The sequence below is a fragment of the Oncorhynchus kisutch genome, linkage group LG2 (assembly GCF_002021735.2).
Source record: "Oncorhynchus kisutch isolate 150728-3 linkage group LG2, Okis_V2, whole genome shotgun sequence".
Classification (NCBI taxonomy): Eukaryota; Metazoa; Chordata; class Actinopteri; order Salmoniformes; family Salmonidae; genus Oncorhynchus; species Oncorhynchus kisutch.
This window is the reverse complement of record NC_034175.2, coordinates 66803416-66911752: the sequence shown is the minus strand read 5'-3', so window position 1 is coordinate 66911752 and position 108337 is coordinate 66803416. Positions and strand designations below refer to the sequence as shown.

The 108337-nt window shown below is 45.2% G+C and overlaps 3 protein-coding genes and 1 pseudogene across 5 annotated transcripts in view; all 4 read right to left on the bottom strand.

The window, feature by feature from the left end:
- Nucleotides 1-4514, bottom strand: part of LOC109905078 (mucin-2) — a 21259-nt gene extending 16745 nt beyond the window's left edge. The window contains exon 1 of the mRNA XM_031800172.1: nucleotides 4386-4514. The gene's annotated coding sequence lies outside the window, so the exon portion shown is untranslated. The remainder of the gene's footprint in view (nucleotides 1-4385) is intronic.
- Nucleotides 4515-13361: 8847 nt separating this feature from the next.
- Nucleotides 13362-16998, bottom strand: LOC109870355 (thioredoxin domain-containing protein 9). Its single transcript, XM_020460847.2, has 5 exons — nucleotides 16867-16998; nucleotides 15799-16024; nucleotides 14984-15102; nucleotides 14505-14759; nucleotides 13362-14102 (listed from the first exon to the last, which is right to left on the bottom strand). The coding sequence occupies exons 2-5, from the start codon at nucleotides 15982-15984 to the stop codon at nucleotides 13982-13984; spliced, it is 681 nt and encodes a 226-aa protein (XP_020316436.1). The 5' UTR covers nucleotides 15985-16024; nucleotides 16867-16998; the 3' UTR covers nucleotides 13362-13981.
- A 5427-nt stretch (nucleotides 16999-22425) lies between these two features.
- Nucleotides 22426-48604, bottom strand: LOC109905071 (DNA repair protein REV1-like; annotated as a pseudogene).
- A 5772-nt stretch (nucleotides 48605-54376) lies between these two features.
- Nucleotides 54377-93059, bottom strand: LOC109870350 (AF4/FMR2 family member 3). 3 transcript variants are annotated; one of them, XM_031800140.1, is made up of 19 exons: nucleotides 92716-93059; nucleotides 90665-90715; nucleotides 88421-88465; nucleotides 77213-77287; nucleotides 77081-77108; nucleotides 76668-76725; nucleotides 75789-75840; nucleotides 73045-73082; nucleotides 71120-71324; nucleotides 66261-68336; nucleotides 64333-65054; nucleotides 63899-64159; nucleotides 63631-63694; nucleotides 63254-63390; nucleotides 62959-63030; nucleotides 57216-57309; nucleotides 56602-56651; nucleotides 56280-56473; nucleotides 54377-55816 (listed from the first exon to the last, which is right to left on the bottom strand). In XM_031800140.1, the coding sequence occupies exons 1-19, from the start codon at nucleotides 92782-92784 to the stop codon at nucleotides 55695-55697; spliced, it is 4413 nt and encodes a 1470-aa protein (XP_031656000.1). In that variant the 5' UTR covers nucleotides 92785-93059; the 3' UTR covers nucleotides 54377-55694. The 3 variants fall into 3 exon arrangements, with proteins under 3 accessions (XP_031656000.1, XP_031656002.1, XP_031656006.1); XM_031800142.1 differs by lacking the exon at nucleotides 90665-90715 and having other exon boundaries at nucleotides 54505-55816; nucleotides 92716-93058; XM_031800146.1 differs by lacking the exons at nucleotides 88421-88465; nucleotides 90665-90715 and having other exon boundaries at nucleotides 54505-55816; nucleotides 92716-93058.
- Between the last annotated feature and the right edge of the window lie 15278 nt (nucleotides 93060-108337).

Here is a 108337-nt window from a genome sequence, read left to right as displayed (position 1 = left end):
AGCTGCAGTTGGAAAGAGGACAGGCACTACTGCAGATGGAATCATTTACACATTATCACCACTATGCCACATTGCACAGACACAGGCGTGTGTCTCGAAGAGGTGTGTGTGTGTTTGTTTGTGGGTGTGCGTTCATTTGTGCGTGCATGTGTGCGTGCACACGTTACCTTAATGTATTTAATATATCTTGGTGTTCCATTTGTCTATCTGCTGTAAGTTGTAAACAGTGATTCATCCAGGAACCTATGGAGGAGTGTGTTCTCAACCCACCTTCACGACTAGGTCAAGGTAAAAGTCTTAGTGCCAATAAACCTTTGTGCTCAGGTGGAGTGTAAGATAGTTGGAAAGAGGACAGGCACTACTGCTGATGGAATCATTTACACATTACCACCACTAGACCACAATGCACTCAGACAAAGGGGTGTGTGTCGAAGAGGTGTTTGTGTGCGTATGGATATGGACAGTTGTTGAAGGCGTTGTTAACTGTTAACAATGAGAAGCTTTCAGCTGAGTTTGAAGTTCACTGCTCTAGCATCATCAACACCTGAAGCACCTCATGTCCCACCTCATTTGCCAGGGGTTATTGATATGACTTCTACAGGTGCGGCAAATGTAAATGAACTCCAATGGAGCTTGTGGGATATTTAACCATCTGGAACTGGTGTCATAGCTGAGACAATAAATGGATGTGATGGGGATTTGCGTGTCCATGCGTCAGTCACTCAGAACTTTTTCATGTGTGATCTTTTGGAAGTGATAAAACTGTTTGGTCAAGTTCTCTCTAGTGTGTCAGTTACTGTTACAGTAAGCACAGGCCATATTAGTGTGTGGCCAAGCCACTGTGTTGGGACAAGAGGCAAGGCGAGGAGAGGTATTCTATATTATTACCTAGCTATTCTCTGTTTCTGGATGGTTTCTGGATGGTTTGGTGAACAGCTTGGTGCAGGAATATACTGTAACTTAAACTACATCTGCGTCAGAGGAGGCTAGTGGGATGACCTATCGGAGGATGGGCTAATTGTAATGGGTGGAATGGAATAAATGGAAGGGTATCAAACACATTACACATATGGAAACCACGTTTGACTCCGTTCCATTTATTCCAATCCAGCCATTACCATGAGCCCATCCTCCTATAGCTCCTCCCCCCAGCCTCTGATCTGCGTTGTCCAGAGTCATATGGTGAGTAAATCCCTCTCTGTTTCTCTCTGCTCCCACCAGGATGAACTCTCAGCTGTGATATTTGGACCACTTCCAACATCCCAGACCCAGATCTATCATTGTCCATCACTCCACAGTCTACTGTATCATCGTCCATCACTCCACAGTCTACTGTATCATCGCCCATCACTCCACAGTCTACTGTATCATCGCCCATCACTCCACAGTCTACTGTATCATCGTCCATCACTCCACAGTCTACTGTATCATCGTCCATCACTCCACAGTCTACTGTATCATCGCCCATCACTCCACAGTCTACTGTATCATCGCCCATCACTCCACAGTCTACTGTATCATCGTCCATCACTCCACAGTCTACTGTATCATCGTCCATCACTCCACAGTCTACTGTATCATCGCCCATCACTCCACAGTCTACTGTATCATCGCCCATCACTCCACAGTCTACTGTATCCTCGTCCATCACTCCACAGTCTACTGTATCATCGCCCATCACTCCACAGTCTACTGTATCATCGCCCATCACTCCACAGTCTACTGTATCCTCATCCATCACTCCACAGTCTACTGTATCATCGTCCTTCACTCCACAGTCTACTGTATCATCGTCCATCACTCCACAGTCTACTGTATCATCGTCCATCACTCCACAGTCTACTGTATCATCGTCCATTACTCCACAGTCTACTGTATCATCGTCCATCACTCCACACAGTCTACTGTATCATCGTCCATCACTCCCCAGTCTACTGTATCATCGTCCATCACTCCACAGTCTACTGTATCATCGCCCATCACTCCACAGTCTACTGTATCATCGCCCATCACTCCACAGTCTACTGTATCCTCGTGCATCACTCCACAGTCTACTGTATCCTCGTCCATCACTCCACAGTCTACTGTATCCTCGTCCATCACTCCACAGTATACTGTATCATCGTCCATCACTCCACAGTCTACTGTATCATCGTCCATCACTCCACAGTCTACTGTATCATCGTCCATCACTCCACACAGTCTACTGTATCATCGTCCATCACTCCACAGTCTACTGTATCATCGTCCATCACTCCACAGTCTACTGTATCATCGTCCATTACTCCACAGTCTACTGTATCATCGTCCATCACTCCACAGTCTACTGTATCATCACCCATCACTCCACAGTCTACTGTATCATCGCACATCACTCCACAGTCTACTGTATCATCGTCCATCACTCCACAGTCTACTGTATCATCGTCCATCACTCCACAGTCTACTGTATCCTCATCCATCACTCCACAGTCTACTGTATCATCGTCCATCACTCCACAGTCTACTGTATCATCGTCCATCACTCCACACAGTCTACTGTATCATTGTCCATCACTCCACTGTATCATCGTCCATCACTCCACAGTCTACTGTATCCTTGTCCATCACTCCACTTTCTACTGTATCATCGTCCATCACTCCACAGTATACTGTATCCTCGTCCATCACTCCAGTCTACTGTATCATCGTCCATCACTCAACAGTCTACTGTATCATCGTCCATCACTCCACTTTCTACTGTATCATCGTCCATCACTCCACAGTCTACTGTATCATCGTCCATCACTCCACAGTCTACTGTATCATCGTCCATCACTCCACAGTCTACTGTATCATCGTCCATCACTCCACAGTCTACTGTATCCTCGTCCATCACTCCACAGTCTACTGTATCCTCGTCCATCACTCCACAGTCTACTGTATCATCGTCCATCACTCCACTTTCTACTGTATCATCGTCCATCACTCCACTTTCTACTGTATCATCCCAATGAACTGATAATACTGGATCTGACCTCCAGCAACATACTTTTCTAATCTCCTGCATTTGATTTACTAAGCATTTAGGTGTATTGGCTGTCAGAAAGAAAATGAACTACACCATGGTGGGTGGAGTGGGCCACAGCTTGGTAGTAGATCATGTGAATTAAGCAAATTTTCCATTGTGATCATAAATCCCCTCATATAGAATGACCTATTTTGCATCTCATCTAGGGCATATGTTACTGAGAGAGGTAGGCTACTGAGAGACGGCAGTCTACTGAGAGAGGTAGGTTACTGAGAGACGGTAGGCTACTGAGAGAGGTAGGCTACTGAGAGAGGTAGGCTACTGAGAGACTGTAGGCTACTGAGAGAGGTAGGCTACTGAGAGAGGTAGTCTACTGAGAGACTGTAGGCTACGGAGACACGGTAGGCTACTGAGAGACTGTCAGCTACTGACACACTGTAGACTACTGAGACTGTAAACTACTTAGAGACGGTAGCCTACTGAGAGACTCTAGGCTACTGAGAGACTGTAAGCTACTGGGAGATGGTAGGCTACTGAGAGACTGTAAGCTACTGGGAGATGGTAGGCTACTGAGAGACTGTAAGCTATTGAGAGACTGTTGGCTACTGGGAGATGGTAGGCTACTGAGAGACTGTAAACTATTTAGAGACGGTAGGCTACTGAGAGACGGTAGGCTACTGGGAGACTGTAGACTACTGAGAGATGGTAGGCTACTGAGAGATGGTAGGCTACTGAGAGACTGTAGGCTACTTCATATACAGAAAGAACATGATCCCCCATCTATTGACCTGTCTAGGAGCAGAGAAAATGTATGTAAACCGTCATTGCCCCTGCTCTTTCTTCCTGATCAAAGTCAAAGATGACTCATCTGTCATTCAAAGATTTGCGGTATTTTCAGTGGGATTATATTCTCTTCATTGCAGAACCCAGATGAGGACCGCATATATCGAGATTAAGGCCGATTATAGATAGATTTTAATCCGATCCCTGCGGGAACTCATGCGGATATTTATTTAATTCAAACAAATGTTTTCTAATGAAGAAAACACATATTCATTAAATAAAGTAATGATCTATGTTGGCCATGTACTACAAGTCTAACATAGTCTTTATGCTCATTTTACTTTGAAAGGTTTACGAGTTTTCATGAATGCAAATTGCGATCAATGTCTAGACTGTTCAGCTCCCCTTGATGAAAGTCGCCCATATGGTAGTGGTAAACTCATGAAAACCGAGAAGGTCATTTATCTGCGGATGACTATTCTGTTGTCTATATGAATAGGATGAATACATACAGTTTGTGACAAAGTACGTATTTCTTTACAGAGTTAATGAATTGATATGTTATGGCAAGGAAACATGTTATAATACTTACTGTACCGACGTTGCTAGTGTTGAAGGAGAATTATCCAAATGTCATATTATTCTGGAGCGTGGATGGGAGCTCACAACTGTGTCACTGTCAGTTCGTAACGTAGTCTACCTACACTTCAAGGCTGTGGAATACTGGTACTGCTTGCGAGCTGCCACTGCTGTCCTCTGTCCGACGTTTACTATCATCCGGTCCTTAACGCAAGGATTTTAACCCTTCATCTACTGAAAAGATAACGTCTAATCAGAGCGTCGAGGACTAAAAAATCAAACAAAGTGTGTTTTGTTCGTTTATTAGGATCCCAAATGGCAGAAGCTAGTCTCACTTGGGTCCGACATCACGAAAAAGGCATTACAGACAACAATTCACACGGATCAAACCACCAGTGCAAATAATGAAATAATGAAAGTGTTAAGGGTATTACTTTACGATACGTTAAAGCCTAGGGATTGCATTTTGGCTACCCATTAATCTAAAATACCATATAATTATAATATTTTACGATTATTATAAAGTGAACGAACTTCAATGTCCACTAGCTGGCGCCATGTACTTTCACAAATTGACAAGAACAATCAGTTTCAAGAAAATCGGATAATTCTAAATTATATGTACACTTTTAATGGATATGAATATATATATATATTTCATTTTAAACAGGTTAAGAACAGACACAAGTTAAAAGTACAGCTCATATATGTTACCCAAAAATGACCAAACTAACTTTCGGATCCACCATTAACCATTCCGGTCAAAGTGAAACAACAATGTCCTTGATACACGTAATTAGCAAGGACCCCCAAACAACAGCCAGGCTTGGTCAGACCAATCTTCATGACTGATCACGTAAACCTAAAAATGCACTTGGTGTTTATTTTATGAGTGAGTAAGTGAGTGAGAGTGAGAGAGTGTGTGAAAGATATCCACTGTGGTCTCCTGGCACTGCCTCAGGTCATAGTCACAGTAGCCGATGGAGAAACGACACTATGGGAGCGAAAAATAGGAAAAATGCTGTTTAAATACTGACTTTGAACAAATACTACTGGATTATTATTCTGTGTGTTCTATATCTTTTCTTTGATGAATGATTTGATCAGTCAGTATCAGTGACTACATAAATTGAACGATCCATGGTTGAAGTCTGGCCTTCGGTTTCTTGAAGTAATCCAGTCCTCTTCCTATCTTGATGATCCATCCGTTGTCAAACCTTAGATCATGATTATAACCAACATTAAAGCAAATATTATATAATGTGCATGTGCCAAATGGCCCATTAAAAATCTAATTCGACCTAAGTCACTGATGCTAGGCTATATTGCCAAGCCATGGTGTGTGTCTGCCATGGTGTGTGTCCTGGGTGTGGAAATTGATTGATTGAAATGTGTGGTATACCTGATCTCCAAGTAGTGAAAAGTGGAGTACTGGAGGTCCAACACACACCATGGCAAACACACACCCTGGCAGACACACACCCTGGCAGACACACACCATGGCAGACACACACCATGGCAGACACACACCCTGGCAGACACACACCCTGGCAGACACACACCATGGCAAACACACACCATGGCAAACACACACCCTGGCAGACACACCATGGCAGACACACACCTTGGCAGACACACACCATGGCAGACACACACCTTGGCAGACACACACCATGGCAGCCACACACCATGGCTGACACACACACCATGGCAGCCACACACACCCTGGCAGCCACACACCATGGCAGACACACACCATGGCAGACACACACCATGGCAGACACACACCATGGCAGACACACACCTTGGCAGACACACACCCTGGCAGACACACACCATGGCAGACACACACACCCTGGCAGCCACACACACCCTGGCAGCCACACACCATGGCAGCCACACACCATGGCAGCCACACACCATCAAATCAAATCAAATCAAATTTATTTATATAGCCCTTCGTACATCAGCTGATATCTCAAAGTGCTGTACAGAAACCCAGCCTAAAACCCCAAACAGCAAGCAATGCAGGTGGAGAAGCACCGTGGCTAGGAAAAACTCCCTAGAAAGGCCAATACCTAGGAAGAAACCTAGAGAGGAACCAGGCTATGTGGGGTGGCCAGTCCTCTTCTGGCTGTGCCGGGTGGAGATTATAACAGAACATGGTCAAGATGTTCAATGTTCATAAATGACCAGCATGGTCGAATAATAATAAGGCAGAACAGTTGAAACTAGAGCAGCAGCACAGTCAGGTGGAAGTTGAAACTGGAGCAGCAGCATGGCCAGGTAGACTGGGGACAGCAAGGAGTCATCATGTCAGGTAGTCCTGGGGCATGGTCCTAGGGCTCAGGTCAGTTGAAACTGGAACAGCAGCATGGCCAGGTGGACTGGGGACAGCAAGGAGTCATCATGTCAGGTAGTCCTGGGGCATGGTCCTAGGGCTCAGGTCCTCCGAGAGAGAGAAAGAAAGAGAGAAGGAGAGAATTAGAGAACGCACACTTAGATTCACACAGGACACCGAATAGGACAGGAGAAGTACTCCAGATATAACAAACTGACCCCAGCCCCCCGACACATAAACTACTGCAGCATAAATACTGGAGGCTGAGACAGGAGGGGTCAGGAGACACTGTGGCCCCATCCGAGGACACCCCCGGACAGGGCCAAACAGGAAGGATATAACCCCACCCACTTTGCCAAAGCACAGCCCCCACACCACTAGAGGGATATCTTCAACCACCAACTTACCATCCTGAGACAAGGCTGAGTATAGCCCACAAAGATCTCCGCCACGGCACAACCCAAGGGGGGGGGGGGGGGCGCCAACCCAGACAGGATGACCACAACAGTGAATCAACCCACTCAGGTGACGCACCCCCTCCAGGGACGGCATGAGAGAGCCCCAGCAAGCCAGTGACTCAGCCCCTGTAATAGGGTTAGAGGCAGAGAATCCCAGTGGAAAGAGGGGAACCGGCCAGGCAGAGACAGCAAGGGCGGTTCGTTGCTCCAGAGCCTTTCCGTTCACCTTCCCACTCCTGGGCCAGACTACACTCAATCATATGACCCACTGAAGAGATGAGTCTTCAGTAAAGACTTAAAGGTTGAGACCGAGTTTGCGTCTCTGACATGGGTAGGCAGACCGTTCCATAAAAATGGAGCTCTATAGGAGAAAGCCTTGCCTCCAGCTGTTTGCTTAGAAATTCTAGGGACAATTAGGAGGCCTGCGTCTTGTGACCGTAGCGTACGTATAGGTATGTACGGCAGGACCAAATCAGAGAGATAGGTAGGAGCAAGCCCATGTAATGCTTTGTAGGTTAGCAGTAAAACCTTGAAATCAGCCCTTGCTTTGACAGGAAGCCAGTGTAGAGAGGCTAGCACTGGAGTAATATGATCAAATTTTTTGGTTCTAGTCAGGATTCTAGCAGCCGTATTTAGCACTAACTGAAGTTTATTTAGTGCTTTATCCGGGTAGCCGGAAAATAGAGCATTGCAGTAGTCTAACCTAGAAGTGACAAAAGCATGGATTAATTTTTCTGCATCATTTTTGGACAGAAAGTTTCTGATTTTTGCAATGTTACGTAGATGGAAAAAAGCTGTCCTCGAAATAGTCTTGATATGTTCTTCAAAAGAGAGATCAGGGTCCAGAGTAACGCCGAGGTCCTTCACAGTTTTATTTGAGACGACTGTACAACCATTAAGATTAATTGTCAGATTCAACAGAAGATCTCTTTGTTTCTTGGGACCTAGAACAAGCATCTCTGTTTTGTCCGAGTTTAATAGTAGAAAGTTTGCAGCCATCCACTTCCTTATGTCTGAAACACATGCTTCTAGCGAGGGCAATTTTGGGGCTTCACCATGTTTCATTGAAATGTACAGCTGTGTGTCATCCGCATAGCAGTGAAAGTTTACATTATGTTTTCGAATAACATCCCCAAGAGGTAAAATATATAGTGAAAACAATAGTGGTCCTAAAACGGAACCTTGAGGAACACCGAAATTTACAGTTGATTTGTCAGAGGACAAACCATTCACAGAGACAAACTGATATCTTTCCGACAGATAAGATCTAAACCAGGCCAGAACATGTCCGTGTAGACCAATTTGGGTTTCCAATCTCTCCAAAAGAATGTGGTGATCGATGGTATCAAAAGCAGCACTAAGGTCTAGGAGCACGAGGACAGATGCAGAGCCTCGGTCCGATGCCATTAAAATGTCATTTACCACCTTCACAAGTGCCGTCTCAGTGCTATGATGGGGTCTAAAACCAGACTGAAGCATTTCGTATACATTGTTTGTCTTCAGGAAGGCAGTGAGTTGCTGCGCAACAGCCTTCTCTAAAATTTTTGAGAGGAATGGAAGATTCGATATAGGCCGATAGTTTTTTATATTTTCTGGGTCAAGGTTTGGCTTTTTCAAGAGAGGCTTTATTACTGCCACTTTTAGTGAGTTTGGTACACATCCAGTGGATAGAGAGCTGTTTATTATGTTCAACATAGGAGGGCCAAGCACAGGAAGCAGCTCTTTCAGTAGTTTAGTTGGAATAGGGTCCAGTATGCAGCTTGAAGGTTTAGAGGCCATGATTATTTTCATCATTGTGTCAAGAGATATAGTACTAAAACACTTGAGCGTCTCTCTTGATCCTAGGTCCTGGCAGAGTTGTGCAGACTCAGGACAACTGAGGTTTGGAGGAATACGCAGGTTTAAAGAGGAGTCCGTAATTTGCTTTCTAATAATCATAATCTTTTCCTCAAAGAAGTTCATGAATTTATCACTGCTAAAGTGAAAGTCATCCTCTCTTGGGGAATGCTGCTTTTTAGTTAGCTTTGCGACAGTATTAAAAAGGAATTTCGGATTGTTCTTATTTTCCTCAATTAAGTTAGAAAAATAGGATGATCGAGCAGCAGTAAGGGCTCTACGGTACTGCACGGTACCGTCCTTCCAAGCTAGTCGGAAGACTTCCAGTTTGGTGTGGCGCCATTTCCGTTCCAATTTTCTGGAAGCTTGCTTCAGAGCTCGGGTATTTTCTGTGTACCAGGGAGCTAGTTTCTTATGAGACATTTTTTTTGTTTTTAGGGGTGCAACTGCATCTAGGGTATTGCGCAGGGTTAGATTGAGATCCTCAGTTAGGTGGTTAACTGATTTTTGTCCTCTGGCGTCCTTGGGTAGGCAGAGGGAGTCTGGAAGGGCATCAAGGAATCTTTGTGTTGTCTGTGAATTTATAGCACGACTTTTGATGTTCCTTGGTTGGGGTCTAAGCAGATTATTTGTTGCAATTGCAAACGTAATAAAATGGTGGTCCGATAGTCCAGGATTATGAGGAAAAACATTAAGATCCACCACATTTATTCCATGGGACAAAACTAGGTCCAGCGTATGGCAGACACACCATGGCAGACACACCATGGCAGACACACACCCTGGCAAACACACACCATGACAGACACACACCATGGCAGACACACACCATGGCTGACACACACCATGGCTGACACACACCATGGCAGACACACACCATGGCAGACACACACCATGGCAGACACACACCATGGCAGACCCACACCATGACAGACACACACCATGGCAGACACACACCATGGCTGACACACACCATGGCTGACACACACCATGGCAGACACACACCATGGCAGACACACACCATGGCAGACACACACCATGGCAGACACACACCATGGCAGACACACACCCTGGCTGACACACACCCTGGCTGACACACACCATGGCTGACACACACCATGGCTGACACACACCATGGCAAACACACACCATGGCAGACACACACCCTGGCAGACACACACCCTGGCAGACACACACCATGGCAGACACACACCATGGCAGACACACACCCTGGCAGACACACACCCTGGCAGACACACACCATGGCAGACACACACCCTGGCAGACACACACCCTGGCAGACACACACCACGGCTGACACACACCACGGCTGACACACACCACGGCTGACACACACCACGGCAGACACACACCACGGCAGACACACACCCTGGCAGACCCACACCATGACAGACACACACCATGGCAGACACACACCATGGCAGACACACACAGGTTCTCAGTCCTTGCCGATTAAACAAATTATAGAAATGTATTTTCTCACTCTTTAGCATCTATGCATAGTCACTTTACATAATGACCTCGACTAACCTGTACCCCCGCACATTGACTCGGTACCGGTACCCCCTGTATGTAGCCTCGTTGTTGTTATGGAATTATCTTGTGTTACTTTCATTTTATATATTTTTTACTTTAGTTTATTTAGTAAACATTTTCTTAACACTGTTTCTTGAACTGCATTGTTGGTTAAGGGCTTGTAAGTAAGCATACACGTTAAGGTCCATGCCCCCTACACCTGTTGTATTTGGTGCATGTGACAAATACAATTTGATTTGATATATTGCTACAGTGTGGGCAGTATCAGAGGGAAAGAGAGAGGCTGGGATCTAGTATGAGGGAGAAGTGATACAGGAAATTAGTTTAAAGAGTGGATTGAGTAGAACGTCATTAGACATAGTTTCAAATATTTTGTTATCTTTTTTTAAGAGCAACGGGCTGGCAGGTAGGATTTTGTGTCTCCCTGCCTCCGTCTCTGGATGCCAACCGCCGATAATCCCCACCGAAGAAGATGACCGATGACTTCTGACATCCGTTTAAATTCATAAATGCGAAAACGTGAAAATCCTCTGTTAACCCTGAACGCGTATTTTAGCTGCATTTCGATTTTGTTTAGAATGTAGCTAGTTTGTTTGACAGTTTTGTAACAACACTTTATATCTTGGTAGGATTCAGTATTTGCCTTGGCCCATCCGCATATTATGTTTTTTGCACTATAATCAAAAATTGTTTAGAAACTTTGTGCTATAACATTGCATCCCGCACGCCTCTATCAACCAACAAGTAAATATGGCAATGCTATGTCGTGGGCTTCACATATTTACCCCAATTCAGGTAACGATGAAGTCTAATTTATTAAAGGAAGATAATCTTTCTGGCAGGCAGTTGTTATTAAGCAATCATTCAGATGATTGGTGTTTGAATCAACACGTTGTCTCGTGTTCCATGGGGGGGGGGGGGGGGGGGGGTTATTTACATTCTTTTTTTGGAAGCATTGTAGGAAACGTATTTTTAAATGTTTTTTAATGATATTTTGTTCATGTATTTGGAAAATATTTGTAGGGAATATATTATTTGGACAATTTTAAATATTGAGTTGACTCCTTCATAGTCAGTACAACATTGCCTTTTCTCATCCTTTATTTTTTTTAGTATTGAAGTAAAACTATTTTAAAGTACTACTGAAGTAGTTTTTTGGGGGTACAATGCATTTGGAAATATTCAGTCCCCTTGACTATTTCCAAATTTTGTTACGTTACAGCTTTATTCTAAAATTGATTCAATAGTTTTTCCCCCCTCATCAATCTACACAATATCCCATAAGGACAAAGCAAAAACAGGTTTTTAGAACTTTTGGCAAATTTATAAATAAATAAAAATATTACATTTGCATAAGTAATCAGTACTTTGTTGAAGAACCTTTGGCAGTGATTACAGCCTCAAGTCTTCTTGGGTATGACGCTACAAGCTTGGCACTCAAAACGGGCTGTTTACTGAGGAGTGGCTTCCGTCTGGCCACTCTACCATAAAGGCCTGATTGGTGGAGCGCTGCAGAGACAGTTGTCCTTCTGGAAGGTTTTCCCTTCTCCACAGAGGAGAGCTCTCCCTGACCAAGGCCCTTCTCCCTTGATTGCTCAGTTTGGCCAGGCTGCCAGCTTTAGGAAGAGCCTTGGTGGTTCCAAACTTCTTCCATTTAAGAATGATGGAGGCCACTGTGTTCTTGGGCACCTTCAATGCTGAATAATTGTTTTTGGTACCCTTCTCCAGATCTGTGCCTCGACACAATACTGTCCACCAGAGCTGTTGCCAGATAATTGTATGTTAATTTCTCTACCATAAGCCTCCTTCAATTGCCTTTTAGAGAATTTGGCAGTATATCCAACTGGCCTCAACTGCAGACCACGTGTAATCATGCCAGCCCAGGACCTCCACATCCAGCTTATTCACCTGCAGGATGTTCTGAGATGAGCCACCGGACAGCTGATGAAACTGTGGGTTTCATCAGGGAAGCTCATCTGCTTGCTTGTTGTCCTCACCAGGGTCTTGACCGGCCTGCAGTTCAGAGTTGTAACCAACTTCGGTGGGCAAATTCTCACCTTCGATGGCCATTGGCACACTGGAGAAGTGTACTCTTCATGGATGAATCCTGGTTTCAACTGTACCGGGCAGATGGCAGACCGTGTGTATGGCGTTTTGTGGGCGACTGGTTTGCTGATGTCAACATTGTGAACAGAGTTATAGTACAGACATGCATTTTATCGATGGCAATTTGAGTACAGATACTGTGCCGAGATCCCGAGGCCCATTGTCGTGCCATTCATTCCCCACAATCACCCCATGTTGGTTTTCTGATCCACGCCCTTTAAAAAAAGGATCCTTCACCAACAGCTTATGTATTTCACAAGACTGGAAATACCGATATTAGGGCCGACCGAATTTATTTAAATAGATTTCACAAAAGGAAATCAGTTTAAGAAATGGTTGCATTTATATTTTTGTTAAGTGTAGAACCACTTTCATCGCTCCTCCCTCTGTCCAGGATCCAGCCACTCACGCTGCCCCATGGTCTCCCTACTGAGGAAGACACCTACCTGAACAGCAGAGAGCTGATCATACGACGTCTCAAACATGTAGAGGACAGTAAAGGCTGTGAATAAGTAGCTTGTTTGGCCTTTCAAAGATGGCCTTTCAAAAATCCATGATTCAACTGACTCAGTGAAATCCCTGTACAATGTGTTGAATCTATACCTGGACAGAAACCTGTCTATCACACCCCTCTTATATTTCAAACAAAAACATGAATCAAAAGTCAGAGGGAAATGACACAAAGCACCAGTGATGATCAGCTTATTTTTTATTAATTAAGATCAAGCTAATTTTTTTTATAGAAAACCTCAAACCTGTTCTACCATCACACACTGACAAGACTGGAAGGAGGATGGAGGTTGTGGAATGAAGCTGGCACTTGATTGTTGCTACTGAACCGCTGAATGGGTTCAACAAAGGCAAATGACATGGATCGATGTTAATGTTGCAAGTGTTACTGTTCGTAAGGATGGTTGTTTGTTAAAAATGCAAGTCTATAAATTAGAATCAAATCTGTTATGATACAGGGTAACTGCATCAGGGCTGAAGGTCAGGTTTTAGACTTCAAATTGGAATCAAATTAACCATTTCAAGGGGAGCCAGTCAGAGCAGAAAGAGTTCAGTGGCTCAGACAGGAATCCTCCTTTTACTTGCCAGTTGAATATAAATGACATTAAATCATATTTTAAGTCCAAACAAAATAAGTCAGAATTCCAATCCAAAAATAAATGGAAAAATAAAGCATGGAAGACTATAATAAATAAGAAAATTATAGAAGGGGGAGAAGGAAATTGATAAAACTGGAGGAGATGGTTCTGCCAGTTAGTGGGTATTAGCCCTGAGAGACAGAGGTTGAAGGCTGACAGTCTTCTAGTCATCTTCAGAACCAGAGTCTGAATCGTGTCCTCTCCCTCTGATGGTCTTCTTCTCCACCTTGGCAAACTTTGAACCAGATTTCTGTGTCAAGGTGGGGGGCTCCATTAGGTTACCACTGGAGGAGAAGACAAGGGTAGAGGGGTGTTATGATGTAGGATTTAAAGGGATACTTTGAGATTTTGGAAATGAGGCTCTATCTACTTCCAGATTCAGATTACCTTTTTTGTCTATATGCACCATTTACGTCTGTCCAGTATGAAGGAAGTTGAAGAGGTAGTTTTGTGAGCCATGTTACTAGCATTAGCGCAATGACTGGAAGTCTATGGGTATTTGCTAGCATGCTATCTAGAATCCATTTAATAAGACTAATCAGCATGTGGTTTTGCATGAACAGGTAAGGATTTCTATTCCTTCGCACATGAACCAATGGCCTCATGCTTGACAGGAAATACCTAGACGGATCATCTTTCTAGCTAGAGGTGTGATTATCTGTAGGAAATCACACCCGTCTGTGTACCTGTAGTTGATGACGTCAGAGCAGCCCAATCTCCACTCCAGCACCTCTGTGGAGAACTCGTCCGTGTTCCCCAGGTCGGTGAATCCTACCACGTAATCCTTGGTCTTCCCGTCCTTAACCAGCGCCAGCGTGGGAATCACCTTGATCCGCAGCCTCTCTGTCAGGAACGGCGCCTTGTCCACATTCAGCTTGATGAACTTAGTCTCCAGGTGCTTCTTGGCCAGGATACCCAGGTGCTTGTCCAGGATCTTGCATCTTTATAAGGCAGGGGGAAGGAGACAGCAGGGTTAAGATCCTGGTAGAAGCTGCAATTAAGGTTTACTGGGCAATAAATCCCCTTCTAATCCTTTCTTAGGGATTTTGGGAGGGTAAGCTCACTCCGGAGCAGGGCTCAATTCATTAGCAGCAGTAAAATGTTTTGCAGCCTGGAATGGCAAGAGAAAAACAGGAAGAGGGGAAAACATTGCTGTGTTACCAACCTGAAGGTGGAGTCTCTGTAGAAATGGCAGACCACACGATTGCTCTCCTTTACCTCTGGGAAGAAATCTTTCTCACTGGGGATTTCCTTATACTCCCCATGCCCTTTAGACAGCCACTCCTTATGGGACAGAGCACACAGACACTATGATGAGTTGTTACTGGTATGACATACACACAAAAGTATGTGGACACCTTCAAAATATATGGATTCTGCTATTTCAGCCACACCTGTTGCCGATATGTGTATGAAATAGTCTACACAGCCATGCAATCTCCATAGACAAACATTGGCCTTACTGAAGAGGTCAGTGACTAAACATGGATAGGACATAGGATGCCACCTTTCCAACAAGTCAGTATGTCAAATTTCTGCCCTGCTCGAGCTGCCCGGGATAATGGTCTGTGGCTGTTTTTCATGGTTCAGACCCCTAGATTCTGTGCTTCCAACTTTGTGGCAACAGTTTGGGGAAGGCCTTTTCCTGTTTCAGCAGAACTCCCCCGTGCACAAAGCCAGGTCCATACAGAAATGGTTTGTCAAGATCGGTGACTGGCCTGCAGAGCACTGACCCCCATCAAATAATTGGAACGCCGACTGCGAGCCAGAACTAACCACCCCAAAATCAGTTTCCCACCTCACTAATGCTTGTGGCTGAATGTATGCAAGTCCCTGCAGCAAAGTTCCAACATCTAGTAGAACGCCTTCACAAAAGAGTGGATTTGGAATGAGATGTTCGATGAGCAGGTGTCCAGTGTAGGTTGATGTACTAAAGCAAATGCTTGTTAGGCATCCACCATATTGCCTTTCCCCACCTACCTGCTTCTGTTTCTGCGATTTCTTGAGGGCCTCCATCCTCCTCTCCTTCAGCTTTTCCATCTCGTCGTCATCCATGCGCTCCAGCTTCCCCAGCTCTTTGTCCAACTGCTCCTCCACCATCCTGGCTGACTGCAGCACTTGCTGCTCCAGCGCTTTGGCCATGATCTCCATCGACTGACTCGCCATGATGAAAAGCTTTGAAACTTCTGACACAATCACTCTATTCCTGAGGGATGGGGTGAGTGAGAGTCAGAGACAATTTTATAGATTGAATTTCTCTTTCTGAAATGCAATGGTTGGACCAAGGATTAAGCCAACTAGCTAATAACCCTGGCCGGTGACCATGGAAACTACACACTGATGCTTTAAATCGAACACAACCAAAGTTAGATAGCTAGTAGCTATCTTTCGTTAGCTAATGTAACAACTACCTGGCATGGTGAACTCAACTCGATGGGTTACTAAACTACAGCTACTAGCTAACGTTACCTAGCTAACTAGCTTAAGTTATTCCCCTTTAGAAAGTTATCAAAATATTTAGTCTTACAAAATACAACTTAAAACAGTAACGTTGGTTAACTATTTTGAAAGTTTTGCTATTTGATTCCCCACCTATCGCTAACAAATTACCATTGTCTGTTAGCTAACGTTAATTAGCAAGAATGCTAACGTTAGCCAAAGATAAAGTCCCAATTGAACAATAGATGTCAGATGTTTGTTAGCCTACTATGAATCGTATCAGCTTTCAGACAAAGTAGAAAGATGTCAAAAATGAACAAAGGAACAAATCACCGGCGTCGTTTTAGCCTAGCTCGCTAGCTACATCAAGGTAGGGCTGTTAGCTAGGCTAGCTAGCTAGGCTAACAGCTGCGTGGTCAGAGAACGCTGGGTAGCTAGCTAGCTGGCTAACGTTAGCGACCTGTCAAAAACGACCAAGTTGCCCAGACACTGAAGCTACAAGATTACAACAAAAAAGCAACCACTTATGTTAATAGGGCCGACTGAATTTATCATTTCCACATGACTTTATCAATACTACAAAGCTGACAATATGGCTAGCCTACTCACCAAAAGCGGTACCCTCTGGCTCAGTGTCGTATCTTTGCAGACTGCAGAGCGCGCAGTGTGGTACAGAAGGAGATTTTAGGTCACATTATGCAGAAGGTTGCCCCCTGCTGGATGAGAATGAACAAGTGTCCAGATGACACGAGTACTTTTTGTGAACCAGTCGAAATCACGCATCAACGTCATTATCATGGACGTTTACAAATAAATGCCAATAGGACAAAAATACGAAACAAACGAAAATTCAACTAGTGTACTGTCATTCCAGTTTCAATGTTGCCCTTGACTGAGTTAGTTGAAGTTGGCTAGCTAGCGACAAGAACGTTATCCAGCCTGCACACACAACCGTGACATGTATTTTTTATTTTTTTTTACAGGCAAGTCGATCTGAGCAGGTCTCGAACCCTCGGCCTTCAAGCCCGAAATCCAGCGCGCTATCGACTGTGGACCAAAAGCATACTCAAGCGGCAGAGTCGATATCCGCGCATATAAACCCAGTGTTGTTACAATATACTGTTGAAGTCGGAAGTTTACATACACTTTAGCCAAATACATTTGAACTCAGTGTCACAATTCCTGAAATGTAATCCTAGTAAAAATTCCTTTTTAGGTCAATTAGGATCACCACTTTATTTTAAGAACGTGAAATGTTAGAATAATAGTAGATCATTATTTCATCTTTTATTTCTTTCATCACATGACATGTGGGTCAGAAGTTAACATACACTCAATTAGTATTTGGTAGCATTGCCTTAAACAATTTAAACTTGAGTCAAAATTTTCAGTGTCCTTCCACAAGCTTCCCACAATAAGTTGGGTGAATTTTGGCCCAATTCCTGTGTAACTGAGTCAGGTTTGCAGGCCTCCTTGCGCACACAAACTTTTTTTCAGTTCTGCTCACACATTTTCTATAGGATTGAGGTCAGGGCTTTGTGATGGCCACTCCAATACCTTGACTTTGTTGTCCTTAAGCAATTTTACCACAACTTTGGAAATATGCTTGGGGTAATTATCCATTTGCAACCATGCTTTAACTTCCTGACTGATGTCTTGAGATGTTGCTTCAATATATCCACAATTTTCCTCATGATGCCATCTATTTTGTGTAGTGCACCAGTCCCTCCTGCAGCAAAGCACCCCCACAACATGATGTTGCCACCCCCATGGTTCAAGATTGTGATGGTGTTCTTCGGCTTGCAAGCCTCCCCCTTTTTCCACCAAACATAACAATGGTCATTATGGCCAAACAGTTCTATTTTTGTTTCATCAGATCAGAGAACATTTCTCCAAAAAGTACCATCTTTGTCCCCATGTGCAGTTGCAAACGGTAGTCTGGCTTTTTAATGGCGGTTTTGGAGCAGTGACTCTTTCCTTGCTGAGCGGCCTTTCAGGTTATGTCGATATAGGACTCGTTTTACTGTGGATATAGATACTTTTGTACCGGTTTCCTCCAGCATCTTCACAAGGTCCTTTGCTGTTGTTCTGGGATTGATCTGCATTTTTCGCACCAAAGTACGTTCATCTCTAGGAGACAGAACGCGTCTCCTTCCTGAGCAGTATGACGGCTGCGTGGTACCATGGTATTTATACTTGCTTACTAATGTTTGTACAAATTCACTTGGTACCTTCAGGCGTTTGGAAATTGCTCCCAAGGATGAACCAGACTTGTAGAGATCTACAAATTTTTTTCTGGGGTTTTGGCTGATTTCTTTTGATTTTCCCATGACGTCAAGCAAAGAGGCACTGAGTTTGAAGGTAGGCCTTGAAATACATCCACAGGTACACCTCCAATTGACTCAAATGATTTCCAATTAGCCTATCAGAAGCTTCTAAAGCCATGACATCATTTTCTGGAATTTTCCAAGCTGTTTAAAGGCACAGTCAACTTAGTCTATGTAAACTTCTGACCCACTGGAATTATGATACATTGAATTATAAGTGAAATAATCTGTTTTTAAACAGTTGTTGGAAAAAGTACTTGAGTCATGCACAAAATAGATTTGACTTGCCAAAACTATAGTTTGTTAACAAGAAATTTGTGGAGTGGTTGAAAAACGAGTTTTAATGACTCCAAACTAAATGGAAGTAAACTTCCAACTTCAACTGTATATATATATATATAGTAACGTTACCAGTCAAAAGTGTGGACACACCTACTCATTCAAAGGTTTCTTTATTTTTTACTATTTTCTACATTGTAAAATAATAGTGAAGACATCAAAACTATGAAATAAGACAAATGGAATCATGTAGTAACCAAAAAAGTGAAACAAATCAAAATATGTTTTATATTTGAGATTCTTCAAAGTAGACAGACACCCTTTGCCTCGCCAGTCAGCATTTTCTCAACCAGGTTCATGAGGTAGTCACCTGGAATTAATTTCAATGAACAGGTACAGTGGGGCAAAAAAGTATTTAGTCAGCCACCAATTGTGCAAGTTCTCCTACTTAAAGAGATGAGAGGCCTGTAATTTTCATCATAGGTACACTTCAACTATGACAGACACAATGAGAAAGAAAATCCAGAATATCACATTGTAGGATTTTTTATGAATTTATTTGCAAATTATGGTGGAAAATAAGTATTTGGTCACCGACAAACAAGCAAGATTTCTGGCTCTCACAGACCTGTAACTTCTTCTTTAAGAGGCTCCTCTGTCCTCCACTCGTTACCTGTATTAATGGCACCTGTTTGAACTTGTTATCAGTATAAAAGACACCTGTTCACAACCTCAAACAGTCACACTCCAAACTCCACTATGGCCAAGACCAAAGAGCTGTCAAAGGACACCAGAAACAAAATTGTAGACCTGCACCAGGCTGGGAAGATTGAATCTGCTATAGGTAAGCAGCTTGGTTTGAAGAAATCAACTGTGGGAGCAATTATTAGGAAATGGAAGCCATACAAGACCACTGATAATCTCCCTCGATCTGGGGTTCCACGCAAGATCTCACCCCGTGGGGTCAAAATGATCACAAGAACGGTGAGCAAAAATCCCAGAACCACACGGGGGGACCTAGTGAATGACCTGCAGAGAGCTGGGACCAAAGTAACAAAGCCTACCATCAGTAACACACTACACTGCCAGGGACTCAAATCCTGCAGTGCCAGACGTGTCCCCCTGCTTAAGCCAGTACATGTCCAGGCCCGTCTGAAGTTTGCTAGAGAGCATTTGGATGATCCAGAAGAAGATTGGGAGAATGTCAGATGAAACCAAAATATAACTTTTTGGTAAAAACTCAACTCGTCGTGTTTAGAGGACAAAGAATGCTGAGTTGCATCCAAAGAATACCATACCTACTGTGAAGCATGGGGGTGGAAACATGCTTTGGGGCTGTTTTTCTGCAAAGGGACCAGGACAACTGATGCGTGTAAAGGAAAGAATGAATGGGGCCCTGTATCTTTCAGTACAGGTGCATCAAAGCTGTGGCCGAGAGACTGAAAAACAGCTTCAATCTCAAAGCCATCAGACTGTTAAACAGCCATCACTACCCGGCTACTCATCCCTGCACCTTAGAGGCTGCTGCCCCCTATACATAGACATGGAATCACTGGCCACTTTAATAATGGAACACTAGTCACTTTAATAAATGTTTACATCCTGCTTTACTCATTTCATATGTACTGTATGTACTGTATATACTGTATTCTAGTCAATGCCGTTCTGACATTGTTCATCCTAATATTTATATATTTCTTAATATAGTCTTTTACTTTTAGATTTGTGTGTATTGTTAGATACTACTGCACTGTTGGAGCTAGGAACACAATCATTTCTCTAGATACTACTGCACTGTTGGAGCTAGGAACACAAGTATTTCTCTAGATACTACTGCACTGTTGGAGCTAGGAACACAATCATTTCTCTAGATACTACTGCACTGTTGGAGCTAGGAACACAATCATTTCTCTAGATACTACTGCACTGTTGGAGCGAGGAACACAATCATTTCTCTAGATACTACTGCACTGTTGGAGCGAGGAACACAATCATTTCTCTAGATACTACTGCACTGTTGGAGCGAGGAACACAATCATTTCTCTAGATACTACTGCACTGTTGGAGCTCGGAACACAATCATTTCTCTAGATACTACTGCACTGTTGGAGCGAGGAACACAATCATTTCTCTAGATACTACTGCACTGTTGGAGCTAGGAACACAAGTATTTCTCTAGATACTACTGCACTGTTGGAGCTAGGAACACAATCATTTCTCTAGATACTACTGCACTGTTGGAGCTAGGAACACAATCATTTCTCTAGATACTACTGCACTGTTGGAGCTCGGAACACAATCATTTCTCTAGATACTACTGCACTGTTGGAGCTCGGAACACAATCATTTCTCTAGATACTACTGCACTGTTGGAGCTCGGAACACAAGTATTTCTCTAGATACTACTGCACTGTTGGAGCTCGGAACACAATCATTTCTCTAGATACTACTGCACTGTTGGAGCGAGGAACACAATCATTTCTCTAGATACTACTGCACTGTTGGAGCTAGGAACACAATCATTTCTCTAGATACTACTGCACTGTTGGAGCTAGGAACACAATCATTTCTCTAGATACTACTGCACTGTTGGAGCTCGGAACACAATCATTTCTCTAGATACTACTGCACTGTTGGAGCTCGGAACACAATCATTTCTCTAGATACTACTGCACTGTTGGAGCTCGGAACACAATCATTTCTCTAGATACTACTGCACTGTTGGAGCGAGGAACACAAGTATTTCTCTAGATACTACTGCACTGTTGGAGCTAGGAACACAATCATTTCTCTAGATACTACTGCACTGTTGGAGCGAGGAACACAATCATTTCTCTAGATACTACTGCACTGTTGGAGCTAGGAACACAATCATTTCTCTAGATACTACTGCACTGTTGGAGCTAGGAACACAATCATTTCTCTAGATACTACTGCACTGTTGGAGCTCGGAACACAATCATTTCTCTAGATACTACTGCACTGTTGGAGCTCGGAACACAATCATTTCTCTAGATACTACTGCACTGTTGGAGCTCGGAACACAATCATTTCTCTAGATACTACTGCACTGTTGGAGCTAGGAACACAATCATTTCTCTAGATACTACTGCACTGTTGGAGCTAGGAACACAATCATTTCTCTAGATACTACTGCACTGTTGGAGCTAGGAACACAATCATTTCTCTAGATACTACTGCACTGTTGGAGCTCGGAACACAAGTATTTCTCTAGATACTACTGCACTGTTGGAGCTAGGAACACAATCATTTCTCTAGATACTACTGCACTGTTGGAGCGAGGAACACAATCATTTCTCTAGATACTACTGCACTGTTGGAGCGAGGAACACAATAATTTCTCTAGATACTACTGCACTGTTGGAGCGAGGAACACAATCATTTCTCTAGATACTACTGCACTGTTGGAGCGAGGAACACAAGTATTTCTCTAGATACTACTGCACTGTTGGAGCGAGGAACACAAGTATTTCTCTACACCCACAATAACATCTGCTAAATACGTGTGTATGTGACCAATACAATTTGATTTGATCAAGGCTTTTATTAATTCCAAGTTTATTATCAAGTTCTTAGAAAACATACAAATGATGTCACAGCTTCAGGTCTTCAGGCACGGGTCAGTCATGATAGACAGGTAGACTGACCAATTAGATATTTTCTTCTGGCCCTTAGCTTTCGAAGAGTTATGACAGATGACAGGGGAAGTATTTTACAGTCACTCAGAGACCACAGCATACACGTGTATATAATGAACTCAGAATCAAAAGGTGTTTACAACTACATTCATTTCCCCAGTATACTAACTGTTATATGATCATGGATAGGGTACAGTACGAACCATTTCAAACCCACTCTGTGTATGTCACAATGAGAGACCTGTCAGTTCTTTTTTGGGGGTTGCAACAAATGCAGATTTATGTGATGTCAGAAATAGGTGTGACGATGTGAGGTCACAAGAGAGAATTACCATTTTATGTGATGTCACAGAAAGCATTGACAGGAGAGTCTGGGTGCATCACAATAGTCTGAAATAGCTTCCTCAACTCCTTTCAGAAATCTGCACTTGCTACGTAGTAGCAATCCAAAGCCATATGGTATTGCTCTCTCCAGTATTCTCTCATCAGTGTAGTTGAAGGACAGGAAGACACTTCAAACCCTTGATATTCCATGTCTTAACTAAATACAAGTTACATAAAAAATGAATGTAAGGGATTTGGCCAGCTTCTGGTTTCCATGCTGTCACGCCCGCCACCCACCCACCCACCCAACCACCCACCCACACACACGACAACTAACCGTTAATAACACACTACTTGTAAACCATACAAGAAAAAAGGAAAAACATGTATATTTAAAAAACAAGTATTTTCTTTGTAAAATGAACAAGAGGCGGCGTTGAAAACACTATTTACAATGGCACTTTTTTTGCAGAGGAAAGGTACAAAACCAATGTCTTACTTTTTAAAAACAAACCAATGTCTCAGACAGGGTGTTTTTGAGTCTGTGTCAGTTTGCAGATAATTCTGAGGCAGAGGAGGTGGCAAAGCAGAGAGTAACAGAACAACTGGTGCAAAGCAGAGAGTAACAGAACAACTGGTGCAAAGCAGAGAGTAACAGAACAACTGGTGCAAAGCAGAGTAACAGAACAACTGGTGCAAAGCAGAGAGTAACAGAACAACTGGTGCAAAGCAGAGAGTAACAGAACAACTGGTGCAAAGCAGAGAGTAACAGAACAACTGGTGCAAAGCAGAGAGTAACAGAACAACTGGTGCAAAGCAGAGAGTAACAGAACAACTGGTGCAAAGCAGAGAGTAACAGAACAACTGGTGCAAAGCAGAGAGTAACAGAACAACTGGTGCAAAGCAGAGTAACAGAACAACTGGTGCAAAGCAGAGAGTAACAGAACAACTGGTGCAAAGCAGAGAGTAACAGAACAGCTGGTGCAAAGCAGAGAGTAACAGAACAACTGGTGCAAAGCAGAGAGTAACAGAACAACTGGTGCAAAGCAGAGAGTAACAGAACAACTGGTGCAAAGCAGAGTAACAGAACAACTGGTGCAAAGCAGAGAGTAACAGAACAACTGGTGCAAAGCAGAGTAACAGAACAACTGGTGCAAAGCAGAGAGTAACAGAACAACTGGTGCAAAGCAGAGAGTAACAGAACAACTGGTGCAAAGCAGAGTAACAGAACAACTGGTGCAAAGCAGAGAGTAACAGAACAACTGGTGCAAAGCAGAGAGTAACAGAACAACTGGTGCAAAGCAGAGAGTAACAGAACAACTGGTGTAAAGCAGAGAGTAACAGAACAGCTGGTGCAAAGCAGAGTAACAGAACAACTGGTGCAAAGCAGAGAGTAACAGAACAACTGGTGTAAAGCAGAGAGTAACAAAACAGCTGGTGCAAAGCAGAGTAACAGAACAGCTGGTGCAAAGCAGAGAGTAACAGAACAACTGGCCATCTCTATGTCTCAGTCTGTCCTATACTGGGACTATTGGCATATTCACAGACCTAGTGGCCAACTCTGCCATTACTCATGACTTTCAGTGGGTCCTGACCAATAGGGGCTACAGGAGGAGAGTTCCTGCCCCTCCCCCTCTGACCCACGAAAGTTGGACATTGTGCGATGGGCCAAGTTTGATTTGTGTAGCGCAGCCGATATCTGTGCTCTGTTCTGCTGACGTGTGTTATGACGACGTCACAACAGAAGGCAGGTTGGGCTCTGCAGATGTCAAAGTGAGAGATAGAGGGTTGTTGTGCTGATGTCACAATGACACAGAACTCTTTCACTGTGATGAGATAAGGAGAGAACACGTGTCCAGGTTATTGTCGTGTTCAAAACAACTGGGAAATAGGAACTCTGACTTCTGACTTCAGCGCCTTCAAGACAACTGGGAAATGGGAAAAATAGTTTGGAATGGTCATCCAACTCTAAAACTCTGGCATCTTTCTAGAACTCCGACTTTCCGTGCTGAAGATCACAGACATCATGATTTGACCCAGCTCCTCCCACAGGATCATGATGTAATAGTGGGATGATGTAACAGTGGCACAATAAACAGGAGCAGGAGGAGCAAAACTGGATCTCAAACGGCATTCTATCCTCCACATATTAGTATAACACCTTTGACCTGTGCACTATATGGGGAATAGGGTGTGATTTGAGACTTGGCCAGAGCCTGCCGTGCCCTCTCCTACGTGATCTTCAGAGTGTTGCCCTCTCCTATGTGATCTTCAGAGTGTTGCCCTCTCCTACGTGATCTTCAGAGTGTTGCCCTCTCCTACGTGATTTTCAGAGTGTTGCCCTCTCCTATGTGATCTTCAGAGTGTTGCCCTCTCCTACGTGATCTTCAGAGTGTTGCCCTCTCCTACGTGATCTTCAGAGTGTCCCTCTCCTACGTGATCATCAGTGTCCCTCTCCTACGTGATCTTCAGAGTGTTGCCCTCTCCTACGTGATCTTCAGAGTGCTGCCCTCTCCTACGTGATCTTCAGAGTGCTGCCCTCTCCTACGTGATCTTCAGAGTGCTGCCCTCTCCTACGTGATCTTCAGAGTGCCGCCCTCTCCTACGTGATCTTCAGAGTGCCGCCCTCTCCTACGTGATCTTCAGAGTGCCGCCCTCTCCTACGTGATCTTCAGAGTGCTGCCCTCTCCTACGTGATCTTCAGAGTGCTGCCGTAGGTCTGCTGTACCACCACCTGCACGTTGTCCAGGATGAAGTCAAAGGCCATGCTCCATACAGACTCCACAGACTGCTGCATCAACCTGCCATGACATAACACATAAATAAACTAAACACACATGCCTTAGGCCTAACACACTTAAATATCTAATAAACTAAACACACATGCCTTAGGCCTAACACACTTAAATATCTAATAAACTAAACACACATGCCTTAGGCCTAACACACTTAAATATCTAATAAACTAAACACACATGAGAAAAAGAGAAAAACACTAATTGAAATGGAATCTCAACAACAGGGGTAGAATGATCCTCTATTCCCAAACAGGTCCTATTTGACAATGGCCGAGTGGTCCCTCACTGAGACAGAGGTGAAGAGGGGAGAGTTAGACCACGAATGGACCGTACCTCTTCATGTAATTGATGATCAGGTCAAGTTTCTCTAGGTCTTTGTCATTGATCAGATCAGTGCAGTACTTGACTACCTGCAGAATGTCCTCCTCCATGGGGTCTGAGGGGGGAAAAGTACTTAGAAAAATGCAAAACCACATCTTTAACACAGTCAAAACCACATCTTTAACACAGTCAAAACCACATCTTTAACACAGTCAAAACCACATCTTTAACACAGTCAAAACCACATCTTTAACACAGTCAAAACCACATCTTTAACACAGTCAAAACCACATCTTTAACACAGTCAAAACCACATCTTTAACACAGTCAAAACCACATCTATATCTCTCTAGTCACCCCCAAGACCAATTCTTTCTTTGGCCGCCTCTCCTTCCAGTTCTCTGCTGCCAATGACTGGAACGAACTACAAAAATCTCTGAAACTGGAAACACTTATCTCCCTCACTAGCTTTAAGCACCAACTGTCAGAGCAGCTCACAGATTACTGCACCTGTACATAGCCCACCTAAAATTTAGCCCAAACAACTACCTCTTTCCCAACTGTATTTAATTTTTATTTATTTATTTATTTTGCTCCTTTGCACCCCATAATTTTTTTATTTCTACTTTGCACATTCTTCCATTGCAAAACTACCATTCCAGTATTTTACTTGCTATATTGTATTTACTTTGCCATCATGGCCTTTTTTTGCCTTTACCTCCCTTCTCACCTCATTTGCTCACATTGTATATAGACTTGTTTATACTGCATTATTGACTGTATGTTTGTTTTTACTCCATGTGTAACTCTGTGTCGTTTTATCTGTCGAACTGCTTTGCTTTATCTTGGCCAGGTCGCAATTGTAAATGAGAACTTGTTCTCAACTTGCCTACCTGGTTAAATAAAGGTAAAATAAAAAATAAATAAAATAAAAAATCTTTAACACAGTCAAAACCACATCTTTAACACAGTCAAAACCACTTTTTTAACACAGTCAAAAACACAACTACAGTTGTGGCAAAAAGTTGAGAATGACACAAATATTAATTTCCACAAAGTTTGCTGCTTCAGTGTCTTTTTGTCAGATGTTACTATGGAATACTGACGTAAAATTACAAGCATTTCATAAGTGTCAAAGGCTTTTATTGACAATTACATGACATTGATGCAAAGAGTCAATATTTGCAGTGTTGACCCTTCTTTTTCAAGACCTCTGCAATCCACCCTGGCATGCTGTCAATTAACTTCTGGGCCACATCCTGACTGATGGCAGCCCATTCTTGCATAATAAATGCATGGACTTTGTCAGAATTTGTGGGTTTTTGTTTGTCCACCCGCCTCTTGAGGATTGACCACAAGTTCTCAATGGGATTAAGGTCTGGGGAGTTTCCTGACCATGGACCCAAAATATTGATGTTTTGATCCCCGAGCCACTTAGTTATTCAGAACCCACCCTGGCTGGAGCCTTTTGCCTTATGGCAAGGTGCTCCATCATGATGGAAAAGACATAGTTCGTCACCAAACTGATCCTTTTTTCCGGATGCCCCAAACAATCGGAAAGGGGATTCATCAGAGAAAATGACTTTACCCCAGTCATCAGCAGTCCAATCCCTGTACCTTTTGCAGAATATCAGTCTGTCCCTGATGTTTTTCCTGGAGAGAAGTGGCTTCTTGGCTGCCCGTCTTGACATTCAACACCAGGCCATCCTCCAAAAGTCTTTGCCTCACTGTGCGTGCAGATGCACTCACACCTGCCTGCTGCCATTCCTGAGCAAGCTCTGTACTGATGGTGCCCCAATCCCGCAGCTGAATCAATTTTAGGAGACGGTCCTGGCGCTTGCTGGACTTTCTTGGGCACCTAGAAGCCTTCTTCACAACAGTTGAACCGCGCTCCTTGAAGTTCTTGATGATCCGATAAATGGTTGATTTAGGTGCAATCTTACTGGCAGCAATATCCTTGCCTGTGAAGCATATTGCCATCATACAAACTGAGGCAGCAGACTTTGTGAAAATTAATATTTGTGTCATTCTCAAAACTTTTGGCCACGACTGAACTATGGCAGCAAATGTCCCCCTTTTTCCATAGATGGTAGTAAACAACCCACTCCCCATTCTGTACCTGAGATGGTAGTGATCCATTCTCTGAGTAGTGTTCGGATGTCCCTGAAATCACAGGCTCCAGCCAGGGTGGGTTCAGGGCAAGGGGTGAACTTGGACAGAGTCTCTGGGTCGTCCTGCTGTAGGGGGGAGGTGGAAGGTCCATTCTCCAGCTGGATGGGGGTCAGTTCAGGTCAGTTTAATCACTATGCATCATTAATAAAACAGACAATTTAACTTGCATAAGTGTTTAGGGGCTCACCTTGAGGCCATTGGGTAGGTCACTGGGTCTGAGCACGTGTGGTAGGTCTTTGGCCGGGGTGTTTCCTGGTGGGCGGGGCCTCTTTAGAGGGGAGGGGCCTTTCTTGTCAGGGCTGTTGTTGGCATTCTTCTTGAAGCAGCGCTTCATCCGACCCACCCCCACATGCTTCAGATGCAACAGGGGGTTCCTCTGGTCTGTTACAGAGAAAGAGGAGGGGGGGGACAAGCGAGGCGAGGGAAGGAGTGAAAGGTAGAGAAGGAAAGAGAGAGATAAGGGGGCAATGCAATGAAAGTTTCATTTGATCATTAGTCGGTTCTATGGTTCTTTCCAGTGTATTGCTAAATGGCATATATATTCTATATTATATTAGTCTCCACTGAGCGTACAAAACATTAAGAACACCTGCTCTTTACATGTCAGACTGACTGGGGAATCCAGGTGAATCCAGGTGAAAGCTATGATCCCTCATTGATGTCACCTGTTAAATCCACTTCAATCACTGTAGCTGAAGGGAAGGAGACAGGTTAAAGAAGGTTTTTTAAGCCTTGAGACAATAAGACATGGATTGTGTATGTGTGCCAGTCAGAGGGTGAATGGGCAAGACAAAATATTTAAGTGTCTTTGAATGGGGTATGGTGCCAGGCGCACTGGTATGGTGCCAGGCGCATTGGAGTCAACATGGGCCAGCATCCCTGTGGAACGCTTTGGACACCTTGTAGAGTCCATGCGCAACGAACTGATGGGACCATTCTTATTAGGAAGGTATTCTTAATGTTTGGTAAACTCAGTGTATATTATTGGATAGATATACTGTATTCTTACCCATGATCCCATGGGTGTTCTCTCTGCGGCCGTACACTGAACGCAGCTCCTCCTGGAGTTCTCTGGGGAGTGCTGCAAACACCTCCAGGTCAACCTACACACACACACACACACACACACACACACACACACACTCACACACACACACACACACACACACACACACACACACACACACACACACACACACACACACACACACACACACACACACACACACACGGAGAGAGAGAGACAGACAGACAGAGAAACAATATGTGCGTGTTTATAGGGGATGTTGCCGTTAATGAGAATGTTTGTGGGTGTGTGTGTGTGTGTGTACCTGGGAGAAGTCAGGCAGTTCCAGTATGATGCCTGTGGAGCCGGTCTGTCCAGACTGTTTGGGGATCTGAAGCACCAGTGCTCCTACAGGAGGGGTAGCGGGGAGAGGAGGAGAAGAGGGTAGAGGGGAAGATGAACAGGAAGAGAGAGTAGAAGAGGGGCCAGGGTGAAGGGGGCGTTGGTGTGACCCGTTGTGGGTTCTCTCTGTGTCTCTGTGGGTCCAGGAGTGCTCCACCCGTTCTCTCAACTCTGCAGGCAAGGCCTCCAACACCGACCGGTCCACCTGACATGGACACAGACACACATGGACACACATACAACATGTATCCTGGGAAACCTGTGTGTGAGGGTGATTTTACTGCCCAAAAGACTCCTTTCTAGCTTCTACCTCCAAGCCTCCAAGCCATAAGACTGCTGAACTATTCATCGGGGAGTGGAGAAGGGGGACAGGACTCTGGCAGAGGAACTATTTTCCTGACTGGTGCATGTGTCAGTAATGGCGGTATTAGGTGGCGAATCTGAAGGGAGAGAGACAGCAGAGGTCGTTCTATGGCTCGATGACTGGCTCCTTGAGGTAACCACTAACAAGAACTCACACACACACACACACTTACCTGTATAGTTATGTTGGGCGGGGGTGTGCTGGGCCAGCAGCTTGTCTCTGACGTAGCATGTTTTAGGGCCCGTGGGGTCCTTGGGGAAGGAGTATGCCCCCTCGAGGAGCTGCACCTGGAGGCCCACCCCCCTCAGGTCCTGCACCTTCAGCCTCATTGCGTGGAACAGCTTGATGACCTCACTGGCTATCAAATGACCACAGTCTGTAAGCTGGGCCAGGGTCACTGACCTGAGAGAGGAGAGAGGGGGAGAGAGGAGAGGAGGGTAGAGGAGAGAGGGAGAGGAGAGGAGAAACGAGGAGGAGAGAGGGAGAGAGAAGAGGAAGACACTCAATTATGTCCCCTCAGTGTGTTCCAGGAAGTGTCTGAAATCTGTTTTGCCTGCTATTTACTAAAACTACATACTGTGTACTAATTGTACTACAAACTATTTAGAACATACTATTTTTATTTAACAAACAAATGCAGTAAGCAACAAATAGCATCCTAGGCTGATCCATCCTGAGATAGAGCAACAAATAGCATCCTAGGCTGATCCATCCTGAGATAGAGCAACAAATAGCATCCTAGGCGGATCCATCCTGAGATAGAGCAACAAATAGCATCCTAGGCTGATCCATCCTGAGATAGAGCAACAAATAACATCCTAGGCTGATCCATCCTGAGATAGAGCAACAAATAGCATCCTAGGCTGATCCATCCTGAGATAGAGCAACAAATAGCATCCTAGGCTGATCCATCCTGAGATAGAGCAACAAATAGCATCCTAGGCTGATCCATCCTGAGATAGAGCAACAAATAGCATCCTAGGCTGATCCATCCTGAGATAGAGCAACAAATAGCATCCTAGGCTGATCCATCCTGAGATAGAGCAACAAATAGCATCCTAGGCTGATCCATCCTGAGATAGAGCAACAAATAGCATCCTAGGCTGATCCATCCTGAGATAGAGCAACAAATAGCATCCTAGGCTGATCCATCCTGAGCTAGAGCAACAAATAGCATCCTAGGCTGATCCATCCTGAGATAGAGCAACAAATAGCATCCTAGGCTGATCCATCCTGAGATAGAGCAACAAATAACATCCTAGGCTGATCCATCCTGAGATAGAGCAACAAATAGCATCCTAGGCTGATCCATCCTGAGATAGAGCAACAAATAACATCCTAGGCTGATCCATCCTGAGATAGAGCAACAAATAGCATCCTAGGCTGATCCATCCTGAGATAGAGCAACAAATAGCATCCTAGGCTGATCCATCCTGAGATAGAGCAACAAATAGCATCCTAGGCTGATCCATCCTGAGATAGAGCAACAAATAGCATCCTAGGCTGATCCATCCTGAGCTAGAGCAACAAATAGCATCCTAGGCTGATCCATCCTGAGATAGAGCAACAAATAGCATCCTAGGCTGATCCATCCTGAGATAGAGCAACAAATAGCATCCTAGGCTGATCCATCCTGAGATAGAGCAACAAATAGCATCCTAGGCTGATCCATCCTGAGATAGAGCAACAAATAGCATCCTAGGCTGATCCATCCTGAGATAGAGCAACAAATAGCATCCTAGGCTGATCCATCATGAGATAGAGCAACAAATAGCATCCTAGGCTGATCCATCCTGAGATAGAGCAACAAATAGCATCCTAGGCTGATCCATCCTGAGATAGAGCAACAAATAACATCCTAGGCTGATCCATCCTGAGATAGAGCAACAAATAACATCCTAGGCTGATCCATCCTGAGATAGAGCAACAAATAGCATCCTAGGCTGATCCATCCTGAGATAGAGCAACAAATAGCATCCTAGGCTGATCCATCCTGAGCTAGAGCAACAAATAGCATCCTAGGCTGATCCATCCTGAGATAGAGCAACAAATAGCATCCTAGGCTGATCCATCCTGAGCTAGAGCAACAAATAACATCCTAGGCTGATCCATCCTGAGATAGAGCAACAAATAACATCCTAGGCTGATCCATCCTGAGAATGCCTCGTAATGTTCAACTGCGTTGATTTGACGCCATTCGTTTATTTATGCGCGTCCTCTATTCTGATGATCAGCTGTTGTCAAACACACGCGAGGGTGAAAAGACGATGCTCTTCCTCAAAGGTGTGCAGCTAAAATGAGTATAACATCCTGGCATTTAAAGCACACCTCATTTTACATACCATAAAATGTTATATTTTCGCATACCAAAGAGCCTACTATTCATGGGTATTCAGACATGGCCACCGTGTCCATTGGTCTCGCTCACCTAGCCAAACTGTCACAGGTGCCATGACCATGTAGTTGGATTGCTCCACCCCTGCCTTACAGACCATGACCTTTAGGGTCAGCCTGCGACCCCTAAGCCCCGCCCCCTGCAGACGCTTCTGCACCTCAATGGACAGGTGGGTCAGGAACGACTCCGCCTCGTCCACCTGGTGAGATAGAGAGAATTTAGAGAAAGAGAGAATGGAGAAAGTGATAGAAAAGTCTGTCACTTTGAACAAGCAAAGAATAATGTCTGTTCTTCAGGAAATATCCCATTCAGAACAATCTGAATATTCTGCCTCCTTGAATAAGCCCCAGTTCTGATCAGTATAAACCAGTTATGACCTGCGTGGACCATATCGAACAAGCTCTTACCAGTGTAAACCGGATGAAACAGGTACGGACCTGTGTGAAGCGGATGTTGAAGTTCATCTCAGCAGAGACAGACTTCCTCTCTTTCTCGCTACGGACGGGCCGGTCGTCCAGACCTCGGCAGAACCTGAAGAGGGTCTGACCGGTGCGAGGGCCAAACTCCTGCTGCAGGTCCCCACATGACCTCACACCCAGAGATGCCAGTTTCCCACCCATAGAACGGCCCACACCTGAGGGAGAAGAGGGGAGAGAAATACAGGGATGGGTGGAGAAGGAGAGATGGAGGGTGGAGAGAAGGACAGTTTATATTTTGGAGATGCACAAGAAAGATGATCATCAGTTGCAGAGTAACTGTGTGTGTGGTTGGTGTGTGGCCAGCAGGTGGTGCTGTAGTGCCTCACCTGGTAGGCTGGTCACCGTCTGGTCCCTGATGAAGTCATCCACTTCCTCTGACCTCAGGAGGTACTGTCCGTTCGGCTTAGCCTTTCGGGTAGCCATTCTCGCCAACAAGATGTTGGACCCTGGACAGGTCAAAGGTCACAGAGGTTAGACAGGGTGTAATACAGTGGGAGGGAAACTATGCTGCCCCTCCGTTTCCAAATGCTTCCTCCCTTGTTGTGCCAACAGACTCACTGGCATAATGCACTGCATCTTTCTTTGGTTTCCTATACGGAGTCAACCCAGACAGTCTTTCCTGACATACTGTGCGTTACATGTCCATTGCGCTGCACACAAGTTAAACGTAGTCTTGAATGATGCATGCCAAGATATACCAGAGATAAGGGACTGTTGATATTGCAACCCCACAACTCAAACGCCGGTTCACCAGTATGAACGAAATCGCAAACCGCTTTTTTTTGTTCAAGCCCTGAAGAACTGTTGTCCGCTAAAGATGTTTGCATTTGCCAATTTATTGGTTGTCCAGTATCCAGACGACCTGTCCCCAGATTCCAATACAACCTCTTTCCGTAACGTGTTGAGGCCGGCAATTAATAATGAGAGGCTGAATTAAATATGTTACAGAACTGCTATATTTTGAAGCACCCCTCCCTCCTGTCCAGTTTCCCTGATACGCCTATGGCAATCAAGCTGGTTTTACCATCCCTGAAACTTTCGCTTCTGAGGAGAAATTATTTTCTCAACAAAGAAATCGTAACTAACTAAAGAAGCATTAGGCTCTCGGTCTGATGCCTTTTGAACAGCCAAGGCAGCTCCACTGTCGTTTATTCACCCAGATCTCTTTACACTTTCAATCAGTTAAACATTTTCTTTTTCAAGGCCTGAGGCACATTTCAGTCACATTCCCAAAGACCAAGAAACAAACACTTTGCTTTCTAGTCCATATGGAAATGAAAAAGGTTCATTAATAACTTTTTGTAGGGTTACTGCCAAAATGATTTATTAAAATAAATAAAATAGACATTGATGACAGGCATATGGGCCCCAAAAGAATTGCAGGGGTGTCCAGTATGCCAGCATACACAATGTGACTCAGGGGTGGCAGAGGAAGGCACTACTCATCCATGCCCACTGAGGCAGAGCACCCAGTCCTCTCCCTGACATCTGCTCTGATGGCACTGGCAAGTTCATCTGGTGTAACACTCAACTCAGCCAGCAGGGCAGAGCTATCCACCAACGCCTCGTCACAACTCAGGGCCTCGATATCATGAGAATAACTAGAGAGAGAGACAGAGAGAGAAACAGAGAGAGAGAGGCAGAGGAGAGGAAGAGAGAAGAGAAAGAGAAAAGGTAAATCAATTTGTTCTTTAATAGATGAGATTGTGCTACAATCCTACCAAGTAACTAATAGTCATAGATGACAGGTATAGAGAGAGAGTGTGAGTATCTATTCATCCATCCCCCCATCCGTATCTGGCGAGGGTCTCATACATGGCCAGGGCTACCTTCTTGTAGGCCTGGAAGTCATAAGGGACAGACTGCAGGGAGGGACACAGTTGTTTGGCCTGGCCAAAAAACATACCATTCCTCACCCCTGCCTGCCTGACAGACAGAAAGAGAGACCACATATTACTATAGGGTAGAGTATGTGTGTGTGTGCGTGTGTGTGTGTACGTATATGTGTTGTACCTGGCCTCATAGCTACAGGAGGCGATCTCAGCCATAGAGAGGGCAGCAGTATCCTGGTCAACACTGTTGCCATGGGAGATGTGACTCTCCGTCTCTGATGATGTAATTTCCTCCAGGTCCCCATCCTTCCTCTCTGACACAGCTGGATAGGAGTATTGTTTATGGTAGCACTGCAGCTCCAGCTGGCAGTCAACACCAGGCCTCTGGGCCACTCTGCCTGAACCATGGTTACTGGTCACCGCTACAGACTTCCCTGGGGGAGGAGAGGGGGGGGGTGCGGTTAGTGGGCGCTTGGGACTAGAATAGAAAATATGATAGATACTTGAGTGTGTGCGTGTATACCTTTGAGGTCTGGTCTGTGTCTGATCCCCACGGAGACAAAGAAACAGTCCATGTCCACATGCAGGATACAGGACTGAGGGCCAGGAGCAGCGGACAAACCTGGTCAACAGACAGGCAGACCAGGAGACAGACCAGGATACAGACAGACCAGGAGACAGACAGACAGACAGACAGACCAGGAGACAGACCAGGAGACAGACAGACCAGGAGACAGACCAGGAGACAGACCAGGAGACAGACAGACCAGGAGACAGACCAGGATACAGACAGACCAGGAGACAGACAGACAGACAGACCAGGAGACAGACAGACCAGGAGACAGACAGACAGACAGACAGACAGACAGACAGACAGACAGACAGACAGACAGACAGACAGACAGACAGACAGACAGACAGACAGACAGACAGACAGACAGACAGACAGACAGACAGACCAGGAGACAGACAGACCAGGAGACAGACAGACAGACAGACCAGGATACAGACAGACAGACAGACCAGGAGACAGACAGACAGACAGACCAGGAGACAGACAGACCAGGAGACAGACAGACCAGGAGACAGACACACAGACAGACCAACCAGGAGACAGACAGACAGACCGACCAGGAGACAGACAGACAGACCGACAGACAGACCAGGAGACAGAAAGTGTTAATACCCCTTGACTTACTCCACATTTTGTTGTGTTACAACTTGAATTCAAAATTGATTAAATAGTTTCCCCCCACCCCCCCTCACCCTACACACAATAACCCATAATGACCAAGTGAAAACATGTTTTTAGAATTTTTTGAAAATGAAATACAAAAATATCTCATTTACATAAGTATTCACACTAGAGGTCGACCGATTCATCGGAATGGCCGATTAATTAGGGCCGATTTCAAGTTCTCTTAACAATCGGAAATCGGTATTTTTGGACCCCGATTTGCCCCCCCCCCACCCCCCCTTTATTTAACTAGGCAAGTCAGTTAAGAACACATTCTTCTTTTCAATGACGGCCTAAGAACAGTGGGTTAACTGTCTTGTTCAGGGGCAGAACGACAGATTTTGATCCTGTCAGCTCCGGGATTCAATCTTGCAACCTTACAGTTAACTAGGCCAACGCTCTAACCACCTGCCTCTCATTGCACTCCACGCGGAGCCTGCCTGTTACGCGAATGCAGTAAGAATCAAGGTAAGTTGCTAGCTAGCATTAAACTTATCTTATAAAAAACAAATCAATCATAATCACTAATTAACTACACATGGTTGATAATATTACTAGTTTATCTAGCGTGTCCTACGTTGCATATAATCGATGCGGTGCGTATCGTTGCTCCAATGTGTACCTAACCATAAACATCAATGCCTTTCTTAAAATCAATACACAGAAGTATATATAGTATAAACCTGCATATTTAGCTAAAAGAAATCCAGGTTAGCAGGCAATATTAACCAGGTGAAATTGTGTCACTTCTCTTGTGTTCATTGCACGCAGAGTCAGTGTATATGCAACAGTTTGGGACGCCTAATTTGCCAGAATTTTACGTAATTATGACATAACATTGAAGGTTCTGCAATGTAACAAGAATATTGAGACTTATGGATGCCACCCGTTAGATAAAATACGAAACCGTTCTGTATTTCACTGAAAGAATAAACATCCTGTTTTCAAGATGATAGTTTCCGGATTCGACCGTATTAATGACCGAAGGCTCGTATTTCTGTGTGTTATCATGTTATAACTAAGTCTATGATTTGACAGAGCAGTCTGACTGAACGATGGTAGGCAGCAGCAGGCTCGTAAGCATTCATTCAAACAGCACTTTCGTGCGTTTGCCAGCAGCTGTTTATGACTTCAAGCCTATCAACTCAGGCTGATTAGGCTGGTGTAACCGATGTGAAATGGCTAGCTAGTTAGCGGGGTGCGCGCTAATAGCGTTCAAACGTCACTCACTCAGACTTGGAGTGGTTGTTCCCCATGCAGACATGGGTAACGCTTCGAGGGTGGCTGTTGTCGTTGTGTTCCTGGTTCGAGCCCAGGGAAGAGCGAGGAGAGGGACGGAAGCTATACAGTTACACTGGCAATACTATAGTGCCTATAAGAACATCCAATAGTCAAAGGTTAATGAAATACAAATGGTATAGAGAGAAATAGTCCTATAATAACTACAACCTACAACTTCTTACCTGGGAATATTGAAGACTCATGTTAAAAGGAACCACCAGCTTTCATATGTTCTCATGTTCTGAGCAAGGAACTTAAACGTTAGCTTTCTTACATGGCACATATTGCACTTTTACTTTCTTCTCCAACACTTTGTTTTTGCATTATTTAAACCAAATTGAACATGTTTCATTACTTCCTTGAGGCGAAATTGATTTGATTGATGTATTATATTAAGTTAAAATAAGTGTTCATTCAGTATTGTTGTAATTGTCATTATTACAAATACATTTTATTTTATTTTTATTTTTTAATTGTCCGATTAATCAGTATCGGCATTTTTTGGTCCTCCAATAATCGGTATCGGTATCGAAAAAAATCATAATCGGTCGACCTCTAATACAGACATACCCAAGATGACTCAAAGCTGATACAGACATACCCAAGATGACTCAAAGCTGACACAGACATACCCAAGATGACTCAAAGCTGACACAGACATACCCAAGATGACTCAAAGCTGATACAGACATACCTAAGATGACTGAAAGCCGATACAGATTTACCCAAGATGACTCAAAGCTGATAGACATACCCAAGATGATTCAAAGCTGTAATCGCTGCCAAAGGTGCTTCTACAAAGTATTGACTCATGGGGTGTGAATACTTATGTAAATTTAATATTTCAGTATTTTATTTTCAATACATTTGCAAAATTCTCTAAAAACATGTTTTCACTGTCATTATGGGGTATTGTCTGTGAGAATGTTATTGTATTTCATCCATTTTGAATTCAGGCTGTAACAACTAAATCTGGAATAAGTCAAGGGGTATGAATACTTTCTGAAGGCCCTGTACACAGCTATTCATGGTCTGCAAAATGCATCACACTCAAACAAACCCTGATGACATTATTAACAACTGCTGCTGCTCCAGTTTCAACTGTTCTGCCTTATTATTATTCGACCATGCTGGTCATTTATGAACATTTGAACATCTTGGCCATGTTCTGTTATAATCTCCACCCGGCACAGCCAGAAGAGGACTGGCCACCCCACATAGCCTGGTTCCTCTCTAGGTTTCTTCCTAGGTATTGGCCTTTCTAGGGAGTTTTTCCTAGCCACCGTGCTTCTACACCTGCATTGCTTGCTGTTTGGGGTTTTAGGCTGAGTTTCTGTACAGCACTTTGAAATATCAGCTGATGTAAGAAGGGCTTTATAAATACATTTCCTTGATTGATTGATCCACCACCATACTTCACAGTGTGGATGAGGTACTTTTCTGCATGGCTATCTTTCAGTCTACACCAAACCCACCTCTGGTGTTTGTTTCCAAAAAGCTCTATTTTGGTCTCATTTGACCATAGAACCCGGTCCCATTAAAGCTCTATTTTGGTCTCATTTGACCATAGAACCCGGTCCCATTGAAACTCTATTTTGGTCTCATCTGAACATAGAACCCGGTCTCATTGAAGCTCTATTTTGGTCTCATTTGACCATAGAACCCGGTCCCATTGAAACTCTATTTTGGTCTCATTTGACCATAGAGCCCGGTCCCATTGAAAGTTCCAGTAAAGTTCGGCGAACTGTAGGCTCTTGAGTTTGTTGTTTGATGACAGCAAAGGCTTTTTTTATGGCAACCATCCCAAATAACTCGTGGTTATATAGGTGGCGTCTGATTGTAGTTTGAGATTTTCTGACCCCAAGACACAACTAACGTCTGCAATTCTCCAGCTGTGATCCTTGGAGATTTTTTGGCCACTCTAACCATCCTCCTCACTGTGCATGGGGTCAATATAGACACACGTCCTCTTCCATGCTGATTGTTAACATCTCCAGGTGCTTGGGCCTTTTCAACCGTTGATCTATTTTCTTATAGCCATTTCCTGATTTGTGCAGCTCAATAACCTTTTGTCGCACATCATTACTGTATTCTCAGATCTTTTCCACAGTGATGGATGACTATGGGAACTTGGCCTGTGTGTCACCTCATATTTATACCCCAGTGAAACAGGAAGTCATGGCTTACTACTTAAGTGTTCCTAATTACTCCGGTGAACTTAAAAACTTAAAATATGAATGGGAATAGAATTCAGTTATATTTTACTCATAAGAACTTCTAGGGGTGCCAATAATTGTGGCACACATGTTTCAATAGAAAAATATTTAATTCACATTTATTTTTTTCAATAATTTTACTTAAATTAAAGGTTTGATTTTTGTGAATATTTTGAATTAAAGACCAAGAAGATAAACAGCAAATAAAAAAAATTCAGCAGCCCGTAATGCTCATATTTACCAAGGGTGCCAATATTAGTGGAGAGCATTGTACAAATATGAAAATACTCCTAAAACACACTCACCTTCTGAAGTCCAGCTCCCGGTAGCTGTGCTGGAGGTGACTGGAGATGCAGAGGATGGAAGGAGGTTGTGCCTGTCCAGGTTTAGAGTGTTCGTGGCTGGGGTTTGCAGGGACGGGACCAGGGGTCTGTGGGTGGGTGTAGGCTGAAGGAGGAGGCTGGATGCAGCCTAACTTGGGTTGCCCGTGGCTGGGTGGGTGGTGGGTGATGTGCCCTGGGTCAGAGTAAAGGTGGTTTGAGGAAAAGGGGCTGAGGAGGCTGGGTCGTAGAGTGAGGTGCCTGGGCTGGGGGCTGAGGTGGCTGGGCTGGGGGCCGAGGTGGCTGGGGAGAGAGTGGCTGGGCTGGGGGCCGAGGAGAGAGTGGCTGGGCTGTGGGTTGAGGTGGCTGGGGAGAGAGTGACTGGGCTGGGGACTGCGGTGGCTAGCTAGCGGGTTATAGTGTTTGGGTTGGGGGTGTAGATTGTCTGTGTGTAGATGACTGTGGCTGGATGTAGGAGTGTGGTGCCTGGATAGGGGCTGCCCAAGGCTAGGGGTTGGGTTGTGGTTATTGAGGCTGTGGCTGGGTAGGTGCCGCCCATGGAGGGGTCCTGCAGGCTCTTGGCCCTGGTGAACAGACACACTGGGGAAGCTCAGGCCTTTCTGCTTGGCATAGAGCTGGTACTGCAGGTAGGACAGGAGATGGCCAGCTTTGATACTGTTGGAGGGAAAGAGGTATGTTTAAACACTAAGTATAATGTAGATTACACCACACACACACACACACACACACACACACACACACACACACACACACACACACACACACACACACACACACACACACACACACACACACACACACACACACACACACACACACACACACACACACACACACCTGTCAGTGATCCACTCTGGCCGGACCACCTTCTGGTCCCTCAGCTCCTGTATCTTACTGTTGGGCAGGTTGTTAGCGATGATGTGGGTGGTGTGAGAGTGGGAGTAGTACACGTGGAACTGACCCCCATGCAGCATCATCAGCCTGCGCAGCTCGTCCACACTGGGCTCTGGGCATAGAATTAGAATGAATAGAACTAAATCTGAAATGCGGAATCTACTCATTGTAATCCTATGGGTCTGTGGCTCTGTGCACACACACACACAAGCAGGGTCGAGAGTAAGAACAGGGACAGACATATCTACGTCTGGACATATTATCACTGAATATTGGTCTTCTGGCCAATATTCATGATGTATATCCATATTGGTTTTACAGATATACTTCTTTAAGAGCAGAGGTCACAACAGAGAAGAGACGAGGAGAGATTAAGGAGTAATGTGATATAACCAAGCCTAACGCGTGCAACAGAGAGAGAGAGAATACTCCCTGTGATATTTGTAAAGTTAATTTACATATCCACTGTATCTTTCCTGTGGGTCAAAGAGAGATTCGACAGAAGAGGAGGAAAGAAATGGGATAAAAAAAGAGAAAGGATGATGAAGGCAGGAGGGGGAGGAGGGAGGAAGGCAGGAGGGAGAGGGGGAGGGAGGAAGGCAGGAGGGAGAGGGGGAGGGAGGAAGGCAGGAGGGAGAGGAGGGAGAAGGGGAGGGAGGAAGGCAGGAGGGAGAGGGGGAGGGAGGAAGGCAGGAGGGAGTGGGGGAGGGAGGAAGGCAGGAGGGAGAGGGGGAGGGAGGAAGGCAGGAGGGAGAAAGGAGGAGGAAGGCAGGAGGGAGAGGGGGAGGGAGGCAGGAGGGAGAGGGGGAGGGAGGAAGGCAGGAGGGAGAAAGGATGAGGAAGAAAGGAGGAAGAAGGCAGGAGGGAGGAAGGAGGCAGGAGGGAGAAGGGGAGGAAGGAAGGCAGGAGGGAGAAAGGAGGGAGAAGGGAGGAAGGCAGGAGGGAGAAGGGAGAAGGGAGAGGGGGAGGGAGGAAGGAGAAAGGAGGAGGAAGGCAGGAGGGGGAAAGGAGGAGGAAGGGAGAAGGGAGAGGGGGAGGGAGGAAGGAGGGAGGAGGGAGAAGGGAGAGGGGGAGGGAGGAAGGAGGGAGAAGGGAGAGGGGGAGGGAGAAAGGAGGAGGAAGGCAGGAGGGGGAGGGAGGAAGGAGGGAGGGAGGAGGGAGAAGGGAGAGGGGGAGGGAGGAAGGAGGAGGAAGGCAAGGAGCAGTGGTGGAAAAAGTACCCAGTTGTCATACTGTAGTAAAAGTAAAGATACCTTAATATAAAATGACTCAAGTCAAAGTCACCCAGTAAACTACTACTTGAGAAAAAGTATTTGATTTTTAATATACTTTTACTGTAAGTATCTCAAAATTCTAAAGGCACTCGCACATCCAAGCTCTTTTTTGCAGGTGCATGGAAACAATAAGGAACCTGCACACTGCTCTTGATAGTATCACTGATATTTAATAAGCTTACGTATCGGCCTCACGGCCTTCGTCAGAGTTTTTGTGAGTTTTTTAAATTAGAACCCTTATATAGACCTAGCCCCGCCCACATCCGCTCCACCGTCGAATGGGGTTGGAGGAGAAGGAAAAACATATTAGTGCTACCAAATATAACAATATGCATTTCATAAATATTCAAATTAAGTGTGTACATAAAACGTATTAAACAGGTCTATAAAACCACAATGAGGACATCGACCTAACAAGCAAGAGTCATCTGGAATAGGGGCATAATTCATGTTCACATTTACAACATAACATACATAGGAATTTCATCATTAACAACTTTAGGAAATAATGTCTGGAGGGTAAAAATCCAAAAACATTATCTTTTACTCAGAGTATTATTAATATCACTTCCCCCATCTGATATCTTAACTTTCTCTATGCCACAAAATCAAAAAGGAAATCACACACAGAATGAGCAATATGGCTGGTGGCATTGTCATGCTGGAGGGTCATGTCAGGATGAGCCTGCAGGAAGGGTACCACATGAGGGAAGATGATGTCTTCCCTGTAACGCACAGGTTTGAGATTGCCTGCAATGACAACAAGCTCAGTCCGATGATGCTGTGATACACCACCCCAGACCATGACGGACCCTCCACCTCCAAATTGATCCCGCTCCAGAGTACAGGCCTCGGTGTAACGCTCATTCCTTCGAGGATAAACGTGAATCCGACTATCATCCCTGGTGAGACAAAACCACGACTCGTCAGTGAAGAGCACTTTTTGCCAGTCCTGTCTGGTCCAGCGACGGTGGGTTTGTGCCCATAGACGACGTTGTTGCCGGTGATGTAAGGCAGGTCCTCACCAGACAACGGGCCTACACGCCCCCAGTCCAGCCTTTCTTAGCCTATTGTGGATTGTCTGGAGGGATTGTGCATTCCGATCCTGTGCAGGTGTTGTTACATGTGGTCTGCCACTGCAAGAACGATCAGCTGTCCGTCCTGTCTCCCTGTAGCGCTGTCTTAGGCATCTCAAAGTACGGACATTGCAATGTATTGCCCTGGCCTCATCTGCAGTCCTCATGCCTCTTTGCAGTATGCCTAAGGCACGTTCGCGCATATCAGCAGGGACCCTGGGCATCTTTCTTTAGTGTTTTTCAGAGTCAGTAGAAAGGCCTCTTTAGTGTCCTAAGTTTTCACAACTGTAACCTTAATTGCCTTAACGACCGTTCCACAGGTACATGTTCATGAATTGTTCATGAAAGCATAGGAAACCGTGTTTAAACCCTTTACAATGAAGATCTGTGAAGTTATTTGGATTTTTACTAATTATTTTGAAAGACAGGGTCCTAAAAAAGGGCAGTTTCTTTTTTTGCTGAGTTTATATGTAGTTGTGAACATTACAGTGTTCTTTAGCACTAGCGGGTCTTTTGTGTAGTAGTTAATCTCAGGCTTTCCCTAATGCCAAATTAAGATCTTAATCCACACCTTGTGGAGAACAGCCTCTTCTTATAAACCGAATGCACATCTCTGGTGCTTTCTCTAGATAGTCCTCTGTGGAGTGGCATATATGGCACAGTCTGAAAAACTAGCTTCTTGGAAGTCCTCTTTTTAATGGCTCAGCATGGAAGCTGTCCATTTATTTTCTATACAGCGTTGTAAACAGGGTTCCATTTGATTTCTCAATCCACATATCGAGTTAATGAACACATTTAGTGTCACATTCAATAGTGAATTTGAGATTTGGGTCAATGCCACTGAGTAATGCCATGAAGTCGGACAGCTCTTCTCCATATACAAAAAATGTCCTAAACATATCGATACCACTTCAGGACTTTATTCAAAAATTGATTTTCATTTTCATTAATAACAAAACGTTCTTCAAAAAGACCCACAACGAGTAGCATAGCTCGGAGCGAATGTGGAGCCTATCGGTGTTCCATTCGTTTATCATTAAACCTGAAATACAGTTGAAGTTGGAAGTTTACAAACACCTTAGCCAAATACATTTAAACTCAGTTTATCACAATTCCTGACATTTAGTCCTAGTAAAAATACCGTCTTAGATCAGTTAGGATCACCACTTTATTTTAAGAATGTGAAATGTCAGAATAATAGTAGAGAGAAGGATTTATTTCAGCTTTTATTTCCTTCAACACATTCCCAGTGGGTCAGAAGTTTACGTACACTCAATTAGTATTTGGTAGCATTCCCATTAAATTGTTTAACTTGGGTCAAACGTTTCAGGTAGCCTTCCACAAACTTCCCACAGTAAATTGGGTGAATTTTGGCCCATTCCTCCTGACAGAGCTGGTGTAACTAAGTCAGGTTTGTAGGCCTCCTTGCTCGCACATGCTTTTTCAGTTCTGCTCACAAATGTTCTATGGGATTGAGGTCAGGGCTTTGTGATGGCCACTCCAAAACCTTGACTTTGTTGTCCTTAAGCCATTTTGCCACAACTTTGGAAGTATGCTTGGGGTCATTGTCCATTTGGAAGAGCCATTTGCGACCCAGCTTTAACTTCCTGATTGATGTCTTGAGATGTTGCTTCAACATATCCACATAATGTTCCTTCCTCATGTCATCATCTATTGTGTGAAGTGCACCAGTCCCTCCTGCAGCAAAGCACCCCCACAACAAGATGCTGCCACCCCTGTGCTTCACGGTTGGGATGGTGTTCTTCGGCTTGCAAGCATCCCCCTTTTTCCTCCAGAAATAACGATGATCATCATGGCCAAACAGTTCTATATTTGTTTCATCAGACCAGAGAACATTTCTCAAAAAAAGTACGATCTTTGTCCCCATGTGCAGTTGCAAACCGTAGTCTGGCTTTTTTATGGAGGTTTGGAGCAGTGACTTCTTCCTTGCTGAGCAGCCTTTCAGGTTATGTCGATATAGGACTTGTTTTACTGTGGATATAGATACTTTTGTACCAGTTGCCTCCAGCATCTTCACAAGTATGTTTGCTGTTGTTCTGGGATGGATTTGCACTTTTCGCACCAAAATACATTAATCTCTAGGAAACAGAACGCGTCTCCTTCCTGAGCGGTATGACGGCTGTGTGGTCCCATGGTGTTTATACTTGCGTACTATTGTTTGTACAGATGAACGTGGTACCTTCAGGCGTTTAGAAAATGCTTCCGAGGATGAACCAGACTTGTGGAGGTCTACAAGAGGTCTTGGCTGATTTCTTTTGATTTTCCCATGATGTCAAGCAAAGAGGCACTGAGTTTGAAGGTAGGCCTTGAAATACATCCACAGGTACACCTCCAATTGACTCAAATTTTGTCAATTACCCTATCAGAAGTTTCTAAAGTCATGACATAATTTTCTGGAATTCTCCAAGCTGTTGAAAGGCACAGTCAGCTTAGTGTATGTAAACTTACACTGGAATTATAAGTGAAATAATCTGTCTGTAAACAATTGTTGGAAAAATTACTTGTGTCATGCACAACGTAGATGTCCTACCCAACCTGCCAAAACTATAGTTCGTTAACAAGAAATTTGTGGAGTGGTTGAAAAATGAGTTTTAATGACTCCAACCTAAGTCTATGTAAACTTCCTGCTTCAACTGTAGTTATACGGCAAAACATATTGAGCTATAGAAGTTTGGTGGTGGGTATTCCTTAGTATCTCGGTTTCTCAAATAGTGTGAGCTCTTTTCTTTTCCTTCGCCTCCAACCCCATTCGATGGTGGAACGGATGTGGGTGGGGCTAGGTCTATATGCTAATTTAAAAAACTCACAAAAACTCTGACGAAGGCTGTGAGGTCGATACGTAAGCTTATTAAAGAGCAGTGATACTGTCAAGAGCAGCGATACTATCAAGAGCTGCGATACTATCAAGAGCTGCGATACTATCAAGAGCAGCGATACTATCAAGAGCTGCGATACTATCAAGAGCTGCGATACTATCAAGAGCTGCGATACTATCAAGAGCAGCGATACTATCAAGAGCAGCGATACTATCAAGAGCTGCGATACTATCAAGAGCAGCGATACTATCAAGAGCAGCGATACTATCAAGAGCAGCGATACTATCAAGAGCAGCGATACTATCAAGAGCAGCGATACTATCAAGAGCAGTGTGCAAATCAAAGTTTATTTGTCACGTGCGCCGAATACAGTGGAATGCTTACTTACAGGCTCTAACCAACAGTGCAATTAAAACTTAACTTATATATATATAAAAAAGGTGTTAGGTAAGTAAAGAAATAAAAACAACAGTAAAAAGACGGTGAAAAATTACAGTAGCGAGGCTATATACAGTAGTGAGGCTATAACAGTAGTGAGGCTATAACAGTAGTGAGGCTATAACAGTAGTGAGGCTATAACAGTAGCGAGGCTATAATAGTAGCGAGGCTATAACAGTAGTGAGGCTATAACAGTAGTGAGGCTATAACAGTAGTGAGGCTATAACAGTAGTGAGGCTATAATAGTAGCGAGGCTATAACAGTAGTGAGGCTATAACAGTAGGGAGGCTATAACAGTAGCGAGACTATAACAGTAGCGAGGCTATAACAGTAGTGAGGCTATAACAGTAGCGAGGCTATAACAGTAGCGAGGCTATAACAGTAGCGAGGCTATAACAGTAGTGAGGCTATAACAGTAGCGAGGCTATAACAGTAGCGAGGCTATAACAGTAGCGAGGCTATAATAGTAGCGAGGCTATAACAGTAGCGAGGCTATAACAGTAGCGAGGCTATAACAGTAGTGAGGCTATAACAGTAGTGAGGCTATAACAGTAGTGAGGCTATAACAGTAGTGAGGCTATAACAGTAGCGAGGCTACATACAGACACCGGTTAGTCTGGCTGATTGAGGTAGTATGTACATGTAGATATGGTTAAAGTGACTATGCATATATGATAAACAGAGAGTAGCAGTAGTGTAAAAGAGGGGTTGGGGGTGGCACACAATGCAAATAGTCCAGGTAGCCATTTGATTACCTGTTCAGGAGTCTTATGGCTTGGGGGTAAAAACTTTTGAGAAGCCTTTTTGTCCAAAACCTGGCACTCCGGTACAGCTTGCCATGTGCCATGTGGTAGTAGAGAGAACAGTCTGTGGCTGGGGTCTTTGACTATTTTTAGGGCCTTCCTCTGATACCGCCTGGTGTAGAGGTCCTAGATGGCAGACAGCTTAGCCCCAGTGATGTACTGTGGCATACGCACTACCCTCTGTAGTGCCTTAAGGTCAGAGGCCAAGCAGTTTCCGTACCAGGCAGTGATGCAACCAGTCAGCATGTCCGACATGCTCTCGATGTTGCAGCTGTAGAACCTTTTGAGGATCTGAGGACCCATGCCAAACCTTTTTAGTTTCCTGAGGGGGAATAGGCTTTGTCGTGCCCTCTTCACAACTGTCTTAGTGTGTTTGGACCATGTTAGTTTGGGGATGACCAGGGATGTTCTCCTGATGGGTGTGTGAATTAGACCACATGTTCCTGTCCTGCTAAGCATTCAAAAAGTAACAAGTACTTTTGGGTGTCGGGGAACATGTGTGAAAAAGTACATTATTTTCTTTAGGAATGTAGTGAAGTAAAATTAGTCAAAAATATAAAATAGTCAAATACAGATACCAAGGTATTACTTTAAAGTGTTTTTACTATAGCACTTTACACCACTGGGAAGGAGAGGGGAAAGGGGAGGAGAGGGGAAAGGGGGAGGAGAGGGGAAAGGGGGAGGAGAGTGGAAAGGGGGAGGGGAGGAGAGGGGAAAGGGGGAGGAGAGGGGAAAGGGGGAGGAGAGGGGAAAGGGGGAGGGGAGGAGAGGGGAAAGGGGGAGGAGAGGGGAAAGGGGGAGGAGAGGGGAAAGGGGGAGGAGAGGGGAAAGGGGGAGGGGAGGAGAGGGGAAAGGGGGAGGAGAGGGGAAAGGGGGAGGAGAGGGGAAAGGGGAGGAGAGGGGAAAGGGGGAGGAGAGGGGAGGAGAGGGGAAAGGGGGAGGAGAGGGGAAAGGGGGAGGAGAGGGGAAAGGGGGAGGAGAGGGGAAAGGGGAGGAGAGGGGAAAGGGGAGGAGAGGGGAAAGGGGAGGAGAGGGGAAAGGGGAGGAGAGGGGAAAGGGGAGGAGAGGGGAAAGGGGGAGGAGAGGGGAAAGGGGAGGAGAGGGGAAAGGGGAGGAGAGGGGAAAGGGGAGGAGAGGGGAAAGGGGGAGGAGAGGGGAAAGGGGGAGGAGAGGGGAAAGGGGAGGAGAGGGGAAAGGGGAGGAGAGGGGAAAGGGGAGGAGAGGGGAAAGGGGGAGGAAGGCTATGTGGGAAAACAGAATAATGAGGCAGAAAGTTAAACATACAACCAATTGAAGAACTGAACCCCACATGAACCATGTCTATTATCTAGTAACACACAGACAGACACACACACACAGAGAGAGAGAGAGAGAGAGAAAGTGTAGTCAAGTAGCTATATGAGGGCTCACGCTAGGATCAGTTGGGTAAGGGTGTGGTATAGGTTAACGCCCATTTGTCTCACCTGTGTACCCTTTGACATAGATGGCCACCCCAGTGAAGATGCTGGAGCAGGCTCCATCTTTCGGCTTCTCTCTCGGGGCGTCCAGCTTAAACTGCTCATCCAGCTTGGACACCTTGGAAGCCATGTATCCACCCTGCGCACACACACCCAAACACAACAACCTTAGAATTTGTTCTAGCAAGAATACTCAGCCCCACATTTCAGACTGATATGAACATGCACAACTACGGGTCCTCTTATCATGTCCGACACACAGAACACGTCCTCTTATCATGTCCGACACACAGAGCAACTCCTCTCATCATGTCCGAGGTGAGTGATCGCTGTCCTGATATCCAGAAGCTCTTTGTCTAATCCGAGGTGAGTGATCGCTGTCCTGATATCCAGAAGCTCTTTGTCTAATCCGAGGTGAGTGATCGCTGTCCTGATATCCAGAAGCTCTTTGTCTAATTCGAGGTGAGTGATCGATGTCCTGATATCCAGAAGCTCTTTGTCTAATCCGAGGTGAGTGATCGCTGTCCTGATATCCAGAAGCTCTTTGTCTAATCCGAGGTGAGTGATCGCTGTCCTGATATCCAGAAGCTCTTTGTCTAATCCGAGGTGAGTGATCGCTGTCCTGATGTCCAGAAGCTCTTTTTGCGATAAGATATGGTTGCAGAAACATTATGTACAAAGTAAGTTACAAATAAGGCAAAAAAAACACAATAGCACAATTGGTTGGGCGCCCGTAAACTGCTGCCATTTTACCTGGACTATCTGCATTGTGTCCCGCCACCCACCAACCCCTCTTTTACGCTACTGCTACTCTGTTCATCAAATATGCATATTCACTTTAACCATATCTACATGTACATACTACCTCAATCAGCCTGACTAACTGTATGTATGTAGCCTCGCTACTGTATATAGCCTCTCTACTGTATATAGCCTGTCTACTGTTATAGCCTCACTACTATTATAGCCTCACTACTGTTATAGCCTCTCTACTGTTATAGCCTCGCTACTGTTATAACCTCACTACTGTTATAACCTCACTACTGTATATAACCTCACTACTGTTATAACCTCACTACTGTATATAACCTCACTACTGTTATAACCTCACTACTGTTATAACCTCACTACTGTTATAACCTCACTACTTTTTATAACCTCACTACTGTATATAACCTCACTACTGTTATAACCTCACTACTGTTATAACCTCACTACTGTATATAACCTCACTACTGTTATAACCTCACTACTGTTATAACCTCACAAAACCTCACTACTGTATATAGCCTCACTACTGTTATAACCTCACTACTGTTATAACCTCACTACTGTTATAGCCTCACTACTGTTATAACCTCACTACTGTTATAACCTCACTACTGTTATAACCTCACTACTGTTATAACCTCACTACTGTTATAACCTCACTACTGTTATAGCCTCACTACTGTTATAACCTCACTACTGTTATAACCTCACTACTGTTATAACCTCACTACTGTTATAACCTCACTACTGTTATAACCTCACTACTGTTATAACCTCACTACTGTTATAGCCGCGCTGTCTTTTTACTGTTGTTTTTATTTCTCTACTTACCTGTTGTTCACCTAATACCACCTGTAAGTAAGCATTTCACTGTAAGGTCTACCTCCACCTGTTGTATTCGGTGCACGTGACAAATAAACATTGATTTGACTATCCCGCAGGTAAAAAAGCCAGATGTGGAGGTCCTGGGCTGGCACGGTTACACGTGGTCTGCAGTTGTGAGGCCAATTGGACGTACTGCCAAATTCTCTGAAACGACGTGGAGGCGTCTTATTGTAGATTTAACCTTCATTTAACTAGGCAAGTCAGTTAAGAACAAATTCTTATTTACAATGACGGCCTACACCGGCCAAACCCGGACCAATTGTGCGCCGCCCTATGGGACTCCCAATCACGGCCAGTTGTGATACAGCGTGGATTCGAACCAGGTCGTCTGTAATGACGCCTCAAGCACTGAGATGGAGTGCCTTAGACCGCTGCGCCACTCGGGAGCCATAAAATGAACTAAAATTCTATTATCTGGCAACAGCTCTGGTGGACATTCTTACACCTGTCAGGTGGATGGATTTTCTTGGTAAAGGAGAAATGCTCACCTACAGGGATGTAAACACATTTGTGCAAAATAAATGAAGAGAAATAAGCTTTTTGTGCTTATGGAACATTTCTGGGAGCTTTTAAATCAGCTCATGAAAACAACACTTTAAATGTTGCATTTATATTTGTGTTCAGTATAATATGACCACTCTATGGAAAGATGAGACTCCTCTGAGGGTAACCCAGTGCAGATTTAAAACATTAAAACAAGTCGTTTTGTACCCCGCCCCCCAATTTTTTTTTTTCTCCAGAGCTTTCTTATCTCCTAGATACAGGACAGACCCTTCAAAACCTTCATGATTTATACTTTTACTGTCTCTTCTGCCTTTTTTATCCATGTGTTATTCAATGTGTTTCTATGGGCTATAGTAGTACAGGCCAAATTCAAAGTTATCAAATCATTTTTTTTACTTAAAAAAATTATACCTACATGGGTCCTAAAATTCTAAATGAAATAGTAAAAAAGTATCCATGTATGACCATCTTAAAACAATTCAATATGTTAGTTTAGTAGAACCCCCCCCCCCTAACTCCAGCCTCTCCCTGTTTTTGTCAGCTCTGTTAGATATGACGTAGTGTAGCTAGCTCACAATTGCTCTCCTCACTGACTCTAACCTACTGTACTGAAAATCATTCAAGCAAGTAGGTTACTGGGGTCACGCTTGCAGGCCTTGCTGGAGTTGGTTACAGATATAGCCAGTCCCTTTTCTAACTAACCCTTCTCCTTGCTTCCTCCCTCCTCGATCTGAACACGAACAGTTATTAGTGGTCGACCTGCATGGCGAGAACTGGCTGTGGCTGGACCACACTGTACATGTGTGAAACAGGACAACTATACGTATCCCCTATTTGACCTTTTGATAAACAACCAAATGTAGCTGGCTAACAGAATGAATCATGTGTCGCAGCACCACACAATTGTGTGTGATGTGGGAAAACGTTGCTTACATCGAAATCCTGTTACATAATTGCTCAACACTGAATCGACAACAAGAGGTGTGCACGAGTGTACTACAAAGTGTCCACACACACTCTGCACAGTTCCCATTGTAAAAGCGGTAGTCACTTTGCTACTCACCTTTCCTCTCTGACTGACTTGTCCTGAAACCAAGCAGCTAAATGTCGCTCTCGCAGGCTTCTAACCCGTCTAGGAGGCAGTGGAGTTATTCCTTATTTGGAGTTTGGTGTAACTGTCGTGGTCTTCCAAGTTTGACATCCTCTCGTGGTTCTTGCATGATTTTCGATCACCCTTCTATGTGTACTCTCCATTTTCAGCAGCCTGGCTGTTTTTTTCCCTCTCTCGCTCTCCCTCTCAACTCCGCGGTTCCTCCGGTCACTGTTTACCGTCTTGAACCCTCCTCCCTGTCAGGTCAGTGAAAGCTCGCATTGCCGCTGGCTGGGGTTATTGTGCCACCCAGTGGCGAGTCAACAACACTACATTTGACGCAGCGCTGTGAAGGGACAAGTTCCATTTCATTGCTCATTTCCCTTAGCCCTTATCTCCTCGGTCTCCACAGCAGAGAAAAGTGGCGATTACTCAATTTAAACACCGGAGAAGGGGTCTAAAAATCTAAAGGAGATTTGGACAAAGAGATTAGGGACGAACGGATGTGGTGGGCTACTATCGATCACCCACATATCCTCTCACGCACGCACGTCCTCATTGAATGGACTGTGTTTTTATTGTTACTTCATCCAGCCTGTTGGTCCCCTAATACATGCACGCACACATACACAGAGAGGGGGAGAGAATTGAATTGAATTGAGAGAGCACAACGGAGAAAATGGTCTGGACCAGAGTGTAGACTGGTAAAACAGACAGTGTGTATAATCTATAGTGTGTCTATATTAAGACTCTGGTGAACAAAATAATGCGGGTAGACTAGGCCGAGTGTGACAGTGTTCTCTTTTGTCTCGTGCTTTGATGCAGACTGGCCGCTGTGCCACCAGCCAGTGTCCTCAGAATACCTGGCACGCGCACAGACCTACGCACAAATGACTGGCAGAGAATACCGACACGCCGGGGAGCTCGGATACTTCAGTCCAGTACAGGCTACTGCTACTGGGTAAACCGTTATCTCAAAAGTCTCTGTAGGCTAGCTTCTGCCATTAGTGGGCCTATGACAGGTTCTAACACTTTTTGTCTATATGATATTATGCTGATTTAACATCTACATTACCAGTTCAATTCCAATTTCGGCTGGTGAACAAAATATTGCGGGTAGATATAATGGGTGACGATTTCATCCCACGCACGTCATCGCGTGCAATGCACGTTTGTTCGTTCATTCATAAACTAATTAACCCCGAAAATCCGTTAAAGATACATGAAGTCAATAGAGCATATTTGATATTTCAAGTTTGTTCGATTGTCATATTTCGTCTAGCCTACTTCTAATTATGGATTCTCTGATGTATTTATTTTTTAAATACATTATATTTCCACTTTTGGTCTCGTTTCATTGTGCCTGTCACGTGCACAGATGTAGGCTACAGCCTGTTGCTATGGTTCCAGACAGCGGATGCTGAGGCTTGCCATAACAGTCTTCCTATTGGTGGAAAGGGCAGCAGTAATAAGTGATGGACAAAGAATAATTAGCTATCAGACAACCTATTCAGAGAAAGCAAGAAAGGTGTGGGGGTCAGAAAGAAATAGGCTAGTGAGTCAGTCAGTCAAAGACAGGGAGAGGTGTAGGAGAGGGGGGCAGAATGAGAGATCTCTCCATGTTGGCTAGGGACTTAAGAGCAACAGTCTGAGCAGAAATGCAGCTAGGCCTATATAACTGGAATACACACACACACACACACACAACACACACACACACACACACACACACACACACACACACACACACACACACACACACACACACACACACACACACACACACACACACACACACACACACACACATCTACATATGGAAAGTTGAGTGAGACAAATATAATTTTGGAAATATCTGAGAGATCACTAAGTAGAAATGTATCTGGTTCATCATCAGATAGATACAACATCAAGAATACCTTCCTAATATCCAGTTTGCCCACAGAACAGACTCAATTCGTCAGGGAAGGAACTCTACTAGGTGTCCAAAGTGTTCCACAGGGATGCTGGCCCATGTTGACCCCAATGCTTCTCACAGTTGTGCCAAGTTGGCTGGATGTCCTTTGGGTTGTGGACCATTCTTGATACACATGGGAAACTGTTGAGCATGAAAAACAGCATGGTTGCAGTTCTTGACACAAACCGATGCGCCTGGCACCTACTATCGTATCCTGTTTAAAAGCACTTACATGTTTTCTCTTGCCCATTCACCCTCTGACTGGCACACATACACAACCCATGTCTCAATTGTCTCAAGGATTAAAAATCATTCTTTAACCTGTCTCCTCCCCTACATCTACACTGATGGAAGTGTATTTAAGAAGAATCATCAATAAGGGATCTTAGCTTTCAGCTGGTCTATGCCTATACCGCTCGTCCATATATGGATATATTCTCATTCCATACCTTTACTTAGATTTGTGTGTATTAGGTCGTTGTGGAATTGTTAGATTACTTGTTAGATATTACTGCACTGTCGGAACTAGAAGCACAAGCATTTTACTACACTTGCACTAACATCTGCTAACCATGTGTATGTGACCAATAAAATGTGATTTGATTTGGTCAGTCTGTCATGGAAAGAGCAGGTGTTCCTAATGTTTTGTACACTCACTGTACAGATTCTGCTTCAATAAACAAGGTGATAGACTCCTACATACAAATTGCAATATCAAAAAGACATTTATGAAACACATTTTGGTATGTAACTTTTGATAACCACATTAGACGATGTTATAAATAATAATTTTGCAAAGACAGGAACATGAATGCTGGCCAGAAAAACAACATTTAAATGCTCTAGTTTTGGTATTTTTGTCAAAATGAATGGTCTGACACACACAGTGCACATAAAAAGTGAAAGGTATCTCAAAATGTCCTTAAAAAGGCCATCCCATAGTGGAGTCATAAAACTGAAAAGCAAAGCTACCGGTAACTTGATCTACCCTTTGGGATGAGTGGTCTGACAATCCAAAAGAGAACTCAAAATCCCAACTTCACCTTTCCCATGATGAATCCATTTGTCCTGTAAAGGCTCATTGGAAATGTAGTCCAGAAATGCAGTCCAGGTCTCTTCCCACTGGGCACAAACTGGTTGAATGAATGTTGTATCCACGTCATTTTAACAAAAACAATCAATGTGATGACGTTGACTCAACATGGGAAACTGATTGGATTTGTAAAAAGTCATCAACGCAAGGGAATTTTGTCTTTTTTCCAACCGACTTTGAACCTAAATCCAATAACATGATGACATTTTTTGTTTATTCACGTTGAATTCACGTTAGTAGACAACTCAACCAAAGGTAAATCAAAACTAGACATTGAACTGGTGTCTGTGCCCAGTGGACAGGAATTGGCTTTTTGAGGAAATGGTCACTGGTTACCACAGTGGCTTTTTTGCAACGGAGGCTAGTTAGAGTTTTACTGTGGTTGAATGCATTGTATTCAGAAATGTAGTCCAGGTCTCTGGATCTTTTACAGTCTATGTTTTGTACAGTAGAAGAATCATAAAGTCCTCGCTGGTGCACTGAGCCATGTTTCTCTTAAAATGTCCTTGTTAGACACTTTCTGTGTTTGTTTCATCATCACATGTGGCACATTTGGCAAAGCAGCAAGTTTAAAGGCTTTAAATCCATGTGGCACTTTGTAGATCTGCACTGACAATCCGAACAGGAAGAGGAAAGAGATACCAAGACAGTTCGCTCTGCTTGATTGTAGGAATAACAACACCTTCCCCCAATCAAGATAAAACACAAGGTAAAGCGTCACCACTGTGTATAAATCCAATCCATCATTTACGGTACGGTAATCCTGACAACGTGGAATGCAGGGGGAATCCTCCACTTATAATCCCACTGGTTGTGTCCCTCTCTCCCTCCTGCCACTAGCCCACGCTGATCCTGATGACGTGGAATGCAGGGGGAATCCTCCACTTATAATCACACTGGTTGTGTCCCTCTCTCCCTCCTGCCACTAGCCCACTCTGGCACTGATGCGTATCCACTGCAGACCCTGTCTGGTGTACTGGACTGCATGAGCAATACTACTGTGGAGAGTCAATGGCCCTGACAGTGTATTCAGGTAGTTAAAGAACTCTGGAGAGAGGAGAGACAGAAAGAGGGAGAGAGTGAGAAGGAGAGAGAGAGAGAGAGAGAGAGAGAGAGGAAGAGAGAGAGAGAGAGAGAGAGAGGAGAGAGAGAGAGAGAGAGAGAGAGAGAGAGAGAGAGAGAGAGAGAGAGAGAGGAAGGGAGAGAGAGAGAGGGGGAGAGGAGAGAGTTAGATCAAATCAAGTAAAGCAATGAAACCTAGTATCAACAACCTGAGCTCTCAACTTGCCAAAGCATGTGAAAATAACAATAAACAAAAATGAAACAAACAATCAGAAATCCATAGTAAATATTACACTCACAATAGTTTCAAAATAATAGACAATAATATAACATGTTAAATGTCTATGTACACTGTTGAAACAATGTTCACATTCTCTCTCTCCAAAAAGCCACAACTCTCATTTCAGTCCATCGACACATTGCCTCATAATGGGTTAGTCTCTCTCACCATTGTTGTCTCTGACCAGGCTTTCTGCTAGCTCCCAGTACTCATAGCTGTATAGGACATTGTTGGTGATGTTCAGGTGGTTTGCTGCCATCTGGTGGATACGCAGGGGAATGTTGATGAGGGAAGAGGGGGAGCTGCCCAGGGGGAGGGCTGAGGGGCTGGGGGAGAGAGAGGAGGGAGGCCCCCCTGTGCCCCTGTGGATGAGAACACCACAATGATGCTTCACTGGGGTGAATCAAATCAACCTAATACTATATACACATTCACAAATACATTGCAGAGATTTAGAGGGAGGAAATAAGAGAGGGAGAGGCTTCCTTACTTTCCTGAGCCGCTCCAGATGGGGGGTGTAGTAGGCACTTTGGGAGAACTCTGGAACGAAATAAAACCCATGTTTACAATCTATCCAATTTCATTCAAATACATCTGCGTTTAATTGTATCACACCAAATGTTGGTGCTGGTGAGGTTTGTACCTTAAAGTAGTCCACTAGAGCTTTGGAGTACTTCAGGGTGAGGGAGAGGATAAGGGTGAGGATGAGGTTTGTACCTTAAAGTAGTCCACTAGAGCTTTGGAGTACTTCAGGGTTAGGGTGAGGGAGAGGATAAGGGTGCTGGTGAGGTTTGTACCTTAAAGTACTCCACTAGAGCTTTGGAGTACTTCAGGGTGAGGGAGAGGATAAGGGTGAGGATGAGGTTTGTACCTTAAAGTAGTCCACTAGAGCTTTGGAGTACTTCAGGGTTAGGGTGAGGGAGAGGATAAGGGTGGGGATGAGGCTTGTACCTTAAAGTACTCCAGTAGAGCTTGGAGTACTTCAGGGTGAGGGAGAGGATAAGGGTGAGGATGAGGCTTGTACCTTAAAGTAGTCCACTAGAGCTTTGGAGTACTTCATGGTGAGGGTGAGGGAGAGGATAAGGGTGAGGATGAGGTTTGTACCTTAAAGTACTCCACTAGAGCTTTGGAGTACTTCATGGCTAGGTCCTTCTTCAGACGAAACATCTGCCAGTACAGGAGAGCAAGGCACCGGAAACTAGGGAACACACACACACACACACACAGCCACACACAAACACACATTTGAAATACCTTATTTGAGTCCACAAATCCCATTACAGTTGAGAAGGATTAAAATATTCAAAGGACACAGATATCCAGACACTTATGGATACAGAAAGCACCTTCTTCTCCATACAGCAAGGCTGCCTATGACAGCTGACACGGAGCAGTACCTCACTACTCAGCTAACAATTGTAGGGAGGGAAAACGTTTTGTAATGTTTCCTGTGTAGCTCTCCGTATATATCCAAGGGCCAGCCGTGCTGCCCTGTTCTGAGCCAATTGCAATTTTCCTAAGTTATTTTTTGTGGCACTTGACCACACGACTGAACAGTAGTCAAGGTGTGACAAAACTAGGGCCTGTAGGACCTGCCTTGTTGATTGTTGTTAAGAAGACAGAGCATCGCTTTATTATAGACAGACTTCTCCCCATCTTAGCTACTACTGCATCAATATGTTTTGCCCAAGACAGTTTACAGTCTAGTGTTACTCCAAGCAGTTTAGTCATCTCAACTTGCTCAATTTCCACATAATGTATTACCAGATTTAGTTGAGGTTTAGGTTTTAGTGGGTGTTTTGTTCCAAATACAATACTTTTAGTTTTAGATATATTTAGGCTAACTTATTTCTAGCCACCCATTCTGAAACTAACTGCAGATCTTGGTTTAGTGTTGCAGTCATTTAAGTCACGGTAGTAGCTGACATGTACAGTGTTGAGTCATCCGCATGCATAGAAACTCTAGCTTTACTCCAAGTCAATGGCATGTCGTTAGAAAACATTGAGAAAAGCATGTTTTGGTGGCAAAGTTAGGGGATCATTCACTTAGTGTCAAACAGAACTGATCTAGAACGTGGTTACAATGTTCTCAGAATATACAACCTTAATGTTCTAGAAGCGTTTTATGTGACTTTACATGTGTCCAGTTCTCTGAGGGTTAGGACAATATTCCATCAATGTTCCACCAAACATACACAGAACATGTTGTCAGAATGTAAGATATTAATGTTCTAGACACGTTTCATGAGATGTTGCAAGAGCATTTGTGTGTATCAGTTGTCATGGCTCCCGACTGGCGCAGTGGTCTAAGACACTGCATCTCAGTGCAAGAGGTGTCACTGCAGTATCTGGATCCAATCCAGGCTGCATCACATCAGGCTGTGATTGGGCGGCGCACAATTGGCCCAGCAACGTCCGAGTTTGGCCGGGGTAGGCCGTCATTGTAAATAAATAACAAATCTTAACTGACTTAAATAAAGTTCAAATAAAGAAAAGGACGTCACCTGATGGTCCCAAAGAAACATTCTCCCCCCCAAAACAATTTTCATGACAGCTTGTTGCCAAGCATATCAAGACCTTGACTGAAGAACCACTGATCCAATCACAGCTCTTTTAGTCTGTTGGCAAGTTTAGGGAATCTTGTACACAGTGCTTCACCTTACATGTTCGATGACATTGTGCATGTATACAGTAATTATTATCCAACATGTCCTCAGGTTGGATTTGAACTCACAACCTCTTGGTTCACAGCATTCAGATTTTCCTGCTACACTGTTGGAGTTAATATTTGATTTGACTATTCTATCATGGAGTTGATTTACTTATTTCAAGGGCTTTCTGTAAAGTCTAATATTGGTGGGGCATATTAACCTGGTTTAATGACACTCCTCAATCACTAGGATCAATCAAATATTTTCTTGAGTGTACTTTTACCAGAGCTGATATTTACTTCAAAGTGCATTCACCCTATTGCTTCCACATATCCAGTTGTTTTAGATCTGAACAAGTGCCTAGGGAGGAGGGGTTAGGGTTTATTCTAGACAGGGGCTAAACTATACTGCCCCAATAAGCACATGTCTTAGAGCAGTGATCATCAACTAGATTCAGCCACGGGAGGATTTGTTTCTTGAGCAGATGGTAGAGGGCCCAGAACATAATTACAAATATGTTGTAGACGGCAAGAAGCCCAAACAGAGATAATATTTGAGTTAAACATAATAATTAAAAACCTTTCTTACATTTGTTTCTCTACTATGGATGGGAATATTTTAACAGATTTCTTAATGTCAAATCACTTGGAGCTGATATCCTGGTGTTTATATAGTCTTATGTCCAACAATGAAAATTCCCCAAAATAAAACGTGATTGTTTTTTTTCTCAGAAAATCTGGGGGGCCAAATTAAACCACCTGTGTGCCAAATTGGGGAACCCTGCTCTAGCGCTATACCTTATTGGGACAGTGGTTAGGGTGCTTGTCATTGGTGCTGGTGGCCTGGGTTTGAGTCCTGATAGGAAAGTAACCCGACTCTCACACTCTTAGCAATATACAGTATGTTAATGTAATTATTTGGCCACGGTTACAACACATCTATTTTATCTAATAGAAATGAGTTTCTATTTTCGAATCGGTAGAATTCTACATAGCTGAGCATCTCAAAGAGAACTCTATTGTCTGTATGGAATTCACACCCACACATACAGAACCATGTAGAACAAACATGTCCAGATTAGAATCACATCAACTCTCGTCTAGCTGTAACATTGCTAATATGTGGTCGAAACATAGGCCAGGGGTAGTGTTGCTTCTGATAGAAACATAGCCCAGGGGTAGTGTTGCTTCTGATAGAAACATAGGCCAGGGGTAGTGTTGCTTCTGATAGAAACATAGGCCAGGGGCAGTGTTGCTTCTGATAGAAACATAGGCCAGGGGCAGTGTTGCTTCTGATAGAAACATAGGCCAGGGGTAGTGTTGCTTCTGATAGAAACATAGGCCAGGGGTAGTGTTGCTTCTGATAGAAACATAGGCCAGGGGTAGTGTTGCTTCTGATAGAAACATAGGCCAGGGGTAGTGTTGCTTCTGATAGAAACATAGGCCAGGGGTAGTGTTGCTTCTGATAGAAACATAGGCCAGGGGTAGTGTTGCTTCTGATAGAAACATAGGCCAGGGGTAGTGTTGCTTCTGATAGAAACATAGGCCAGGGGTAGTGTTGCTTCTGATAGAAACATAGGCCAGGGGTAGTGTTGCTTCTGATAGAAACATAGGCCAGGGGTAGTGTTGCTTCTGATAGAAACATAGGCCAGGGGTAGTGTTGCTTCTGATAGAAACATAGGCCAGGGGTAGTGTTGCTTCTGATAGAAACATAGGCCAGGGGTAGTGTTGCTTCTGATAGAAACATAGGCCAGGGGTAGTGTTGCTTCTGATAGAAACATAGGCCAGGGGTAGTGTTGCTTCTGATAGAAACATAGGCCGGGGTAGTGTTGCTTCTGATAGAAACATAGGCCAGGGGTAGTGTTGCTTCTGATAGAAACATAGGCCAGGGGTAGTGTTGCTTCTGATAGAAACATAGGCCAGGGGTAGTGTTGCTTCTGATAGAAACATAGGCCAGGGGTAGTGTTGCTTCTGATAGAAACATAGGCCAGGGGTCATGTTGCTTCTGATAGAAACATAGGCCAGGGGTCATGTTGCTTCTGATAGAAACATAGGCCAGGGGTAGTGTTGCTTCTGATAGAAACATAGGCCAGGGGTAGTGTTGCTTCTGATAGAAACATAGGCCAGGGGTAGTGTTGCTTCTGATAGAAACATAGGCCAGGGGTAGTGTTGCTTCTGATAGAAACATAGGCCAGGGGTAGTGTTGCTTCTGATAGAAACATAGGCCGGGGGTAGTGTTGCTTCTGATAGAAACATAGGCCAGGGGTAGTGTTGCTTCTGATAGAAACACAGGGGTAGTGTTGCTTCTGATAGAAACATAGGCCAGGGGTAGTGTTGCTTCTGATAGAAACACAGGGGTAGTGTTGCTTCTGATAGAAACATAGGCCAGGGGTAGTGTTGCTTCTGATAGAAACATAGGCCAGGGGTAGTGTTGCTTCTGATAGAAACATAGGCCAGGGGTAGTGTTGCTTCTGATAGAAACATAGGCCAGGGGTAGTGTTGCTTCTGATAGAAACATAGGCCAGGGGTAGTGTTGCTTCTGATAGAAACATAGGCCAGGGGTAGTGTTGCTTCTGATAGAAACATAGGCCAGGGGTAGTGTTGCTTCTGATAGAAACATAGGCCAGGGGTAGTGTTGCTTCTGATAGAAACATAGGCCAGGGGTAGTGTTGCTTCTGATAGAAACATAGGCCAGGGGTAGTGTTGCTTCTGATAGAAACATAGGCCAGGGGTAGTGTTGCTTCTGATAGAAACATAGGCCAGGGGTAGTGTTGCTTCTGATAGAAACATAGGCCAGGGGTAGTGTTGCTTCTGATAGAAACATAGGCCAGGGGTAGTGTTGCTTCTGATAGAAACATAGGCCAGGGGTAGTGTTGCTTCTGATAGAAACATAGGCCAGGGGTAGTGTTGCTTCTGATAGAAACATAGGCCAGGGGTAGTGTTGCTTCTGATAGAAGCATAGGCCAGGGGTAGTGTTGCTTCTGATAGAAACATAGGCCAGGGGTAGTGTTGCTTCTGATAGAAACATAGGCCAGGGGTAGTGTTGCTTCTGATAGAAACATAGGCCAGAGGTCATGTTGCTTCTGATAGAAACATAGGCCAGGGGTAGTGTTGCTTCTGTTAGAAACATAGGCCAGGACATGGTTGTCATATTCTCAGAAATGTGTATATTTACAGCAGTATTTCTGTACTCTCACATTTGCCTTTTAAGCAAAGGTGATGATGCCCGCTATACCAAAACAATATGTAACACAGAGTGCCATCTCTCAAATTGCAACAGAATCACTTGGGCCAAATCACAATATGTTAAACGGGCAATCTGGGGCCTCCAGTGTGGCGCAGTGGTCTAAGGCACTGCATCGCAGTGCTAGCTCTGCCAGTAGAAATCCTGGTTTGAGTCCAGGCTCTGTCGCAGACAGACGCGACTGGGAGACCCATGGGGTGGCGCACAATTGGCCCAGCGTTGTCCGGGTTGTTGGTGGATCGATTTATTTAGAAAGAAAGCAATGCACATTTGAACACTTGCTTGTAGATGTTATGATCGTGCCAACGTGCACTATGTCCGCTCACACACATGCCAGTCCCCTTCAAAATGTCAACAGTGGTACAGGGTTTTGATCGGAATCTATTTCCACGCTGATGCTTGGACCAGGATCTACTGCACTGACACTTGGACAGGGACGAAACACACAGACATAATACTTATATCACAAGAGAAAAAAGTAGGCTAACTCAACCACAAGGGAATCCGCTCTGGAAAATGAATAACCAACTAAACCATTTTTGCATAAAAAAAAATCTAGAGCAGGGGGTTTAGGTTAGGTCCTTTTCTTAAATACAGTCTCGACCTAATGTTGAATATGCAAACAGATTTGACAAAAACAAATCAGGAATATGAGTGAAAGCCATGGGGAAAGCTATGGGAGATTGTGGGGTGTGGTTGAGGACTAGAAAGATGCTGGTTGCATAGAGTATAGGCCTAATTTCATGTCATTTTTTTATTTCTAAAACCATATATAGTTAACATTAAATTGAATACTTAAGATGCCATAGATTTTCGGGATCTTATTAAATAATGGTTTATGTTCTATATTTCAGCCAATATTCTTCCATTATGCAGCTGTTACTGTATATTGATCAGAACTGTATTTTTGACCTTTTATACGTTTAGATGACTGTTGCTAGTGACACACTTACCACAGTACGGCCAGCTGTTTGTCTTCCTGTCTGGCCCCAGGACCAGAGTGGTTCTTCAGCCTCATGGCATACCTGACAACACCAGAGGATCACTGTTAAAGTGTGTGTGTGTGTGTGTGTGTGTGTGTGTGTGTGTGTGTGTGTGTGTGTGTGTGTGTGTGTGTGTGTGTGTGCACATGTGTGTGTGTGTGTGTGTGTGTGTGTGTGTGTGTGTGTGTGTGTGTGTGTGTGTGTGTGTGTGTGTGTGTGTGTGTGTGTGTGTGTGTGTGTGTGTGTGTGTGTGTGTGTATCTCACCTGATGAGCTCTACCGTCTCTGTGTACATGGTATAGGGAGACTTGTCCTCCAGTGGTCCCTCCTCCATAGCTTTGCCACACTCCATGAAGGAGAGAGCAGCATCCACATAGTTCACTGCCTTCCCCAGCTTATCCACCTGAGACAGAGACAGAGAGAGACATTTTGCAAGTGATATGTGAGATATGAGAGCTCTCTCTAGCCACTTAATCAAGTCATTTCATGACAGGGTCCTTATTTTAAACCAGCTGTAAAGTTGTACTAATTGTCCAAGACATCTTTAAAACATTTGTAACTGTCCTATTTCAGTGTTAGAACAGTCCCTCTGGTCCTGACCCAGTCCTAACCCAGTCCTAACCCAGTCCTAACCCAGTCTTACCATGGCATCTGCACGGTGCTTCATTCTCTTGGCCTCATGCATGTAGTACTCAGCATGGTGTGGGCTAGATAGGGATGGAGAGAGAGAGAGAGAGAGAGAGAGAGAGAGAGAGAGAGAGAGAGAGAGAGAGAGAGAGAGTAGTATAGTAAATGTCAGACACATGTTACTGTGTGACAGCTACAGACTGCTTCTGGTGGTATATGTTGGGCTGTAGAATGTGGTTCATGAGGACCAAAAGGGGTCTAATTTTAGTCAGTCAGTCACTCACGGTTCATGGTTGAGTACAGTTCCTCTCTGGCTCCCTGCCCGTTGTAAAGGAGGTCCCCAGGATTCACACATGTGCGGGGGCTTCCCTGACACACCTACACACTCCACCTCCATCTTAGCATGGGTCCTGGGCACCTCACTGTTTGTGTAGTGCTGCACTGGGGGCTGTCTTTTGATGGGAGGCTTGGTGGGGTCCGGGGTGTCAGAGAGAGGGGACAGGGGGGACAGTGGCCTCTTACTGTCTAGGTAGTCCTCCAAGAACCTGCTCACACATACACCCCCCCACCCAAAGACACAGTCAGTACTTTTTACAGTCTGTATGCCTGTTTTATGTATGAGTGGGTATAAGTGTTTATGAGAGTGTGTATAAGTGTTTATGAGAGTGTGTATAAGTGTGTATGAGAATGTGTATGAGAGTGTGCGTTCCAGCCTCACCTGTTGTGTCTGGCATCTGTGTGGGGGTCTAGACATCTGTTAGCTGTAGACTCTGTGTGGGCTGAGGGGCCGTTGGTTTGGGAGTTACTCCTCTTACTCTCTCTGTTAGCTGTAGACTCTGTGTGGGCTGAGGGGCCGTTGGTTTGGGAGTTACTCCTCTTACTCTCTCTGTTAGCTGTAGACTCTGTGTGGGCTGAGGGGCCGTTGGTTTGGGAGTTACTCCTCTTACTCTCTCTGTTAGCTGTAGACTCTGTGTGGGCTGAGGGGCCGTTGGTTTGGGAGTTACTCCGCTTACTCTCTCTGTTAGCTGTAGACTCTGTGTGGGCTGAGGGGCCGTTGGTTTGGGAGTTACTCCTCTTACTCTCTCTGTTAGCTGTAGACTCTGTGTGGGCTGAGGGGCCGTTGGTTTGGGAGTTACTCCTCTTACTCTCTCTGTTAGCTGTAGACTCTGTGTGGGCTGAGGGGCCGTTGGTTTGGGAGTTACTCCTCTTACTCTCTCTGTTAGCTGTAGACTCTGTGTGGGCTGAGGGGCCGTTGGTTTGGGAGTTACTCCTCTTACTCTCTCTGTTAGCTGTAGACTCTGTGTGGGCTGAGGGGCCGTTGGTTTGGGAGTTACTCCTCTTACTCTCTCTGTTAGCTGTAGACTCTGTGTGGGCTGAGGGGCCGTTGGTTTGGGAGTTACTCCTCTTACTCTCTCTGTGGTGCTGGATTCCATTCTCTGACTAGGAAGAAACACACACATTATAGTTGAACAACGAACACCAGGCCACTATAGTTCTAAAGCAACAGTGATGGACACCAGGCCACTATAGTTCTAAAGCAACAGTGATGGACACCAGGCCACTATAGTTCTAAAGCAACAGTGATGGACACCAGGCTACTATAGTTCTAAAGCAACAGTGATGGACACCAGGCCACTATAGTTCTAAAGCAACAGTGATGGACACCAGGCTACTATAGTTCTAAAGCAACAGTGATGGACACCAGGCTACTATAGTTCTTAAGCAACAGTGATGGACACCAGGCTACTATAGTTCTAAAGCAACAGTGATGGACACCAGGCTACTATAGTTCTAAAGCAACAGTGAGGGACACCAGGCTACTATAGTTCTAAAGCAACAGTGATGGACACCAGGCTACTATAGTTCTAAAGCAACAGTGATGGACACCAGGCTACTATAGTTCTAAAGCAACAGTGATGGACACCAGGCTAATATAGTTCTAAAGCAACAGTGATGGACACCAGGCTACTATTGTTCTAAAGCAACAGTGATGGACACCAGGCTACTATAGTTCTAAAGCAACAGTGATGGACACCAGGCTACTATAGTTCTAAACAACAGTGATGGACACCAGGCTACTATAGTTCTAAAGCAACAGTGATGGACACCAGGCTACTATAGTTCTAAAGCAACAGTGATGGACACCAGGCTACTATTGTTCTAAAGCAACAGTGATGGACACCAGGCTACTATAGTTCTAAAGCAACAGTGATGGACACCAGGCTACTATAGTTCTAAACAACAGTGATGGACACCAGGCTACTATAGTTCTAAAGCAACAGTGATGGACACCAGGCTACTATAGTTCTAAAGCAACAGTGATGGACACCAGGCTACTATAGTTCTAAACAACAGTGATGGACACCAGGCTACTATAGTTCTAAAGCAACAGTGATGGACACCAGGCTATTGCAATTCTTCTGAAGCAACACCACGGATTTCAGGGTATTGCAGTTCTGAAGCAACATCACCAGAGATGTAGTGGAGAGTAAACAGCATTTACCACTACATCACAGACACCAGCCTATTGTATTTCGGAATCAACAGTGACCTCAGGACTCAGTAAAGGGTGACATTAATATTCCATGATAAACTAGTTACAGTACAACTACCTTGTTTACACAGAAAAAGAGAAATGTGTGTTACCTTCCGTTTCCTCCTGCTGTCTCCTCCCTCTGTCTCTGGGGTGTACAGGTGTCTCATGGCCTCTTTTTGCTTGGAAGAGGAAGAGGAGGGGTGTTTGTGAGAGGCTGGGGTGTCTGTCGTAGTATCAGGGACTCTGCTGAGTAGGGAGAGGTTTAACTGCACCACCAGATTCCTCAGGCCTCGGTGTGAGGATGGGGCTTGCTCACTACGCCCAAATGGGACCAAGGTGTAGAGTTTCTGCTTTGCCTGGCTCTGCGGCCCGTGGTCTTGGTTGGATGTGGCAGTGGGGTAGAGCACTCCTGGCCTGATGTCTGAAGGCCTCCCAGGGCCCTGGTGCCCTCTCCTGGGGATAGGACGCTGGCTGGACGTGGAGTCTGCTGGGACTTTGGCGACGTTGGGAGGCAGACTGGGCTCCGAGTCGGACTCTGATGAGGAAGATGATGAAGAAGAGGAATCTGTGGGAGGGATGACAGGTGTGGGGGAGGAGGGCGACGGCGGAGGGGAAGTGTCCAGCTGAGACTCTCTCTCTTCCTCCTCACTCTTCCTCCTCCTCTTTTTCTTAGTCCCGTGGTGTTGTGGATCAATGGGATTGCGGAGTCGCTCGCTGTTGGTGTGAGGTCTCTGCTTGGGCTGGACCGCCTGCCATTCACCTCTCTGCTGTTGCTGCTCCTTCCTCCTCCTCCTCTTCTCCTCCTTCTCTCTCTCCTCCCTCCTCCTCTTTCTCTCCTCTACGTCCTCTTCCTCCTCTGAACTCTGGACCCAGGGGCGTCTTGGCAACTTATCCTCTGCCAGTCTTCTCTCTCCCTGTTTCTCCCCTGGCCTCTCTCCCTGTCTCTCTACATTACCCCGCCCCCTTCCCTCTGCCTGCCTGTCTGCCTTCCTGTCTGCTGCCTGGGTCTCTCTCCGGTTGTCCACCTCCCGTTCTCTCTCCCTGGATTGGGGCTTCCTCTGTGGAGGCTTTGGGTGGGGAGCAGGGTTCTCCCGGGACTTGACTTTGGGTATAGGACTGGGGCTGGATCTAGAGCTAGGCCCAGAACCAGCTTTGGAGATCGGCCGAGAATGTGGCTTGGGACTCGATTTGGAACTGCGACCAACTCTGCTGCTGGTCTCTCTGCTAGGGTCTGCGGGAGGTAAGGTCTTGGCCCTGGGTGTGGGACTGGGACTGGTACTGAGGCTGGTTGTCAAACTAGGCCCAAACTTGGGCCTGGGTTTGGAGTTGGAATTGTGGCTGAGTCTGCTACTCTCCTTGGGCCTTTGTCCAGAGGTTGTTAGTTGTTGGCTGGTTTTGAGTGCTAGGATGGGGTTGTGTTTCAACCTAGGCTGAGAATGAAGCCTGGGACTGGAGTTGGGACTAGGTCTGGGTCTGTGGCTCGGCTCAGTGCTCAGCGCAGGGGCTGCCTTGGCTGTGTTCTTGGGAGTGGGAACAGATTGGCTCTGTTTGGGTTTAGGCCTGGAGCCGTGCTGAAGTGGAGGCTGGGGAGAGGAACTGTGCCTCAGTTTGCTCTTGGACTCAAAGCTGGGAGCAGGTGCGATCCTGATTTTGGGTCTATGGCTCGGGCTGGATGTTAAGCTAGGCCGCGTGAGAGGCCTGAAGCTTTCCTGATGAAGACTCTGAACTTGAGGATAGTGACGGGAGCTAGACTGAGTAAGGCTGGGACTAGGACTCTTAGGGGGGTGTCGGGGTATGGGGCTAGGGTCACGGTTGGCTCTTTGGCTGAAGCAGGGACTCAGACAGACACTGGGGACCGGGCTAAGGATGGGGCTGTGTCTTGGGCTGTGGCAAGGACTGGGACAGGGGCTGTAGCCAGGGCTAGGCCGAGGGCTAGGCCGAGGGCTATGCCTGGGGCTGTAGTTGAAGTGTGGGCTGGGAACAGGGCTCTGGCCGGGGCTGTAGTCCTCTCTGGTCCCCCAGGATCTGGCTGGAGACGGGGGTCTGTGGGGGTCTGGGGAGGGCGAGCTGTGTTCTGTAGCTCTCTGGGTGTGGTCACGGTTGCTGGATTCCCAGGAGGAGGATTTTTTTCTGACTTTCTTCAGCCACTTATCCAGCTGCCACTGAGAGGTGGGGGGGTGATCTGTCTGAGAAAAGAGAGGAGGATGGAGAGGGATATTTAAGGAGAGAGGAATGAGTAGAGAAACAGTCCAGTAGGAACAGCAAAGGAGAGGGATCATGCTTTTTGTGAAGAACAAGTCAGGTTGACTTTGATACATTCACATTGGTTTTAAACACTAACTTCCACTGTTAGTAACTTGCAGAAAGTGATTGAACTATATTCAATGAAAACAGGGGTTAAGCCAAAAACAACAATCTTCCTGAGCAGCAAGAAACACTATTTATAAATATACAGATGAGCTTTTCCCCACAAAAATATTGATATGTTGAATGGCCAGTGCAATATATATATATATATATATTTTAAGAAAACTACATGTTTAATAAAGTTGTGTAAGGAGGGGAACAGGAGGGAAGGAGGAAGAGAAGGATCTGTTGTTTGCTCACTTCTTTCTGTGAAGAGAGAGAATTCTGAAGGGGAGGGAGGGATAGAGTACGGAATGAGAGAGAGGAGAATGAGAGAGAGGAGAATGAGAGAGAGGAGAATGAGAGAGGAGAATGAGAGAGGAGAATGAGAGAGAGGAGAATGAGAGAGAGGAGAATGAGAGAGAGGAGAATGAGAGAGAGGAGAATGAGAGAGAGGAGAATGAGAGAGAGGAGAATGAGAGAGAGGAGAATGAGAGAGAGGAGAATGAGAGAGGAGAATGAGAGAGAGGAGAATGAGAGAGAGGAGAATGAGAGAGAGGAGAATGAGAGAGGAGAATGAGAGAGAGGAGAATGAGAGAGAGGAGAATGAGAGAGAGGAGAATGAGAGAGAGGAGAATGAGAGAGAGGAGAATGAGAGAGGAGAATGAGAGAGAGGAGAATGAGAGAGAGGAGAATGAGAGAGAGGAGAATGAGAGAGAGGAGAATGAGAGAGAGGAGAATGAGAGAGGAGAATGAGAGAGAGGAGAATGAGAGAGAGGAGAATGAGAGAGGAAGCAACAGTGACAGGGGTAAATGATAGATTCCCTGAAAAAATATGACACACACTGGAATATTTCAAAACACAAAACACACTCAAAACCATACAAACAGTACCCACATTTCTTACTCACAGTCCCAGCTTCATTCTTATCACCACTGTCAAAACTGCAATTTTCTAAACTGCTCTAATCTACACTGCACACGTACATTAAGACAACGCACTGTCAAAACTACCACTCGTTCAACCAGAGTCTAAGAAGACCAGTTTTAAAAACAGTGGCTGCTTCTTCAACCTTCCTTCCTTTTCTACTTTCTCTGGAATCTACACACATCTGCCCTGACAGACGATAACCCCCCGCCCACACACACACATGCTGTTTATTCTGCCTAACAACTCACTCATTAATCAAGAAAGAATAGAAGAGCTTTAAAAAGAAGAGGATATACTCACTGGTGGAGGGTACAATTACTTTCCTACTCTCTAATTATTTTCTATTTTTTCCTCTCTCTCTCCCCCCCCCTTCTCTACCCTTCTCTCTCCACCCCTCTCTCCAGTAGCTGACCAGAGCTAATTTAAACTACTCCTCCACTGCTCTCCTCCCAGGTCACGCCCCCATCCCAGGTCACGCCCCCCTTCCCCTCACCCTCTTTTCCAGAGAAGACACTGCATCTCTTGTACCCTCTCTGTCCCCTCCCTCCCCGTCTCTAACTGGAGCTCTGGAGCGCTATCCCCCCTCACTCCTCCTCCTTGGGAGACACTATAACGCTCATTCGCTCAACGTAGATGAAAAACACATGGGGCTCCCACCCCCGCACCACCACTCTCACTCCCACCACCTCTATAGGGGCCTGATATACTGCATGAATAGAGCCAGCTATGGTCATACACAGACACACAGGAGCTTCCATTCATACAGACAGGAGAAGCAGGTTTATCCTACTCAGCTCTCTCTGCATAGCTAACCTACACCCCCAACTGCTGTCCCCCTCCATTGACAATACACCCCCCCCCCCACACACACACACACCTCTCTCTCCCTCTCCAATTGAGCGAGAGAGTGGTCTGTCTATAAGCAGTGGTGTAAAAGGTCCTTATAGGTCTCTCTCTACTGAGCATTTACATGCTTGTAACTCACTGCCAATGAAACTTCCATTTTAAAGTTGGTCTTACCTTTACTTTAGTGTAAGATAGTATAGCAGGGAGAGTCTGCTGTTGGTTATTAGTGTGGGAGAGACTGTCATGCTAACTACGTACTAACGCAATGTTAGCATGAAACCGAATCTCCGGGACTCCCAACTCCCATGGGCTTTCCTCTTTGGGACTGGGCTTGTTCACGTGACGCCCAAACTCTAATTCCTACAGCAACTCCCCTCACCCTGCACAACCCTCCCCCACCCCCTGCCTCCCCCTCCCCCTACATACCCCTCCCCTACCCCCCTCTCCCTGCATACCCCTCCCCGCCTCACCCAGAGAGAGAGACAGAGAGAGACAGAGAGAGAGAGAGAGAGAGAGAGAGAGAGAGAGAGAGAGAGAGCGAGAGCGAGAGCGAGAGTGAGAGCAAGAGCAAGAGCAAGAGCAAGAGCAAGAGCAAGAGCAAGAGCAAGAGCAAGAGCAAGAGCGAGAGCGAGAGCGAGAGAGAGAGAGAGTGAGAATTCTAAATGAGGGGAGGGAGAGAGAAAAAGGGGGAGGTAGAAAAAAGTGTGGAAGGGGCTAAAGGGAGAGAGAAAAATCTAGAAAGAAACAGAATGAGAAACGCCATGAGAGAGAGAGGTAGCTAAAGAGAGAGAGATATGGTATACAGACAGACAGCAGTGTGACAGACAGTGATCGTGGTGGTACTACCTCCTCGGTGCAGCTGAGGGACTGAGCGTCGGTGGGTGTCCCAGGATCGGAGTGTGTTTCTGGGCTGGGGCTATGAAGGCGCTGGCTACTGCTCTCCTCCTCCGACTCACTGGAGGAGTCTGAGCCTGAAGAGTCTGTGCCTGAAGAGTCTGAGCATGAATGTCTCACCCTCCCACCATGTGTGTGTGTGTGCTGCTCCGACAGACTGTCAATCAATAAACACACGCACCAGAAAGGGGTCAGCTTAGACACAGAGACACACAGACACACACAGAGACACACACAGAGACACACACAGAGACACACACAGAGACACACACACACACACACACACACACACACACACACACACACACACACACACACACACACACACACATACACAGATGCACAGGCACGCACAAACACGCACAGTTGCACGAACATACATACGGTACAAACAATTTGTGGACGCTCAAACTCTGGCCCTCTTCATTAATCACTATCAGTGTGCGTCTGTTTAAGAGTGACCAGGAGAAAGATAACATGGATTGGTCTACCATCCAACTGTCACATTCCACACCTTCATATTGCTTCCTGAATTAGAACAGGTGTAGACTTTACTGTGAAATGTTGACCTACAAGCCTTTCCCAACAACGCAGAGTAAAAACAATATCACTAAATAAAAAGGAAATAGAAATAAAAGAACAATAACGAGGCTCTATCTAAGGGGTTCCGGTAACAAGGCTCTATCCAAGGGGTTCCGGTAACGAGGCTCTATCTAAGGGGTTCCGGTAACAAGGCTCTATCTAAGGGGTTCCGGTAACAAGGCTCTATCTAAGGGGTTCCGGTAACGAGGCTCTATCCAAGGGGTTCCGGTAACGAGGCTCTATCCAAGGGGTTCCAGTAACGAGGCTCTATCTAAGGGGTTCCGGTAACGAGGCTCTATCCAAGGGGTTCCGGTAACGAGGCTCTATCCAAGGGGTTCCGGTAACGAGGCTCTATCTAAGGGGTTCCGGTAACAAGGCTCTATCTAAGGGGTTCCGGTAACGAGGCTCTATCTAAGGGGTTCCGGTAACGAGGCTCTATCTAAGGGGTTCCGGTAATGAGGCTCTATCTAAGGGGTTCGGGTAACGAGGCTCTATCCAAGGGGTTCCGGTAACGAGGCTCTATCTAAGAGGTTCCGGTAACGAGGCTCTATCTAAGGGGTTCCGGTAACAAGGCTCTATCTAAGGGGTTCCGGTAACGAGGCTCTATCCAAGGGGTTCCGGTAACGAGGCTCTATCTAAGGGGTTCCGGTAACAAGGCTCTATCTAAGGGGTTCCGGTAACGAGGCTCTATCTAAGGGGTTCCGGTAACGAGGCTCTATCTAAGGGGTTCCGGTAACGAGGCTCTATCTAAGGGGTTCCGGTAACGAGGCTCTATCCAAGGGGTTCCGGTAACGAGGCTCTATCTAAGAGGTTCCGGTAACAAGGCTCTATCTAAGGGGTTCCGGTAACGAGGCTCTATCTAAGGGGTTCCGGTAACGAGGCTCTATCCAAGGGGTACCGGTAACAAGGCTCTATCCAAGGGGTGCCGGTAACAAGGCTCTATCCAAGTGGTACCGGTAACAAGGCTCTATCCAAGGGGTGCCGGTAACAAGGCTCTATCCAAGGGGTTCCGGTAACAAGGCTCTATCCAAGTGGTACCGGTAACAAGGCTCTATCCAAGGGGTGCCGGTAACAAGGCTCTATCCAAGGGGTTCCGGTAACAAGGCTCTATCTAAGGGGTACCGGTAACAAGGCTCTATCTAAGGGGCACTGGTAATGAGTCAATGTGCAGGGGAACGAGGTAGTCTAGGTAACTACAGTAAAGGTAGTCAAGGTAACTGCGGTAGTATGTACATGTACTGTGGGTTTGGGTAAAAGTGACTAGACAATCAGGACAAACACACACAATGCAGTACCTATTGTTACCAGTCCAGGAGGCTGACTGCTCAGGGTCCTAGTAGAGAGATGACAGAAAAGGAGACAAGAGAGACTGGCATCATTCATTAGCGTGTAACCATGAGCAAGTAGTGTTAACCCTGTGCTGCCCATATTGACCTGCCATTGGATAGGTGAAAACAATATGTGACCCGTTTCAGGAAACTAGGTGCATGTCACTACTTCACAGGAGAGCCGTTTGAACAGAAACTTTTTTTTAATTCAAAATGTGCTTTTTTAGCAGAAATGCCGTCTCGATCTTGTAAACATTCATGTGCCTTAATTACAAACCTGTACGACGTTTGTAAATACAAATACAATTAAATTACAAGACTAGATAATTAAGCCACAGAGAAAGTCAGCAACCTTCCCACTAGCCATGATTGGCTGAGATAATGAGTGGGCTAGACATGCTGAGAGATGAGTTCGGATTGGTCTGCCTTAAAACACGCTTCTATCTATTTGAGCTGGTCATTATGTGAAGGTAATCCTGTCTACTGTATTGCATAGTAAAACTTAACAAAAGGCTCCACTGTGAAAGTATCCATTTCAATAGAATGTCACTGCAACAGCTGTTTCAGAGCACTCTCGTCTGAGTGTACCAGAACGCAGAATAACTGATGAATTTACGAATGCTGTCAACCGGTGGGTGTAGCTGGTGAATGGAAGTCAGGCGCAGGAGAGCAGAGATGAGTGGACTAAGCACTTTACTCAGGCAATTATTAAAACAGGATGCAACCGCGTCACAAAAAATAAATGCCCAAAGAACAAGTGAGGCAGCACAAAGTACACACAACCAAGTACAAAGTACACACAACCAAGTACAAAGTACACACAACCAAGCACAAAGTACACACAACCAAGTACAAAGTACACACAACCAAGTACAAAGTACACACAACCAAGCACAAAGTACACACAACCAAGCACAAACTACACACAACCAAGTACAAAGTACACACAACCAAGTACAAAGTACACACAACCAAGTACAAAGTACACACAACCAAGTACAAAGTACACACAACCAAGTACAAAGTACACACAACCAAGCACAAAGTACACACAACCAAGTACAAAGTACACACAACCAAGTACAAAGTACACACAACCAAGTACAAAGTACACACAACCAAGTACAAAGTACACACAACCAAGTACAAAGTACACACAACCAAGCACAAAGTACACACAACCAAGTACAAAGTACACACAACCAAGTACAAAGTACACACAACCAAGTACAAAGTACACACAACCAAGCACAAAGTACACACAACCAAGCACAAAGTACACACAACCAAGCACAAAGTACACACAACCAAGTACAAAGTACACACAACCAAGTACAAAGTACACACAACCAAGTACAAAGTACACACAACCAAGCACAAAGTACACACAACCAAGCACAAAGTACACACAACCAAGCACAAAGTACACACAACCAAGCACAAAGTACACACAACCAAGTACAAAGTACCGGCTGCCACAAAGCATGGGTACACAACAAAACCTGGCGAACACCAGCCGGAAGCGAACCCACCTGATAATAAACAATACCCCACACAGACATGGGGGGGGGGGGGACAGAGGGTTATATACACAACAAAACCCGGCGAACACCGGCCAGAAGCGTACCCACCTGATAATAAACAATACCCCACACAGACATGGGGTGGAACAGAGGGTTATATACACAACAAAACCCGGCGAACACCGGCCAGAAGCGTACCCACCTGATAATAAACAATACCCCACACAGACATGGGGGGAACAGAGGGTTATATACACAACAAGTAATGAGGGAATGTAAACCAGGTGTGTGGGAAAACAAAACAAAACAAATGGAAAATGAAAGGTGGATCGGCGATGGCTAGAAGACCGGTGACGTCGACCGCCGAACGCCGCCCGAACAAGGAGAGGGACCGACTTCAGCGGAAGTCGTGACAAACGCTCAACACCCGGTTGAAGATGGCCGGTGTCAGTAAATGTTGGCAAAAAATATATAAAAATAGCTCTGCTAGGGCGAGTACAATGGTCAGAGTTTGGGTGGGGGCTAAAGCTTAAGATGATTCTTATGGCAATGCACACGGTCAGTGTGAACCAGAGGGACTTGACACAACGGGCCAAGCAAGCTGTATAAACAAAACGGAAACGACACAGGACGTCTTATTTAATCAAAGGGTTTGAAGTGTTCATCCATGTATACAGGTAAGAGTCTAGCTACAGGTATTATATGTTTCTAAATTTGTCAGAAAGTTGTTTTCTAGGTACAGCTCGCTAGCTAACATTATGTTTATGATCTGTGTGTAGTAATGTTATCTCAAAAAGCCATTTCGCATGCTATTCTCTCTCTCTCCCAGCCCCCCCACGCCTGGCCCCTCACCAAACTGCAGGAGTCCCTCTCAATCTTCGACCCCTCTCTCAATATTCTCTCTTCCTCCCACCCCTTCCAGATAATACAACTTTAAATAAGGGACGTAGCCACGTTACTCAGTTACAAAGTTATTTGTTACTAAAAAACAAGTTTGGCTTCTTTCTTTTACTGTGTAGAAGCCAACGGTAGAGGTGTGGGGGGGGGGCTAGAGGAGTGTTGGAGGGAGCAGAGAGGAATGGTGCAAGGAGGGAGGAGATAGGGAGGAAAGAGGGAGGGCGGAGAGAGTGTCTGAAATATTGCTAAAATGTTCTGAAAGGTTTGTAGAATGTTCTTGGGCGTCCCTACCTTGTCAGCATCCTCCTCGTCACTGCTGAGCTTCAAGTCATCAGCGAGCATGCTGGGAAAAAATGTAAAACCATACGTAAAGAGAAAGACTAAAGTAAATGAAAGGATGAAGTAGACAGAGGCTGTATCCAGTCTAGTTGTGAGGGGGTAATGAGGTATGACTGACAGAGGCTGTATCCAGTCTAGTTGTGAGGGGGTAATGAGGTATGACTGACAGAGGCTGTATCCAGTCTAGTTGTGAGGGGGTAATGAGGTATGACTGACAGAGGCTGTATCCAGTCTAGTTGTGAGGGGGTAATGAGGTATGACTGACAGAGGCTGTATCCAGTCTAGTTGTGAGGGGGTAATGAGGTATGACTGACAGAGGCTGTATCCAGTCTAGTTGTGAGGGGGTAATGAGGTATGACTGACAGAGGCTGTATCCAGTCTAGTTGTGAGGGGGTAATGAGGTATAACTGACAGAGGCTGTATCCAGTCTAGTTGTGAGGGGGTAATGAGGTATGACTGACAGAGGCTGTATCCAGTCTAGTTGTGAGGGGGTAATGAGGTATGACTGACAGAGGCTGTATCCAGTCCAGTAATGATGTATGATATGTCATCTCTGACAGAGGATATAAAGAGTTAATAAGTCAGGAGACTGTTCTGCATCTGAAGAAGTTCACACAAATGTCAGGTCACCTTTGGACTGGTGTCCTGGTGTTTTTATGCCATGTTGGCTGCACAACTAAAACTGTCCGATTAGTACTACTCCCTCTGTGTGTGTGTGTCGGTTTGTAAGTGTGTGCGTGCGTGTTTGTGTGTAAGCGAGGATCACAGCCCGGCTCATGGCCCCAGTGTTCGGTGACCTTAGGTAGATCATGTTTCTCGTGTCCCACTTACGATTTGTGAGGCGCCACGTGAGGCTGGGTCATCCTCAGCTGCTGCACATTCTCCCAAGCTGCGAGAGAGAGAGGTGAGAGAGAGACACAGATGAGAGAGAGGTGAGAGAGAGAGACACAGATGAGAGAGACGTGAGAGAGAGAGACACAGATGAGAGAGAGGTGAGAGAGAGAGACACAGATGAGAGAGAGAGAGAGAGAGAGAGGCGAGAGAGAGAGAGAGAGAGAGAGAGAGAGAGAGAGAGAGAGAGAGAGAGAGAGAGAGAGAGAGAGAGAGAAAGAGAGAGAGAGACGAGGGAGACACAGGATTGAAGACACATTGTCACGCTATACATATCCGGTATAACATGACAGGGAAAGGTTACAGACATATACACACAGGACAAAAACACACACTGGAGTGTGAATACATACTTTGCTGAGTTGTGTGCTGCTTTGCTTCCTAAAGAGAGCGAGAGAGAGAGAGCAAGAGAGAAATTAAAGACACACACACACACACACACAGACAGACAGACCCAGACAGACACACAGACATAGACTCCCTACCTTAGGGTTATAGAGGAAGCGCTGGGCCTGACTCCCTCCTGAGGGTTGCTGGGATGGCCAGGAATGGGTCATGTCCTGGGGGGAGGAAGTTTAGAGGTCAGAGGTCACAGAGATGGATAGACTTTACCACGCTTACAGAGAAGCATCTGCACACACACACACTCTGCAGTATTAGAATGAGAGTCTTCTGGGGGTTGACTCATAGTACAGGCTGCAGTGCCCTATGAGGAAATCTTGACCAAGAGAAGGTATCTGCCACTAGAGGGGGTGTTGTGGTATTTCTCATGACTCATTCTAAAACATGCCACTAGAGGGAGTGTTGTGGTATTTATTATGACTCATTCAAATCCAATCAAATTGTATTGGTCACATACACATGTTTAGCAGATGTTATTGCGGGTGTAGCGAAATGCTTGATTACTCATGTTACAGATTACTTTCCACTTCCCTGCTTAATGCCTGGACCACATCACTATGGGCTTTAGCCATTGAACTTAACCTAGCTTTAGACCAACGGGTGATTGGTTATGTCCTAACTCTAACCCTTGACCTGAAAGACATGAGGGTGATGAGAGTGCTCAGGGGTGATGAGAGGGCTGAGGGGTGATGAGAGTGCTGAGGGGTGATGAAAGGGCTGAGGGGTGATGAGAGGGCTGAGGGGTGATGAGAGGGCTGAGGGGTGATGAGAGGACTGAGGGGTGATGAGAGTGCTGAGGGGTGATGAGAGGGCTGAGGGGTGATGAGAGGACTGAGGGGTGATGAGAGGGGTGAGAAGAGGCCTGAGGGGTGATGAGAGTGCTGAGGGGTGATGAGAGGACTGAGGGGTGATGAGAGGACTGAGGGGTGATGAGAGGGCTGAGGGGTGATGAGAGGGCTGAGGGGTGATGAAAGGGCTGAGGGGTGATGAGAGGGCTGAGGGGTGATGAGAGGGCTGAGGGGTGATGAGAGGGGTGAGAAGAGGGCTGAGGGGTGATGAGAGTGCTGAGGGGTGATGAGAGGACTGAGGGGTGATGAGAGGACTGAGGGGTGATGAGAGGACTGAGGGGTGATGAGAGGGGTGAGAAGAGGGCTGAGGGGTGATGAGAGTGCTGAGGGGTGATGAGAGGACTGAGGGGTGATGAGAGGACTGAGGGGTGATGAGAGGACTGAGGGGTGATGAGAGGGGTGAGAAGAGGGCTGAGGGGTGATGAGAGTGCTGAGGGGTGATGAGAGGACTGAGGGGTGATGAGAGGGGTGAGAAGAGGGCTGAGGGGTGATGAGAGGGCTGAGGGTTGATGAGAGGGGTGAGGAGAGGGCTTGTAGGGTGTCTGCAAAATATGTAGATTGTGATAAACACACACACAAACACACAAACAGACAGACAGACAGACCATGGACAATGTGTGTGTGTGAATTCAAAGGTGTAATGATACAGCCGATACACAGTGTGAAACAGGTTCTTACTCTATTGTGGCTGTGATGTGTTTTGAGAGACAACCTGTCACTTCCTGACACATTGTGTGTATTGTACATCCACTTCTGTGTGTTTTGTGCATATTTGTGTGTGTGTGTGTGAGCATGTGTATGCCTGTGCATGTGGGTATGTGCACGTGTGTGTGTGCGTGTGTTTGCGACAATGTCCCTGAAGCATTGGTCTGCCAGAGGAAGGAAAGGGTTTGTGATGATCGGGGTGATAATCGTCGGGGTGATAATCGTCGGGGTGATAATCATCGGAGTGATTATAAGACAGGATAGTACACTGTACACTGTCTGTTCTATCTGAATACAGGAGCCCAGCGCTGAAGAGGAAGCCAACTGGTCAGCTACAGAGGGAGATCTGGCACTACACTGTCTGTTCTATCTGAATACAGGAGCCCAGCGCTGAAGAGGAAGCCAGCCGGCCAGCTACAGAGAGATAGATCTGGCACTACACTGTCTGTTCTATCTGAATACAGGAGCCCAGCGCTGAAGAGGAAGCCAGCCGGCCAGCTACAGAGAGAGAGATCTGGCACTACACTGTCTGTTCTATCTGAATACAGGAGCCCAGCGCTGAAGAGGAAGCCAGCTGGCCAGCTACAGAGGGAGATCTGGCACTACACTGTCTGTTCTATCTGAATACAGGAGCCCAGCGCTGAAGAGGAAGCCAGCCGGCCATCTACAGAGGGAGATCTGGCACTACACTGTCTGTTCTATCTGAATATAGGAGCCCAGCGCTGAAGAGGAAGCCAGCCGGCCAGCTACAGAGGGAGATCTGGCACTACACTGTCTGTTCTATCTGAATACAGGAGCCCAGCGCTGAAGAGGAAGCCAGCCGGCCAGCTACAGAGGGAGATCTGGCACTACACTGTCTGTTCTATCTGAATACAGGAGCCCAGCTCTGAAGAGGAAGCCAGCCGGCCAGCTACAGAGGGAGATCTGGCACTACACTGTCTGTTCTATCTGAATACAGGAGCCCAGCGCTGAAGAGGAAGCCAGCCGGCCAGCTACAGAGGGAGATCTGGCACTACACTGTCTGTTCTATCTGAATACAGGAGCCCAGCACTGAAGAGGAAGCCAGCCGGCCAGCTACAGAGGGAGATCTGGCACTACACTGTCTTTGCTCCAGTCCTCATCACATACAACTGATTAGATTGACTGACAAGAACAAAACATGTTAGGAGAAGTTATTTAGTATGAATCAATAATTCATGGCAGAAAGAAGTTTGTTTGTCTGTGTGCCAAGTCCATGCCGACTTTTGCGTCACCATTGAACAGGAAACAGGCTCTGGAAAAGGTCAGGCCTTATCTGTTCTGATCTGGTGTGTGTGTGTATGTGCGTATGTGTGTGTGTTTCAGTTGTCGTGGGCAGCCTAGCTGTTTGCGGAAGGAGGAGGTGCTTTCTGTACATTTGAGTGTCCATGCATACCGGGATCACTGACAGGTTTAGATACTTTTTAAATGTAATTTGATTGGTGGATTCAAATAAAGTATTGAGAGAGAGAGATGGACATTTAGATAGCAGAGAGATGGACATTTAGATAGAGATGTGTCAGAACAGCAGAGAGATGAACATGTAGATAGAGATGTCAGAACAGCAGAGAGATGAACATGTAGATAGAGATGTGTCAGAACAGCAGAGAGAGCTGTGTCAGAACAGCAGAGAGAGCTGTGTCAGAACAGCAGAGAGATGAACATTTAGATAGAGATGTGTCAGAACAGCAGAGAGATGAACATGTAGATAGAGATGTGTCAGAACAGCAGAGAGATGAACATGAGATGGACATGTAGATAGAGATGTGTCAGAAGACCAGAGAGATGAACATGTAGATAGAGATGTCAGAACAGCAGAGAGATGAACATGTAGATAGAGATGTGTCAGAACAGCAGAGAGATGAACATGTAGATAGAGCTGTGTCAGAACAGCAGAGAGATGAACATGTAGATAGAGATGTGTCAGAACAGCAGAGAGATGGACATGTAGATAGAGCTGTGTCAGAACAGCAGAGAGATGAACATGTAGATAGAGATGTGTCAGAACAGCAGAGAGATGAACATGTAGATAGAGATGTCAGAACAGCAGAGAGATGAACATGTAGATAGAGATGTGTCAGAACAGCAGAGAGAGCTGTGTCAGAACAGCAGAGAGATGAACATTTAGATAGAGATGTGTCAGAACAGCAGAGAGATGAACATGAGATGGACATGTAGATAGAGATGTGTCAGAAGACCAGAGAGATGAACATGTAGATAGAGATGTCAGAACAGCAGAGAGATGAACATGTAGATAGAGATGTGTCAGAACAGCAGAGAGATGAACATGTAGATAGAGCTGTGTCAGAACAGCAGAGAGATGAACATGAGATGGACATGTAGATAGAGCTGTGTCAGAACAGCAGAGAGATGGACATGTAGATAGAGATGTGTCAGAACAGCAGAGAGATGAACATGAGATGGACATGAAGATAGAGCTGTGTCAGAACAGCAGAGAGATGGACATGAGATGGACATGTAGATAGAGATGTGTCAGAACAGCAGAGAGATGGACATGTAGATAGAGATGTGTCAGAACAGCAGAGAGATGAACATGTAGATAGAGATGTGTCAGAACAGCAGAGAGATGAACATGTAGATAGAGATGTCAGAACAGCAGAGAGATGAACATGAGATGGACATGAAGGTAGAGCTGTGTCAGAACAGCAGAGAGATGAACATGAGATGGACATGAAGATAGAGCTGTGTAAGAACAGCAGCGAGATGGACATGTAGATATAGCTGTGTCAGAACAGCAGAGAGATGGACATGTAGATAGAGCTGTGTCAGAACAGCAGAGAGATGGACATGTAGATAGAGATGTGTCAGAACAGCAGAGAGATGGACATGAATATAGAGATGTGTCAGAACAGCAGAGAGATGAACATGTAGATAGAGATGTCAGAACAGCAGAGAGATGAACATGAGATGGACATGAAGATAGAGCTGAGTCAGAACAGCAGAGATGAACATGAGATGGACATGAAGATAGAGCTGTGTCAGAACAGCAGAGATATGGACATGAGATGGACATGTAGATAGAGATGTGTCAGAACAGCAGAGAGATGGACATGTAGATAGAGATATCAGAACAGCAGAGAGATGGACATGAGATGGACATGTAGATTGAGATGTGTCAGAACAGCAGAGAGATGAACATGTAGATAGACATGTGTCAGAACAGCAGAGAGATGAACATGTAGATAGAGATGTGTCAGAACAGCAGAGAGATGAACATGTAGATAGAGATGTCAGAACAGCAGAGAGATGGACATGAGATGGACATGTAGATAGAGATGTGTCAGAACAGCAGAGAGATGAACATGTAGATAGACATGTGTCAGAACAGCAGAGAGATGAACATGTAGATAGAGCTGTGTCAGAACAGCAGAGAGATGAAGATGTAGATAGAGATGTCAGAACAGCAGAGAGATGAACATGAGATGGACATGAAGATAGAGCTGAGTCAGAACAGCAGAGAGATGAACATGAGATGGACATGAAGATAGAGATGTGTCAGAACAGCAGAGAGACGAACATGTAGATAGAGATGTGTCAGAACAGCAGAGAGATGAACATGTAGATAGAGATGTCAGAACAGCAGAGAGATGAACATGAGATGGACATGAAGATAGAGATGTCAGAACAGCAGAGAGATGAACATGAGATGGACATGAAGATAGAGATGTGTCAGAACAGCAGAGAGATGGACATGTAGATAGAGATGTGTCAGAACAGCAGAGAGATGGACATGTAGATAGAGATGTGTCAGAACAGCAGAGAGATGAACATGTAGATAGAGATGTGTCAGAACAGCAGAGAGATGAACATAGATAGAGATGTGTCAGAACAGCAGAGAGATGGACATGTAGATAGAGATGTGTCAGAACAGCAGAGAGATGAACATGTAGATAGAGACGTGTCAGAACAGCAGAGAGATGAACATAGATAGAGATGTGTCAGAACAGCAGAGTGATGAACATAGATAGAGATGTGTCAGAACAGCAGAGAGATGGACAGGTAGATGGAGATGTGTCAGAACAGCAGAGAGATGGACATGTAGATAGAGATGTGTCAGAACAGCAGAGAGATAGACATGTAGATAGAGATGTGTCAGAACAGCAGAGAGATGGACATGTAGATAGAGATGTGTCAGAACAGCAGAGAGATGAACATGTAGATAGAGCTGTATCAGTACAGCAGAGAGATGAACATTTAGATAGAGATGTGTCAGAACAGCAGAGAGATGAACATGTAGATAGAGATGTGTCAGAACAGCAGAGAGATGAACATGAGATGGACATGAAGATAGAGCTGTGTCAGAACAGCAGAGAGATGGACATGAGATGGACATGTAGATAGAGATGTGTCAGAACAGCAGAGAGATGGACATGTAGATAGAGATGTGTCAGAACAGCAGAGAGATGAACATGTAGATAGAGATGTGTCAGAACAGCAGAGAGATGAACATGTAGATAGAGATGTGTCAGAACAGCAGAGAGATGAACATGTAGATAGAGATGTGTCAGAACAGCAGAGAGAGCTGTGTCAGAACAGCAGAGAGATGAACATTTAGATAGAGATGTGTCAGAACAGCAGAGAGATGAACATGAGATGGACATGTAGATAGAGATGTGTCAGAAGACCAGAGAGATGAACATGTAGATAGAGATGTGTCAGAACAGCAGAGAGATGAACATGTAGATAGAGATGTGTCAGAACAGCAGAGAGATGAACATGTAGATAGAGATGTGTCAGAACAGCAGAGAGATGGACAGGTAGATAGAGATGTGTCAGAACAGCAGAGAGTTGGACATGTAGATAGAGATGTGTCAGAACAGCAGATAGATGGACATGTAGATAGAGATGTGTCAGAACAGCAGAGAGATGAACATGTAGATAGAGATGTGTCAGAACAGCAGAGAGATGAACATGTAGATAGAGATGTGTCAGAACAGCAGAGAGATGAACATGTAGATAGAGATGTGTCAGAACAGCAGAGAGAGCTGTGTCAGAACAGCAGAGAGATGAACATTTAGATAGAGATGTGTCAGAACAGCAAAGAGATGAACATGAGATGGACATGTAGATAGAGATGTGTCAGAAGACCAGAGAGATGAACATGTAGATAGAGATGTGTCAGAACAGCAGAGAGATGAACATGTATATAGAGATGTGTCAGAACAGCAGAGAGATGAACATGTAGATAGAGATGTGTCAGAACAGCAGAGAGAGATGGACAGGTAGATAGAGATGTGTCAGAACAGCAGAGAGTTGGACATGTAGATAGAGATGTGTCAGAACAGCAGAGAGATAGACATGTAGATAGAGATGTGTCAGAACAGCAGAGAGATGCACATGTAGATAGAGATGTGTCAGAACAGCAGAGAGATGAACATGTAGATAGAGATGTGTCAGAAAAGCAGAGAGATTTACATGAGATGGACATGTAGATAGAGATGTGTCAGAACAGCAGAGAGATGAACATGAGATGGACATGAAGATAGAGCTGTGTCAGAACAGCAGAGAGATGGACATGTAGATAGAGATGTGTCAGAACAGCAGAGAGATGAACATGAGATGGACATGAAGATAGAGCTGTGTCAGAACAGCAGAGAGATGAACATGAGATGGACATGAAGATAGAGATGTGTCAGAACAGCAGAGAGATGAACATGTAGATAGAGATGTGTCAGAACAGCAGAGAGATGAACATAGATAGAGATGTGTCAGAACAGCAGAGAGATGGACATGTAGATAGAGATGTGTTAGAACAGCAGAGAGATGAACATGTAGATAGAGACGTGTCAGAACAGCAGAGAGATGAACATAGATAGAGATGTGTCAGAACAGCAGAGTGATGAACATAGATAGAGATGTGTCAGAACAGTAGAGAGATGGACATGTAGATAGAGATGTGTCAGAACAGCAGAGAGATGAACATGTAGATAGAGACGTGTCAGAACAGCAGAGAGATGAACATAGATAGAGATGTGTCAGAACAGCAGAGTGATGAACATAGATAGAGATGTGTCAGAACAGCAGAGAGATGGACAGGTAGATGGACATGTAGATAGAGATGTGTCAGAACAGCAGAGAGATGGACATGTAGATAGAGATGTGTCAGAACAGCAGAGAGATGCACATGTAGATAGAGATGTGTCAGAACAGCAGAGAGATGGACATGAGATGGACATTTAGATAGAGATGTGTCAGAACAGCAGAGAGATGAACATGTAGATAGACATGTGTCAGAACAGCAGAGAGATGAACATGTAGATAGAGATGTGTCAGAACAGCAGAGAGATGAACATGTAGATAGAGATGTCAGAACAGCAGAGAGATGGACATGAGATGGACATGTAGATAGAGATGTGTCAGAACAGCAGAGAGATGAACATGTAGATAGACATGTGTCAGAACAGCAGAGAGATGAACATGTAGATAGAGCTGTGTCAGAACAGCAGAGAGATGAAGATGTAGATAGAGATGTCAGAACAGCAGAGAGATGAACATGAGATGGACATGAAGATAGAGCTGAGTCAGAACAGCAGAGAGATGAACATGAGATGGACATGAAGATAGAGATGTGTCAGAACAGCAGAGAGACGAACATGTAGATAGAGATGTGTCAGAACAGCAGAGAGATGAACATGTAGATAGAGATGTCAGAACAGCAGAGAGATGAACATGAGATGAACATGAAGATAGAGATGTGTCAGAACAGCAGAGAGATGGACATGTAGATAGAGATGTGTCAGAACAGCAGAGAGATGAACATGTAGATAGAGATGTGTCAGAACAGCAGAGAGATGAACATAGATAGAGATGTGTCAGAACAGCAGAGAGATGGACATGTAGATAGAGATGTGTCAGAACAGCAGAGAGATGAACATGTAGATAGAGACGTGTCAGAACAGCAGAGAGATGAACATAGATAGAGATGTGTCAGAACAGCAGAGTGATGAACATAGATAGAGATGTGTCAGAACAGCAGAGAGATGGACATGTAGATAGAGATGTGTATACACACACACACACACACACACACACACACACACACACACACACACACACACACACACACACACACACACACACACACACACATGGTAAAGCTTAACTAAATCAAAGTAAACATTTCATTCCCCTCTCTTCTCCATAAACACTTTCCCCACAACTCCAGAGGGCAAGTGTTCCTTCTCTCTACTCCTCCTTTCACTTCATTATCTCGCCTCTCCTCCCTCTCAGTCACCAAGGACACCGATTCATCCCTCGTTCCTCATCCCTCCTCTCAAAACAACAAGCCTTCCCGGGAGAGGGAGCAGGTAGATGGCAACACAGTGACTAGGGTCTGGTTTCAATAATGAACTATTTTCGCATAGAGGAACTATGTCATGCCTACGTCCAGGGACTCTCCCAACAAATCACGAGGCAGACATGCCAGAACGTCGCGATTCAAAACCTTTGTAGTGATTTTAGTTAAGGTAGTTGATGCAAACCAACCATTTACGAAATGCAGTCATCAAAAATAACCTTTGTGATCTCCATCCTGCTAGCTACTATTTAGTATTTTATTCAAGCTGATAAAGTAGTGACGTAGGCAGTGACATAGTGCCTCTATGACAACAGAGTTTATCGTTAAAACCAGACCCTAGTCACCATGTTGCTCTCTCTCTCTCCTCTCTCTCTGTTTCCTCTCTCCCACTCTGTCTGCTCCTCCTTCGCTCTTTCTCTCTCCTTCCTCTCTCTCTCTCTGATCTCCTACCACTCCCTATTTCTCTCTCCTTCCTCTCTCTCTCTGATCTCCTACCACTCCCTATTTCTCTCTCCTTCCTCTCTCTCTCTGATCTCCTACCACTCCCTATTTCTCTCTCTCCCTTCTCTTTTTCTCTCTTTCCTGTGTTTGTCTTCTGGCTAGGAACAGGTAGAATGGGAACCGCACAGTGAGACTTACTTCCAGAAAGCAGGCTACAATCAGACAGGCTACAGTCAGACATTGCTCTGTTACAGTCAGACAGGCTACAGTCAGACATTGCTCTGTTACAGTCAGACAGGCTACAGTCAGACATTGCTCTGTTACAGTCAGACAGGCTACAGTCAGACATTGCTCTGTTACAGTCGGACAAGCTACAGTCAGATATTGCTCTGTTACAGTCAGACAGGCTACAGTCAGGCATTGCTCTGTTACAGTCAGACAGGCTACAGTCAGACATTGCTCTGTTACAGTCAGACAGGCAACAGCCAGACAGGCTACAGTCAGGCATTGCTCTGTTACAGTCAGACAGGGAACAGTCAGACATTTCTCAGTTACAGTCAGACATTTCTCAGTTACAGTCAGACATTTCTCTGTTACAGTCAGACAGGCTACAGTCAGACATTGCTCTGTTACAGTCAGACAGGCAACATTCAGACATTACTCTGTTACAGTCAGACAGGCTACAGTCAGACATTGCTCTGTTACAGTCAGACAGGCAACAGTCAGACATTACTCTGTTACAGTCAGACAGGCAACAGTCAGACATTTCTCAGTTACAGTCAGACATTTCTCTGTTACAGTCAGACAGGCTACAGTCAGACATTGCTCTGTTACAGTCAGACAGGCAACAGTCAGACATTACTCTGTTACAGTCAGACAGGCTACAGTCAGACATTGCTCTGTTACAGTCAGACAGGCAACAGTCAGACAGGCAACAGTCAGACATTACTCTGTTACAGTCAGACAGGCAACAGTCAGACATTTCTCAGTTACAGTCAGACATTGCTCTGTTACAGTCAGACAGGCAACAGTCAGACAGGCAACAGTCAGGCATTGCTCTGTTACAGTCAGACAGGCTACAGTCAGACATTGCTCTGTTACAGTCAGACAGGCAACATTCAGACATTACTCTGTTACAGTCAGACAGGCTACAGTCAGACATTGCTCTGTTACAGTCAGACAGGCAACAGTCAGACATTACTCTGTTACAGTCAGACAGGCAACAGTCAGACATTTCTCAGTTACAGTCAGACATTTCTCTGTTACAGTCAGACAGGCTACAGTCAGACATTGCTCTGTTACAGTCAGACAGGCAACAGTCAGACATTACTCTGTTACAGTCAGACAGGCTACAGTCAGACATTGCTCTGTTACAGTCAGACAGGCAACAGTCAGACAGGCAACAGTCAGACATTACTCTGTTACAGTCAGACAGGCAACAGTCAGACATTTCTCAGTTACAGTCAGACATTGCTCTGTTACAGTCAGACAGGCAACAGTCAGACAGGCAACAGTCAGGCATTGCTCTGTTACAGTCAGACAGGCTACAGTCAGACATTGCTCTGTTACAGTCAGACAGGCAACAGTCAGACAGGCAACAGTCAGGCATTGCTCTGTTACAGTCAGACAGGCAACAGTCAGGCATTGCTCTGTTACAGTCAGACAGGCAACAGTCAGGCATTGCTCTGTTACAGTCAGACAGGCTCCAGTCAGACAGGCTACAGTCAGACATGTTCAGTTCAGCAAACAAAAACAACACAGATTCCCCCAAATGCCTGTTACTAAAAGCCTCAGGGCAACCCCCAATAAGAGGACAGGAGAGAGTGTAACAGATAATACCACACACATTTGTTCCAGCCCAGCACTAACCCATCTGATTCAACTAGTGCAGAGCGGCGTAGATCAGTGCAGTAGTTATGGTGGTCCTGTAGGGTGAGAGTATAAAGTAAACCATCTCTTACCCCTAGAATATCTTTGGAACAGCCGTTACGCTCACTTCCTGTGACCTGTGTGAGGACAGACATTTTTTGAGAAAAGTCCTATAGATATAGAAGCATCCACTAAGGTACAGTATAACATCTACACTGCTAAAAATATGAAGGTGTTGTGGAGGTCTATACCAATGATTAATATATACACTAGAAGACTAATAGGGGGTGCTGTGTTGAAGCCTCCATCTTGGCTCTCCCAAACCATCGTAAGAAATATTCTGGAAGCTGTGGAAATGCATTTATTAATGTCTACATTTGTTTTTGTCACAAATATTCTCCACTACTTTAACAAAAGTATGTGGACACCTGCTTGTCGAACATCTCATTCCAAAATCATGGGCATTAATATGGAGTCCCCCCCCCCCTGCTGCTATATAATAGCCTCCACTCTTCTGGGAAGGCTTTCCACCAAATGTTGGAACATTGCTGCGGGGACTTGCGTCCATTCAGCCATAAGAGCGTTAGTGAGATCGGGCACTGGTGGGGCGATTAGGTCTGGCAGTATGTCAGTGTTCGCAGTCGGTGTTCCGGTGTTCCAATTCATCCCAAAGGTGTTCGATGGGGTTGAGATCAGGGCTCTGTTCAGGTCAGTCAAGTTCTTCCATACCGATCTCGAAAAACCATTTTTGTATGGACTTCTCTTTGTACACGGGAGCATTGTCATGCTGAAACAGGAAAGGTCCTTCCCCAAACTGTTGCCACAAAGTTGAAAGCATTAAGATTTCCCTTCACGTTGCTTCCAGAGGCAGTTTAGAACTCGGTAGTGAGTGTTGCTTCCAGAGGCAGTTTGGAACTCGGTAGTGAGTGTTGCTTCCAGAGGCAGTTTGGAACTCGGTAGTGAGTGTTGCTTCCAGAGGCAGTTTAGAACTCGGTAGTGAGTGTTGCTTCCAGAGGCAGTTTGGAACTCGGTAGTGAGTGTTGCTTCCAGAGGCTGTTTGGAACTCGGTAGTGAGTGTTGCTTCCAGAGGCAGTTTAGAACTTGGTAGTGAGTGTTGCTTCCAGAGGCAATTTGTAACTCGGTAGTGAGTGTTGCTTACAGAGGCAGTTTAGAACTCGGTAGTGAGTGTTGCTTCCAGAGGCAGTTTGGAACTCGGTAGTGAGTGTTGCTTCCAGAGGCAGTTTGGAACTCGGTAGTGAGTGTTGCAACCGAGGACAGTGCACTTCAGTGGTCCCGTTCTGTGTGGTCTAACACTTCGCGGCTGAGCCATTGTTGCTTCACTTCACAATAGCATCACTTACACTTGACTGGGGCAGCTCTAGCAGGGCATATGTTTGGAGAGAGAGAGAGAGAGACACTCAGTGAGCATAGCCGTGCTATTGAGAAAGGCCGCCACAGTCAGACATGGCTCTCAAGAGAAAACAGGCTATGTGCTCACTCTCTAGTCCTTTTTACTGCCTCTCATATTCTGTGGGCACTGTTTTCTATGTACTCATTATCTATCTTCCAGATAATTAGGCCACAAATTGTATGAACTGACTAGTTGGAAAGGTGGCATCCTATGATGGTGCCACTTTGCAGATCACTGAGCTCTTTAGTAAGGACACTCTACTGCCAGTGTTTGTCTATGGAGACTGCATGGCTGTGTGCTTGGTTTTATACACCTGTCAGCAACGGGTGTGGCTGAAATAGCCGAATCCACTCATTTGAAGGGGTGTCCATATACTTGTGTGTATATATAGTGTATTACAGACACCTAATGCATACTTTTTAAGTTATATTATCTGAGCTAAACATAAAAATTAAAATATAGATTTTTGTAAGTTCTAATGTTAAGTGAATTTTGTCCTTGACACATTGAATTGACATACTGTAGAATTCCATTCATTCCTATGGAGAACTGCTCCTTCTGGGGAATGCCAATATGGCCGACCGGTGGCTTCAGAGCCTCTCACTGGTGGCCAATACACAGCATTAGCAATCTAGGGTTTATATACATCATTGGTCTATACAGTGGTGGTCTTTCAGTAACCAATGAGAATGCCTTGATATATATAGATTGTGAAACCAAACCAGAGCATGTGACCCTACATCAGTATGACTCTTGCTCATCTGTTTGTTGTGTTTGGCCCAAGTAAAGCTAATCTGCAGACACACACACCCATCTTTATCATCAACTATAACACACACACACACACACACACACACACACACACACACACACACACACACACACACACACACACACACACACACACACACACACACACACACACCTGTGAGACAGAGCAATGCATGTCTGCCACCACCATTTCCTGTTCCAGATGCTGCATATAGAGACAGAGAGAAAAAGAAAGAATGAGAGAAAGAGAGAGAGAGACTCAGTGAGCATAGCCTTGCTATTGAGAGAGGCCACCGTAGGCAGACCTGCCTCTCAAGAGAAGACAGGCTATGTGCACACTGCCCACAAAATGAGATGGAAACTGAGCTGCACTTCCTAACCTCCTGCCAAATATATGACAATATTTGAGACACATATTTCCCACAGAATACACAGATCCACAAAGAATTCAAAAACAAGCCCGATTTTGATAAACTCCCATATCTACTGGGTGAAATACCACAATGTGCCATCACAGCAGCAAGATTTGTGACCTGTTTCCACAAGAAAAGGGCAGGAACAAGCACATTGTAAATACAACCCATATTTATTGTTAATGTATTTTCCCTTTTGTACATCGTTACGACACTGTATATAGACATAATATGACATTTGAAATGTCTTTATTCCTTTGGAACTTTTGTGAGTGTAATGTTTACTGTTGTTTAATTTGTATTATTTATTTAACTTTGTATATTATCTACTTCACTTGCTTTGGCAATGTAAACATATACTTCCCATGCCAATAAAGCCCTTAAATTTAATTGAGAGAGAGAGACAGAGAGAAAGAAATAGAGAAGAGAGAAATACAAAGAGAGAGAGACAGACATTTGGTAGATCGCCCCCTTTACTGCCTCACTCTGTCCTTCTCTCTAACCCCCTTTACTGCCTCACTCTGTCCTTCTCTCTAACCCCCTTTACTGCCTCACTCTGTCCTTCTCTCTAACCCCCTTTACTGCCTCACTCTGTCCTTCTCTCTAACCCCCTTTACAGCCTCCCTCTGTCCTTCTCTCAAACCCCCTTTACTGCCTCCCTCTGTCCTTCTCTCAAACCCCCTTTACTGCCTCACTCTGTCCTTCTCTCTAACCCCCTTTACTGCCTCACTCTGTCCTTCTCTCTAACCCCCTTTACTGCCTCCCTCTGTCCTTCTCTCTAACCCCCTTTACTGCCTCACTCTGTCCTTCTCTCTAACCCCCTTTACTGCCTCCCTCTGACCTTCTCTCTAACCCCCTTTACTGCCTCCCTCTCTCTTTCTCTCTAACCCCCTTTACTAGCCTATCTAACTCTGTGGGCACTGTGTTCTATGTACTCTCTCTCTCTCTCTATGAGTAACTTCACTGTCTGACTGCGTAATCAGCGCAGCACTGGCATGAAGGTGTGATGTGTGTGTACGTGCAGCCCTGTCATCGAACACAATGCTGAAAGTGTAGCCATAGGAGACTATAAGTGTCCTTGTGCATAATGCATCTATTAACAGTAGCATCAGCAGCCTACAGTAATGGTGGTGTAACTCTCCAGACACACACCGTGGTCTCCAGTGCCCAAACCAACCACAACCCATCACAACACCTGCAAACAAACAGCATGCAAGCCAACTATTCTCCCACCACCTGTGACCTGTGGCCAATAGGCCGAGGTGACAGATTCACCAGGATCAACTTGCAGTGCAGCTTGATTTGAGAGTCTTTCTAAATATCGACCGTTTCTTTCTATATTTAGAACAGAGCATGCTTGGATCTAAACCGAAAACAAAAGGTTGCGCTTGGCCTGTCAGCGACGGAAATTGGTTTAACCGTCACTAACCACAAGAGTCCTAACCTGATTTTACATCTCATCGTGACAATGCAGTCTACTGTATAAATCACTATAACATTTCAAACCATTTTAATTGTTGCTTTGTATTTGCAATACATCCTACACTAGCTTTGTGCATTAAGCATATTTCATCGTTAATTGTGTTTTCAAAATAAAGGTTGTCTAGTTAAATAAAGGTTAAATATATTAAATATGTTTTTTAAATAATAATTTGCAAATGAGAAATGAAATGCAATAGCCGTCCATTTTTTTAATAAAAGTTCCAATAAATTATATTAGACTACAAAATAGTAAGTTTACGCTTCAAGTTAAACAAAGAAAACCAAAACAACGTAATGTATCTCTTCTCACCTGAGATGCGCAACGAATCAGTGAACACACGATGGAAAGTTTTCCCGTGCCGCGGAGGACTGTAGGCATGTTTGGTCACTGGTCCTCTCCATCCGTTCATCGCACAGAAGACGCACTGTGCAAGCACAAATCGGTACAAATGCCAAACATCCCCGTTCTACCGCCAGAGAGCGAACAGCGTCACCAGCTCAACTGGAGAGAGTCACGGATTCGGTGTCGTCTTGGGAGTGAACGAGCGTGCGTGCGCTGTGCGTGGGCGTACCAGGGGATTCGCATGACAGAGCTTCGCGCTAGAAAACATGGCATACACATCGGTAATATGTTCAGGCATGAAGTTCAAACATAGGCGAGGAGCGCTGTTATATGAGCCACTGACTAGCCTGCTGACCAGGCTGCCCCTACACACCCACATCAATGACCCACACGCACAAACGGAAACAATGTCGCGCACACTCCTCCTTATGCGTTTTTGAATGGTAGTGCACAATTCACCGTGCACTCAATGTACAATCTCTACAGAAGTGACTTTCTGTTCAATTGTTGTTTTGCGCTCTTCGCATCCTGTAATCATGCATGTAATCATTAGCGCTAATGCACTCTGCTGGAGTCGCTGTCTGCAACACTGAGAGGCGGCACGGCGGGTCTGTGTTGTGTGGAGTTTGTGTTGTTCTAATGAAATATGACTCATGTTCGTGCCCTAGATCCCGCTGGCAGAAAAATAGAGAGAGAGAGGGATGGGTGTAGAGAGATGGACAGAGGTGAAAGGAGGATCGGGTTTAAATGGAGATGGATTAACAACAGCAGAGACCAAATAGATTTAAAGCAACCCTTAACAAGGAAGGTGACACAAATCCCCAGGACCGCCCTATTGCTCCTCTGAGACAGAGAGAAAAATGGGAAATGTGGTCGTTTTTCACAAGTTTTATCTCCAAGGAGAAGTGGAGGGCAAACACAAATAATAAGGGGGCATAAGAAGAATGCGTTTATTTAAATGGTAATCACATTAATAAAGTTGACTCGGAACTGACAGGCAACAAACGTCACAAAAGGAGATGCAAATCGTTCATTACGTCATCATTATTTAGGCCTTATATTTGGCTCTGCAACCTAAACTAGTCAGTATGCGGCTATCTGGGAGATAAAGCGTTTGAGTACTTCAGCGGCTTATATAAAAGGTGAAATAATATCCATTTTCTTAATTGTGTCCAAATGTATTTATTGTATGACTGAAAAACACACGAATCTGTCCTAAATGCGTGGTGTGTGTTTGGGAAAAGCTACTGACCTGTGTTGAATGTAAAATGTGGATTCCAAAGGTCTTTAAATATAAGGTCAGGTATTGTTTACCTTAACACAACCATATGGATCTTGAAAAGGAATGTGTTTTTCAGTGGATGTAGGCGTTTATGTCATGTCCGGGGTGTTAATTCAAATCTTTCCCACTCTAATGTTCACCCTGTTAGGCTAAATTATAGAACAATTAACATATCAAAACGTTAATGTTTGATAGAGAAGTTAAAATCAAGTGTTCACAATTATGCTAGTTCAATTTAGCTTACTCAGAGTGATGGCTAATTTGGGCTACAAATTTCCACCCTGATTATGAACCTAACAGGGTGGAAATTGCACCACCCCAAAAATAAGTGCCTGAGCATGACCAATATGTTTTTCTGAAAGTCAAACGTGTCCTTTTTCTGATAGGGGGGGGTCTGGACATTTCTTCTTTTTTTTTTTTACCTTTATTTATGTTCAGGGGCAGAACGACAGATTTGTACCTTGTCAGCTCGGGGGTTTGAACTTGCAACCTTGCGGTTACTAGTCTAACACTCTAACCACTAGGCTAGAAAGGAGACATGAGGGATAAAAGAAGAGGGGTCAGGAGGGATTAAGGAAGAGAGGAGTCAGGAGGGATTAAAGAAGAGGGGTCGAGGGATTAAAGAAGAGTGGAGTCAAGAGGGATTAAAGAAGAGAGGAGTCAGGAGGGATTAAAGAGGAGGGGTCAGGAGTGATTAAAGTGGAGAGGAGTCAGGAGGGATTAAGGAAGATAGGAGACATGAGGGATAAAAGAAGAGAGGGTCAGTAGGGATTAAAGATGAGAGGAGTCAGGAGAGATTAAAGAAGAGGGATCAGTAGGGATTTAAGAAGAGAGGAGTCAGGAGGGATAAAAGAAGAGGAGTCAGAAGGTATTTCAGAAGAAAGGAGCCAGGAGGGATAAAAGAAGAAGAGTCAGGATGGATTAAAGAAGAGAGTAGTCAGCAGGGATTAAAGAAGAGGGGTCAGGAGGGATTAAAGAAGAGAGGTGTCAGGAGGGATTAAAGAAGAGAGGTGTCAGGAGGGATTAGAGAAGAGAGGTGTCAGGAGGGATTAAAGATGAGAGGAGTCAGGAGGGATAAAAGAAGAGGAGTCAGGATGGATTAAAGAAGAGAGTAGTCAGCAGGGATTAAAGAAGAGAGGTGTCAGGAGGGATTAAAGAAGAGAGGTGTCAGGAGGGATTAAAGAAGAGTAGTCAGGGAGGATTAAAGAATAGTAGTCAGGAGGGATTAAAGAAGAGAGGAGTCATAAGGGATTAAAGAAGAGGGATCAGGAGGGAGTAAAGAAGAGAGGAATCAGAAGGGATTAAAGAAGAGGGGACAGGAGGGATTAAAGAAGAGAGGAGTCAGGAGGGATTAAAGAAGAGGAGTCAAGAGGGATTAAAGTGGAGAGGAGTCAGGAGGGATTAAAGAAGAGGGGTCAGGAGGGATTAAAGAAGAGGGGACAGGAGGCATTAAATAAGAGAGGTGTTGGGAGGGATTAAAGAGAAGAGGATTCAGGAGGGATTAAAGAGGAGGGGTCAGGAGTGATTAAAGTGGAGAGGAGTCAGGAGGGATTAAGGAAAATAGGAGACATGAGGGATAAAAGAAGAGAGGAGTCAGGAGGGATTAAAGAAGAGGAGTCAAGAGGGATTAAAGTGGAGAGGAGTCAGGAGGGATTAAAGAAGAGGGGTCAGGAGGGATTAAAGAAGAGGGGACAGGAGGCATTAAATAAGAGAGGTGTTGGGAGGGATTAAAGAGAAGAGGATTCAGGAGGGATTAAAGAGGAGGGGTCAGGAGTGATTAAAGTGGAGAGGAGTCAGGAGGGATTAAGGAAAATAGGAGACATGAGGGATAAAAGAAGAGAGGAGTCAGTAGGGATTAAAGATGAGAGGAGTCAGGAGGGATTAAAGGAGAGAAGAGTCATGAGGGATTAAAGAAGAGGGATCAGTAGGGATTTAAGAAGAGAGGAGTCAGGAGGGATTAAAGACAAGAGGAGTCAGAAGGGATTTCAGAAGAAACGAGTCAGGAGGGATAAAAGAAGAGGAGTCAGAAGGGATTTCAGGAGAAAGGAGTCAGGAGGGATAAAAGAAGAAGAGTCAGGATGGATTAAAGAAGAGAGTAGTCAGCAGGGATTAAAGAAGAGGGGTCAGGAGGGATTAAAGAAGAGAGGTGTCAGGAGGGATTAAAGAAGAGAGGTGTCAGGAGGGATTAGAGAAGAGAGGTGTCAGGAGGGATTAAAGAAGAGGAGTCAAGAGGGATTAAAGTGGAGAGGAGTCAGGAGGGATTAAAGAAGAGGGGTCAGGAGGGATTAAAGAAGAGGGGACAGGAGGCATTAAATAAGAGAGGTGTTGGGAGGGATTAAAGAGAAGAGGATTCAGGAGGGATTAAAGAGGAGGGGTCAGGAGTGATTAAAGTGGAGAGGAGTCAGGAGGGATTAAGGAAAATAGGAGACATGAGGGATAAAAGAAGAGAGGAGTCAGGAGGGATTAAAGAAGAGGAGTCAAGAGGGATTAAAGTGGAGAGGAGTCAGGAGGGATTAAAGAAGAGGGGTCAGGAGGGATTAAAGAAGAGGGGACAGGAGGCATTAAATAAGAGAGGTGTTGGGAGGGATTAAAGAGAAGAGGATTCAGGAGGGATTAAAGAGGAGGGGTCAGGAGTGATTAAAGTGGAGAGGAGTCAGGAGGGATTAAGGAAAATAGGAGACATGAGGGATAAAAGAAGAGAGGAGTCAGTAGGGATTAAAGATGAGAGGAGTCAGGAGGGATTAAAGGAGAGAAGAGTCATGAGGGATTAAAGAAGAGGGATCAGTAGGGATTTAAGAAGAGAGGAGTCAGGAGGGATTAAAGACAAGAGGAGTCAGAAGGGATTTCAGAAGAAACGAGTCAGGAGGGATAAAAGAAGAGGAGTCAGAAGGGATTTCAGGAGAAAGGAGTCAGGAGGGATAAAAGAAGAAGAGTCAGGATGGATTAAAGAAGAGAGTAGTCAGCAGGGATTAAAGAAGAGGGGTCAGGAGGGATTAAAGAAGAGAGGTGTCAGGAGGGATTAAAGAAGAGAGGTGTCAGGAGGGATTAGAGAAGAGAGGTGTCAGGAGGGATTAAAGATGAGAGGAGTCAGGAGAGATTAAAGACAAGAGGAGTCAGAAGGGATTTCAGAAGAAACGAGTCAGGAGGGATAAAAGAAGAAGAGTCAGGATGGATTAAAGAAGAGAGTAGTCAGCAGGGATTAAAGAAGAGGGGTCAGGAGGGATTAAAGAAGAGAGGTGTCAGGAGGGATTAAAGAAGAGAGGTGTCAAGAGGGATTAAAGAAGAGTAGTCAGGGGGGATTAAATAAGAGTAGTCAGGAGGGATTAAAGAAGAGAGGAGTCAGGAGGGATCAAAGACAAGTGGAGTCAGGAGGGATTATAGATGAGAAGAGTCAGGAGGGATTAAGGATGACAGGAGTCAGGAGTCAGGAGGGATTAAAGAAGACAGGAGTCAGGAAGACAAGTGGAGTCAGGAGGGATTAAAGAATAGTAGTCAGGAGGGAGAAAAGAAGAGGGGTCTGGAGGGATCAAAGACAAGAGGAGTTAGGAGGGATTAATGAAGAGAGGAAGGAGGGTTAAAGAAGAGAGGAGTCAGGAGGGATTATAGAAGAGAAGAGTCAGGAGGGATTAAAGTAGAGAGGAGTCAGGAGGGATTAAAGAAAATTAGTCAAGAGAGATTAAAGAAGAAGGGTCAGGAGGGCTTAAAGAAAATGAGTCAGGAGGGATTAAAGAAGAGAGGTCAGGAGGGAATAATGAAAAGAGGGGTCAGGAGGGATTAAAGAAGAGAGGAGTCATGAGGGATTAAAGAGAAGAGGAGTCAGGAGGGATTAATGAAGAGAGGAAGGAGGGTTAAAGAAGAGAGGAGTCAGGAGGGATTATAGAAGAGAAGAGTCAGGAGGGATTAAAGTAGAGAGGAGTCAGGAGGGATTAAAGAAGAGGGGTCAGCAGGGATTAAAGAAGAGTAGTCAGGAGGGATTAAGGAAGAGTAGTCAGGAGGGATTAAAGAAGAGAGGAGTCGGAAGTGATTAAAGAAGAGGGGTCAGGAGGGATTAAAGAAGAGAGGAGACATGAGGGATTAAAGAAGAGAGGAGTCACGAGAGATTAAAGAAGAGTAGTCAGAAGGGATTAAAGAAGAGTAGTCAGGAGGGATTAAAGAAGAGTAGTCAGGAGGGATTAAAGAAGAGAGTAGTTGGGAGGGATTAAAGAAGAGGGGTCAGGAGGGATTAAAGAAGAGAGGAGTCACGAGGGATTAAAGAATAGGAGTCAGGAGGGATTAAAGAAGAGGAGTCAGGAGGTATTAAAGAAGGGAGGTGTCGAGGGATTATAAACATGCCTGATTAGAGATGCACTGCAGAATTTTTTTAATTCGGATTTTCAATTTGATTTTGTTTTTCAGTAAATCTAAGTATTATAATAAAAAAATCCCCATCAAAATCTGTCAATTTCATCTAGAGATATGTGCTTTGCATGGGCTGCATCTCAATCCACCTCATCCACCATGTCGGCCTTCCGCATCTGTGGTGGAAGGTGGCCGAGCTACAGCACTGTTTGTCAAACCATGAGTCATCCTTAAAATCAGTCTTCTCACAAAGACTTGTGTACCGTCTGAACCGTTTGGGCTGCAAAGTAATGTATAGTTCTCATGAATGTGATGGCACTCTCTGTTTTGCTTTAGGACCCCACACAAGTGTCTAAGGACTCGTCTGAAAGTGACCGGTACCCGTTTAAAACAATGAATGGGAGAATGGAGGTAGTTTTGTGCCTAACCAAAAAGAGGGGTTAAATATGTGTATAAATATATATATATATCTTTTCTGAGCTTTCTTATATCTCCTAGATAAAGGACAGACACTTTACAACCTTGTTCCTTATGATTCCTTTTGTTTTACTGGTGCCGTACATTATCATGCTGAAACATGAGGTGATGGTGGTGGATGAATGGCACGACAATGGGCCTCAGGATCTCGGCACAGTATCTCTGTGCATTTAAATTGCCATCAATAAAATGCAATTGTGTTTGTTGTCAGTAGTTTTTGCCTCGTGTCAATGTAAATAGTCCAGGTGGCCATTTACCTATTTGTTCAGCAGTCTTATGGCTTGGGGGTAGAAGCTGTTAATATGGAGCCTCTTGGACCTAGACTTGGCGCTCCGGTACCGCTTGCCGTGCGGTAGCAAATAGAACAGTGTATGACTTGGGTGACTTGAGCCTTCCTTGGACACCGCCTAGTATATACAGTGAAGGTATTCACCCCGCTTGGCATTTTCCCTATTTTGTTGCCTTACAACATGGAACTAAAATCCATTTGATTTACACAGCATGCCTACCACTTTGAAGATACAAACTATTTTTTGTTGTGAAACAAACATGAAATAAGACAAAAAAATTCTGAAAACTTGAGTGTGCATAACTATTCACCCCCCCCAAAGTCAATACTTTGTAGAGCCACCTTTTGCAACAATTACAGCTGCATGTTTCTTGGGGTATGTCTCTATAAGCTTGGCACATCTAGCCACAGGGATTTTTTCCCAATATTCAATGCAAAACTGCTCCAGATCATTCAAGTTGGATGGGTTCCACTGGTGTACAGCAATCTTTAAGTCATACCACAGAGTGGTATCCCTACTACCAATCTCAAGTGGATTGAGGTCTGGGTTTTGACTCGGCCATTCCAAGACATTTAAACGTTTCCCCTTAAACCACTCAAGTGTTGCTTTAGCAGTATGCTTAGGGTCATTGTCCTGCTGGAAGGTGAACCTCCGTCCCAGTCTCAAATCTCTGGGAGACTGAAACAGGATTCCTTCAAGAATTTCCCTGTATTTAGCGCCATCCATAATCTCTTAAATTCTGACCAGTTTCCCAGTCCCTGCTGATGAGAAACATTGGCTGGGACTGGGAAACATGGTGTTCTCGGGGTGATGAGAGGTGTTAGGTTTGCACCAAGACATAGCGTTTTCCTTGATGGCCAAAAAGCTCAATTTTAGTCTTATCTGACCAGAGTACCTTCTTCCATATGTTTGGGGAGTCTCCCTCATGCCTTTTGGTGAACACCAAATGTGTTTGCTTATTTTTTTCTTCAAGCAATGACTTTTTTCTGGACACTCTTCCGTAAAGCCCAGCTCTGTGGAGCGTACAGCTTAAAGTGGTCCAATGGACAGATACTCCAATCTCCGCTGTGGAGCTTTACAGCTCCTTCAGGGTTATCTTTGGTCTCTTTGTTGCCTCTCTGATTAATGCTCTCCTTGCCTGGTCTGTGAGTTTTGGTGGGCGGCCCTCTCTTGGCCATTTTGTTGCGATGCCATATTCTTTCAATTTTTAATAATAATGGTGCTCTGTGGAATGTTAATAGTTTAAGATTTTTTTTATAACCCAACCCTGATCTGTACTTCTCCACAACTTGGTCCCTGACCTGTTTGGAGAGCTCCTTGCTTTTCATGGTGCCGTTTGCTTGGTGGTGCCGTTTGCTTAGGGGTGTTGCAGACTCTGGGGCCTTTTAGAACAGGTGTATATATACTGAGATCATGTGACAGATCATGTGACACTTACATTGCACACAGGTGAACTTTATTTAACTAATTATGTGACTTCTGAAGGTAATTGGTTGCACCAGATCTTATTTAGGGGCTTCATAGCAAAGGGGGTGAATACATACGCACACACCACTTTTCATTTTTATTTGTTGAATTATTTGAAACAAGTATATTTTTTCATTTCACTTCACCAATTTGGACTATTTTGTGTATGTCCATTACATTAAATCCAAATAAAAATATATTCAAATTAGAGGTTGTAACGCAACAAAATAGGAAAAATGCCAAAGGGGATGAACACTTCTGCAAGGCACTATAGGTCCTGGATGGCAGAAAGCTTTGCCAAATGCACTGGGCCGAATCCCCTCTGTAGAGCCTTACGGTCGGATGCCGAGCATTTGCCATACCAGGCCATGAAAGAACTGGTCAGGAGGCTCTTGATGGTGCAGCTGTATAACTTTTTGAGGATCTGGGGACCCATGCCAAATCTTTTAAGTCTCCTGAGGGGGAAAAGGTGTTGTTTTGCACTCTTCATGACTGTCTTGGTATGTTTGGACCATAATAGTTTGTTGGTGATGTTGACACCAAGGAACTTGAAACTCTCGACCTGCTCCACTACAGTCCTGTTGATGTTAATGGGGGCCTGTTCGGCCCTCCTTTTCCTGTTGTCCACGATCAGCTCCTTTGTCTTGATCACATTGAGGGAGAGGTCGTTGTCCTGGCACCACACTGCCAGGTCTCTGACCTCCTCCCTATAGGTTGTCTTGTCATTGTCTTTGATCAGGCCTACCACTGTATCGTCAGCAAACTTAATGATGTTGTTGGAGTCGTGCTTGGTCATGCAGTCATGGGTGAACAGGGAGTACAGGAGGGAACTAAGCATACCCTCCTGAGGGGCCCCGGTGTTGCGGATCAGCATGGCAGATGTGCTGCCGCCTACACTCACCACCTGGGGGTGACCCGTCAGGAAGTACAAGATCCAGTTACAAAGGTGATTAGTCCCAGGGTCCTTCGCTTAGTGATGAGCTTTGTGGGCACTATGGTGTTGAACGCTGAGCTGTAGTTAATTAACAGCATTCTCACATAGGTGTTCCTTTTGTCCAGGTGGGAAAGGGCAGTATGGAGTGCGATTGAGATTGTGCCATCTGTAGCTCTGTTGAGGCAGTATGCGAATTGGAGTGGGTCTGATGTGAATCATGACCAGCCTTTAAAAAGCACTTCATGGCTACTGACGTGAGTGCTACTGGGTAGTAGTCATTTAGGGAGGTTACCTTCTCGTTCTTGGGCACAGGGAATATGGTGGTCTGTTTGAAACATTTAGGTGTTACAGACTCGGTCAAGGAGAGATTGAAAATGTCAGTGAAGACACTTGCCAGTTGGTCGAGCATACTCAGAGTACACTTCCTGGTAATCCATCTGGCCCCACGCCCTTGTGAATGTTGATCTGTTTAAAGGTCTTCCTCACATTGGCTACGGAAAGCGTGATCACACAGTCTTCCCGGAACAGCTGATGCTCTCATGCATGCTTCAGTGTTGCTTGCCTGAAGCGAGCATAAAAGGTATTTAGCTCTTCTCGTAGGCTTGTGTGGGACTGGGCAGCTCATGGCTGGGATTCCCTTTGAGGTCCGTAATAGTTTGCAAGCCCTGCCACATCCGGACGAGCTTCAGAGCCGGTGTAGTAGGATTCAATCTTAGTCCTGTATTGACTCTTTGCCTGTTTGATGGTTCGTTTGAGGGCATAGCGGGATTTCTTATAAGCGTCCAGATAAGTGTCCCACTCCTTGAAAGGGGTAGCTCTAGCCTTTAGCTTCGTGGGGATGTTGCCTGTAATCCATGGCTTCTGGTTGGGATATGTACGCACGGTCGGCTGTAGGGACTACGTCGTTCATGCACTTATTGATGAAGCCAGTAACTAAGGTAGTATACTCCTCTATGCCATTGGATGAATCCCGGAACATATTCAAGTCTGTGCTAGCAAAACAGTCCTGTAGCGTAGTCCTCTGACAATTTCCGTATTGAGCGAGTCACTGGTACTTCCTGCTTTAGTTTTTGCTTGTAAGCAGGAATCAGGAGGATATAATTATGGTCAGATTTGCCAAATGAAGGGCGAGCTTTGTATGTGTATCTGTGTGGAGTAAAGGTGGTGTAGAGTTTTTTTTCCTCTGGTTACACATATGACATACTGGTAGAAATTAGGTAAAATGGACTTAAATTTGCCTGCATTAAAGTCCCCTGCCACTAGGAGTGCCACTTCTGGATGAGCATTTTCATGTTTGCTTATGGCCTTATTCAGCTTGTTGAGTGCAGTCTTAGTGCCAGCATTGGTTTTTGGTGGTAAGTAGACGGCTATGATTAATATAGATGAAACCTCTCTTGGTAGATAGTGTGGTCTACAGCTTATTATGAGGTACTCTACCTCAGGCGAGTAATACATCGAGACTTCTTTAATATTAGACGTCGCGCACTAGCTGTTATTGACAAATAGACACGCACCCCCACCCCCTGTCTTACCAGACGTAGCTGTTCTGTTCTGCCGATGCACGGAGAACCCAGCCAGCTCTACATTATTTGTGGCATCGTTAAGCCATGACTCAGCAAAACATAAGTTATTACAATTGTTTATGTCCCGTTGGTAGGATATTCTCAAACGGAGATCATCCAATTTATTCTCCAGTGATTGCACTTTGGCCAATAAAACGGATGGTAGAAGCGGGTCACCCACTCACCGATAAATTCTCATAAGGCACCCGATCTCCGCCCCCTGTATTTACTACTTTCTTCACAAGAATGACTGGGATTTGATCCTGGTCTCGGAGAAACAATATATATCCTTCGCGTCGGACTCATTAACGAACAAATCTTTGTCCTGTTCAAGTTGAGTAATCGCTGTTCTGATCTCCAGAAGCTCTTTTCTGTCATAAGAGATGGTAGCAGAAACTGTCCAAAATGAGCTACAAACAATGTGAAAAACAAATGTAATAGCACAGTTGGTTAGGCGCCAATAAAACAGCAGCCATTCCCTCTGGTGCCATTATATTAATGAAATCATCAGCTGTCCGGGTGGCCGGTCTCAGACATTCCAGATGTGGAGGTCCTGGGCTGGCCTAGTTACACGTAGTCGGTTGGATGTACTGCCAAATTCTCTAAGCCTCGGCTTATTGTAGAGAAATTAACATTATATTCTCTGGCAACCGCTCTGGTGGACATTCCTTCAGTCAGCATGCCAATTGCATGCTCCCTCAAAACTTGAGAGATCTGTGGCATTTTGTTGTGTGACAAAACTGCACGTTTTAGAGTGGCATTTTATTGTCCCCAGCGCAAGGTGCACCTGTGTAATGATAATGCTGTTTAATCAGCTTCTTGATATGCCACACCTGTCAGGTGGATGGATTATCTTGACAAAGGAGAAATGCTCACTAACAGGGATGTAAACAAATTTGTGCACAACATTTTGGAGAAATAAATTTTTTCAGCTCATGAAACATGGGACCAACAATTTACATGTTGCGTTTATATCTTTGTTCAGTATATTTGCTTAAAACTCACAGGCCACTGATAGCCAGTTGAGTAGTGGTTTAACGTTTCTCCTCTGGAGAGGAAGCCATGGACTTCAGAGGGATGTGTCTTGCCTCTCCTGGTTGAATATAGTTGAGTTTTGGTTGAACCAATCAGAGACCACACTTTTAATATAACCATGGTGACATGTTTATGGTTATCAGACCATGGACAGGCCTTGGTGTGTGTGTCGGTTTGTTATTCAGGTGTCATGTGACCTCTCTGTTCCCTGTGGGGTTGGAGGATGACAGCGAGGTCACTGGGTGAGTTATAGAGCTAAGGGAAAGAGGGGGAGGCAGTGTGTGTGTGTGTGTGTGTGTGTGTGTGTGTGTGTGTGTGTGTGTGTGTGTGTGTGTGTGTGTGTGTGTTATAGTTGATGATAAAGATGGAGGAGACGTTAGAAGACACATCTGGACACACTAACTGTTTGGAGTGTTCTGAACTACGATTCGAATGACAGAGAGGAGTAAAAGGTGAGAGAGTGAGAGAAGGAGAGGAACTTAGGAGAGATAGAGTGAGAGAAGGATAGGAACTTAGAGAGATAGAGAGAGTGAGAGAAGGATAGGAACTTAGAGAGATAGAGAGAGTGAGAGAATCCAGAGGAGTGTGTACACCTGCCACTGTTTCACTCTGGTCTTGTCTTGTCAATGCACTCCTTTCAGTTCTCAGTTCATTTGAATGCACAGAACAGGACTAGCCACACATTTTCTACTGTTTGTGTGTCTGCGGGTGTTTGTGTGTCTGTGGGTGTTTGTGGGTGTCTGTGTGCCTGTGGGTGTTTGTGTGCCTGTGGGTGTCTGTGTGCCTGTGGGTGTTTGTGTGTCTGTGGGTATTTGTGTGTCTGTGGGTGTTTGTGGGTGTCTGTGTGCCTGTGGGTGTTTGTGTGCCTGTGGGTGTGGGTGTCTGTGTGCCTGTGGGTGTTTGTGTGTCTGTGGGTATTTGTGTGTCTGTGGGTGTTTGTGTGCCTGTGGGTGTTTGTGTGTCTGTGGGTGTTTGTGTGTCTGCGGGTGTCTGTGTGTCTGCGGGTGTTTGTGTGTCTATGGGTGTTTGTGTGTCTGTGAGTGTTTGTGTGCCTGTGGGTGTTTGTGTGCCTGTGGGTGTCTGTGGGTGTCTGTGTGCCTGTGGGTGTTTGTGTGCCTGTGGGTGTCTGTGTGCCTGTGGGTGTTTGTGTGTCTGTGGGTGTTTGTGTGTCTGTGGGTGTTTGTGTGCCTGTGGGTGTTTGTGTATATGTGGGTGTTTGTGTGTCTGCGGGTGTTTGTGTGTCTGCGGGTGTTTGTGTGTCTATGGGTGTTTGTGTGTCTGTGAGTGTTTGTGTGTCTGTGGGTGTTTGTGTCTCTGTGGGTGTTTGTGTCTCTGTGGACATGCAGGTGTTTTTTGTTTTCCTATCTGTGTGTAGTAAAAAAAGGAAAAGGAGACATTTTGCCATTTCTCCACAAGGAAATGTGTGTGTGTACATATGTTTGTTGTGTCAGAGGATCATAATATGAGTTATTAAGTTATTATCTCTCCCACACAATAGTAGTGAAGCACAGGCCACTTTCTGCATTATGATAAATCACGAGGAAGTCGGTCATAAAATAGTAATAAAAATCAAAAGAGCTGTTTACATATCCTCTTCTTGCAGAGGCAAGATGGTGAGGAAGAGGGGGATGAGGAGAGGAGAAGAAAGGAGAGGGGAGATTAGTTTTATGCTCAGAGACTTAACACACTCTTCTTATTACTCTCTCTCTCTCTCTCTCTCTCTCTCTCTCACACACACACACACACACACACACACAAATACATGCGCACACGCGTGACAGGATCATTGGTAACAACCCGTATGGTGTTTCACTGTGTGACATGTTAATAGTTCATATTTATGTTGCTGAGTGTCTGTTCTTTCCTCCTGGGCAGGTCTGCCCACAGCAGGTGATCCAGATGTTACTGACGCTCATCTCTCAGCTCTCATTTCTTCTCTCCATACCTCTTTCTCTCTCTTTCTAACCCCCCCACCCCCGTCTTTCGTTCTCTCTTTCTTTCTCCCCCCTCTCTCTTTCTCCACCCCTCCCTCCCTCTCTCTTTCTTTCTCCCCCCCCCTCTCTCTCTCTCCCCCCTCTCCCCCCCCCTCTCTCTCCCCCCCCCTCTCTCTCCCCCCTCCCCCTCTCTGTCTCTGTCTCCCCCCTCTCTCTCCCCCCTCCCCTTTCCCCCCTCTCTCTCCCCCCTCCCCCTCTCTGTCTCTGTCTCTCTCTCCTCCTCTCTCTCTCCAACCTCCCCCTCTCTGTCTCTGTCTCTCCCCCCCCCCTCTCTCTCCCCCCTCCCCCTCTCTGTCTCTGTCTCTGTCTCTCTCCCCCCTCTCTCTCTCCCCCCTCCCCCTCTCTGTCTCTCTCCCTCTTTCGCCCCCCCTCTCTCTCCCCCCTCCCCCTCTCTCCCCCCCTGTCTCTCTCTGTCTCTCTCTCTCTTTCTCTCCCCTCCCCCCCCTCTCTCTCCCCCCCCTCTCTGTCTCTGCCTCTCTCTCTTCCCCCCCCCCCCCTCTCTCTCCCCCCCCCTCTCTCTCTCTGCTTCCTCTACTACTAATGAGCCCTGTCTGTCTGTGGACTTCCCCTGATCTGAATTATACAGGTCCTTTATGACCTCACTATTCATGTATTCATGGGATCTGACTGTTCTTTTTCTTCTGAAGGACAAAAAGCAAGGAACTAAAAATAAATAAGATTATATCATCCCACTGGGCACACCATGTCATTTCAACCAATGTGGATAATTGGATAATATTTCGTTGTGAGTGGACTCTGGCGTTCACATCACAGACAAACTGAAATGGTCCACTCACACAGACAGTGTGGTGAAGAAGGCACAACAGTGCTTCTTCAACCTCAGGAGGCTGAAGAAATGTGGTGTGTCACCCAAAACCCTGACAAACTTTTACAGATGCACAATCGAGAGCATCCTGTCAGGCTGTATCACAGCAACCGCTAAGCTCTCCAGAGGGTGGTGCGGTCTGCACAACGCATCACCGCATCAACTACCAGCCCTCCAGGACACCTACAGCACCCGATGTCAGAGGAAGGCCAAAAAGATAATCAAGGACATCAACCACCCGAGCCACTGCCTGTTCACCCCGCTATCATCCAGAAGGCGAGGTCAGTACAGGTGCATCAAAGCAGGGACCGAGAGACTGAAAAACAGCTCCTATCTCAAGGCCATCAGACTGTTAAACAGCCATCACTAACATAGAGACCCAAAATCACTGGACACTTTTTTTTACCCCCATTTTTCTCCCCAATTGTTAGTAGTTACTGTCTTGTCTCATCGCTACAACTCCCGTACTGACTCTGGAGAGGCGAAGGTCAAGAGCCACGCATCCTCCGAAACACAACCCAACCAAGCCGCACTGCTTCTTAACACAGCGTGCATCCAACCCAACCAAGCCACACTGCTTCTTAACACAGCGTGCATCCAACCCAACCAAGCCACACTGCTTCCTAACACAGCGTGCATCCAACCCAAACAAGCCGCACTGCTTCCTAACACAGCGTGCATCCAACCCAACCAAGCCACACTGCTTCCTAACACAGCGTGCATCCAACCCAACCAAGCCGCACTGCTTCCTAACACAGCGTGCATCCAACCCAACCAAGCCACACTGCTTCTTAACACAGCGTGCATCCAACCCAACCAAGCCGCACTGCTTCCTAACACAGCGTGCATCCAACCCAACCAAGCCACACTGCTTCCTAACACAGCGTGCATCCAACCCAACCAAGCCACACTGCTTCCTAACACAGCGTGCATCCAACCCAACCAAGCCACACTGCTTCTTAACACAGCGTGCATCCAACCCAACCAAGCCACACTGCTTCCTAACACAGCGTGCATCCAACCCAACCAAGCCGCACTGCTTCCTAACACAGCGTGCATCCAACCCAACCAAGCCACACTGCTTCCTAACACAGCGTGCATCCAACCCAACCAAGCCACACTGCTTCCTAACACAGCGTGCATCCAACCCAACCAAGCCACACTGCTTCTTAACACAGCGTGCATCCAACCCAACCAAGCCACACTGCTTCCTAACACAGCGTGCATCCAACCCAACCAAGCCACACTGCTTCCTAACACAGCGTGCATCCAACCCAACCAAGCCACACTGCTTCCTAACACAGCGTGCATCCAACCCAACCAAGCCACACTGCTTCCTAACACAGCGTGCATCCAACCCAACCAAGCCACACTGCTTCTTAAC

Excerpts from the sequence above, each read along its gene's own strand:
- LOC109870355 (XM_020460847.2), bottom strand. The coding sequence starts at position 15,984 with ATGGCGAGTCAGTCGATGGAGATCATGGCCAAAGCGCTGGAGCAGCAA. Across the intron at positions 15,103-15,798 it reads AATCGCAGAAACAGAAGCAG|GAGTGGCTGTCTAAAGGGCA; the intron begins GTAGGTGGGGAA and ends CTGTCCCATAAG. Across the intron at positions 14,760-14,983 it reads TACAGAGACTCCACCTTCAG|ATGCAAGATCCTGGACAAGC; the intron begins GTTGGTAACACA and ends TGCCTTATAAAG.
- LOC109870350 (XM_031800140.1), bottom strand. The coding sequence starts at position 92,784 with ATGCCTACAGTCCTCCGCGGCACGGGAAAACTTTCCATCGTGTGTTCA. Across the intron at positions 65,055-66,260 it reads ACAGCAGGAGGAAACGGAAG|TCAGAGAATGGAATCCAGCA; the intron begins GTAACACACATT and ends GTTTCTTCCTAG. Across the intron at positions 55,817-56,279 it reads CCTGGTCAGAGACAACAATG|AGTTCTTTAACTACCTGAAT; the intron begins GTGAGAGAGACT and ends TCCTCTCTCCAG.